Source organism: Hylobates moloch, unplaced genomic scaffold (genome assembly GCF_009828535.3).
Source record: "Hylobates moloch isolate HMO894 unplaced genomic scaffold, HMol_V3 SCAFFOLD_1, whole genome shotgun sequence".
NCBI lineage: Eukaryota > Metazoa > Chordata > Mammalia > Primates > Hylobatidae > Hylobates > Hylobates moloch.
In genome coordinates, this window is record NW_026652276.1 from 195,752,607 (window position 1) to 195,896,785 (window position 144,179).

General features: G+C 36.8%; 1 protein-coding gene across 2 annotated transcripts; it reads left to right on the forward strand.

The window, feature by feature from the left end:
- The first annotated feature begins 10,727 nt into the window (after nucleotides 1-10,727).
- On the forward strand, nucleotides 10,728-107,820 carry MDFIC (MyoD family inhibitor domain containing). Of its 2 annotated transcripts, none has more exons than XM_032761503.2 (5): nucleotides 10,728-10,874; nucleotides 11,165-11,365; nucleotides 30,847-30,969; nucleotides 68,466-68,741; nucleotides 104,294-107,820. In XM_032761503.2, the coding sequence occupies exons 2-5, from the start codon at nucleotides 11,272-11,274 to the stop codon at nucleotides 104,539-104,541; spliced, it is 741 nt and encodes a 246-aa protein (XP_032617394.1). In that variant the 5' UTR covers nucleotides 10,728-10,874; nucleotides 11,165-11,271; the 3' UTR covers nucleotides 104,542-107,820. The 2 variants fall into 2 exon arrangements, with proteins under 2 accessions (XP_032617394.1, XP_032617395.1); XM_032761504.2 differs by having other exon boundaries at nucleotides 11,168-11,365.
- The last annotated feature ends 36,359 nt before the right edge of the window (nucleotides 107,821-144,179 follow it).

Genomic DNA, 144,179 nt, shown 5'->3' on the forward strand with positions numbered 1-144,179 from the left:
GAGCAGGCATGAGATTTGTTCTCTGAATGTCTTGCTTCTGTCTTCTGTATCTTTGCACACGCTGCATTATTTTCCCTTCCTTTCCTTCTTTCCATGATTAACTCCTACTCAACCAGGGTGTCTTTTCCAAACCCGTTTTACTTCTCAAATTCCTTTCTCTTCAGGTTGGGTTTCGTACTGCCTCTTCCTTCCTTCCACAGAACCTAACTCCTACCTCACAGTGTGAATCTTCCATGAAAATATTTTTTAAGATGAAAATCTTATTTTAGTCTTCTCTTTATATCTTGATCTTCTCTTTACTTGGCCCTTTCCCCTACTCTACTTTTAAGTTCTGTTAGAGCAGGGACTTTGTCTCTTATTTATTTATTTTTGAGACGGAGTCTCATTCTTGCCCAGGTTGGAGTGCAGTGGTGCAATCTCGGCTCACTGCAACCTCTGGCTCCCAGGTTCAAGCAATTCTCCTGACTCTGCCTCTCGAGTAGCTGGGATTACAGGCACGTGCCACCACACTTGGCTAATTTTTGTATTTTTAGTAGAGATGGGGTTTCACCATGTTGGCCAGGCTGGTCTCAAACTCCCAACCCCAAGTGATCCATCCACCTCGGCCTCCCAAAGTACTGGGATTACAGGCATGAGCTACAGTGCCCGGTCCTTTGTCTCTAATTCTATGTGCCTCCTACACATTCTCATAGCATTCCATCATTTTCATCACTAAACACTATTTGTGCTTATATATTTACATGTGTGATTACTTGATAAATGTCTATCTGCCTCATGACTAAGCTTTATAGAGCCAGAACACATCAGCTTTCTTTCCCATTTTATTCCAGTGTTTGCAAAGCAACGAATCTGTGTTGTTGAACAAATGTATTGCTAGGACCTAACAGGAAGTCTGGTGTACAGTATGCACTCAATATATATCTGATAAATAATTAGATGCGAATTTCAGTCAAAGTCTAAGCTTTTTAACTTATAGAGTGGAGATGACAATACATTTAATACCAGTTACACAGAGTTATCCTAAGGATAAAATTGAGTGATGTGGGGTTAAAAAAAAAAGTGTATATTTTAAGGGACTCTGTATATGAGAGTGATTATAATGAATGCTAAGAGATGGATTGGAGCTGCAGAGGTATTGGGACAGATATATGTCATTGTCAGAAAAAGGTTTTTTTGATGAAAGGACTGAGCTCCTTCAGGAATTCAAGAGTAAGATTGCTTTTCTTCTTGATAGGGAAAGAACAGCAAAATTTGACTACTTAACATTAGCACACTGAGCCTAAATCGTCTCAATTTCACTATTCATAAAGACAAGTTGTATTGGTTTCCTGTGGCCACTGTACCAAATTACCCCAAAATTTGTAGCTTAAAAGAACAAAAAATTATTCTCACAATCATAGGGACCAGAAGTCTGAAATTGAGGTGTTGAAAGGCCATCCTCCATCTGGAGGCCCTAGGGGAGAATCCACTCCATGACTCTTCTGATTTCTGATGGTGGGACAGCTTCTTCTGCTTGTGCCCATTTAACTCTAACCTGTGTGTCCATCTTTATATCACCTTCTCCTCTATTTCTGTGTTCTCCTCTGTGGGTCATTTATAAGGATATTTGCCATTTAAATTAGGGCCTACCTGGATAATCTAGGAGTATCTCTTCATCTCACAATATTTCCCTTAATTACATCTGCAAAGACTCTTTACCCAAACAGGTAACATTCACAGGTTCTGAGGATTAGGACATGGACATACCTTTTAATGAGCCACCATTCAGCTCACTACAACAGTCTATAAAGGGTGAGTATCCCTTATTCAAAATGCTTGGGACCAAAAGGATTTTGAATTTTGGATTTTTTCAGATATTGGAATATTTGCATATACATCATGGATATCTTGGGGCTGGGACCTGAGTCTTAATATGAAATTCATTTATGTTTTATAAACACCTCATACATGTAGCCTGAAGAGAATTTTATATAATAATTTTAATAATATATGTGACCTGTCTCATGAGGTCAGGTGTGAAATTTTCCACTGTGGTGTCATGTCGATTCTTTGGATTTTGGAGCATTTTGGATTTCAAATTTTGGGATTAGGGATGCTCAACCTGAGAGAGCTTAGGTAAAACAAACAAACAAACAAAAATCTCACCTTTGTATAGATTTGCTGTTTCAACCACAATTTTCTAGTGCTGCTGATCTTAAATACAGCCAAACTAAGTACTTGCTTCTACCTAATTTGAGGTATTTTAGGGATATGTGTAAGGTACTCCTCCCCCAATATATATCCCTACAACATCTTCATTTCTTCTGATAATTTTATTACATTGCCTGATAATCTATCGATACAAATTCATGTAACACTTTTATTATGATGATGATTATTTTTGGCAGTGATGGTGGTAGTAGTAGTAGTAAAAGTTGTCATAATGATGGTCATAGTCATTATTTTGAAGCCCTAGAGCAGAGTCGAGTTAATCAGCACCTTGGTATATGGTACATTATCTTCACTGGTCTGTGCAAGGCCTCCCTTTTTATGCCTATGTTTGTCTGCATGTATTTATTTGTTCTCTCTAATTTCCAGTCTCCACTCTCTTCTTTGTCTCCTCATAGGTTAGCATTCTCAGATGTTTATGTACCTTGTTTGTGTGTGTTCTTATAAAATGTGCTCTGCTTTCCCTGCACATATTTTTAGTTATTAATTGGTTCTGAACAAAACTTACATTCTGCTTCTTACATATTTCACTAAGTATCATTTTTAGATCTATTTTGTTTCTACATGTGTTTATCATCTGTTCCTTCTAATAGCTACACAATACGCCATGCTCTTCATCTACATAATCAACTTCCTGTTTTCCAAAAGATGGCTGCCTAGGTTGACTTCAACTCCCTGCTACACAAATAGTGTGGCAATAAATAACCTCTTTATGTCTCCTTGTGGTCTTAAGTTCATTTTTGAGGGTCTGCGAAGATAGAGACATAACTGTTGCTTGTAGAATTAAGAAGATCATGAGTTATTCATATATTTGTATTTAACATTTAAAATCAAATTTATTCCGTATAATGCTTGGCCCAGATTTGCACACTGTCTAAAGTTGAGAACCTATGGTAACAAGAAAAGAATATAGAGCTGCAAGTGCCGGGATGACAGATGGGCTGTTCGAAGTAGGAGAGAGAAGGATGGGAGGTGGAAGGATATTCAGGAAACCTTGACTTTTTCCCAGAGTTCATTATAGGTCCCATGCTTGGGTGAACAATATACAGTCATGCATAGCTTAATTGATGGGGGTATGTCCTGAGAAATGTGTCACTGGTTGATTTCACTGTTGTGTGAGCATCATAGAGTGTACTTCAACAAACCTAGATGGTATAGCCTACTACACCCTTAGGTGGTATGGTATAGTCTATTGTTCCTAGGCTATAAACCTGTACAACAGGCCAGGCATGGTGGCTCATGCCTGTAATCCCAGCACTTTGGGAGGCTGAGGCAGGTGGATCACGAGGTCAGGAGTTCAAGACCAGCCTGGCCAAGATGGTGAAACCCCATCTCTACTAAAAATACAAAAATTAGCTGGGCGTGGTGGCAGACATCTGTAATCTTAGCTACTTGGGAGGCTGAGGCAGGGAATTGCTTGAACCTGGGAGACAGAGGTTGCAGTGAGCTGAGATCATGCTGCTGCACTAAAACCTGGGGGACTGAGCAAGACTCCATCAAAAAAAAAAAAAAAAAAAAAAGAGAAAGAAAGAAAGAAACCTGTACAATATGCTACTCTACTGAGAACTGTGGGCTATTGTAACACAATGGTAAGTATCTGTATATCTAAACAAAAAAAAAGGTAGAGTTAAAATACGGCGTAAAAGATAAAAAATGGTATGCCTGCATAAGGCAGCTCTGTTACAATCTTATGGGACCACTGTCATATATGCCATCCATTGTTGATTGAAACATTGTTATGTTGCTCATGACTGTAATTTTGTTGCAATCCTGCTTTCTAAATTTAGCATGTATTTCTTAATACAAAATTTGGAGAAATACGGGCACTGATTCAAGTGTCACAGTGGATATTTTCTTTCTTTACCTGAGAATTTAAATGAGTTTAGGGGTTATAGTAACAAAAGAATCCTTATTTTCTACACCATTTTAAACATTTTTGTCATGAACATCAAGCTAACATTATTTTCAACTGCAGTTTCAGCAGATCGGTCATTATTTTCAGGAGCTCCTTGTATTTAAAACTTTTCCACAATTTTTATTCTCCTGGTATATCTAGGTTCAGTTTCTAAGTATGAAGCAAATGGCTACTTATTGTCTACTGCATATGTTATGGCCATTTTCATTTCTGTCTTCAGTCATGTTGCTTTCATCTGACAAGTGCCACTGTATGCCTTAACATCTCCCTCCCTTCCTTTAAAACACAAGAAGGAAAGTACAGTGACAGCAAGGAGAGACCCTGAAGGCCAGTGCCCCAGGCCAGAGAAGTCAGCCAACTGAAAGGGACACTAACTGAGACCTTGGAGAGGACTAATTCAGCAACAAGAGATTGTATGCCTGGGTCTTTGGTTGCCCATTCACAACAGAAAATCTTTGGAAATTCAAAATATAACAACAGGCATGACATTACTTTGCCATCACTTAGAAATGATGGATTCATTTACATGCGTTATCCAGATAGCTGGAGCAAGAAGCCTGGATAACAAGAAATTTAGGCTCCTAAGACTGGTTCTGTAATTAATCCACGAACTGACCTTTGCCAAGTCATTTAACTTCTCTGGGGCTTTCACATTTCTTTGTCTTTGTAAGTGTTATTTCTATCTGGAATTCCCTAACTTCTTTGACAGGCAAACTTACTCATTGACAATACTCAGTTCGGTATTATCTTCTTTCTGAAATGTACCCTGACTCTCCCCACCTACGCCCGAGCTGAGTTAGGTAAGTGCTACTTCCTTTTTGCTCCTGCAGTATGGTGTTTGTGACTGTTCTGCTGCTACATTGCTGTCTTCTTCTGCCTCTGGCCTTATAGACTATGAACTCCCAGAAGACTAAAACAGTATTTCTTCTATACTTGAAACTCTAGTGTCTGGCATGTGGTTTGACAGATAGTAAACATTCAATATGTATTTGTTGAACCTAGTGAGTAAACTGTATGTCTTTGTATTTTTCTATATGTTAAATGAAGGAGTTGGGTAAGACTGGTGATTTTTAAACTTTTAAAAAGTGGAAGAACCAGTTGCTTCAGTTAAAATTTAAGAGAAGGACAAATACATTATGGAGAAAAGGAAGAAAGTGCTCTACTCTAAGAGCAGGGTTCCAGAAACCTGTGCACCTGACCTTCCCTGCACCTGATTGCACATGACACAGTACTAGGAGGTGGAGCAATGCGATCAAGACAGCTTGGCCTGGAATCATGATTGCTAATTTCCCTTGCAGCTGTAAAATTGTCATTCTGTGGAATTTACTCTTTCAAGTAGCAACCTTTTTTAAAGGAATTTTTGAACATGTTTGAAGGAGTTTTTCCTGGAATGTAAAAAGATTGACCAGACCCCCTAAAAACAGAATATAGCACTCACGTAACTAACTGACTCTTTCCTTAATGACTCAGGCTCTCATTAGGAACACTGACTATTTCACGAAGCTGAATTCACAAAGGCCTTGTTACAACATGTTTATTTTCCTGTATCTTCCTTGTCTGTCAGCTGTCATCTCTCCTGCTGTCCGTTTTTCTGACCTAATAGCTCCCTTAGCTAATCCCTTCCCCTCAATGTCCCTGTGCCCTAAGTTTTCTTCTTCTAAAACAATGTGAGCTGAAACAATAGAAAATAAAGTTTGATTAGAGGTGTGTATTCACAAAAGAACAAGTAGGATTTGAGAAGGATTATGTCTTTTGTGTTGGCAGTTTCTGAACATCATGAAGGTTATTTTAGGTATTTAGTATGTTGCTGTCATTTCCTGGTTTCTAGGTCATTGGGTTTGGGGAATTGCCAAAGTGCTGCTTCTAACATAAATTCGGTAAATACATTTTCCAGAAAAACTACCTTTGATATAATCTGGGAATGACTCCTTAAAGGATTCAAAGCATTTAAAAGGTTTTTTTTTTTTAAACAAAGAAACAAAGTATCTGAATGTGAACCCTTAATGTATGTTTACTTATAAATCATACCCAAGTACTTTTGTATGAATGTGCAATACACTGTATAAAAACATACTCAAAAATAGAAATTAAAAATTATAACATAAAAACATATATAAATGCTCACTCTAATATTTTCTGCCCACATTTCAGTAGATTGTCTTATGCATCCCTTGGAATGCCCTTACAATTACACACCCCAGTTGTAGACCTCTGGTTTAGATATCTATGTAAGGAGATTAATTTTGACTTTACTAAGCAAATAAGCCTCTGCCCAAATGAAAACTAATTTAGCTGCTTTTCAAGACATCAAATCAAATTTCTTTATCTCCAGAGCCTAATATGTGGCCTAGCATATAGTAGATGCACAATAAATGTTTGATGAATGTTTAATGAATGAATGATGAAGATTAAGTAGTCCATAAGGATGCTTTATAAACTCTTTTAATTAGTTCTTTATGTTATTTGCTTAGCTGATGTCAGACCTCTTTCACAATGTGTTCACATACTATTATATCATCATTAGTGTGCACATCACTAGGCAGGAATGGTTGTAAGGCACACAAGAATTTCAAAGGCAAGGGGCTTTGATCCGGGGCTAGGGCATTGAATTCCACTGGCAGGCTGATACCCCTGGAGAATTTCCACCCACCCAGATTAAGATAGCTTAAGACATGGCAAAATCTAGCTTAATAAAGACAACCCAGGGGGATCTAGGGTAGCAAGTGGGATACTGACAGTAGTAGTACTTAAACAGTAGTGGTTCTCCAAGCCAAGCGGATAATGGCATTATGTCACTGGGAAGGATGTGGAGAAAGGGAGAGAGGCCAGTAAGGATACATGTGGATTGAGTTCCAAGGCACAGCTGCATCTCAGGGCTTCTGCTTGTACTCTGCACACTTGCCTTGGGCATTCTTATAACCTGCTAGTCAGCAAAGTATCATTTATATGCTTATAATCCAGTCCCATGTCCAGCAGCCTATGCAGGACAGTTCCAATTAGCTGTCTCACACATGCTGCATCATTTGCATGATTAGCTCAGCAGCTTTCCCCAAAAGTGGCTTCTCTTGAATGTTTTCATCTCTGTAGGTCATACCACCACCATCAACCTAAGTGCAGAAAGCTGGCAGTTGCTCTCGATTCCTCTAGCTTCCTCATCCTTTATCCCTATCTACTTGGCTCCATTCCTTCTGCCAGCCATCAGCCCTGGCCTCCCAATTGGACTCCCTAGATCCACTCTCAGTCCTCCAAACAATTTTACCCATAATACCAGAGTGGCTTTTATAAACAGTAACTTAGAAAATATGTCTCCCCCTGCTATAGTCTGAATGTCTGTAGTCCCCCAACATTCATATGTTGAATCCTAATCGCCAAGGTGATGGTATTAAAAGGTGGGGCCTTGGGAAACTCTTGTGTGTCTTTTTTTTTTTAAGAGACAGGGTCTTGCTCTGTTGCAGAAGCTGGAGTGCAGTGGCTCACATAGCTCACAGTAACCTCCAACTCTTGGGATTAAGTGATCCTCCCGCTTCAGCCTCTAGAGTGGCTGGCTACAGGAGTATGCCACTAGGCCCTGCTAATTTTTTTAAAACAATTTTGTAGAGACGGGGTCTTTCTATGTTGCCCAGGCTGGTCCTAGAGTGCTGGCCTCAAAAGATCTCCCTGCCTTAGTGTGAGCCACCACACCTGGCCTCTTGTGTCTTTTTGTAAGGACATTAATTCCATTCATGAGGGCTCCACTCTTATGACCTAACTACCTCCCAAAGGCCCCACTTACTAACGCCATGACATTAGGTGCTAAGATTTTAGCATATGAATTTTGGGGAAACACAAACTTTTGGTTCATGACACTGAGTTAAAGAATGAGAGATGAACGCACTGGGGTGCTTGTCAGGAAACAAACTAAGCAATCAGAACAAGCAAGTGCAGCCAGAGATGTGGGAAATGGGAGGCCTGAGGGACACTCAGGAGCCCATACTTAACTCCTGGCATATCAGACACCAGGCTAATGGCATTAAGACCACTTCTAGGTCCTCCAGAAGGAAGACCTGAGTTACCTAGGGGTGCAAGATAGCCTAGAAGAGAGACAGACCTGAGTTCTAATCCTGAAGGTACAATCCTGGCAATTTACTTAAGGGCCGATGGAAGAACATTTGTGTCAGGTGCATGGCATGACAACCTGGTATTTTGATATGACCCTTTTGATACAGTCATTATGCCATGCTCAGCTTTACCCATCAAGATGCTTCTGTGTATAACAGTAATAATAGTTGATACTTTTGAACACCTTTTCCCTTATTTGAGAGTCTTCCAAATTCTATAGGAAAACTACCTTACTTAGTGCTCAAAAAGAAACTCTATGAAGAATTTCATTCTCATATTATGAGGCAACCAAGATATACAGTGGGTGACTAACTGTCCAAAGTCACACAGCTGAATGAGGTACAGTATTTGACAACCTTGATGATTCTACCCTACAGCTTCTCATTTGCTCCTAAAGTTATTTTAATTTTGTGTCTTCTCCATTAAAGAGAAAGATTTTAAAATTTAATTTAAGGAATATCTATGGAATCACCCACCACGTGTGCAATATTAAGGACTGTGTGAAATTAAATGAACAAATATTTATCATTGATTATGACTTTCTAGAAGAAGGCTGTAACTTCTTTATATTATTGGACCTTAACATCTTTGTGAGAGAATTTTAAAAATAAGGCAAGGAATGGTACAGGGATAAAACAGAATTTTCCAGGGCAGGTAAACAACTCCTTTGAGTGCAGATGATGCTGCAGTGGACTCTGAGACGTCCTAAATGTTTGTTCTCTAGTGGTGATGAAGTCATCTTCAGAATTGATCTGCTTCCATCAAACAAATTCCAAATAGTCCAGGCTCCTAGACAAGTTTTCAAGAGAGGTAATGCACTTGAATTCATACATTTCTGAAATCTCCAAATGAAAAAAAAATGTTAGTTATGGGTCATGGGGCAAAATGTCATTTGTCTTTTGGGGAGAATGGTCTGAATGACTGTCATCAGCAACTTTGAAAGCTGTTTTATTTATTTTTATTTTTATTTTTTAATGGAGTCTTGCTCTTGTCGCCCAGGCCAGACTGCAATGGCACCATTTCGGCTCACTGCAACCTTTGCCTCCTGGGTTCAAGCGATTCTCCTGCTTCAGCCTCCCAGTAGCTGGAATTACTGGCGCCCGCCACAATGCCCAGCTAATATGTGTATTTTTAGTAGAGATTGGGTTTCACCATGTTGGCCAGGCTGGTGTCGAACTCTTGACCTCAGGTGATCCACCCACCTCGGCCTCCCAAAGTGCTGGGATTACAGGCGTGAGCCACCGCGCCCGGCCGAAGGCTGGCTTTTTTTTACCATCATTGAAATCAAGTTAGAATGCACTGTCTCTTCATAGGTAACAAATAAATCTTTGTAATCAATTGGAATAAATTCCAATGAGCTTTTTGAAACAGTGAAATTTCTGGGATATTATTAATGATGCACCTAGAAAGACAGTGAATCCAATGTACATTTTCTTCAATTTTGATAACGTTACTGTGATTCCTCGCTTGTCCAAGAGAATCGAAGAATGAGTTCGTTGTAGCTTTCTACAAATGAATTCTGCATTTCACTCACAATGAAATAAAAGAGCAAAAGTTATCTGAGTATACCATTAAAGTACTATATGTCTGTAAATTACTTTACACTTGCTATTCTCGGCTGATCAGATTAAGCTACAATCAGAATGTCTCATTTACAAACGGAAAGTTGATCAGCTTTTTACTTCCGACCACAAGTTTATCTCCCCTCAGATACCACTGATCCAGTGAGGCATTCAGCTTGCCATAGGCCAGGCCCCAGGGCATCCGCAAGGATGCCAACTTTGTTTGCCTGGATGCCTCCAGCGGATTCGCGAAACTGCAACTGGTTTTACCTGATCCGGAATCCTGTTTGACCGAAGAGTATTTAGGAGCCAGAGATGAAGTGAGTCAACGTTCAACCGAGGGGTCAAGGTTTCAAACGCACACTTTCTCTATCCCACCAGGAAAGTTAGATACTGTAACAGTATTTTCGTTTTTCCTTGTCCACCCTAAAGGTTTTCCTCAGGATATTCCCAAAGCCTCCGTCGGTCTGGGGGCAGGAGTAGGGAGAAGAGATGAGGTGACTTTTTGGGCGGGATGGGCGGACGTCTGGGCAGCCAGGGACCTGCCCATTCACTCCCCTTTCCCAGCCCCGGGAGGGCGCAGCGCCCGGGTGCAGAGCCCGCGCCAGCCCAGGCCGGCTCTGGCCTCCTGACCCAGACAGCGCAGGGCGCGAGAAATCGCGCGGCCGAGCCGGGTCGCGCCGCCCCCAGCCTCGGGGCCGCTAGCCAAGTGTTCGAGGCCTTCCTGATCCGGATGTGATGAAAAGGAGCAACAGAGGGAGAAGTGTTTCAGGATTGTAGGAGTGGAAGGGGGGAAAAAGAGGCAGAGAGTGGGAAGGCCCCCTCGCAGGGGAGCCGGCTGGAGTGAGCTGGCTGGAAAGAGGGGGCGGAGTGCGCGGAGTCAGAGCCGCCACCGCTGCCGCAGTTGCCGCCACTGCGGCGTCTGGGCTGAGCCGGAGGGAGGCGGGAGGGACGCGCAGGGGCGGCCGCCGCCGTCGTCAGGCCACCGGGGCGAAAATGCGGCCGCTGCCGGAGCCTCGCTAACTTTCCGGGGCGGAAGAGGAGGAGGAGGAGGAGGAAGGGGCTTGGAGCGACTAGGGAGGGATGCGGAGGTAGGTGGTGGTCTCCGGGCCGGGAAGAGGAGGGGTTTGATCCCCATCCCCGGGGTTCTCCCAAACCCGATCTCTCTTTCCAGCCCCTCCACGCTGAGTCCACCTCGGACCCCCGGGACCCCGCCGCTATCAACTTGCGCTGTAGCAGTTTTCCTCGCTAGTTTCAAATCAAAACTTCCCCGGGGTGGAGTTTGAGGGAGGGAAGTGGAGGGGGAGGGAACGTCCCACAGGGGTGGTGTGCTCTTCTCTAAAAACATTTTTTTTTTAATTTTTGTATATTTTTCCGCCAGAAGCAGTCAGTTCCCTGCACTCAGCACCTCACAGCCCTTCCTCCGTGCGCCCTGCCGGGCGGCGAGCTAGGCGGCAGCGGCGCGGCGCGGGCTCGGCGGAGCGGCCCATGTCCGGCACGGGCGAAGCCCTCGCTCCCGGGCCCGTGGGGCCGCAGCGCGCGGCCGAGGCGGGCGGCGGCCGGCTGGGCTCCACAGCCCAGGGTGAGTGCGCGCTTGCAAGTGGCAAGCTTCTTTGTCATTGCTGCATTTTTCAGTTTGCTCACACGTGTACAGATAGGGGTGGGGGGAGTGCTGTGAGGAGGGGCTCCCACTCGTAGTTGAGAACTTTTGCACAGTTCGCGTTACTAAGGCAAGTTCTTCAGGATCCTTGCCCTAGATCAACAACCGGGTAAGAGGGCGGGAACCGTTGGTCCCTCCACTCCCCCTTCCTTTGGTTGCGAAGAAACAGGATGACAGGATTGCTTCTTTCTTAAGCATATGCATGTTTGGGCCTAAGACTCAATGTGTGGGTTCTGAGGCCCTTCTCCTCTAGGTCTCTTCAGCAGATCCAGGACTGCCGCAGCTCTCTGAACAAGCATGCACTCACTCCATTTCATCTTTCTGTTTCTTGTTGGCTCCTCTACCACTCAGTTGATATATTCAGGTTTCTGTGACCAATAGCTTTGGAATGGCTTATGCATGTTTTCAATAACTGGTTTGTTTTGAAATAAATAAACAAGGTTTATAAGAAACATTTTCCAAGAATGAATTAGCTTCTTTGAGTTCTTCCAAAGTGTAAACACACACACAGCCTATAAAATACTCTTGTGTCTGGGAAACTTCCATAACAAGCTTCTAAACGAGTTGAACCTTGCTTCTCTTGAAGGCAATATACTTCAGGTTTCCACTGGTGACAGAGAGGAAGGTTCTTAAACTTCGAATGCATTTTACTCTTAAGGATGGTTTTGAGCTAAAGAATTCTGTCACCGATATATCAGAACTAAGTAATTTTTCCAGTGCTCAAAAACCTACCATATACCCCTGATTTTAGGCATAAACTGATAGCTTTATTTCCCACTTGTACTAATGTAGTGAATCTTAGGGATTTTTTTTAAGGCAGCAAAAATTGGGGAAGGAGTTAACTTTCAAGCTACAATAGGTAAAAGCAGAAAACATCTGTGGTTAAATTAAGATGTTCTGGCACCCAGGGCTGTTAAACTGAATTACATGTATCATTATTTTTTGCCTCTAAATGAGTGACTCAGCTTTCTAAACAGAGAAAATAAAAATGATTAACTGCAGAAAATCAGAGAACTAGAATGATAAACATATGTTTTCTGAGAAGCAGCCCGTGTTCTCCACATCGTATTGTCAGCACAATCATTTTCCTGTCATTAGGCATGCCCTTAGTAGTCATATTGACTCATTGATGGGCTGTTTATGCTCACACTTGAGCTGCTAATCACTATTGTTAAACTAGGCTTATGTCAAAAATCAACATCAAACACCCAAGGAAAATAATTTGATCTGGAAATAGCTAATATCGACAATATCCAACTTTAATAGTTTGCGTTTTTAAAATCATCTGGGAGAATGTGCAGTGGTACTTAATGTACCTGTGCATTAGGATGCTGGATGGTGTCACGTGATCTGAACTTAAGAACCTGAGCATCTAGAGTGGCCTGAAGTAGCACATTTGTTGGGTACGACACACATTATCAGTGTAGAAACTCTTGGGTTATATTTTACCTGAAACTTGCCCTAGCTTTAGCAACATAGTTATACATTTTTATTACTATTAGTTTTTAACTTTGATCCAAAACTTTCTGTAAATAGGGATCAGTTTAATTTAAATGTAAAGTTGATTTTTAAAGAGAATCTGCAGAATCTTGTTAAAATATGATGCCTTAAACAGGCAGATGTCATAAGATGTATTTAAAGAAAGAAATTCTTGGAGCAAATGGGTAGAGGAAAGCTTCAAGGGAAGCTTGGTTAGATTGGTTTTATGGATAAAGACATTTATGAAGAAGCTTTGCTGGAAGGCCACTCTACTCTTAAGCCCTTTCTCAAGTTCTTTTATCCTCTTGCTTCTGTCCTTGGATTCTTTATCATCCTTTCTGAAGAATAGCTTAATAATTCTGCAGTAGGATATGGCTGCTTAGTTAACAGAAACCTAATTTTTAAATTCTTTATATTAAAGTCAGTAGGAAAAGTGGAATTTTAAATACAAATTAACAGAAAAAAATATTATTTCAGGAACAGGAAGGATTCGATCAAGTCTATCCCTGCAAAGTTAAATATACATATATAGGTAAATGATGACATTACAGGCTCTACATTTATTACTATACTATATTGTGATGAGCTATCCATACTGTTAACCAAAGGCATGGAACATTACAGTTGAAAGTAATTTTGGGGATTCTCTAATCTGAACTCCACATCAAGTCTAAAATTCACTTCTACATCCTTTTAGGTGTTTTGTTAAAAACCTGTAGTGCAGCCTATTCTAGTATTAGCATTAAGAATTGGAAAGGTTGTTCATATTAAGAGCATACTCTTCCTCCTTAAAGTTCCTACCTTTTTGTTGTGATTCTGCAAGCCTTTCTATTGTTTTGAAAGCATTAAAAAGCATTACAAATCTTTCCCATGTGTTTTGAAAATAGTTACAGAGCAGGGACATAAACTTACATGCTCCAGGCTGTAAGAGGGAACCAGGATAGATGTCAGACAGTATGGAGCAATGGGGATTTTGGGGAACTGGAGAGCTCATGGGCCAGGAAACAACATTCCTCAGTTTTAGCTAATTGTTGCCATGTGGGTTAGTATCTTCAGATATTTCAAGTGATACTGGAAATCCAGATTTTTATGTATCATCTCTCTGTTTTTAAGAGTTTGCAACTAATTAAACACAAATTTTGTGCAGGCCAAACAAAACAATCACAACTGTAGGCTGGATGTGGCCTCTGAGCAGGTAATTCGTGATCTCTCATACAGAAAATAGAAAGTAAACATGTAATTTAAAGCTATATTCTTATTTGTTACTACCTTGTGAAATATTGATTTACTTTCTCATGCAAAGTACCTGTATACATGTCTTGATAGGTGAAAAGCCATTTCAGTTATACTTTATTTTAAGAGATAATGGATCTTGTTTGTGTGGTCCTTCTAATTGCCATTTGTCTTGGTTTGATTAAACATTTTAAAATTCATGTTATGAAGCAACATTGAAAATGTAGGTATTTGCCCTTTGGTGCAATAGTTACTAGAACTCCTATAATCCAAAGAGCCTTTGAATTAAGTGCTTCTTTCATAAGTTTGGGATTTGTAACTAGAGGGGTCTTTAGAAATAATTTAATCCAACCTGCTCATTTTTTTCGATAAGGGAAAGGATGTCCAAAGAATTTAAGTGACTTGCCCAAGGTCTCATACACAGTCAGTAGCAAGAAATCAAGGTAGAAGCACAAATTATAACATAAATTGTATGTCATTGTGATAAATGCAGTTGAAGTAGAGAATCAGTTCAACTTTTTTATAGGGCTGGATGCGTTAACAATAGGCTTGGGATATTGTGAATCACTTGAGCTTGTTCCCATCCCTGTATCTTTCCCCCAACCCCCAAGACATTGCATTTGTCAAGACATAGACAGTTGGACTCTGAGTGCTGGAATATACTCTAATGTGATAATGTGTGATTTAATGCACTCTTCTCTCTTGGGAGAGTCCTCTGAGACTATTAGGCGGACTTTTCTTAGCAGGATGCAAAATGCCAGTGAAGTTAATTAAAAATAAAATAGAAGCTGGGGAGAAAATCAAGTTGAAATTACATAAGAAGAGCTTTGATTTAGAAGTTTAGCTGAGTTGTCAGTAGTTTATAGAGGCTAATCAGATTTTCTTTTTGGGAATCCAGTTTATTTCAATGTATATAATGTATACTTGTACATATCTGTATTCTTCTATTTTTATCATATTATTTTATCCTTTTGATTAAGGATGGCATTTCACAAAAGTGTCATCTTTGAACAGCTTCTAATCCTGGTTCTCTACTGGGGACAATTTTGCTCTTCAGGACACATTTGGCAATATCTAGAGGCGTGTTTGGTGGTCGTAATGGGGGTGCTACTAGCATATAGTGAGTGGAGGTCAGGGACACCCCTGAACATTCTGTAATGCATAGGATAGGACAACCTTTACAAGAAAGAATCACCAGTAATGTTGAGATTGAGAAACTCTGCTATCCTTGAGGCAACTGACGTTTTTGGTTTCATCCCAGACTTACAGAATTAGGATATCTGGATGTAAGAGCCAAGAATCTGCATTTTAATCAAGCTCCAGGTGCTCCTTAACTCTAGTTGAGAATCATTGTTTTACAGGCTTTAATCTCTAAAAAATGTGTTATAGTGATAGACTTTTAAAAACAGTCCTTTTTTTTTTTTTTTGGAGGGAAAGACTTCAGAAAGCTTTTTAAAAGTTCACCTTTTCAAGTTCCAAAGTTCAAATTGTTATCACTCCATGTAAACTCTTTAATAATCCTCTCTACGATTTTTTATCATATGCTTCAATTCATCCTCAAAATACTGCCGCATAGTCATCCTCAAAAAAGCTTATTTATTTTCATAATTATATGCACTATAATATAAATATATTTTTAACATTATAAAAGAAATGCAAAAGTAAAAATTAATAAGGATGAGAGACTAAATAAATAGAATTTTAATACTTCATTTCACTATCTCTGTAGATATTCTTGCTACCCTACACTTTGGAGACTCCAACATATGGCAAAACAAGGAAAGAAATCTCGAGTTTTCACATGAGTTGTGTTCCATAAATTGGACTTTTGGAGCCTGGATTCTACTTTCTCATAGAAACAGAGGGATAAATTATATTTAGTTCCCCAATAAATGTCAAAAGATTGTTAGAATTAAGTTTTATTAAATTTTGTGTGCTTATAATGATAACTCACAGAAAACATACTATTATAAAACTGGCAGCAAATACAAATAACCAAGAATAAAAGTAAACTGAATAGAAATTGGTTTAAAACACTTTTTGAATACAGATGCTTGAGGAAGGCCAGGCTTAATTAGAAAAATATAGAAGGGCATGTAGATTTGAAAGAGGATTTGGGAACATTTTCAATTTAGAAAATGAATCTTAGAACTTACACTTCTAACTTTTTATGTCTAAAGGAACTAATGTACATTTTATGATTTTAGTTATACAAGTGGAGGGCTTATCAGCTGGGCATATTCATTTTCCCTTTGTTAAGAAAAAGAACCAAATAAGTAAGAGAAGGAACTGGGAAAAAACTAAAAAGGGAGGAAGGAAGTGGTTAAAGAAGATATATCTGTAAATTTAAGAAAGCATTTGGAGAGGTTGAACTGTTTGAGTTAAGAACTGTGAAAAAAAAGTTCTAAGGAATAGCATGGTACATGCTGAGCCTGTGGCTGGCATGTTAAGGAAATCAGTGCCATAGTAGAGGCACAAAGAAAGTGTGATGGCAGAACATGGGCGAGAGAAAATATCTCTAGTAGGGGATTTGGAAAAGCCTCAAGAAAAGTTTAGATTTGAGTTGGACCAGGAAGCATAGCATGGTTGTAGGACTCAGCTCTGTGGAGACACGTGGTAGCAAACAAGGCTTGGGGGAGATGATTACAGAGTATTGGGTACTTCACCAAGACATTGTTGGGGCTGTATGAAGGGTCAGAGAACAAGATAGCCTAAAGTCAGTTTCAGGAGGGCCCCGATTTTCTTGCTGAGGAGCTTGCATATCTCTTCTGTAGGAGTTGGTGACCACTGAAGTCTCTTAAGAAGAAAAGGACAGGAACCATTTGTGTTTTTAGGAAAACTGTTCTGGTGACAGTTCATAGAATGGTTTTGGAGGAAGAAGCAAGAGTGGAGGCAGTGATTATAATAGGCCGACAAAAGATTAGAGGACTTAGGGCAGCACTAGTAGGAGTAAAATTGAGGAAATTTATTTAAAAACAATAGCAAAAGTAGGATAGAGCTTTACTTAGCTGTGAGAACCCCTGAGGGAATAGATTTTTACTTATTCATCTTTGTTTTTTTTTTTTGTTTTTTTGAGATGGAGTCTTGCTCTCTCACCCAGGCTGGAGTGCAGTGGCACGATCTCGGCTCGCTGCAAGCTCCGCCTCCCAGGTTCACGCCATTCTCCTGCCTCAACCTCTCCGAGTAGCTGGGACTACAGGCGCCCGCCACCACGCCCGGCTAATTTTTTTTTGTACTTTTTAGTAGAGACGGGGTTTCACCGTGGTCTCGATCTCCTGACCTCGTGATCCGCCCGCCTCGGCCTCCCAAACTGCGGGGATTACAAGCGTGAGCCACCGCGCCCGGCCTACTTACTCATCTTTGAAAGTCCTGAGACCAAGCACAGTGTCCACATTTTGATGAATTGATACGGTTGGGTAAAAAATACAGATATAGATATATAGATAGATATAGATCTATCTATCTATTATCTATCAATCTATCTATCATCTATCTATCTATATATTTTGAGATGGATTCTTACCCTGTTGCCCAGGCTGGAGTGTAGTGGCACGATCTCGGCTCACTGCAACTTCCACCTCCCGGGTTCAAGTGATTCTTCTGCCTCAGCCTCCTGGGTAGCTGGGACTACAGGCACGTGCCACCAAACCTGGCTAATTTTTTGTATTTTTTAGTAGAGACGGGTTTCACCATATTGGTCAGTTTGGTCTGGAACTCTTGACCTTGTGATCCCCCTGCCTCAGCCTCCCAAAGTGCTGGGATTACAGGCTTGAGCTACTGTGCCCAGCTTCCATTCCTTTTTATAATGGAGTTAATAGACTGCCAGTTAAGGGACCTGCTATAGATATGGTGTCTCTGGATTTTGGTAATCAGACAATCTCTTTAATGATAGTTTTCTTGCCTAGCCGGTGGTTGGGTCAAATATTTTATATGGGAGATGGTGGAAAACTAGAAATTTAAGGTAATCCATAAGTTTGCTTTGGAGCCTGAGTGGAAACCTAGGAGGAGCTGCTGAGTCTTCTTAGTCACAGGAGAATTGGATATTTAGTGGATACAAAAGATGAAAAGAGTTTTGGTTTGCTTAAGAGAAACAGGGTTCATGGAAGACTTCTCTTGCTTGGATGGGTGGATTGAACACACTCACTGTGCACTAATGAGAAGAAAGCCGGAAGATAGAGAGAAAATGAAGATGAAAGGAGACGGAGGAAGGAGGAAGTGGTGCAGTAGGTGTTTGTAAGGGAAAGATAAAAATTCTGGGATGGAATGGGATGAAGGGACCAGTCTTTGGAAAGTTGAGAATATTCCTCTTTAAGATGGAGGTGGGAGAAAAGGAGAGGTGATAATCTAGAGAAAATTTGATGTGAAAATGAATATTGAGGGCCTAGATCTCAGCAAAGTAAATGGTAACATTTTCTGAGAGCAAAGGAGGTTAGGATGAATCAAGAAGTTTGAGATGTCTGGAAATGATTGGGAAGAGGGAAGAATTAAAGAGGTAGTCAATCTGGGGCAAATAAAATGCCTGCTGGGTAACACAAAGAGATTAACTAGGACTGAATGGCGTGAATTCTTAGTGGAAGTGATCAGCATGGTTGATTGTCTTTCTCAGCCAGGGAGCATGCAGGAGTTTGGGAAGGGAAGCAGATAGAATGGATTTTGCAATTAGCATAGGGTTGGAGGTTGGCAGGGTGGAAGTGATGAGAGGATGACAAGTGACAAGGGGTGCGCATCACGCATGTGTGGGAAGTGTTTATGTTAACTGGTCTTGTATTCCAGGCTGGGAAGAGAATCCAGAGACCAGAAATGCAATTGACAGGTTAAGACCTCTGGCAAGAAAAAAAATTATGGCTGTTGCTTTGTTTGGTCAGTTCACATACGAGGATTTAATATATATGATTGAGTGACCTTTACATGGCTATGAGGGAAGCTGTGGAATTTTTGGGTGTGTAAAGGCTTTTCCTGTTTCTTTGAACCTCGTTTCCTGGATCTTGTTGAGATGATTTCATGGAAAGAAGGCCTAATAACAGTGTGCAATTATTTTATTGGATTATGTTTCTATAATAATAAAAGGCTTGGGAGTAATAAGGAAACATCAGTTGACACAATCTAAAGTTAGGCCATATGCAAATACAAAGTTATTTAGAACAACAACACATGAAACAGATAAAAAAAATTCAACCAGATTATCTTTCTGAGACAATATAAGTATTTTCTTGTACAAAGGCAGAGGATAAATCAAGTGATTTCTATGTTTCTACTTCTAAAAGCATTCAGTTTTTATTAAGAGAATACATTCTATACTGACTAGATTCTAGATTTTGGACAGTTTAACTTCAGTGATTCATGGAGTAGATCAAAGAAAGATGCGGCAGCCCTTCTGTCTTAATCAGTGCTATGTATATGCACCAGTATTTTGGATACTTGATCTCTCTCTCTCCCTCCCTCCCCTTTTCCTCCTCCCTCTCTCTCTCTCTCTTTGTCTTTCCAGTAACACTTTATTGAAGTTACTTAAACTTTTAATATCTTCTTTTTACATTAGCCTACATGTCCTGAAGGAGGAAAGCTTTTTAACCTTAAGTTTTTGAAGTCTAGTTATATTTTATAGATTCTTCTTCTAATCACTTAGGGTTTGCTAAGTAGAAACTATAAGAAGAGTTATTTTAACATGAATTTAATTTCGTTTGTGGTTTTTACTTACAGTCTACTTCTGTTTTCAGATTCACACCCACATGATCTCAAGTGAGATGATTCATATACATGTGCTTTTATGCCCAATTTTTGGTAGTTTCAGGAATAAAGTCTGAAATTAATTTTTATGCTAGCACATGTGTTTTACTATGGAGAGATTTGAAGGGGAAAACCCTGCCCACAAATATTTTTAGGTGTCTACAAGGTCCTGTGAAGATTAAGAATGTTTAGTTTTGCCCACAAGGAATTTCTCAACAGGATGAGAAAGGATGAGACACAAATGTTTACCAAATTAAATTTCAATGTCTTACTGAAATATCAATTCAAGATTAAAATAACAGCCATGTGACAGATTAATTTATGGCCAGATGCCAACTAACTGGTATCATCCTGGAGCAGGTAAATTTATAGGTTGAGAGAGGATTTCAGGATGGCAAGAAGGAATCAGTTTTGTCTAAGTTGGACTGCTAGTGACCATAGTTGAAGAATATACCGTTTGTAGGGTTTTTTGGTGAGAATTATGCTGTGTTGAGCCTTGAAACTAAGGTATCTTGTGGTTGAGCAGGTGACAGGCTCTCTGAAACTAGGCGGCAGAGTATGAAGGAAGCAGCTTCCTCTCTTTACTTTTGCCACTCCGAGGCATAGTCCTCCTACTTTTTTACAAGGCGAATCAGCACTGATCTTTAGGGTGTTTGTAAACGTAGATGCTGCTTTTGGGTCTCTATAAACATAGTTCTTATTTCTTTCATACTCAGGCAATACATAAGATCTGAGGGGTTGTACTATTTATTTCTCATGGGGATACAAGATAAAATTATTAAGCGTGGGAAAGTAATAAGTTTATAATATAAAATATTCTAAAATATCTATGTTCAAATAACTCTATCAGTTTTTCACCAATACGCAAAATGGATATAATTCATACTTCAGCTAAGGAGTAGCATATTTAATCTTGGTGTTAGGAAAGTATTTTTGATTGGAGGGTAAAGAGACTGAGGCACTGGTAGTGGGTGTGGAAAAGAAAGTATAGATTTGCGAGAAATTGGGGAGTTGTTACTAGCAGGATCTGGTAATTGATTATTTTGGAATAGGCGACATAAAAAGAAAATAAAGAGTTGAAGTTGATTCTGTAACCACTATTAACTAAGACACAGACAACAGTTATAGAAACAGGCAGGAAGAGAAGAAAAGTGGTGATGAATTTTGGGAAATGTTGAGTCTGAGTTGCTAAAGATATATTTATGTAGAGTTAAAACTTCAAATCCGTAGCTCAGGATAGGTGTCAGGGCTAGTAAAATGGATCTACAAGTTATCTCCCTGCAATTTACTGAAACTGTGGAAGTTGATGAGACTGCAAAGATGGTAGAGCCAAAAGAATATAGGTTGTGGTCTTAGAGGTCTTAGAGGAGAATCCGAAGAACTCATTCTCTACAGCAAGGGTGGGGAGGACCCAGAAATTGAGAGGCTGAGTTAGTGAAGTTTGTAAGTTCCTGATTTGGGCCTTTATGAAAATTGACAGACGACACACCTTCTGATTTCAATTCCATATCTACCATTCTGAAGTCCCAGAAATCAATTTCAGTATACTTCAAATTCACTGACAATTATCTTATTTATGCCTTCACCACTATTTGAAAAGCTCTTCTCTGTCCTCTATTTATTTAATTCAATATCAGACTCAAAGCATAACTCTGAAATGCTCTTACAGATTAAACAACCCCCTTTGATTCGCTTTTGATTTCCACTAGCCTTCATTCTTGTAATAGTGCCAAGTAAGGGTTCTTTGCTTAACTAGAGAGCTCAAGACTAAAAATGTTCTTCATAAAATAACTCTGTGTAACTGAGAGGTAACAGAAAGGTTTTTAAAACTGTGGTGCATATGCAAGTTATCATGCTGAAAGACTAAAGATGGGTGTGAATCATCATTTAAAAAGGGGAAGGTGATAGAGTCTTCCATTCTTTTTTTTTTTTTTTTTTTCCTTTTGAGACGGAGTCTCACTCTGTCACACAGGCTGGAGTGCAATGGCGTGATCTCAGCTCACTGCAACCTCCGCCTCCCAGGTTCAAGCGATTCTCCTGCCTCAGCCTCCTGAGTAGCTGGGATTACAGGTGTGCGGCACCATGCCCAGCTAATTTTTGTATTTTTAGTAGAGATGGGGTTTCACCATGTTGGTCAGGCTGGTCTCGAATTCCTGACCTTGTGATCCGCCCACCTCGGCCTCTCAAAGTGCTGGGATTACAGGTGTGAGCCACTGTGCCCAGCCTCCATTCCTTTTTATAATGGAGTTAATAGACTGCCAGTTAAGGGACCTGCTATAGATATGGTGTCTCTGGATTTTGGCAATCAGACAACCTCTTTCATGATAGTTTTTTCAGCAAGATTAAGAAGGCTATTGTGTCTATAAGAGTGATTAGAATGTGATGCCTCTGAAAAGCCATTGAATCAACTGAGCATATTTAGCACAGAGAAGATAGAAGAACATGAGATACTTTCTAATATGGCACTGTCACATGGAGGGAAGGTTAGACTTTGATTTTTTTACTTTGATTTTGCAAAAAGCAAAATGTGATGAATCAGTGAAGATTTTAGGGAAGTAGATTTTAGCCAAATGTGAGGATGGTCCAAATAATTAAAACTCCAAAAGTGGAGTAAGCTATTTTCTGAGGCCGTTTCTCTATCCCTGTAAGTATTCATATCTACAGTTCTTGGCCTGTTCTTGGGAATGTTGGATGTCGAATGTTTTCATCTGAATTTATTTTATCAGCTTGTCAGAGGGACCTCTGAGAGCACATCTAACTCCAGATTTCATAAGGCTATGAATGTTTGGCTTTAGTATGAACATATTGTTTGGCTGAATAAACATAACTGAAACTGTATGCGAGAAGGAAGGAGTTTGCTGTGCCTCAAGGTCAATCATCCTAAACATTTATTCTTAGGGTAAGGTACAGTAAGTTTAGATGAAAAAGGTGCAAGAGACTAAGACGACTGAGATGTGTCCTGGTTCCTCATATCAGATTGCTATTATCCAAATGCTTATTTTCTTAAGTAGAAAGTACAGGATTCTTCCTTCTCCCTTCATGAATTTGGAGCCCTGATTTATTGAGATGTATTTTAAATGATTGCTGCACTTTGTACCTATTCCTTTGCATATTTATACTCAATTGGATTTTCATATAATTTTGTAATTTGTTTTCCAATTTGCTGTGTACATATTCCATTCCTTTCCTGTGTACCTATCCCATTCCTGGGTACCTATCCCAAACCTATAAAGTGATTGAGCCAATATCATTTTCCCACCATTCTTTTGGGTCTAAATATACCATAAGCTTCTAAATACATAAGAAGCCCTTCAAAGGAATATATTTTAGATCTTGCTCAGAAGTCTTATTATTTTTCAAAATACTGAAACAATGAATTAATTAAATTACGTTGATTTTAGCATTTGATTTACTCAATAAACATTTATAGTGTATGATTATATAACTTCCTTGTGTTTGCACAATCTTGAAGTTTTATGTATATGTTCACTCATCTGTTTAAATGCTTTGGTTATCTTAATGTGTATTTTTGGACAATGCGTTTTTAATCCATTTTAGAATGTTAGGCAAAGCAGGTTGGTTTTGCAATGTTCCTTAAAGGTCATTAGGCTTGAGGGTTTTTTTGTTTTTTTTTGGATCAGTGAAGAAGTAAAATTCCAGAGCCTCAGGTCTTCCTGAAAGCTGCCTTATCTTTGGTTTTTTAAAGGTTACAGTTGGGAAACATTAGCAGAATTTCCACATTATTCTGAACTGCTGGGAAAATACAGACCTAGATTTTTTTTGTTACTTTTCCCAGAGATTTTAGTGTCAGATTACTTGAAATTTCATAAGCTAGAATACATATTGATCATCTGTAACAATGCTGGTTTTTTAATGGAAGAGTAAATATGAAATTGTTTAAAGCAAGTTTGTTATAGATAAAGGAGGTATGAATATAAACTGCGTATCAGCAATAACAATATACATAATATGCAGATTATAAATGCTGTGTCATAGATTATCATCAAATATTTAATTGAAGTATATGAGAGCTAACATGCAAAAGTCTCAAAATTTAAACACAAAGAGAACTAGTTATACTCCTTTTTATAAGAATATAAGTATATTTTACACAGATTAAGTTTTATGAGGTTTTATAAAGATTCCTGCCAAGCAACATAATTTGTGTTAGTCTTTCTTGAAGTAAGCAAATAAAGTATGGGTAACAAGTAGAAAATGTATTTTTATTTTTTGTTTTTGCTTTTTTGGTTTATGAGTTTACACACACCTCTGCCTGGTTCAGTAGAATATTTAAGGTGGCTTATAAGAATACTTTTTAAAAAGGATTAAAACAGAATCATGGTAAATATAAGTGGACTAGGAAACCTAAGTCTGGGGAAATCAGAATATACAGGTATAGGCTGTGGGGTCAAACACAGTTATTCAATTTTGAATGTAGATGTGTGTTCAAAAGAAAACTTTTGGGGGATATACTTTTCGTTGTCTATAAGGAAAAAAAAATAACATACAGCTACTCAGAGGAAACAATATTTTTCCTTGTATTCAGTCTAGAAACATACTTATTGTCTGGTTTTTCATATAGAGATCACTGAATGGATACTGCCCTCACCAGCCTCCTTATGATTTATTTATAGCATGTTTTAAAAAGGTGCTTATTGCAATAACACTTAATGTAATAATAATGGCCAGTGTGAATGAGCTCTTATTCTCTATCAGACACTGTGCTTTCCTGGCTTGATTTCATTTATTTCCACATCCACCTTACGAGGTAAAGACTGTTGTTATTCCCATTTAAAGTTGAAGAATCTGACAAAGATTAACTTGCCCAGGATCCACATCGTTAGTGGTGGACCCAGGCACCCTGATTTTAGATCCTTTGCTTTTAAATGCTTCTCTAGTGCAGAGTAAAATTTGGTGAGAGTCCTTCTGTCCCAGAGATACTAATGAGAATCATTTTATCCATCAGGAAGGCTTCAAGTATTGGACTTTTAAGTGGCAATATTGCCCCCAGTTTTTTGGAAAACTGTGGCGTGTACAGAAATTTGAAGGAACATTCTCAGGTTCTTCTGTTACTATAATATTATTTGTTGAAAGCATTCAGTTATGGAGATAATATTACTGCTTGATCATAAATTGTTGGAAAAATATCCCTCTTCAATAGTTTGAACAGTTGTCTTATAGAAAAGGTAAAGCGTACATTTCTACCTACAAAGAGCAGAACTAAGAGTAGTTATAAATGACTTGATAGCAGATTTATGTTAAAAAAAAAAAGAATAACTCGTTAATGCACCAACCTGACCGAGAATAAAAGTTGTTCCCTTGTGAAGTAGCAATCCTTGAAATTTTGGAGAAGGGCTGAGTATTGCGATAGACCTTTCTACACTGGGTGGGATGTGAAACTAGCTGAGCTGCAGAGGATTTTATCATCCTGTTTCCAACTGAATATCTATCTCTGAGACTGTTTTCTCATCAGTAAAACTGAGCTAAGTTTTTTTCTTTATTGCATTGTTGATGGTTCTGAAGATCAAATAAATATTAAAGTCCTTTGAAAACCTTTAATATTGTAATTGCAAACATTGATTATTCTTTCAACAAAGAAAATTTTTATTTTTTAAAACTTATGTAACAAACATATTAGTTGAGTGGCTATTATATGGCATATATCATATTTTGTATGTTATTATCTAATTTATTATTAATGCTCTTAGATTTTTCTGTCTTGCTAATCACCATCTTAGTATTTTATTCCCCAATGTTGGAGACAAGTAAAACTATCAAGTTTTAAATTTAGATAATGCCAACTAGGTAAAATATTATAGAATTTTAAATTAAATGGAAATTCTATTTACCTGAATATTTTTCATTCTCCTTCAACAGGAAGAATTGAGATTGGAGATTGTTTCTTACCATTCATGCCCTTCTTTAGAAACAGAGAAATAAAGGGTATTGATTCTGTAAGATAGATAGTCATTTCTGAGTAGGACATATTGTATTTGAATTGATCATTTGGGACCCTTAGTTTTTCCATTTTCTCTTGCTCAATTCATGTTCGTCACTTTCTTTGAGAATTAATTCAAATCCAATGCCCTACAATGGCTTTTCTATGATTTCCTGTACTCCATTCTAAACACTCTTCCTCGTGTGTATGAGAGTTTGGCTCTATTGTTTAGCTCTTGTGAAGAATCAGATTTGCAGAATTTTAGAGCCAGAAAGGCCTCTGCATTCATCCAGTTCAACGCTCTCGTTTCCTGATGAAGAGGATGAAGACAATGAGTCCCAGTCACACAGATGGTCAGCCTTTGAGCCAGAATTACGACGGAGCAGTTGTCACTACCTTCTGTTTTGCAGTTGCTTGATTGTTTATGTGTGTGTGTTTGGTCTTCCCAGTGAGAGGATTTATTGCCAGGGACCTCGCCTTTTTCCTCATCCAAAGGAAAGTAGTTCTTCCTCACTTCTTTGTCCAGAGTAGACATACTAGGATGCTCAGGAGCTAGCCTTTGGAAGTAGATGCCAGTGGTGTTCAACTATCCTTTGATCTAGTACTATTTTTAATGCATCTTAAATTTTTATTTTGGTATCTAAAACATATTTCTTTTATCCCATTATTAGTAGAATTGATTAGCATTATATATAATTCAGATTTCGTATTCTTTTTTTTTTTTTTTTAAATGGGATTTCGCTCTTGTTGCCCAGGCTGGAGTGCAGTGGCGTGATCATGGCTCACTGCAACCTCTGTCTTCCTGGATTCAAGCGATTCTCCTGCCTCAGCCTCGCAAGTGGCTGAGATTGCAGGAATGTGCCACCATGCCCAGCTAATTTTTTGTATTTAGTAGAGACGGGGTTTTACCATGTTGATCAGGCTAGTCTCAAACTCCTGACCTCAGGTGATCCACCCACCTCGGCCTTCCAAAATGCTGGGATTACAGGCGTGAGCCACCATGCCCAGCCAGATTTTGTATTCTTAATAGTTATCCTTACATAGAGACAGCAATAAATACCTCTATATTAATTAGATGATTAGATACAAATCTGTTTTCTAGTACTTGGAATACTGTGACAAGGGGTTGAGTAGCAAAGTCTGTATCTCAATATTTGATATACCTAAGTTTTTTTTTTAATATAAATAGTTGTATAGTACAAGATAAGAGTTCACTTAGAATAGTGCCCCTCAAGCCTGGCCATATATCATGATGACATCACTCCTCCAGCCCCATACAGCCCTGAGTTAAAATCTCTTAGGTTGGGCCTGTGCATCTTTATGTTTCAAGAGCTGCATAGCGGTTCTAACCCCGAGCCAAAGTAGAGGACCATTGGCTTAGAAAGACAGCATTGTTGAGATAATGAAGGCCCCCTTTTAAGAAAAAATTGCTACTTTGGGTTGGGGGGGATGTATGCATGTTGGACATGTAAATAGAAATCTTATAGAAAGGTACAGACTGATTTCATATGTGACTGAAATCAACTGATTGCCTATGGGTTGTCTTTCAGGTCTACCTACTAGTTGAGTTGCAACTACAAACTTCCATTATCCAGAGTGAAATTTCTTAAAGCAGGGCTGAGTTCTCTGTTTCTCATTTCAGAAATAACATAAAAAACCTACTCTAATAATAAATTGGTTACTAGAAACTTCCATTTTGTTATTGTAATGAGTAGTGGCTGACTCAACCAATTGAAAGCTTTAGTAAGGTTTCATGTTTGGATATCATGATCCCCATCTTACAATTATCTATCAATAAATTCTGCTCTCTTTTCAGAGCATTTCTTCAGTGTTATATGTAACTGCCCACCATTTATGAGACTGCCATATGGGTAGCTCATTGAAATGAGTAAATAGTAAGACTATATTAATAAAATAACATGCATACATTAGAAAGTCACAGAACAGTCAAGTGGTCACAGAAGTTTTGTTTATACAAGTGGAGAATTGGTAAAAGTCAATTTAAATTTTTTCATTGGGAACCTTTTCTGAATCTTGCTTTGGGCTGGGTGCTGCGGATCACAGCAAAACCCTGAGACCAGCTTTTGAGCCAAGACATTTAGTTTTCAAGAGAAGCAAAGTTGAATAGACTGAGGATAGTGAATTAATAGTAATTGCATATTATTTACTATTTATTGAATATAATCAGACAGAGAATGATAGTTTTTTCTTTTTTGACCTGAGATGGACACTGGGAATCACCTAATTCTAGAATTTCACAGATAAGGAAACTTTCTTAAAAATGTGATAAATTGTCCATTAATAACAATTTAGAGCAGGAAGAACTTTATTTTTTGCCTAGAGTGGGTTATATAGTTGTACATCTATGTGTATATGGACTACATGGCATTTTCATTTATTCAATGGAGAGTTGAGAGGGTCTGTGTTTAGCACTCGAATATTGGACATGATTCAAATATGAGTCAAGTGTGTCTAGAGGCTTTATTCATACCTATTTTCTTTTAGTCAGCATTGCTTCATAATGCCTTGGTTTCATGAATTAATTTTAATGGAATTAAATTTGAACAGCTCAAAATTATATAATTAATTTCATTCAGCTTCAATTAAAGTTACTAATTGAATCAAGCCTACTAGCATGACACCTGGCGGCAGTCAGCTACATGACAATGGCAGCAAGTATGTAGGACTCTGCTGATGAGCTAGTTCGTGTCTACTAGTGAGTTTCCATGAAAAATCTCTTTTATTGATAATCTCAGAATGACCTTGAGTTGACTGTAGCAGTGGAAAGATTTCTGGAGTTGTTTAAAAAAGTAAAGATTTTAATTGAAACTAACATATCTCATGAAGATTGCATTTCTCTATGATAATGCTGAGTAAATGTTACATAAATCTAGAACATATTGGTTTAGCATATTTTCAATTTATATTTTACTGCTATTTGAATATGGTTTTGTTTATAAAAATCCTTGGAAGTTAAGACCCCATTTGGTTCAGAGACTTTAGCTTCTGGACTCAGTCCCAAGTGGGTGTCCATCTATTTTTACGTGTTGAAATTTGTTTCATGGCAGAACTTTTTAATTGTTATGAAATCCCCATGGTACATGAAAAATTTTTGCATGTGCAGAAATTTTTTTCCTTCCACTGGAAACGTTAACACGGTTGACTAACAACTTCTGTTTGAATCTCTTTCCTTTCTTTGCTTCCATGGCTTGACATCATGCAGTTTTTCTTACTTCTCTAACTCCTTCCTAATTGTACGGACTCTTCTTGGTACTTGGTACTCTTCTTGATATTTCTTAATATATTCACTCTTTTAGTGAGCTCATTAATTTGAATGGCTTTGGAAATCAAGTTTAGAAAGATGACTATTTCTAGCTATATCTTTTTTTCTGACTTGCAAATTCAAATGTCCAATACTTAATTCATCCACTAGACTGTAAACTCCAAGAAGGCCTGGGCAGCATTTCATAATTCATTGTATCCTCATCACCTAGCACAATGCCTAAACATCTACTATGCAAAAATATATATTATTAAAAGAATAAATTGGTCTCCTGATTTTTAGTCTTTCCCAGTCAAATCCAAACTGAGAACTTGGTCATATCCAACTCCATCTTCCTTGATAATCTTTACAAACCTCTAGTTAGTTTCTCACATTTACTCCCTATTCCATCTGTTATCCAGTTAATTAAACTCTTATCAACTTCAGTATGGGCTTTGCTAAGTCTCTCTTTTAGTTTCCCTTACTGTATTCTCCCTCTTAGGTGTATCCATACTCCAATGGAATCATCTGAGTTCAGCCTCTTCTCCCTCAGTTGAAATAGAATCCTTGATTCTGGTATCCAGAAATATGTTTTTTGTTGTTTTTTTTTTTTTAGTTCTAAAAATACTTACAAAAAAAAAAAAAAAGAAAAACCTCACCAAATGAATTAAAGTGCAGCCAGAACTGAGAATCACAAGTGTGCACAAGTTTATTAATCTTCCTGAGGCGTGGCTCTGATAAGGCATTTCATAAAGCTTCAGTGCCTAGTTTGACTTATTTTTCTTGCTTTTGAATTTCATCCAGATTTCTCACCTTAGCATTCTAATATCCACGCAATGTCTCTAATCAAACCTTCACAGTCTTCTCTCCTAATTTGCCACTCATAGTACTTCACAGTCCAAAGAGTTGGAACCTTTGCCCAAACGTCTGCTTTTGGAGTTTGCCCATGCTGTTCTTCCACCTTTCTCCCATCTGGACTTTTGGAAATCCAACTAATCTTTTAAAGACCATCCAACATGTACCATTTTCTTCAGTGCTTTTCTTGATCTCTGAATCTTGATGAGTATTTTTTCTTCCTTTGAATCTCTTTAGTGCTCTGGACCTCTCATAGCATGCATTTTACCTTGTTGCCAGTTTGCTTTTGGCTTGACTTATGCGCCCCAAAGACTTTACGTTTCCTTACATGTTGGCTTTCTCCCTGAGAACCCATAAACCCACCTGCGAATCTCTCGTCCTAAATACTCCCTTCTTAGAGGATGCATTACACAGTCCCTGACTTTTTCTTCACTTTCTAGAGAGAGAATGCTGTACTTGCTTTCTATACCTCCTCACTACTCAGTCACTCCTCACTCAGCTGCAGGCTGACTTTCGTCTCTACCACTTATCAGAGCTTCTTCTCTTTCACCACTTTCCCTGCTGCTCAACCCCCTACATGCATGGACTCACTCACTTTCATGCTTCCTGTAACCTTTCCACATTTCTCTATCATGGCACATCACTTGCTTTGTTAAAATTACTTGTTTACTGTAAACTTAACAGATTATTTTTACCATGAACATCTCTGGTTCTTTAATGCCAAGCTGATAGTAGGTGCTCAGTAAATACCTGTTACTGAGCCAATAACATAGGCAGCAGGCAATAGAGGTATACCTGTTCTATTTCCTTAAATTACGGCAGACTTGGAAGCATTTAGAAAAATGTATACACTAAAAAAGGATAGAAAAATATATAAAATCAATTATATTAAATGTATCTTTTTTAATTCAGGAAAATCTGATAAAGACAATACTGAGAAAGATATAACTCAAGCTACCAATAGCCACTTCACACATGGAGAGATGCAAGACCAGTCCATTTGGGGAAATCCTTCAGATGGTGAACTCATTAGAAGTAAGTATTTTTAGAAAAAACTTTGAGTGATTTTGGGATATGACTATGATAATATATTCTTTGTTAATTGTCCCAGATAATTCTGCTACAAATCCGTAAATCAACAGAGTTTATCTAAAAGTGGTTTCATTCGTATTTTAAATTACAGAGCTAAAGCTAGGATATACATAATGCTGTCAGTGTTGTCTTTCTTCAGAAATGAAGAATTGACCCGTAAATATTGGACTCTTCTCAGAGAGATTTAGTCAAAATTCAGTTCCTTTCCTTCCACTTCCTAAGTGGAAGTCAAACAGCTCTAAGTATATGTGGATGGAGAAACTAAAAAGAGAAAGATGGAGCTAAAAGATTAATGCTACTATGGTCTCTGTTCTTCTAGCTGACTCCAAATTTTTTATGATTAATATTTTATCACTGTTTGTTAAAAAAATTTTTTGTGATATTCTTCTTCCTAAAATTGCATACAAAAGCTTTGATCTATTTTCATGTTATTCTTTGAATGCCCTGCAATACCATGTCTTTTGGGTGCTGATCAGAATGCTGAGTCCATGTGAGGTTCTGCTCTCGAGCTTCTGGAGTTTACGTTCTGGTCACTAAGTTCCCCTAGGTGTGTTCAAGATGAATTTGCCATACAATGAATCATTCAACATAGCAAACATGTACGTGTAAAGATTGCTGCGAAGCCACACCTGGAAGAGCATAGGGAGTAAATCTTTTGATATTCCCCTTTAGAGTAACCAAAATACCATGTTTCCTTCTCAGTTTTTCAGAGTGGATAGAGGAGAATTTACTTCTGGGATCAAATGTTTATTTTATTTTTAAAAACTTATTTCTTTAGTTTAAGTAACTTCATACTATAGATCCTTTACAGTCTTCCACATTACACTTACTTTGAAACTTAGAACATTTCTTTCCTCTCTAGAATGCCACTACCTGTCTCTAACTGAAAACTAAACAAAATAAATTAGAAAAAAAGAAGGAAGAGAGTCCAACTTAGGAGAAAATAACAACAATAAAAACACTATTGAAGGAAATTTCCAGGTTTCAAACAAAAGCTCTAAAAATGAGTATGTTTTAGGTTAATTTTAGGACCATTTTGGTTTTTATACACTTTGGTCTTGGAGAAGGGAGTAGGAAGGAAGGAAATGAGACTCAGAAATTAGTGAGGAGGAAGATTTATATAGCTTTATCCAAAGAATCATATAAACATTATTTCAAGTAAACATTTATCTCAAAAACATATACTGATTAGCGTTTATCTAATATTGACTCTGCTATTGTGAAACACATGATTTTGTGGAATAACTGGCCTATTTTATCTCTGATTTCCTAGCAACCAGAGTTAGTGAGCACTAGAAGAAGTTCTAGAGACAACTTTACCTCTATCTGTTGGGAAGCAAAATGGTTTCCTCACTTTTTTTTCGGTAGTAACAATTTTAAGTGTGTGCTTCATTTAATTGGTTTATTTCCTTAATCTCTTTTCCTAGGGCCCACAATATGAAAATGTGAATAAGATTTCTTAGAACAACAACAACAACAAAAATACAAACACTATTAAATAAGAATATGGAGAGTCATGCTAATGTGTTAAATTTGTTTATATTATTTGGTGAAGCTCATATTAGTCATAGAATCCATACCATTAAAAAGAATGAATTAAAATGATTTACTCTCTGGTTTCATTGGTTAAGTGGGTACCAATCAAATATATTGTAAATTGCATGAGTTTCTTTATTGAGATAATGATGTACCCTGTGCTATGGGACTTTGGAACATTAGGAAGCAACTGTCTAGTTTCTTACTAATATTCACTGAAGGAATGAAGAGATACAGAAATTTATACCCCCCTCTGAAAGGGCTGCTGGGGAAACTGACAGTTGAATGGATATACAAAAGATACTGGCCAAAGATAGCAATGCTACTCCTGCCTGAAACATAAGCTGGCAAGCATTTCCAAATATTTGTGGGTGAAATCTGACTCTGAATTTTGATTATAAATTTCAAAAACTCAATTTTTGTTATTTTCCCAGTCACACTTTTCTAGACAAAGTCTACTTTGTTGGATCAACAGAAAAAATTTGATATCTGGATTTGCAGAAGTGGAACATTTTATATCATCTTTAAAACTGACTCAATTCTGGATAGCTTTTGAGAGTTTTGTATTGTGGTAGCTTCTGCTCTTCCAACTCCTTTGATATTAAACTCTCAGAGCTGCCTGACTTTCCTTCTTTGGCCGTCCCGACAGAGTCATTGGCCGTCTCTGTGTAATTTAATGTCTGTCTGTCTTAACTCTGAAGTTAGGAAGATGTGTATTTTCCTCTTGCTTAAGCATTTCGCACATTTTGGGGGCCCAAAAATTCTTTTGTAATAACAATAGGCCCGGGAAAAGGAGACTCTGGCTCAGAGCTTCATGGGAGGAGGGGAACATCTGTGTTGAGTCAGGCCCGGGTTGGCTCCCATTCCAGGAGTCCTGTGTGGCTCTCTGAGCACCGTGGAAGAAGCAGACAGCTGCTCTCACGGAATTGATGTTAGTGTTCCCACTGTAGCGCGAGTTTGGCTGAATAGAGGGATCATCAGAGAAATGAGGCTGGCTGGAGTATGGGAACATTTTCAAATGCACAACCCACTCTTTTTCCAAGCTTCCATGGGGCAGCTCAGCTGCATACGCAAGAAGTGAAGGAGACAGACGCGGTCGAATGTGACTTCTTTTTCTTTATTCTTGAAAGTGGTTAGTGAGGGCTTGGCATCTCGTGTCTCCGTTGTGCCGGATGGCTGCTGCCTTCTTTGCCGGACACTTAGGGCATAATTTATAGGGGACTGTTAGCTGTCAGTGTAATGAGGCTGTTTTTACTTTTCTTTGCTGAGAATAACTGAGCTCTGGAAAGTCAGGGAGTGGCTGCTTTGGAAATTGTATTCTAATTAAAGGGTGTATTCTCAGGCCTCATAAGGGATATTCAAGCTGAGAATAATTTCCAAATTATTCTATGAACTTTAACCCTGACCTTAGCAGACTACCTGCGTGAGCTCATACTTGGTTCACGCTCTACGCAGAAGTTTGTACTTAGTCTGCTTTCCCTGGTCCACCTAGAAAACATTGCAGGTGGAAGACCTGGGGTATTATGGTTTTTCAGGGTGTGGATTTCAAATTGGTTGCCCTTGAATTGCTAACATATTACAGAGAATACATTCTAGAAGTAATAAGTAAAAAGAAGAAACTCATATGGAATCAAACATTTCGAATAAATAGGCCACACACAATCTGGTCAGAGAACGCACATTTTGGTTCTCTTTCTTATGAAATTTAAATTTAAAAAGACAATTCCAACCACTTAAATTTGCTTAAAAATTTCTAAATCAAATTAGTAAAGAATTAAAAACAATAGAGGTTTTATGAAAAAAAGTTTATAATTGGAAATTCTCTTTTTTTGTTTTATGACTTTTTATCCTTTTTACAGTTCAAAAGGCTTTTATACTCTTAGAACATATTTTGGTGTATAATTTAATTTCTGGAAGGTGGCTTAAATTTTGGAATTTATAAGAGCACCAACTAAGCCTTTGGCTTTTCCCTTCAGATTAGCATATATGGTATTGTATATAATTTGAAGCTATGCCTTGTTTTAATTGTCACTATTCCTCTGACTTTGTAAAATAAATGTTACAGTGAAGCGACACCATCAATTAATATTAATTTTTCTATTTAACCCGTAATATGCATAAACTGATAACAGGCAACAGGCAACATTTCATGTTTTAATTAGACAAGAAAAGGAACAGAAGCAACAGAAGCAACATTTTGATCTCAGTCTTTGGGGGGATTTCTAAGGTAGGAAGAAGTGTGTGTGTGTGTGTGTGTGTGTGTGTGTGTGTGTTACTGTGCTTACACTCAGGCATGGGTAATATTTTCCTTTAATTTAGGTCAAATTCTACTATTCTAATTATTTCCTATAGAGAGCTTACATTTTTCTTTGTTCCTCTTTATAAAGTGCCTCAGGTCTCTATCTCAGGTTTTTCTAGGTCTTTCTGAAAATTCTTATTACTTAACTTTATCCTTGGACATTGCTTTTACATAAACGTCTCCTAATTCTGAATGTCATTACTTAACTCCAGAAATTTTCCTTAGCTTCTCTTCTGAAATAAATTTCCCATTAAATTAAACTGTTTTGTTCAGCTAATTCTCTCCTTTGTGATTTTATAGAATTCCCATGATCTGAAGCAAAGTTAAAATGCTCTACTTAAATGGTAATCCCCCTTCTATTTAACCCATTTATTCATTTTGAAGAGTTTTTAGCTCTCATAATAGTAAGCACTTAATTGGCAGTAGAATGCAAGCTCTTCTCCAGCTCACACTTGCTCACCCTTATGGAACTGCTGTATCATGCCTTTTCACTCATCCTGCTACTTGAAACCCTTCTCTTGGCATCATCTGCAATTCCTCTCAACATCAACAGGCTCTGTTATTAGGAGCTCTATTATTTCTTTTCCTAGCCTTTGCCAACTTAATACAGATCACCCCTTAATACATACCATTTCATCACTTTAGGGAATGCCTCCTTTATGTAAAATACTGAAAGAAAAGCAGATACTCAGGTGTGCTATTTATATACTTAGAACATTTTTACTTTGTTGGTAAGGAAAGAGCACTGAGAGGTTTGTATTAAGTTTATTTCACAGCTCTCATTTGAAGGCACATTTCAGTAAGTGTTAATTTGGATTTCTTTAGAATTCACTTTATATGGAAAAGGCCATCAACCAGCCCCTAGATAACTATGACCTAGTTAAGACTGGAAGATATAGCTATCGTATTATGTTTCTTGGGTAATCTAGGAGGTTTTTCCCTAATATTTTATGCCCATTCATTTTTGGGAGCACATGTTGGAAGCAAATAATTCTGAGTTTTGCCTTGCTCAATGTCGTTTCCTCCTCCATTTGGCTCTCAGAAAAATTCTCTTTTTATTCAATATGTTGGACAAACAGTTGTGTGGCTGTAGTACACATGCTTTGATTATTGTTTTAGAGGAGGATCTTTATGGTCAGTTATTCCAAAATCAAACTAATCGTTTGGGTTCAAGATTGGGTGGATAATCCTAAGTCAGTTTTGATGGGCTCCTGTATTTATCTCATTGGTCAATGGCAGCCATTAGGCTGTATTCTAGAGTGGAGGTCAAGTTACTTGACACACTTCTTCTCAAGCTGCATTATTCCATCCTCATCTGGCATCTGCCCAGAAGCTGGGGAGAACCATTTCATTTTGAGCCAATTTTTGTTTTGAGTATTTAATGTTCTGGGCCTGAGAGGTCAATGGAAACTGACTTCTAGGAGTCAGACCGTGGCTGCATCATTACTGCTAATGCTGGGTCAGTTACCTAGGACCCTCTGTGAGCTCTAACTTCTCATTTTTAAAAGGGAGGTGCTAACACTTTATGCCTAATTGTCATTTTGATGATTATACAAGAAAATGCCTATTGTATGCTTCTTTAGCATAGAGCCAGATGAGTAAGCACACACTGAATTTATTGGTTTTCATTATTATTATCCTTGAGCCCAACTATTAGTTCTAAGGCTTGTTTTGTTTTGGTTTTTTAAGTTCATCATGGCTGCATTGAGTTACATGTCCAGACAGGCTGGATCCAAAAGGTCATGTCTTTCTGAGACCCTTGATATTGTCTACAACAATAACCAGCACATTGATTGCTGCATGGTTTATGCTTAATAAATGCATGATGACCTAAATGTATTGAATTAATGAGGGGGAGGGAAGAGATTCTTTACCTACCTTGCCTCTATTATTTCAGATGTTAAAGTCCTGAGATGAAGATTCTAAACCACTACAGTATTCCATTTATTCTTTCTAACTCCCTTCTTACTCTCAGGCTGCACATGGTTTATTCATGTCAAGTTTGAAGTATGGATAGGTGACTTTTATGATATTAAAGCAATCAACTTCTAAATTTGACTATCGTTTACTGATAAGGCTACTTTGAAGAGTTTTCAGTGAAGTTCTTATGGTAGTGCTCTGTATAACATTCATTTTCTGAGGAGGGGAATAGGAATGACACTTTATTTATGGCCTTTTTCACATCCAATGTTCCTTATTTTTCTTGCCTACCTGTAAGAAAAAAAATTCGAGACGACCTTAGTTCCCTCCCTGCCTTTTGCATCCCTCCCTCCAGCTTGGATGGACTTTCCTTCCATCCTTCCTTCTCTCCCTCCCATTCTTTTGTCCTCCTTTTCTTCCTCTTTTCTTTCTTTCCTCTTTTCTTCTTCTTTCTCATATTATTCTCTGCCTTTCTAACAGATGTGTGTAATCCTACTGCATATACAGATACTGTTCATGAGTATAAAGGTATGTATAATGAAGTCCATTACTATTTAAAGATTGTAATTGGTAATAAATTCCTTCTCATATTTACCTCTAGTTCTCTGGATTTGTAAATTGGAATTTGCTCATGGATTTTAATGAGTTGTGAAATGACCAGTTATATACAAACAAATTTGCAGAGTGTAAGAATAAAAAAGAGACTGCTTTACAATTTATGGAAGTAGATGTTTCTATGTATACTTCTCTGCGTTTCCCCCAAACAAAGCTTCTTTTTGTGTTTTTCTAGGCACTTTCCATTGTGCTTAAGTGATCAGATTTGTTTTCATGAAGATTGGATAAGAATATTTTTAAAGTGCTTTGTATACCATAAAGCACAATGTGTGCTGTTATTATTGTCTTATTATTATCATTAATATCATTATTCTAATTTATTACTTTACCTTTCACTCTTATTATATTCGATGACATTTGATTTGTAATCTATATCCTACTTCTTTGGTTAAAGGTTTTTAATCTCTTCCTGTTATTCCTAAATTATTTGGGTCATTATTGGGGGAAATGAGATGGCATTAAAGTGTAAGTGGTGGACAAGGGCTCAGTGAGGAGGTAGATTTATTCCTCTCCTATTTGAGAGTGTTTCTGAGCCTCAGGAAGGAGCTGAGGCTTGGGAACTGGCTTAGAGATCATCCCAAAAATGCTAACCACTGAAGAAATAAATAACATTTAATGATCAAGACCACAAATGCTGTGGTCTAGATAATTTTAGTTCTCAAACCTCAAACTTCCTGCATCTGAACACTCTGTGAACTTACACATAAATTATGTTTTTGCAGATCATGTTGTTATATTGAAATTTGTGAATTAGGAATTAAAGAGTAATTTTAAAAACAAAATTAAAAATTGATTACATGAAGACTGAATGCTTACAGTTTACCAACTGAGTTATGTTGGAGATAACAGTGATGGGTGTGGGTTCTGCATTCAAAGTTTACAGTCTTGTGGGAGATACAATTTATTGTGATATGATAATGTGTATTATGAGTGCTCCAGTGGGGAAGTGCAGGTTGTAGTAGGTTCTCATGGGATAACACAAACCCTAATGTGGGAAGGGGGCCAGAGAGAGCTTTCCAGTGGAAGTGTTGTCTGTGATACCTAAAGGAAGTCCACCAACTGAAGCCATTCATGGGAGGGGCTGAAGCTGGGGTGTTGCAAGCCCAAAGCACAGCAACCTACAGTTCTAGAGGTAAGAGAGGACATGGCCATTTTGAGGGGAGCTGGGGAAGTTTTGTGTAAACTGGGATGTAAGTGTTAGATGAGGCGTGGAGAGAGATGAGAGAGAATCTGTTAAAGACTTAAGGGAAGATAGAAAGTATTGAAGGGAGTAGTGACCTAATCAATATTGTGTTTTAGTTTGGCTATATTTTAGGATGATGACTCTGGAAATAGTGAGAAAATAAATAGGAATGGGAAGGACTGAAGGCATTAAGAGATCAACTGGAAGACTGTTATGTAATGTCTCTGAGAAAGGAAGGTGTCTTGGACTGGGGTAATGACAGGTAGGATTACAAGGAGGAGATGGATTCAGCTTTCTATGGGATGTAGCCAGTAAGATATATAGGGTTAAAGGAATGACAGGTGCTGAGAATGAAGCCCAAAGTTTTAGTTTGGACAAGTGATAGTTGTGATGAAATGACAGTGGGGCAAATGATTTGTGGATATTGTCCAAAAAGGGTGTGAAGTGATGAGCCACGGCTATAAAATGGGTAGGGAAAGAAATAAAGACAAGAAGGGCATCACAAATAAGTAAAAACATTAGAGGGGTTAATAGTCCATAAGTTTCCTGTTGTTTCAGAAATAAAACAGGTATAGATATAGTAAATGAATGGAAAACATGGGAAGAGAAGTTGCAGTATGAGAATGAGAAATATGAATTTAAGATTTCTGAGTTGGAATAGTCTCAGGGGAGGTGAAGGCTCAAGGTATAGTCATAAGGAGGATAGGTGACTGAAATAGTTTCTCCTAAACTAAAAGTGCTGTATTCAGAAAAGGCTGCATAAAAATTGCTATATATAGCAGCGGGGGAAGAGGAGATGTAGAGGTTTGTTTTAATCAAATATATCCAATAATAGGTAAAGCTGGGTTTTTAATCAATGTTTCTTGAATTTCAGATGCCTCATTGAACCTTAAAGGGTCAGAAGGGGCCAGGTGCAGTGGCTTACACCTGTAATCCCAGCACTTCAGGAAGCCAAGGCATGAGGATTGCTTGATTTCAGGAGTTTGAGATAAGCCAGGGCAATGTAGTGAAACCCTGACTCCATAAAACAAAACAAACACAAAAAAATAATTAGCCAGGCATGGTGGTGCCTGCCTGTAGTCCCAGTTACTTGGGAGGCTGAGGTGGGAAGATAGCTTGAGCCTAGGAGGTCGAGACTGCAGTGAACTGTGATTGCATCACTGCATTCCGGCATGGGTGACAGAGGGAGACCCTGTCTAAAAAAGAAAAAGAAAAGAAAGACAAATGGTTTAGGAAGAATAGCCAGTTGTTCTGGTCATCTCTGGTTCTTTGCTGCTTTGGCCTAAGGTCAGTTACCTGTTGGGGATGAATGGAATAGTAGTTTGATATTCTCTAAGGGTGAGGTCCCTGAAATGAATGGAAAAAAAATTACAGATTTTTTGGAACCAGTCTTCATTAGTCTAGTAGATATACAAAATGATAATTTAAAAAAAGACATACGTCAGTATGTGTGTGTGTATATATAGATACATATGTATATGAAGGAAAGATTAATATCAAATTATACATGTGTGTTTATTTTTTTTCTTAATGCAAGATATAGATCCATTTCCTCACAATAGTTACCTTTAGGGAGTTACATGAAGTTGAGTGAAAGTATATGGGTGAAGAGGACTCCCACTTAATATTCTGTATTCTCTTTTCTGTGTTTTTTTTTTTTTCCCATGAAGTGAATTATTTTATTATGTTAAAAATATTTTAAAAAGAAAATTATCACATGATATGGCAAAATATCAGGGTGGGGTACCACCTCTTTGAAGTAGCATTAGAGCTTAGTCACCTGTAGAAGATACTTCAGGTTATAGGTAGACCAGGACATTCAGCTTCCTTCAGGTTCTGTAGGAGACAGGACCAGCTACATGATTCGGAAAATGGAGGGCAGTGCAGAATGAGAATGCAGGGTCTCTTGTTAAAACATTATTATGAATTTCAAGAGAACAACAGCAGAACATTAAGCCAGGCCTGGGGGTCCTTCTAAGCACAGGGCTTTCCACAACTGCATAGTTTCGCACCCATGATGCTGGGCCTGGCTGCAAGCATTGAAGGAGTGGGACTCTATTTCTGGTCAACATAAAGTAATATTCTATACCTATTTTTATGATTGTTTTATCAGTAAATTCCAAGAATTCAGGAAAGAAGGAGTTTTTCTGGGTTTGGGCAAATCAGTTGCTATTCTAGTCACAAAGATGAGAAACTTGTTTAGCTATGTGAAACAATTGGCATGAGCAAGCTCCGGAAGGCAGTGGTTCTCAGCTCTTAGCTGGCCACAGCTAGCAGAAGGCAGGAAGACCTGCTTCCAGTTTTATCCAAGGCTCAGTACAGCGTGTAGGGGTCTATCAGAATGAGAGGGGCTGGTGGAAATCCCTCTCTAGCAAGCTGAGAATCAGTACCTGATTTGCTATATATATATATATTTTCAACTAGACTTTAAGGAGTTAGTGACAAATCCATGCTCCACAGTTTTCCACCAAAAGCTGGATTTTTTCCAGGTCCCTGAGTTCTGCAGCAAGATACACAAAAGTCAAGGGAAATCTCTTCTAAAACACACAGATGCTGTCTTAGAGGGTGAAAATTACATTAAAGTGAACCATAGAAGAGAGTAGGTGGAGAAATTTGTTCTGCTTTGGAACATTCTCTAATTAAGTATATTTTCCATGGTTCATGAGAACTTGTGAGAACTCCGATTAGAAAATTTAAGAAAAAAAAGATTCCCACCATCTCAAATTGTCATGAATAATTGATTCGTGCCAGTGTGATCATAATAAGATCATACTTCCGATGCTGCCCATCATTCCCTGTCTTTATGAAAAAGATATTAATGTATCATTTATGTGTAGGCCTGTCTTTGCAGGTTATCTTGACGATATTCCTTCAGCATTGCAAAGGCGCTGTCGTAATTACAAAGGAGACTGATAATGTAGGCAGCAGTGGCAACAACACCACACCCAATAAATGGTGTGATTATTAATAATTACCATTTTCTTCCTATTCTTTGTGAGTTGGGTTCTTATTATTATGCTTCTCCCATATTCAGTAGATTTTTAAGTCTTATCAAATGGTTTTGTGTAAAAATATTTACTACTGAACATGGAAGACTAAACCCATATTCTTACATATTTAAGTTTTCAGTATTTTAGCCAATTTATGATAGTTGATTTTTAGTCTAGCTTTACATTTTTTAAATAACAAGTCATTCAGCATTTTTAATTCAAATACATGTAACTTGTTTTTTGATTTCTAAATAAAAGGTTATTTTTAAAATTTATTAAATTTCAAATATTTTACCCCAATGAAATAAAAAAATAGGTATATATAATAAAAATCTTTTTAAAAAAGAGGATTGGAATAATACTGATTTTTGCCATAAAGGCTACATGTGTTTGGACTAATTCAAAGTAGATTGAACAATTTCAGGCTACCAGAACTTCTGATTATTTGAACATTAAATTTGAAGCTAGTTACCAATCTGGGTCCTGGATAGTTGATGTGAAGAGATGTTGATATTATATTAATTCCCAGGTGTCACAGAAAATCAAATAGCAGTACCTGAAATTAGTCAATCAGTCACTGTGTGAAACGGTGTTGAGTGTGATATGGCTGTGACTCTTTATGCCTTCTGCTCCACTTTCTAGCTATATGATCTCTACTACAGTTGTCCCTTCGGTATCCATGAAGGTTTGGTTCCAGGGCCCCTGAGCATACCCTAATATTCAGATGCTCAGATGCCTTATATAAAATGGCATGGTATTTGCATAGAACCTATGCATATCTTCTAATATATTTAAATTGTCTCTAGATTACTTATAATACCTAATACAATGTAAATGCTATGTAAATAGTTGTTATACTATATTGTCTAGGGAATAATTAAAGAAAAAAAGTTTGCACATATTCCGGATAGTTACAACCACCTTTCTCCCCCTGCTGGATATTTTTGATTTGTGATTGACTGAATCCACTGATTTGGCGCCCATAGACAGAGGGAGCTGATTTTAGTGTCTTATTTGCCCTTCTAGGTCAGGATTTCCCAGTCTCAGACTGATGTGGAGCTTCTTTTCATTTCTTTGAAATCACATTGATTCTTTAAGTCTAACAGCCGTACCTATTTCACTCATTCCACCCTACACAACATATTGATATACCTTGGACTTTTTTATTATGGAGATCCGCTCCATTCTAAGGTTTTGAAACCAGAAATTCACATTCTTATTTCTCCCTGTCCTTTTCCTTAATAATAATTGTGCCTAATCCGCTAATTACATTCTTTTCCTTTGTAGTATCTTATCCCCTTCTTGACTTCACCTGACTGTTTTCATGTTACTGGAATCTGCAAATGATCTTTCATGATATCCCTGAATTCCATAATCTTATGGCATTTCTGCCATGCTTATGCTGAAACTATGTTAACAGACCACTCATCAGTCGGTCTTCTCACTTCAGGTTCCGAGCCTGTGGGGCATAGAGGAAGAGTGTTATGTAATGGAAGGATCAATTATAGAATAAATATGTGTTCTCTAATCTCAATTGAAATGTCTCTGCTTCTCAGTTTTTAGTTGGTTTCCATTTTTGGTTCAGTATTGCCTTTTGATTTTATGACACTTACTGTTCTGTAAGGATTCAGATTATATTCTAGTCCTCTCATTACTGGGTCATTGTAGTTTATATTTAAGCACAGCTCCTGGTAGTCAAATCCAGTTCTGGTCTACATGCCTGATACCTTAAGCCATCTTGGTCTGTGTCCTGGAAGAATTAGTAAATACTACTACAGTAGTGTTTTGAGACTGATAGGTCGTGTTTCTCATTTAATGCAGTGGGCTCTTCTCAGTCCTTATTCTATCTGTAGCATTTGACAGGACATGTTTTCTGCTTGAAATTCCCTCCCTATCCTGCCACTCCCCTCACCACTTTCTGTCTCTATAGTTCATGTTGACTTCCTTTCAGTCTCTCAGATGCCACTGGGTTCCTTTCTGCCTCTGGTCTGTTTTTGCATACCAGATCTTCCTTCAGGCTTGTCCCTTCAGAAAGGCCTTCCCAGACCCCCATCTACAATGGTTTTTCCTATTTCTCGCAACACCCTTTCCTTTTTAGCTGTTGCCACAATTCATAATTTATTTGTGCAATTCACATGTCTAATGTCTGCTGGCTCTAAGTTGTAGCCCAAGCAATCAGCATAATTCCAGGACCACAATAAACTTTCATTAAGCAAATTTGGATGATTGATTTTAAAAATTAAAATAAATTGATTTTTTTTCTCTACTACTGCCTTTCATGAACTTTTGCCATAGCCAAAATATGTTATTTGCACCTCTATCCACTTGTCTAGTATTTTCCTTTTCCCAGGCTTCACTCGTGTTATCTGTCTCTCCACATCTCCTGCCCAACAAGCAAGGCCTGTGTGATTTCCGCCTCATCTGGGACTTGCAGTGTTTAACTGTATCTCTCCTAAAGGACTCATTAATTTCAAAATTGTAATACAGCTGTTTATGACCCTCTTCTCCATTACTGGACTGAGGACTCCTTAAGGGTAAGATTGGTGTCTTATTCAGCTCTGTAGCCCCCACATCCCTCAGCCCAGGGCCATGCACATAGTTTCCCCCAAATACATTTATGTTAATTGTTGAATAAATGAAAGTCTTTACCTTTTGACTACATTTAGTGTCTCTGTAGGAGACTGACAGCTTTCAATTAGTTAAGCTGTGGTAATTTGTCTAAAATGTGGATTGACTATCTTTGCTTCTCTTAAGGAGCTAATTTTCTCAGTCCACAGTTCATGCATATTAAAGGATGTTTTTATTAGTAATATTAACAATGTTATTACCATAGCTTTTTACAGTTAATGAAGTTTTTCATATATTGATCTAACCTGGCCTATCAGCAGCTCAAGCATATGGGATGAGTATCATTATTATTTATCTATAAGACTGAGCTCAGAAAAGTCAAGCAACTGGCCTAGGGCCATGCAGCTAATATCTTGATTTTTCAGCATACACCCTTAACCCTAGAGTGATTCTCAAATGGAGAGTGGGGTAGAGATAAGGGTAGGGTAGGGACTTTGTGATGTATATGGTCCTCTACAGAGTGTTAGAATCATAAGAGAGGGGACAGTTTTTCCAAGTTATAACCTTATTCCAAGCTCCCAGTTCTAGTCCACTTTCCTAGTTGAAAATTACTGCTCTTTTACCACTAGTATTAATAAGACTGCATTCTGCCCTTGTGTTGGCAAGAGAAAAGTTGGAAAAATTGCAGTATACTATACTCCTTCAGAACTTCATCTTTGTTGTGCTAAATTCAAAACAGTTCTTGGGCTTAATACGTAAATATTATATATATATATACATACACACACATATATATATATTTGACATCTTAGAAAAAAGGCTTTTTTATTCTTTAATACCATTTACTTATTGCCTCCTGGAGAACTTGGTCTCATTCCAACAGATAGGTAGAGAATCTTAGCATATGCCATTTTTAATGTGTGATAAATATGCATTTTCCTTCTGCAGCAAGGCAAAATCTTATCACTGAAGCTGATGATATGAGGTGGGGAAGGCATTATGATTCTATAGTCGTATCTTTTTGTGTGAAATAATGGTTCTCAACTCTTTATCTTGGCTTAAAATACGTACTGATGTGCAGAACCCACCCCAGACCAGTGAATTTAGAATCATTAGGGGTAGCGCTTGGGCATTTGTAAGCCCCCGGGTAATTCTGAAGTGCAGCACAAATTGAGTATTAAGGTTTTTGATTGAAAATATTGCCCTAAAACAAAGCTTGTAAAATAAGTTGAATATTAGTCACTTATTTGAATACTTAAAGACCTTGTTTCAGAAAGTGGTTTCTTACAGTTATGACTGACGGCCCACAGGAACTGATAGGTATGGCTCTCAGTTTGGGATAGTCCATGTATTGGCTCCTTGGCTTAACCCTTAGCCCTTTTGGGAAGTTGTTTTTTCAAGAGATGTCATCATTGTTCAGAATGTGTTTCTTACTTTTAGTTTTACTCTGTAACACTTTTACCTAAGTTTTATAATATTACAAAAGAATGATTATAATTTGCACAGGTAGTCTGGCTAAATGGTACAGTGAAAGGACTTCAAAATCTTTTAGATGTAATCATAAGAAATTATTTGATTATCTTAGGATTCTTGATATATTAAATCGAAATCAAGGTTTATGTTATATTTGAGTAAAGTTTTCAAGGGTGAAAACTACTTTGCCTGTTTTTTTCTGAAGAATTACAAACACCTGCTTCTTTCATCGTCCTTTGACACTCTGTTCCTGAATTGGAGTAAGCTGTGTTTTTTAGTTAAAAATTTCTGGAATAAGCAGCCTTCCAATCAAGTGTTTGTAGCTATATTGGAAATAATGTCTCCTTAACTATTATAGCTAGAGTTTGTTCTTGGCGTAAAGCAAAGTCTCTTATAATAGAGATACAGTTTACCTAAGAGTCATATTAATAAGTAAAAAAAATCAGCTTTTTGAATAATATATGAATTCATATGGTATCAGTGGTATCTAGGCATTTGGGACAATACATAATTAGTTTCAATTCCCTTTGAGAGGGAGATGTGGATGTTAAAATAAATTGCTGATGAAGCATATACTTGGGAGAACAGTGTATTTCAAAACTGTGCAATATCAGCTTTTTCTTTCAATGGTATGGAAATATAGCATAATACTAAGAAGATTTATTAGGGGCAGCTTTAAGCCATTCTTACTGTATAAAAGTTCATAGTTTGCTTATTTAGGAGTAGTTACCAAAACAAAGATAATAGCAAATATTTATAGGCCTGCTAGGGAAACATTGCATCTATACAACTTTTGGCACCATTATGGTCAATAAGCCAATAATAATTATTTGCTTGTGTAAGAATAATCTGTATCACAATATTTAAACATTCAATAGGGTTTGGTCATTTAATTATTAAAAGTTACTCTTTTATTAAAAAGTGAGTCATGGACTTACTCCAGCAAAACTAGCACTCACAAAGTAGGAAAACTTATCATTGTGAAATAAATTTGTGCTGAGAAAGATCAGAAGGAACACAGCTTGTAATAAGTTGATTTTATTAAAAAAGTGAAGAAACTGCTTCTGTGAAAGGAACTATTTAGCTACCAGGAATAAATATTATAAACTAAACTGTTCTTGCAGAGTAGAATTCTAATCACTCTCACATTGAGGGAGTTCCTTCAATGGCTTTAGTGTTTCTGTGGAAACTAATTAGGATACAACATACACAGTCCATGTAGTATAAGACCATATGCAAGCACAGCTTACCATATACTCTGGATTTTTTGGAGACACACAAACAAAATACACTCTCTTCTTATTTTTTGCATAATTCTATGAAGTCTTTACTCTGAAATTGATGAAGGTTATCACTGTTACCGTAAATATGTTTAAAACTATTTTCCCGGCTGAGCGCAGTGGCTCACGCCTGTAATCCCAGCACTTTGGGAGTCAGAGGCAGGTGGATCACCTGAGGTCAGGAGTTCGAGACCAGCCTGGCCAACATGGTGAAACCCATCTCTACTAATAATACAAAAATTAGCCAGGCATGGTGGTGCACACCTGTAATCCCAGCTACTCGGGAGGCTGAAGCAGGAAAATTGCTTGAATCCAGGAGGCAGTGGTTGCAGTGAGCTGAGATCATGCCATGCACTCCGGCCTGGGGGGCAAGGGTAAAACTCCATCTCAAGAAAAAAACAAGAACAACAAAATAACAAACAAACAAACAAATGATTTTCCCTAGAATATGCAGCCCATTATTTAGCTAAGGATTCACCACTCCTCATTTATTATCTTCCTCAGGTGCTTATTTTGATAAACATTAGGTTCGTGATCAGTTCCTTGTCCTCATTAAGCCTAGAGGAAATGAGGGGTTTGTTGTAGCACTCACTAGGAAGAAGTCTTCAATTTTGTTTGTTTGCTTTATGACATCTACAGTGTTAAAGTAAAAATATTTAAATGATACAGTTCACAGAGTACATACTTAATGTGCAAAAAGCACAAATGTGTGGGAGTGTTCATTTTCTGAATTTAGTTTTTCTTTTTACTAAAAATGAACAAACACAAGACCAACTATTACTTCTTGAGCCTAAAAAACAAAATTAGATAACTAAGCTCTCAGAGTCAGAATCTACAGATCTGGCATGACTGAGTAGGTGTGATCATAGCCTGGTCAGTAATAATGACAGATTTTAGTGTCCATTTTAGTGTATGAAACACTAAATTACAGTTAATTGAAAAATGGGTGGTTTATAGTCCTAGAATAATATTTCTCAGAGAGCAAATAAGACATTAAATCATTTGGGGATGGTTTTATTCTTCCTTGTAATTGAAGGTGTAGTGTCATTTTCACATCTTTGTACATTAATACAAATGTGAAAATATTTGTGAAAGTTCTTTTGGAAGACAGGCTTATTATCATGTTCATCTCCACTTTTGACATATCTGCATGATATTGTATTGGCATACAACATTAAAACCTAGTCTTTTGGAAAATGCCATAAAGAAGTTTCATTATTCAGATAACTCAATTTCAACTTAGAGAGTTTCCAGTTAGTCAGGCCTATTGCAGTCCACTCTAGTGTGCCTTGGGAAATAACTGCTGAAATTTCACACACATAATGATTATGTAGGAAGACTTTGGAATAAGTGGAGGCGTCAGTGACTATAGATACAAACATAGAATGGTGCTTAAAAAAAATAATGGAAGATATACGTGTGTTAAGCTAATTATCTTGACTCCCACATTCTAAATAGACTAATAATTATAATAATAACGTGACTGGAGGAAAAGTGAAAATAAAAGAATGGTTAAAAGTGTACCTTTCTCATCAGCCACTTCCTATTTAATAGGAGTGAGGCACTTAGTTAGACATTGTAAAGGTGCAGGCAGCACATAACACCAGTGTATAGTGAAAGACTATGTGCACCTACAGAAGGTGAGGTGTGGAGCTCTGTGATTCGGATACTAATCCTCACTAAAACTCATTCACTGTGGGACACTGAGTGAGTCACTTTGTCTTTTAGCTTTAACTTTTGCACCTTTGAAATGTACTTGGAGAAAATCCCTTTCCTCATTACCTCATGGGGTTGGTGAAGGGTCAAATATGAAAATTGAAATGGAAATATTTTGTTAAGTCTCAAAGTATCTAGATGGATATGAGTTACACAGAGTGATGAGAATAACCAGCACTTGGTTAAAGGAAGAAGTACAGGGCCATTGTGAGTTATGCCATGGAAAGCATAGAACCTCTTCCTTACTGCATTTTCAGGCTGATCCAGAGATGCTAAGCAGAGAAACAGGGAGAAAAGTAGAGCTTGACCCCTGGATCCTCTCACTGATTATCCAAGAGTAAGTGGGAAAGAGTCCATCCAGTAGGTGTACCATGGCCTTTTTTTAATATGGTCTTAAAAAACCCGGCAAACACATATCAAAAGGGATTTCTACATATGAGGAAATGAGCCACTGCACTGAATAGACCCCTTTTATTTCAAAATTAATTTTCTTTTAAATATAATGAAAGATCTCAATCAGAAAAATATGCACAAAAATATTATAAGCACCAATGTCCCAGACACTCAGATTTAATAAGTGCTAACATTTTGCCAAGTTTTCTGGAGTTCTTTGTTTGCCTCTTAGGAAATAAAACATATTTTGTTCAACATGCAGATTCAATATGTATATTCTATGATTTTTGAAATCCCACTTAAATGATAGTAAATTAGTAATACATTTTAAAAAGGTATACGTTTAAAGACAAGGAAACAATAGTGAATCAAATATGTGAAGACATTTCTTCAAGGCGGCAAGTAGATGGAGAAATAACTAATTTTATGGTTCTGAAAATCTGGAACCTAAATGTCAATATGACACAAAACACAGTACTACCGCAAAAGGCTCAAGTTTTGGAGGACCCAAGGCTCTTGGAAGATGGGATGAAATTTAGACTTGAGAAGAAGAGTGTGCAAGATTTAAAATATCAGGTTTCCTCTGCACGACCCCTGCCCACTCTGGGCACTAGGCATGGCAGAGCAAGCATGGGAGTGTCATACTAAACACAGGGTGCTCAGTGAAATTGACTACCTAGAGGACGAGACACAATCCTTTCCCCCCACAACACATGAACAGTCCTAACCTCTTTCTCTCTTGATCAGTGATGGCCATGAACCAGAGATTATGAATTAGAGAACGTCTTAGTTTTCATATTCTCTTTTATTCCCTAGTTCTTTAACTCGAAGCAAAGAAAGGAAAAGATTTAATCTTACCTCCTCCTGGTTGCCATTGTCACTAGTAGCAGCCCTGAGCTCCTGACACCAGGCTGAAAGCAGAGGGGATTATGACACTAGTATAGTTAATAGTTGTTGGCTGTAGGTAGACAGAAAAGTGCTCAATCACTACTATTACTCCTTATATGAGTCCATTCTTACACTGCTATAAGAAAATCCCTGAACCTGGGTAATTTATAAAGAAAAGAGGTATAGTTGTCTCATACATATGCATGCTGTACAGAAAGCATGGCTGGGGAGGCCTCAGAAAACTCACAATCATGGTGGAAGGTGAAGGGGAAGCAGGCACAACTTACATGGCTGGAGCATGAGGAAGACAGCAAAGGAGGAGGTGCTACACACTTTTAAACAAGAAGATCTCATGAGAACTCACTACCATGAGAATAGCAAGGGGGAAATTTGCCCCCATGATTCTATCACCTCCCATTAGACCCCCTCCTACAACATTGGAGATTACAATTTGACATGAGATTTGGGTAGGGACACAAATCCAAACCATGTCACTCCTGCAGGTTAATTTCACTCTAACTGAATGTTTCGATTGAAGATATCATACCTTCCATCCTCTCTTACTTGTTTCTCTAGAAAAAGAAGAAAATTTTAATAATGATGTTGATAAATATTATTTAGATGACTTAGATTCTGAATTGCAAGGCATAATGAAGTGGGTCCTTACATTGATTCTTTCTAGATTTTTTCTAGATATCATGTCATATACGCATTGTTTTTCTACATGTTGACAATAAATCAGGGATCTATACTCTTGTAATTTAAAGATAGGGAAGGTGATCAGAAATCAGTGTTTTCAACCTCTGTGTTTCTCAATGGACAAATTGAAGCAGAGAAGTAAGTAGTTTGCCCAAGAATACTCAGATAGTGGCAGAGCCGGAGCTATAACTTTTGAAAATGATCTTTGATAATCAATGAGAATATGTAGTAACCACTTGCAATTTGTAAACCATGATATGGGATTTGAAAGGCTATATTAATAGAAAGTAATTACTTGAAATTAATGGGAGTTTTTAAGTTCCCAGATATATAGACATTTAATTCACTGTCAAGTTGCCCATTTTGTTCTCCCATAAGGGTTTGCCTTTATGATAAAAACTGCCCTTGGTCATCATTCTAACCATCCATGTTCCCAGTATTATAATTATAATTCTCCAGTGAAGTGCATAAAGCAGGAGACATAAGAATCTCTGGAGGAGGAGTCTGTTTTTTTTGAACCACACAGGATATTACTAAAGGATGTGCAGTGCTCAGATAAACTCTGTGGAGTTGGAAAAAGATTGAGAACTACTGCTAGAGAATTATGTGTTTTAACCAAGTAAATGAACCAGATTTACAAAATTAGACAAAAATATGAAGTTAGATACAAATCAGAGTAATAGTGTCATTTCTAAAATCTGAGCAGATTCATAAGAATGGCAACATGATGCTCTCACAACTATTCATTTCATTATTAAAGAGCATCAAATCATTCATACTATTCTTTCTAGCCTAAGAACAATTTTCATTCAATTTCAATATAAATAAGTTTGTATATTTCAGAGAAATGAATGTATGTGTTTCTTTCTTGGAAAGTAATTAAAGTATAAAATTTCTGTAAGTGTTTTCTAATATTCCAAATTGTGGTTGTATTTTACATTTATATACAGTCAATGGCCCCTTTATGTAACTTCAAAGAAGCTTTTATTGGGAGTGTCTTAGTTTGCAGTAAATATTTAAGCCAATTTCTGGTCAGTTATACTGAGAGTGGTCTTATAAATGAATAATTTATGATGGTAATGGCTTATATGGTAAATAAGCACAATATTTGGGAGACTATTGCCGGGAATGGTTTATGGCAGTACATTCTGTGATTTTTCTAATATATTTGTTAATGTTTATAATTTGAATTAGGTATTAAATATACGTCCAGAGGACAGTGTGTGTATTCTCTAGCCACAGTGGCTTTCCATCAGGTCAGCAAATGTGCTGAGCCTTGTTCGGCTTCAGGGCTTTGCAGGTGTTGTTAGTCTGGTGTGAGACTCTGTTACTCCTTGTCTTTGTGAGGGCCCTTCCCCTTCAGATCTTTGTTGAAATGCCATTCCTTGCTATCCAAACTAAAAAATTTCCCTTGATATTCTGTCTGCCAGTAGTACTTTTATACAGTTGCCATAATTTAAAATTGTGTATCTGTTATTTGTTTGTTTGTTTTTGAGGCAAGATGTGTCAGCCTGTCACCCAGGCTAGAGTGCAGTGGCACAATCAAAGCTCACTGCAGCCTCAACCTCCTGGGCTCCAGCAATCTGCCAGCCTCAGCCTCCCAAGTAGCTAAGAGTACAGGCACGTGCCACCATGCCTGGATAATTTTATTGTTTTTGTAGAGATGGGGTCTTGTTATGTTGCCCAAGCTGGTCTTGAATTCATGGCCTTAACTGATCCCCCCGCCTTGGCCTTCCAAAGTGCTGGGATTACAGGTGTGAGCCACTGTGCTGGGCTTTGTTTACTTAGATGTTTAGTGTATTTTTCTTTACCTTTATTTGACTCATCTTAGCACTGTGTCTGGTACTTTCTAGAAAAATGTCTGGTAAAAGAATGCATAGCATAAATAAAACATTATTTTATATATAATGGGTATTTCAACTTCCTGTTTTTCTTCAAGTGCTGAAATGTTTTTATTGTTCTATTTTTTTATTAGCTTCATGTATTATTCATGTTTTTGTCTACTGTTGAAATACAGAGTTATATTTTTCTAACTATTGATGAAATTAATGTGAGGTCTATGGTGATGAATACATTTGACATTGTCATTTTTCCAACTAATTTGAATTAGAAATAATAATTGGCCTTATGAATTATGTGCACAGGATGGTTTATAGGGGTTTGAAAGAGGCAGACACTTGCTACACGTTTTAAAAATCATCAGGGTTAAGTAGAAGAAGTGTTATATCAAGGAAGTACAGGGAAAGGCAATTGCATTATTTTTCTTAATTTGCTTTTCTAGGTAAGCAATATGTACTTATTAAGATTTTATTTAAACAATTGAAATGGGGAGCTGCAGAAGAACATTATTGTTTCTTTCTGTTCTTCCTTGATGTCTCCCCCTCCCCTCCCCTCCCCTCTCTTCCCCTCTCCTCCCCTCCCCTCCCCTTCCCTTCCCTTCCCTTCTTGACAGAATCTCACTCTGTTGCCCAGGCTGGAGTGCCATGGCACGATCTTGGCTCACTGCAACCTCCGCCTCCTGGGTTCAAGCGATTCTCCTGCCTCAGCCTCCCGAGTAATTGGGATTACAGGCACCCGCCACCACGCCCAGCTAGTTTTTGTATTTTTAGTAGAAACAGGGTTTCCCCATATTGGCCAGGCTGGTCTTGAACTCGTGACCTCATGGTCAGCCTGCCTCGGCCTCCCAAAGTGCTGGGATTATAGGCATGAGCCACCATGCCCGGCCCCTTGATGTCATTTTTCTATGTGGTCACTGTTCTCAGTGCTGGATCAGAAGAATAGCACTGTATGTATGTGGGCTTCCATGTGTCATTTAATAAATGTTTGTTGAGTGACTATATGAATGAAGGAGTGGAATGTTTCTTGCTATGGAAAAGCATACAGTTTGGTGGAGAGGACAGATCTTTAAACAAATTTTGCTCTAGAGGCAGAGGAGGGAGCCACAAGGTTCCCAGGGGAACAATTTAGCAAAGGCAGATAGTAGATGACATTTCACCTAGGTGTTGATGTAAGAGTAAGAGGTAGTGAAGGGCATTCCAAGGAGAGGAGTAGTAGGTGCAAGGCCTAGAGGCATGAAAAGATTGTGGTAAGTTTGGGAATTAGAAGAAATTCAGTGTAGCTAGAGTGTGGGAAAATAAGAGAAAACAGTGGCATAGGACTTTGGAGCAATACTGTGAAGGGTTTGGAAGAGGCTACTGAGTTGTGATTTTATCCTGGAGATAGGTACATACTGCAGCTTTCATCTAGGACATTTGTGTAAACAAGTTTTGTTTTTGGTTTTATTTTTTAGAAATGTATTTTTGGTAGTGAAATGGAAGATGGGCTGGAAGAGAAAATCCGGAGGCCCGGAGTTCAGGTTAGGAGACCAAGATAACATAATAAGAGATGATGAGGACTTAAACTGATGTCGACCAGGAAGACGGAGGGGAAAGGATGGATTATGGAACACAGTTGACATTTGAGAGATACTTGTGTGCAAGGCACACAGCAAAGGCTACTGATTCAGTTAGTGATAGGTGGTGGGGGATGAGCAGGGATGGGCCAGTTTTGTAATCTGGGAGAGTTTTCGAGATGTATTCCCTCTCTGACCTCTTTTAACTAGCACAGAGTCTTCTGGATATTATTAGGTGCACAATAAAAGTTTATTATATGAGAATAAGTAATATTTTCTTTATCTCTCATTTGGTTGTATCTTTCCCTACTTTTTTAATTCATTTCTTCTTACATTTCACCCTTGTATTCTGACACTATTTCTTAGTTTTGCCTTTGTTTTCCCCAGAAGAGTACTTTGGTTAAAATGTATCACTTGCAAAATAGAATAACACACCGCCATACAGTGTTGCTTCAGGTTATAATTTTCCATATGTGTACAGTATGCCAAAAGGATGCTGTTTCTAGAGAGAATGTTAAAACTCACTTCTCTAGATTTCTTTAAAGTTACTTTAGTGTTTCACATATTTGCCAGATGTCATTGTCATTGAAGATAAGCATTGATTAAATTTCAGAATTTTATTAATGAAAGCAATCTTTTGAGCAAATTTAGAAAATAAATTTAGTTTTGGTAGGGTATATTATTTATTTTTTGTAGCAAAATTATTTCTTCATAATGTCAAAGATAATAGTCAGTGTTTTACATTATCAAAGTAAATTCCCAAAGGTAAAGAATGATTTGCGAGTGCCACTGGGCTTGGCTGTGCTGAAATTGTGAGCCTGTTGTTACTTCTGATTTATGACTGGGAGAGTCTGTGTTCATTGTGCTCACTCTGATTTCCTAGTCAGGAAACAAAAAAAAAGAAAAAGAAAGGAAAAAACACCCCCAAACTGGGTGATGTCATTTTAATATGGTTATTTTTTCTATCTTCAAGACAAAATCACCAAGATAACATTTTTGAAGCACCAACCTGCACTTCAGCCTGATGAGTACTAGTGGAAGGCGTCATCTTGGAATTTTACAACCCACAATCACATGACTACAGCTCCCACCAACAATATATCAAAAAGAACAGGTTGTTTGTGTCACTAAACACTATAATAAAAGAACAAAATAATATTTACAGAATAACAGTTTATACTAGAGCAACAGTTTAAAATCTGGTTGTATATCAGGATTACCTGAAAGCTTTTTTCAAATATTGTTTCTGGGTTCCACTCCCTGGAAGATTTTGATGCCACAGGGCAGGGTTAGGCCTGTAGAGTGTATGTAGAAGTTGATTTGGGAAGCATGGTTAGCAGCAATAGGACAATATGGAGGACAGACTATTCTAGGAGATTGTTAATGGACAGAGTTTAGCTTCTTAGTGATGTTAAAGGATGAAGGTGCTAATATTCAGTCATTCAAAAAAGCATATTGGATCTTTTTTTAAAAAAATTAAATATATCTACTTAAAGCAAATATGTAAAAAGTTCATTAAAAATTCTGCTAAATTTCTGGGTGTTATATATTATTCCCAATACTTTTCTTTGTTTAAATTTTTTAAAAAGTGTCGATGCAGTTGAAATTGCTTGTTGCTCTCTGAACATTTGCATCTTTCTTAAGAGATTACAGATTTTGTTCAGATGCACAAAAGTCAGGTGAAAAGATTCTGATTAGTTTCAGCCAGTCATGGTCAATCCTGTTCCCCTTGCAAGTGATTGGTTTGGGGGTCAGCCTGTGACTCAGTGCTGACCAATGAGATGTGAGAGGACATCTCCTGGAGGGTTTCTGGAAAAGGGTTTTTAAATATTTTTAGAAAAAGACATTAAGGGAGAATGCCCCCTTTTTTCAAGGCTTGATGTCATTCTTTGATGAAATGCCTGAGCTGCATCATAGACTCATAACTATGAGGGCAACAGTCAGATGAGAAAGTTGACATGCTGGAGATGACTGTAAACATATGGAACCTTTGTCTTTCATGATATAAAGCTGTGAAATACATAATAGTAGAGCTGCCCTGTTTTCGAATTTTCTGTTATATAAGATGATAACTATTTGTAAGTTATATGAGGGCCAGGTCTTTATACATTTATTCTTTGTAATATCCCTTATTCCAAGAATGGTTCCTGGCACCATAGTATATAAAACAAATATTTTATAATAATGTATTTAAGTCGGTTTGCAGCCAAAGTTACCTTGAGAGATTTAGTGGGTTTTAATAGCACAATTAGAGGAAAAACATCTGTGTAAATGGTCTCGATCATGTTAATTTTTTCTTTCTTTCTTTCTTTTCTTTTTTTTTTTTTTTTTTTTGATGGAGTCTCTCTTTGTTGCCCAGGCTGGAGTGGTACAATCTCAGCTTACTGTAGCCTAGACTTCCAGTCTCAAGTGATTCTAACACCTTAGCCTCTCAAGTAGCTGATACCACAGGCACATGCCACCACACCCAGTTTTTTTTAAAAGACAGGGTCTTGCTATGTTGCCCAGGCTGGTGAAAAACTTGTGGGCTCAAGGGATCCTCCTGCCTCAGCCTCCCAAAGTGCTGGGATTACAGGCGTGAGCCACTGTGCCCAGCCTCAATCGTGTTAATCTTGAAATGTGGTTAATGAGTTTGTCTCTCTGTGCCATTTGCAGATGCTTATGTGTTAAGTAACATTTTATTCCCAGGGAGTTTAAAATTGTCTTGCTACTTTGATAAAGATAAAATCTAAAATTCAGGCCGGGTGTGGTGGCTCACGCCTGTAATCCGAGTACTTTGGGAGGCCGAAGCAGGCGGATCACTTGAGGTCAGGAGTTTGAGACCAGCCTGACCCACATGGAGAAACCCTGTCTCCACTAAAAATACAAAATTAGCCGGGTGTGGTGGTGCATGCCTGTAATCCCAGCTACTCGGGAGGCTGAGGCAGGAGAATTGCTTGAACCTAGGAGGCGGAGGTTGCAGTGAGCCGAGATTGTGCCATTGCACTCCAGCCTGGGCAACAAGAGCAAAACTCTGTCTCAAAAAAAATAAAATAAAATAAATAAATAAATAAATAAATAAATAAAAATTAAAAAAAAAAATCTAAAATTCATACTCCCCAAATCATGCTCCAAAAAATTAAAACATGGGCAAGATTTTAATCTCAGGAGAAAGCAAATGAGAATGAGAAAATAGTGTCATTTTTACTTATTCATTTATGTGCTAGAAATTTCCATTATGTTTAAGCTATCTTTCACATATAAAAAAGTATTTAAAATTAGTATATGTGAATCTACTTCTGCAAGTTTGGAAACTTTTGTTGCACGACTTATCTGAATATTGTTGTTGATTATGTAGGATAAGCAGCTTGTTCATTACTTCTTTATGGAAGAAACTCACCAGGATTTTCTATATGGGTTGGACAAGATAATTAGCACCATCCCAGTTTTTTCCTAAGTCAATTCTTAGAACTTTGCTTGCAGTCCTAAATTATCAAATTATGTCAGACAGAGGGTCATCTATAATGACAACTGTTATTAGAATTAAAGCACAAAGATTTCCTTTTTCAGTGCATTTTAAGGGAATTTATGGAAGCCCTCCTAGTATCAACTACTCACCAATGAACTTTGAGGGCTATGAGCACTACTATTAAAGTTTTGGAAATGTATAATAATAGAATTGATTTTCTTCTGATTTGCCCTGTGTGAACTACCAGAAATAAATTTAATTTTGTAAATGTTCAGTTAGCAATCTGTATGTTCCTCTATGTAATTCCGTATCTCATAACTGGAACTTCATTTGCATTCCCACTGCCCTAATCTCAAAGAGATACCAGTTTCACTTGTATATTAAGTTGGGTTTGCTTTTATTACAAGGAGGAAAAAACTTTTAGATACATAATTTGACTTTGACTTTTCTGAAGCTGTTTTCAAAAAGGTTACTTAACTAGTATTTTTCATGCATTTCTCTACACATAGTATGATATCTGTAACTGAATCTTTAATTCCCTAGTTACAACAGAGTGAATTTCTTGAATCCTTGCTACACTTCCACCATCCTCATATTATGCTTTTACAGCAATTCCCTAGACTCATGAAGGTGAAGGATGAAGTTTATAATGGTATTGAATACCAAACTGTTGCTTGATTTATTCAGGAAGGTTGTTATATGCTGGGATCAAGTGACAGCTTAAAAGCTAGTATAATTCATCATCATCAGTTAATTTTCACTGGGTGTCCACTGGGTGCTGAACATCGTACAAGGCTCTTTGTCAGCATATATGTGCCTGATACGGTTGATGGAATTCTAAAAATATAGGATCTTGTACTGAAGGAACTCTATATAAATCAAGGCAAGTCAGCAAATGCCCAGTATTGTCAAACTCTGTGTACAAAATGTATTTTATTAAAATACTTTATTTTTGTGAAGGGTTCATGTCAGTAAATTGAGGTCCCAGACGCAGTATCTATACTGCTACCAGAAGAAAGGGGTGATATTGGATAGACCAAGAGCAGTTATCTACTATGGTCTTGTTTTTGGCTGATCAGCAAACATGCAGATAATGTCACAATGTTTCTACTTAATGAGATCCAATGATCCCTCACACAAACATATATGTACTTCTCTCCCTAATGAGAAACAAATCAAAGTAACATCCAGATGAAGCATCTAGAGCTAGTGTCATGTTATTCCACAGACTTCTAGGTGATGTTTGTTCCTCCTCTGAAGTAATTCAGAAATCTGTCCTAAATCAAATTTGGAAGTAGCCCTTCATGATCCTGCAACATATGGCTTAAAACACCTCTGGATAGGCAGAATGTAGGATAGCCACAGTGTAAACTTTGAAGTACAGTGCTGGTCTAGGGAATGCACCATTTTTCCCTGGTTAGGGCTGGTACAGAAGATAATATGGCCAGGGACTATCATAAGCATCTTGTTGTTGAGTTTCTTCCCTGACCTTGGTCTGGGTTCTGTCCCAGTGGATTTGTTTACTGCAGGATTATCTGTTAAGAAGATGCCCCTTGTTTGGGGACCTTCATAGCCATCTCTGAGAAGGGGTTCAGGGAGGATTCCCTTGGAGGGGTCTTAGCAGTTCTTTCTTTGTTGGCAACAAGGACTTGTATTCAGATTCCCTTAGGGTAGAACAGTCATAAGCCTTTATTTGCTAGGCTGGGGATGTTTCTAGCAATACAATTTATTATTTTTGTTGATTGCTTATCTATCTTATTTTTTGGAGGTGGCAGTAGAGGATTTCATTTTCTGGTTACTGGCTCCAAATTTGTGTCAAATAATGATCTTTGACTCTGGTCCCTTGCTTCACCACTTTCGTTTTTGGGCTCTGGGCTATCCATATCACCTTTTGTATCAATTTAATAGCTTCCTATCCCTAGCTCTACTTCTGCAAGTGGTGAGGCTTGACCCGGGTTGCTGCGCCTTCCGCAGGATTTACTCCTTGTGAATGAATGATCTGAATGACTTAAAGGCAATGATTGGGGGAGGCACTTGATTGAGCCTGGAGTTTCAGTCTTCAATAGTTCAATCTCCTCCCTAATATTTCCAGTACTTTAGTCAGCACACTAAATTCAAACAAGTAACTTGGCTGCTGAAATTCAGCTAACATGTATATGATTATTATAACTTTAGTGGTCCCAGATCCCTGGCTACCGAGACTGTTCCTTAGTTTGTACATGTGTGAATTGCATAAAGCCAAGTGTGGGCTGAACTTCAGTTCTTCCTCTACTTACCAGTGCTTGAACCACAGCAAGCATGACTTTTTGAAATGTGTCTATACAGAGGAGAGGACCTTTTTGAGTTTACACAATAACAAATTTATTTTCATGTTGCTGGCTATGGCTGTATCATCTGTAGGTAAAAAACAGCTTTTAATAAAACTGTCTACTTTTTCTAGTTGGCTTTTACTTCAACTAGTTAGAATGAAGTTTATTGTTTTGTTGTAGGAACTTCTGAAGGCGATAAAAAGTCTAACATACCAATACATGGGCAGTTTTCTGCAGAGTACCGTGAAGATCCAGTCTTGGTATACACATTTCAAGAACTGATGAGCTGCTCTTTAATATTAACTGCTGATTTTTGAGGATAGGATGGAGTGATCTCATTGTTCCCTTTCTTGCCTTTACTTAGCTAACTTCACATTTCAACAATCTACTTCTGATACAGGTGTTTGTATTAGGTCAGAGTTCTTGGTTTCAAACTTTTTGATATATATATCCTTGTTTTATCAGAGAGCCTGAATCACAGAGAGGAGAGTAAAGGGATCCAAAAGCAGGGCTGGGTCTGGGACCTATATCGGAAAAGTGTTCTGCATCTATCTAAGTTTGTCAATATATTCATTGAGTTGAAACCTCAGAGTGCTGCGTGCTTCTTAATGGGAGGTCTTCTTGCATGCTTTGTGGCCTCTATTGCTTGCTTTTATGCTTTTATCCTCAAATGAATGACAAATTTGGCTTTATATCAGGCTAGCTTTTGTACATCATAATTTCTAGTTAACTTCTCTGGATAATAAGCATTAGAGAAAAGCTATACTTGGATAAAATATAGTGGATTTTTTTTTCTTCATTGGTTTACTATCTGGGGATGTTTTAATAATACATGCAGATCTTAAAAGAAAATGCTGATTATTCTCTTTAAAACTCTTTATATTTGGATTTACTTTCCTATCACATCATAGTTTTTCTGAAAAATGAAAGGAAATGTTTGTATATTAACTTGAAAAATGTTTATTTGCAAAAAGGTTTTGGGCTGATCTACGGAAAAAAAAGCTAATAACACAGAATAAAAAAAACAAAAGACAAATAGTAATTCAGGAATAAATGGGGAAAAATTATGTAGAGGAGGATAAGGAAAGGGAAAAACAAGTGTTAGGGGCTGGGAAGCTAGGCCTCCCGGTACATAAGAGGATCTGTCATTTCTCTCATTTGCACATGAAGTCCTAATGTGGGGGAGGGAGGGAATGTTTAGGGTAAGGGGTGAAGTAACTTTTGTAAGACCGCAGAAATGGGAAATACTGACTCTAGCATTCAAACCCTGGTTTGTCTTATTCAAAATCTACAGGCTTACCACTGTTTATTATTGCCAATATCTTGTTCGAGGAAAGTTGTTAGCAGTTATACATAAATTACTCCTGATACAAAGGTGATCAAATCATCCCAGATTGCCGGGGACAGACCTGGTTTAAAACTAAAAATTCTTCATCCCAGGAAGCCCCACCCCACTCCACCACCCATTTAGACCTGAGTAAACTGGGATTGTTGGGTCACCCTATCTGATATCCTCCTAGCCATGATTAGGATGGAAGTTTGAGAAAATTTTATATAATGGTCTTCAAATGGCAAAGTAAGGTGGGATGGATACTTTTTCTACAAAACTACATGATATCATTATTATACTTCATTAATAATTAGACCTTGCACTGTAAAGATTGTCAACTTTCTTTTTCTTTTTCTCTCCTTTTTTTTTTTTCTTTCTTTCTTGAGACAGGATCTCCGTCTGTCACTCAGGCTGGAGTGCAGTGGCCTGATCATGGTTCACTATAACCTTGCCCTCCTGGGCTCAAGCCATCCTCCCACCGTAGCCTCCTGTGTAGCTGGGATACAGGCATGTGCCATCGCACCCGGTTAATTTTTTATTTTTTGTAGAAACAGAGTTTCACTATGTTGCTCTGGCTGGTCTCGAACTCCTGGGCTCAAGTGATCCTCCAACCTCAGCCTCTCAAAGCGCTGGGCTCTGCACCTGGCTCAGATTGTCTACTTTCTAAGATCCACTGTAGCTGTGGATTTAGTAGTATTCTTTCTACTACTATTAATAGATTGTTTATATTTTTAGCTGATCATCATTGAAACATTTCCTTCTTGTGAAATTTGGCATATTTTAAGTCATTTGGGCTAAGGGCAGTTTATGTATCATGTGGATGTGTATATATATATATATATATATGAATATATGTGTATTATATGTATATATTCACCGTACGTAGTTGTTAATAGGCCTTGATAGAAGCTATTAATGTTTTATAAAGTCTCAGCATTAATTATGTAGTTTAAATAGGATAAAAGTTAATTCCTTATGGAACAGTAGGAAATGAGCATTCCAGGTCAGTGAGAGGCTCCCCTCCCTGCTGCCATACAGATTCCTTTTGTTTGGTCTCTGGAACATCTCTTAAGATATTTCACTCAGCTGTGGTCAAAACTGGTTTGCTGCCAACTGCAAAAAAGAAAGTGTAGAGAGGGCACACCCAGGTTTTAAGGCCCAATCCTAAAAGTGGCAGAAATAATTCCTGCTCTCATTCCTTTAGAGAGAACGTAGATACATACCTGAACCTAACTGCAAAGGAAAGCTGAGAAATGGGACTAGCCATGTACTCAGGACAATTGGGAAAATTAATTTGGAGAATAATCTCTTACTCCAGTCGTTATTTAAATCTAAGTACTCTCTAAATGTTCTTTATGAAATGCAGAAAAATTATTGCCTCTCTAAACAACTTCTAAAGTTTTATCCTTTCTTTGGGGATGGGGGTAGTTGTACTTCCTGTTGTCATCTGGAGATTTATTTTGCAATCATTAAAACTGAACTAATGTTAAAAATTCTGTAAGATGTGATATAATCATAAAACAATTGCCTCCTTTGCGAGTTCCCAGCCAGGTATTACAGAATTTGACTGGGATCCTTAAATTGATCAATGTTCCAAAAAATGTCAGGATTCCGAAACGTATTTCAGTATGTTAAATATATACATCAAATAAAATAAAGATGGAAAATATGATGTCATAAAAGAGTCCAGAAGCTTAAGAGGTAAATTAAAAAAAAGATTAGAAGGCCCTTGCCAGGGAACTAAAGAAACAGATACAGAAAGTGTCAGAAGCTTCTAGACTATGTTAGTGTTGGGATATAGGGTCTCCATATTGAGGAAGATTTGGATCAAGTTGATGAAAAGAGTTGGGTATTAGGATGTTTATTTTAGTTGATTTTAGCCTAAATTCACATTATATAGCAATAAAAATGTAAGATAGTTTTTAGTTGGGTATTAGGATGTTTATTTTAGTTGATTTTAGCCTAAATTCACATTATATAGCAATAAAAATATAAGATAGTTTTTATCATATTAGTTCATATTGAAGTAATTTTTCATCTTCCTTTTAAAGCTGTTGTATATATGCATATAATTGCATATATGTGCTATATATATATATCTTCTACTATCTGTGTGTGTATTCGTCCCATTGTGACCATGGAGTAGCAAAGTCCTGGGCACCAGTAAAAGCTTTGTTGCCATCCCTGGGAAAAGTCATTTAGATTTACACCAAGTCATTTTCCCCCTCCATATTCTACATTGATCATTTTGTTACTGACAATTTTACATCCTGAGCATTTAATTTTGATTTTTTATGTGTACATACATTTTTTATGTGTACAACCATTTAAACTGGATAGCATGAGAATTCTTTTGTAATTTTATTAAATCTGACTTGTGTAAAGAGACCAGTGGCTGAAGATGATTTGTACATGCTAATAGATTATACGCTATAGCAAAATGTTGCTTTATATTGCTACTCCAGCAGCTGTGGCTTCAAGTATAGTTATTACTAGCTACAATATCACCAGTTTTTTTAAAAAAGAATTGTCAAAAGAAGTTCATGCTATTGACTCATTTACTCCCATATTTATTATTCTTACTGAAAATCACTAGACCTAATTCTATTGGTTTCCCTCCTGGTTGAAAACATTTGAACCTAGAAAGTGCAGTATTTCTTAAGACATTTGTAACTATTCATCATGGATATTAAAATTACAATCATGCTGTATTGTGTCAGAAATGATTTAAAAAAAAAATCTTTACACATATGCTAAGCCGGTGACCAATGCTATCCAGGTTTGAAGATGCTGAATGTCCTTATAAGTGGTATTTGAAATTTTGATGTGTATTGCATTCATTACTGAATATCAAGAATACTTTTTTTTTTTGCTAGTATTATGGAGTAAATTTAAAATGGGGTCTTTTGTAGAAGCACCCATCCTGTTTAGAATGATATAACAGATGCTGAATGTTCACATATCAAACAAAATGCCAGCTTTCTGTAGAAAAGAGGTGTCAAAAAGTTTCTTTGTACCTTTAATGCATGTGATTATGTAGTACAAAATGCAGAGTTTGTAAAATTTCTTGAATATACAGGCAAAAAAATGAATAATTCAAAACAACTCATAAGTTCTACATTCTATTGTCCCTTTATAACGCAGGCAGAAGATAGCAGTGCGCTCCCAATAGAGCTGAATTTGCACAAGTTACACCTCTGAAAAATGCCAGATGGTCTATGGACTACTTTTGAGAGCTGTCACATATGTAAAGATTTGAAAAAAGAAAGACAGCTGAATGAGAGCAGTGGATCATTAAAGGGAGAGCGAGGGTCCCTAGGCATCACTTGTGTTTTAAGAAGCATTGTGTCGTTTCCATATTAGTGTGCTTTTTTTTTTTTTAAAGCCATACACAACTTTGACACAATAAGGAAGGAAATCTGTTCAAAGCCAAGTTGTTGTGGTTTAATCAGTCAGGCGTTTTTGTTCTTTATTTGAAAATAAAATCATGTTTCCAACTTGGTTTTAACTGTAATTTTACCATAAGATTCAAGTCATACCCATAAATAATTATCAATAAAGTTAAATTTAATTTGTGTTGAGATAGCTAATGTATTTAAGGCTTATCCAGTTTTGATTTGACTTATATAATGCACACATCTGGCAAAGTCATTCAACTAAGAAATATTTTAATGTTAAAAAAACTAGAGTAAAGGGATAATACTTGGTTATCTGATCATAATCCAAACTATAGTGAAAATAATTAGGTGACAGTGAAACAAAAATAATGTACGATTATTTATCTGCCAACAGAAATGGATATCATTTTGAAGACTGAAATGTAGATAAACCATTAAGGATGCGTGAGAATATCGTCACTCCAGCCATACCTAGTAATTTGCAAATAGTCAATTTTGATAGCAGAAAAAGGTCAAATATGTCAATTTTAGAATTTGGTAGCCAGGATACAAGTGTCTTTTACCACTTTTATTTTTATTTACTAAAAATATTTATTACATAGTAATTCTAAGTTTATTTTGAATTATGAAATATGACAGGACGTTTTTGATTGACAAGGAGTCTCCCCAGCTTTGGTCAATGGCATTTCAACTCAGTCAAGCTCTCAGATTGCTTGAATTATTCTTTCCAGAGGAAAAAGTGGCTTTCCAGAGGAAAAACCAAATTAGGTTTAACTGTCTTTTTTGGCATCCTTTTAAATACATATGCATAACTAGCTTTATGTTCAATAGTGGTCATTAGAATGTCATTCTAGTTGATACAAGAAGTTACAGAAGCAGCAAATTCATCTCTAAATCAAACCATTGCACACCCATAAGAAATAGATCTCCTTTTACAGATGCTTTGTAGGTTTTAGTTATGAAAAGGGCATATATAACTGCTAAACAGATGTTTACTTTTAGACTATTATTCCTCTTTATCACTAAAGAACTGAAAAACTATAACAGGATGTTCTATATTAGCTTTTATAAATCAGGTATTAATGTTAATAGGCTTGGTATGAAAGTGTGCATTTAAGTAAAAAAATCCATCTTTTTCTTAAAATATGCTAATAAATGAGTAGAATATTTTGATATGTTAAGATGTTTTTCTTAACAATACATAGGATGTATGAACAAGAATTGAAGTAAACAATGGCTTACTAAAGACATACTCAGATGCAAACTGTCTTTTTTTTTCTGAAAAATGCCTCAAGTCTTATGTAGTCCCCAAAGATAATAAGTCCTCTTTAGCACATTTATCAACCCCATGTATAACTGTTACAGCCTTAAATGCAATACTTTTCCAAGTGGAACAGTTCTTCATAGTCTTATGCAATTTACATTTCATAATTGCTCATAATCATGAACAGAAAAAAAGACTAATTAAAGCAGTAAGTTTTAGATTTTGAAATTCCAGGAAAGTATAGCACAGTAAAATTTTCACAATGAATGTTTTTTGTTGTTGCTGGTGTTTTTGCTGAAAAGCTGTGATATATAGCTTTCCTTATAATGTATATAATGAAGATAATGATGATTTTAATACTTAATGTAAACATATTACTTTTGGGGGGCATCAGGGCTTTTAGCTGCAAAAATCTTGGCTAATTTAAATAGAAAATAAATTTATTAGCAGCACATAGATGCCTCCAGAGTTATACAGACAAGGATCATGTCCATCCATTCAGGAGGGCTTTTCTGTTGAAAACCCCACTGCTGTAGCAATGGGCCACTGTTTTGCTAGGAGGTGAGGGACACCATAAGTTGTCCCTCACTACTAAAATCAACAAATACCTCTTCACTCCCTGTGTTGAGAGGCTCCACTGCCCTGGTGTGGCTAACAGCTTGCATTGATCACTTCCAAATGCAAGTCATATTTCTGTTTGGCAGAACTTAGATCACATCCTTGTCCTCTAGCTCCAGAGTAGCCTAGGGATGTCATAGAGGAATTTACCTAACTCCATGAGTGTGACCAGAAATGCTGGACAACACAACACAACAAGTGAATATTCACATTTGTTTTATGATTCATTGTCTAAAAAATCATATTTGTTTGTGCTTATGCTATTAAAAGTCTCCTCTGTTTACACTTTAAATAAAAAGTTTTGTTTTTTATATATAGGCATTTAATACATTTGGAATTTATATGTACTAATTATATTGTATTAAGCACACTATACCCAAATATTAATTGTATAAATGTTAATACTTATATAATTAATTATATTTATTTATATATTTATATATCATATAAATGTTATATAAGTATTATATAATTATTATATAATACTTGATATATATGATACAATATGTCATATAAATTACTTGATATATATGATATAATATATATCATATAAAATATGTAAGTATTATATTTATATAATCAACATAATTATATTAGATTATATTGATTATAAACATTAATATTTATATTACTATAATTATATTAATTGATAAAATAAGTCTGCATATTAATTATATTGTACCCAAATATGTAGGTGTGTGCATGTCTACCTTATATTAATACATGAGTCCCATATTTGGGGCTCAATAATTTCATAAGCTTCATTGGCTTGTATGTCTATGCCTGGTCCAATGCCGTACTGCTTTAGGTACTGTGATAGAAATATCTCATATGTAAAATCCTACAACCCTCTTTTTCTTCTTAAAATTTCCTTGGTCTTTCTTAATTACTCTTCCATATACATTTTTGGATCATCTTGTCAAGTTCCATAAACAAGCCTGTTGGAAATGTTATGGAAATGGCATTAAATAATAAATCGGGGAGAATTAACTGAATTAACATATTTATACTCTCTCCACTTATTTGGGTTTCTTCTATGCCTCTCAGTAGTGTTTTGTAATTTTTGCCATGAAAACTCTGGCCATTTTTTTCTAGTTTAATTCCTAGATATGTATAGCATCTTTTGTTCATTTGTTGGCTTGTTCTTTCTTTTTTGCTATTGTGAAGTTATTTTTCTTGTATATTTGTTAATTGGTTATACTGTTTGCTTACAGGAGCATTGCTGATTTTGTATGGTTGTGTATCAATCTTGCTACCTTTTTAGACTTTCAGTATTTATAGTCTTAAACTTAGATTATATATATACTATATATTTGAATGTTCCCCAGAACATTCAAATCTGTGCACATCTCAAAAATTTTGTTCATTCCTGTCTAGAAGTCAGAGCTATTAAATTTCTTTGTCTTGTTTATTGCTTGTACTATGATCTCCTGCATAATATTGCACAAGTCACATAAGGGTGGGCATTTGACATACTTCTAAAGTCCTGACATTTAATTTTGGTAGATATGTTTTATTAAAGAAATTATCTTGTATTCCTAATTTTTCATAACTGGTTTATTTAAAAATCAAATTAAAGAATAAATATAGAAAAGATTTTCTTCTGCAAGATTCACAATGGGATTTTTTTAAAAAACACTGTATTTTTCTTTGTATTGTCCAGCTTTGAATACCAGAATTTATCATTTCTTTCCTTTTATTTGAAAAAACAATTGAGTAGTTTGTTATTAGTAGTAGTATTGAGATAACACTGTTGTGTCTATGCACAAAGAGGGCTCAGCATATAGAAAATAGTCAACATTCTCTGAATGAGTCTTAAATTACCTTTTCAGATTTCTCACTTAAATTGTCTTTAAAACCACCCAAAACAGTATTTCTCTGGTCTACTTTTTATATCCTTGTACAAACCCACTTTTGATGACCCCGTTCCCATTTTCCATTTTAGTAAATTATACTTTCTCTATGTCTATGTTAGTATTTTTCTTTCTTTTCTTTGTTGCCTCTTCAGTGTCAGTATCGTGGGTAAAACCCCAAATCTCTGTTACTGAATGTATTTTCATTATTTTAAAATATTAATTTCTTTTTCTTTAACTGGCTGACTTTTTCCTGTTTTTAATTTAGCCCAACCTCAGCGCTTGCCTCAGCTTCAGACTTCAGCACAGGTGCCGAGTGATGAGGAAATAGGCAAGATAAAGAACGGCCACACAGGTCTGAGCAATGGAAATGGAATTCACCATGGGGCCAAACACGGATCCGCAGATAATCGCAAACTTTCAGCACCTGTTTCTCAAAAAATGCATAGAAAAATTCAGTCCAGCTTGTCTGTAAACAGCGATATCAGTAAGAAGAGCAAAGTAAATGCTGTCTTTTCCCAAAAGACAGGCTCTTCACCTGAAGGTAAGTTTGAGATATACGTAGATTTTATTTGACCAGATGTAAAATAATATTTCCTGGTAATTATTTGATCAAGCAAATATAATTGAAGAGTCTTGCTTATCCTTCAGACAAACAGGAATTTTGGTAAAATGCAGATTAACTTTCCCAAAGGAAAGCACAAGATAGAAAAGGAAGCAGTGGCAGCTGACATCCTGCTTTTAGATAATCGTCTTCTAGAGTGAATAGTCATTACTTTAAATATAACTGCTATACTTCTTTTTTTAATGCCACATTTAAAAATATAAATACAACATTTTGATGGCATACATGAGTGTGTGTGTGTATTTTTATCTCTCCCTGATGCAATATGTTATTCTATAGTTCAGAGATAAGATTACCTGCTTGTATTTTTGTCTTGCAAATCAGTTCTTAAATAGACAAAGCTAAAATGAGAGAAAGATTAGGTAATTTTCACGTTCTTGCCAGGGAATAGGCCAGGTGATTTCTGTTGCTTGACTGACCAGCATCTTCCAGCCGCCATGTTGGCCAGCACCGCAACCATCTCCACTCCCATCCCATTTCAGCCTCACTGTTGTCTGGTCTTCAGCTCCTCCTTTAGAGACACTTGGCTGTGTTCTCTGTCCCCTGGGGAACTAGTTATTACCTCTTCAGTTCTATCTCATCCTGCCCTTGGCTGGGTTAAAAGCAGGTTAAATACGATGAACCTGGGAAAGTTCTTTATTAATCAAACAAATTGCACATGGTGACAATTAAAACAGACTCCCTTTACATGATTCATTGTATTATATTTAAAAAATAAAAATCTCCTCCCATATTTAAGGATCTGAATTTCTTTCCACGTATCCATGGTTCTCTGGTTTTCCTCCTTTCCCCTTTTAGCGTTTATTGGATGTCTAAAGTCTTGAATCTGTTTTATGTATCTGATATACATATATTTCTCCTTATTCCCCTTTCCTTTCTATTTTGCTATGAAATCTTAAGTAAGAGAAATTCTGTGGGATGCCTCTGTGAAGTTGGTCATGCTTATTCATAGAGACAAATTGAGTTGTAAATAGGAAATTGTATTGAGAATTACCAGTAATGAGTGGGAGAAAGGATATTACATTTTGGCTACAGGTGTCTCAAACTCAACTGAGATAAAGTGTTAGGTTGATCAAATGATATGATAATAAATGGTCTGCATAGTTCCAGGTCAGTGACACTACTTTCCAAACTAATTAGATTGAAAGGGACTTGATTGACACTTTAAAATGAGTTTGACATGTAAGCTGCATGGTCATCTCTGAAGCATAGGTAGGCTGTTAACTAAACTGGCTCTCCAAGGAGTTGGGAAGGCAATGCAATTTTCTTTAGAGGATCTTCGCTTCTAGGTGATTGGGTGAAATAATTGAATGCAATTGAAATCTACTTGTTTTATACATTTGAATTTACTTATTATGTCCCTAACCTCTTATTTTCCATTTGATATTTACTTATTTTTGTATTAAAGAATGGTAACATTTGCATATCAATCCTAACTTGAAATAGCTTATGGAATGTTTGTAAATTTTTTTATTATTGTTTGCCTTTAATACCATGTCTGAATTTATTTGTAATGTAGGAATGCAGCTTCATAAGTAACATATGAAGGAGGAATAAAATCACCAGTATATGAATGAGATATAGTTTTACTCTTCCTCTTTCTCTCCCTTCTTCTTTATTCTACTCATTCCCTCCGTCTTTTACTTTTTCTTTCTCTTCTCTCATGCTCACATTCACACTTATGGCCTACCACAGAGCTCTGGATAAGGGAAGTCCCTGTAATCTGTGTAATCTGCTTTTATCACAAAATATGTTCCAGATTGGGTTGGGGACATGAGGAGCATACAATACAAATTTAAATGTATAAACATATTTTGCAAAGTCTTATCCATATCTTCATTCTAAGACTATAGAACTTAGACAATTGTAGGTTTGTTTTATTGTGATTGCTTGAATCTAGATTAAAATTTATCCATGTTTTTCTCAAAGTTCGGTATCTTCATAATTTGTCACTATTTAAGGTTGTGCCCTAAAATTTTGTGTTTCTTCTGACTTTCAGTTTTGAAGTTAATGTTTATTCTCTGGCAATGTGCTGTAATAAAAACCAAAACCAAAACAAAACAAAAAATCCATTGAACTGGTAGATAGCAAATTGAAAGGAAAAACATTCTTAATTCTGCCACCAGCTTGCTGGGGTACTTGAGTTTCTATGGGCCTGCTTTTTCTGTGGAATGAAGGGTTTGGATTAGATAATTTTAAAAATTAAGTTCAGTTCCAAGATTCTGTGAGTCTCTTTTTACAGCACCTGCTTTACTCTCAGGATAGATCTCTTGCTCTGTAGAATATGTGATCTCTTGTTGAGGAAACACCTAAAACCTGATGTGCTCGAACAGGGCAGTGGCAGAAACAGCTGTGGTGAACAGAAATAACACCTGAATTTCAGGAGGCCCATATGTCAGAACAGTAGGCCTTGAATAGGTGGCATGATTTATTGTGCAAATAAAAATGGATGGAAATGATTTTTCATAAAGCAATAAGAATGGGGAGATTTAGTGGCTAGGTGTCTTAGTCTATTTGTGCTGCTATAACAAAATACCTGAGACTAAAGTTTGGTCAGGTTGGCTCATACCTATAATCCCAGCACTTTGAGAGGGCCACTGGGGAGGATCCCTTGAGACCAGGAGTTTAAGACCAGCCTGGGCTACATAGCAAGATCTCATCTCTACAAAAAAGAAAAAAAAAATCTAGCTGGGCACAGTGGCATGCACCTGTAGTCTTAACTACTCAGGAGGCTGAGGTGGGAGCATCATCTGAGCCCAGGAGTTTGAGGTTACAGTGAGCTATGATTGTGCCACTGTATTCCAGCCTGGGTGACAGAGTGAGACCCTGTCTCTAAAATAAATAAATAAATAAAACACCTGAGACTGGGTATTTGATAAAGAGCAGAAGTTTACTTTCTCTCAGTTCTGGAGGCTGGGAAGAGCAAGATCAAGGTGCTGGCAGGTTAGGTTGTCTGGAGATGACCATTCTTTGCTTCTAAGATGATGCCTTGTTGCTGCATCCTTGGAAAGGGAGGAGCGCTGTGTTCTCACATGCTGGAAAGCAGAAGGGCAAGAGATCAAAAACTGCATGAAGCTAATCGTGCCCACTTTGACAATGTTTTGTATGTCTGGGTACATGGTGCCTGTGGTTGTGATTTTTGTACTGCATGTAAATTTTATCAACAACTGGAATAACATTTTTTTTGGTTCAGATAATGGAATAAAATATTTAAAAATTTTCTAGTGTTTGATTAAGAACACTAAGGGCGTCTTTTCTAACCAGGATAGCAAAAACACTGCTAAGACATGATCCATTGCTTATACAGAGGTAAGGTTTGAACCAGCCATAATTGAGTCTGTGGGTTGGCAAGATGTTTTAACGTGTCTTTAACTGTTGAGTGTCTGAAGACCTGAGATCAAAGAAACCTGCACTTCATCAGGTACTTTTTTTTTTTGAGGTGGTGTTTCACTCTGTTGCCCAGGCTGGAGTACAATGGTGCGATCTTGGCTCACTGCAACCTCTGCTGCCCAAATTCAAGCGATTCTCCTGCCTCAGCCTCCTGAGTAGCTGGAATTACAGGCTCCCACCACCACGCCTGGCTAATTTTTTTGTATTTTTAGTAGAGATGGGGTTTTGCCATGTTGGCCAGGCTGGTCTTGAACTCCTGACCTCAGGTGATCCGCCCACCTTGGCATCCCCATCAGGTACTTTTTAAGCGAGGTTGATTCATATAATTAGAGTGCCTTCTATGTGCTACTTGCTTCTCTCACATGAACTCATTTAGTCCTCCCAACAACACTGCAATTCTATGAAGTCTATGAAATTATCTAATTATAAATGAGGAAACTGAGGCACAGAGAAGTTAAAGGAAACCACCAAAGGCAACAGGTGCACGGTAAAATTGAGACTCAAACTCAAACATTCTGGTTCCACAATCCATGTTCCTAACCTCTGTGCTATTTTGTGTGACTAAAGTTTTCTGAAAAAAGGTAATTTATCAGACATTTCAACATGATATAGGATGTTAATGGTGTTACAGCTGTGGGCCAAACAGGGATCTTCTTCTTAGTATACATTTGCCTCTTAAAGCCCTTCTTACCACGGTTTTAAAAACAACTCTCACACTTGTGCTCTCTGTTTTCCTTTTCCTACTAGACTGTGAATTCCCGAAAAGGCTGGACTGAATCTGAGTCAATTTTTTTTTTATCATACAGTGATGCCCAGCATAAAAAAGTTTCTCATGAGTTAATAAGTGATACAATGCTCTATTCCAAATCATTTTATCCTACCCTTCCTTAAAACCAGCCCTGGAAAATAAAATGTGTGCTCATAGTCACACAAAAAAATGTTCTTTTTTAAAAAGTTCCATTTTTGCAATGGAGGAAAAAAAACCCATGTGGGAAAAAAATTGCACATTTTATTTAAAGGTTATTAAATTTGTAGATTTCTACTTGTTTTGTATAATTAAATATTTTCATACATACTTTAATTTTCTGATTGCATCACCCAGGTGGAGAGTTTTAAGACTAAATGTTTAAGATTCTTGACCTTTGAAATAATTATAGTATAATTTAGTATCATATAATATTCAAATTGCCAAGGGTTTTCATTAGACTCGAAGACACTTTTCTTATCATAGGAATGGTAAATCTTAATATGTTTTACATGTGCCAGTTACATCTATATATTTTTGTAAAAATTAAGTTCCAACAAAATGCTTTTAAAGAAATTTTATACTTTTTAGGAATTTTTGAGTTAATTTACACTCCATACTTGATATTCTACATTTAGTATGCATAGAGAAATACATATCCAGTCCTAGTATATCATTGAACATAAATGCTGAACAAGACAGTGAAGAGCATTATGTAGATGGAAGTAACTACAATCATCTCATTTTTAATCACATAGAAGCAGTGTGGTGTAGTAATTAGAGCACAGACTCTGAAACTAGCCTGGTTGGGATCAAATACCGGCTTTGCTACTCACCAGTGATGTGTCTTTGGGCAGGTTACTTAGCCTCTTTTTGCATCCGCGTCTCATCTCTAAAATGGGGATATTATTAGTACCTACTTCATAGGATTGTTATGAAGAAGACTTGAATTGGTACTGCTTAGTGCTTAGAATACAGACTGGCTCAGATGAAGTGTTCGATATGTGTTGGCTGCTGTTATGATCATTAGTATTAAGGTTCATACGGGGGTCAGGAATGTTAGCTTCTTGGAAAAGTCAATGCCTGGATGGGGACCTGAAAGACAAGACAAAGATAGTTTAGGGAGTTGAGAATAGAGGGAGGCATTCAAGGCCAAAGGATTTTGTTTTTCTTTTTTCTTTTCTTCGTGTGTGTGTGTGTGTGTGTGTGTGTGTGTGTGTGTGTGCTCTTCTTTTTGTTTGTTTGATAAGTAAGGTTTGTCAGATAAGTAAACGTGTGTCATGGGGGTTTGTTGTACAGATTATTTCATCCCCCATGTATTAAGCCTAGTGCCCACTGGTTATTTTTTTCTGATCCTCTCCCATCTCTCACCACCTCCCTCTCTGAAAGTTCCCAGTGTGTGTTGCTCCCCTCTATGTAAATTCATGAATTCATATGTTTTATTCAGAGAACTACAAACAGTTTGCTGTTGTTGAAAAGCTCAATTAGTAGAGAAGATACTAGATGAGTAGGAATGAACCAGTCTATGGAGCCTGGGATGGGCCGTTCTTCTGAAGCTATTAATATCACACAGATCTATATGATTTATCTAAAGGACATCATAGCCCATATATACTTTTTTAAAAAATTATGTTTTCTCTTCTCTCTGTAATACAAAAATTCCATGGTTGGAATTATATAGAATCAGCATGCTTTCTTACCTGTAGCCAATACTGCTATGTATTAACCTGCCCTACCGTCTGCACCCTGATTACCTTTGCAGTTTTTTTGTACATTAATAATGAACTGTTATCGAAAAGGAAATGATGAATTGGTTTTATCAATGTTGAGCTTGGGATGCTAATGAGCTCTACAGGAGACATTTGGACATATGGAAGGACTGAAACCCAGTTTGTATTTTACAGGCTTTTCTGCTTTCTTTTTTTTTAAACTATTTTTTGGTTTCTGAAGTCTATGACCTTTCTTTATTTTCTTTTTAGGCTTCGCTTCTTTGTCTTTTTGGTGCATTTTCTCTTGCATTTATAGCAGAGGAATTTTTCAGAATATATCAGAGGGATAATGCATACTCCCCACCAGTAGGAGTACAGCCAAGATTCTCCAGGAGACAGTCTGGGTAGGGCACACAGCTTTAAAAAGGGATTAAGCAGAATTGGGCAGGACAATTAGAAAAGCCCATAAAGTGATTTCCCCTCCTTCCTTGTGAATCACTGGTAAAATGGTAAAAATGTCTTTCCTTGACCTTACTATTTCCCCTTCCTTTCACCATCTGCAAACTCCAAGTCTAACTCCTTGCACTTGGAATTGTGCCTCCACTGTAATGCGTAGACATGTCTGTACACATGGTCAGGTGAAACACTGCTGAATGCCTTTGTTTCTTCTCTCCCCTCAGCCTGGTGTGTTCTCATAAATCTCTTTGCATTCTTGATCTCTACACATTTTTTCAGAACTCATCTTAGTCATCATCTCCTGATGCTCCATTTTTGGGCGAATTGCCCCTTTTTTGGGTCTCCCACAGCAGGCTTGGTTGATCTATTAATCTATTAATCTATTGATCTATTAATCTGCCTTTCTGTATTAAAATGTAATCTCATTGAAAGCAAGATTCTGTCTTACTCATCTTTTAATGTTTAGCATACAGCCTAGTGCCTGGCTTATGCAAGTTCAGTAAAAAGTGAGTTAGGAGTGTCAACTGGAGAACTAGACTTGTTCTTTATTACTCCGTAGACATTGTGGTTGAAAGGGCAGGAATGGCTGAAATTCTTAAGGGAGAGAATGTGAAGGAATAAAAGGAAGGGCAAATATTTGAGCTAAAAGAAATGCAAAAAGAGACCCAGCAGAGGGAGGACTGTAACTCAGAGATCCTACCTCCCGGCCCATCAAGTTTTCTCACTATTCCATATGGGTTTCAAACAACCACATATTCTTGAATCCTGAAGCTGGGAAAAGAAATTAGAAAGGTAAAATTGAAATTGAGTTGTTTGCTGTTAGTTTCAACAGTATTGTAAAATCTTATATTCATTTTTTCCCATAAAAAGCTTTTCCGTTTTGCCTGTAATTGTAGAAGTACTACAGTAGTATTTTAGTGGAAAGATAATAATAGGAGCTCATGATATGACCATAAAGTTATAATCAGAGCTTCCAGAAACAAATTTTCTGTGACTTTGGCAAGATATGTCACTGCATTCCTCAAAATACTTAATTTGCTTGGATGATGTTTTGTTTTGTTATGTTCTGTTTTCTCAGGCGCAGTGCCTTCCATCCCATGTCACAATAACGGTGTGGGCGAAAGGTTTAGAATTCTGCTTTCCAATGCAATATTTGCTAGTTCTTTGGAAAACAGGACTTCAAGAAATGTCACTGCTCAGCCAACACATTAAATTGAAAAATAGTAATACAATGAGGAGTGTGTGTGTGGAGAGTAGGCATGATCAAAGTTGACTATATCAAAGTATAAATCATTCTGCACATATAAATCATTAATTTTCGTTTACCTGAAATATTTAAATTAGCTATTTTTTTTAATAAAGCAATTATCCATCAGAAGTATTTATAAATAGTAAATGTTTCTGTAGGGCCAAAAGTAAACATTTAAGTACCTTATCTTAAAGTTTAGGAAAATAAGTTAACTATGTAGTTTGTTCTCATACCTATGTATTTGGTGAGGAGCAAAGAAAATATTTTACAAGGTTCTGAAAAATATGTAGCTTAATATTGAAACATAGAGATAACTCAAAATATGCCTCAAGCCTCAGAGCTCTTCTTTTGTAATAACCAACAATTTATAGGCCATCTTAAAGAAGAGATAGAAGCTATCAGCTATGTATGGACTTCACCGTTGGTTTTTTGGGTTTGTAGACAAGCTATCTTAGGTCACTGCTTTAGCAAATTAAATTAGCTCAGCATTCACTCAGGAGATGGGTGGGGAGGAAATAAAACAATGGAGATACAGATAGATTGGCCAGGAAGCTTCAGGGTGTGGGGTAGTTGGATGCAGAGGCTATTTAGAAACCAGGCTTCAGAATAATGGAAAGAATTGAATAAATCCTATGACTCTACTAGTGCACCAAAGTTTTGTTTTGTTTTGTTTTTTAGCACAGTGATGAAATGTTAGGTGATTTTTTTAGGTTAAACATAATATGTAGGCACAGCAGCCAGGCTGGAGATGAAAGTTTGTTAGTGAGGGATTCAACCCCAAGAGCTGTGTCAAGTGCAGGCAATAGAGGAATTGAAGATTTACTTTAGAGTTTCAGGATTAAATGAGGTCCAGAGCTAAATCTGGGTAGACTTGGAAGAGCAGTCAGATATGTATTATTCTGAGCAGGACTGTCATTAACATTTTAGTTCAATTAGTTTGGAAATTGAATAGAAATTAGAAAATTAGGAGGAATAGCTGAATGTAGTTTGGAGAGGATCATGAGTTGAGTTTTAGATCTGTTCAGTTTTGTATGATTATACATAATTCAAGAGGAGGATTCAAAAATGCATTTGGAAATACACAACTGGAGCTGGAGAGAAGGAGTTAGAGGCAAATATACTTATTTATATTTGTTCTCATAGAGGAGACACTTCACTATAAATCTGGATGAGTTTTCATCCAGAGAGATTTCAGAGAAAAGGTCAGATGGCTGAGAACTGAGTGACTCAGCGATCACTGGAGGCCAGCCAGTTTGGTGGGATGGGAGTGTGGGTTCAGCTTGTGTGCTTGGGAGGCAATCCCAAGGAAAGTTCAGATTTTTCTCCAGAGGTGATATCAGATAGACAGTAAGTCAGAGTAAGGCCATACTGATAAAATAGCCTAGAGGAGAGGTCACAGTGCAAAGAGAAGAGGATGATTACCTGGCTGAGAGGAAACAAGAAAGATGAGAGGAGAGACAGACTGGAGAGAAGGATATCACAAGGCAGGGAAAGAATGTTTTTAAAAGAGGAAGAGAACTATATCAAGGTGCACCAGATATTGATGACAGGTTCAGTAAAATGAGCACTGAAATATTTCTGTTGGTTGTGACAATGTGGACATCATTCAGTGACCTTATTAAGAGTCATTTTCATGGAGAAGCCACAATGATGTGGGTTGTAGAATGTGTAAACAGCTCTAGAAAGGCCAAAATTCAGGGCAGAAGTGCAAGTCCAGAAGGGTTGTTTGTTTGGTGTGTATTATTTTGTTTTAAGATAGGAACAATTTCAGTATGTTTACATTCAGCTGGAAAAGATCCAAGAGAGAAGGAACATTTGAAGATATGAGAAGGCAATAATGATACCTTCTTGACAAACCAGCATATAGTGTATTTAGACTTTAGATCTATAGTTTAATACACTGAACTAAATGAATGCATTGACATTGTCAAAGCAAGAGAATTGAGCAACCAGAGAAGTATTTACCGAATTGTTAACCTCGATGGCTCTGCTCTGTAAGGGGCTATGTGGTTGATTAATTTTAGAAGACTTCTCAGTAACCTCTATGGAATGATTTGGTACGAGGACATGTAACCTTTGGTGATTAAAAAGCCTTTTTCAAATCCCTACTCCTACCTCATTCCATGAGCATTCATTGAGTTTGAATGGAGGGGATTGATAGGGCCTTAGGATTCTGAGTTCCAAGTCTCTGACTTTTGTGTTTTGGATCACAAATTGATTAAAATCGATAGCATCTTATACTTTATGTTCATAAGGCCCTTAATTGAATTTAATCATAGATTTTACATATAGTATAGTATAAGAAGTAAAAACAAACATAGCTAAGCAAATAGTTAAAGAGAAAAAAATATAAGTAAAGAAACCACTGCATGATGCAGACAAATGGGAAGCAGTAGGTTAATTTTAAAATATATTTAAAGTGAATTTATGCTTTAGTATGCCCTACTCATCATTGAATTACTATCACAAAGGCTTGAAAAGGTTAAGGCTTAATCTATAATAAAAAGGAGTTTTGATTAATTGTGATAATCTTTTACACAATGATTCTGATCATTTTTGATCACATGGGCTTCTTTGAGAATCTGACAAGAGTTATTATTTCCCCCCACAAAGTTTGAAAGACAGGCAACAAGATCCTGTTAGCACTGTGTTATTCTTCTTTTTTTTTTTCTTTATACTTTAAATTCTAGGATACATGTGCACAACGTGCAGGTTTGTTACATATGTATACATGTGCCATGTTGGTGTGCTGCACCCATTAACGCATCATTTATGTTAGGTATATCTCCTAATGCTATCCCTCCCCCTCCCCCCATCCCACGACAGGCCCCAGTGTGTGATGTTCCCCTTCCTGTGTCCAAGTGTTCTCATTGTTCAGTTCCCACCTGTGAGTGAGAACATGTGGTGTTTGGTTTTTTGTCCTTGTGATAGTTTGCTGAAAATGATGGTTTCCAGCTTCATCCATGTCCCTACAAAGGACGTGAACTCATCCTTTTTTATGGCTGCATAGTATTCCATGGTGTATATGTGCCACATTTTCTTAATCCAGTCTATCACTGATGGACATTTGGGTTAGTTCCAAGTCTTTGCTATTGTGAATAGTGCCACAATAAACATACATGTGCATGTGTCTTTATAGCAGCATGATTTTTAATCCTTTGGGTATATACCCAGTAATGGGATGGCTGGGTCAAATGGTGTTTCTAGTACTAGATCATGGAGGAATCGCCACACTGTCTTCCACAATGGTTGAACTAGTTTACAGTCCCATCAACAGTGTAAAGGTGTTCCTATTTCTCCACATCCTCTCCAGCACCTCTTGTTTCCTGACTTTTTAATGATCACCATTCTAACCGGTGTGAGATGGTATGTCATTGTGGTTTTGATTTGCATTTCTCTGATGGCCAGTGATGATGAGCATTTTTTCATGTGTCTGTTGCCTGCATAAATGTCTTCTTTTGAGAAGTGTCTGTTCTCTCCTTCGCCCACTTTTTGATGGGGTTGTTTGTTTTTTTCTTGTTTTTTCTTGTAAATTTGTTTGGGTTCTTTGTAGATTCTGGATATTAGCCCTTTGTCAGATGAGTAGATTGCAAAAATTTTCTCCCATTCTGTAGGTTGCCTGTTCACTCTGATGATAGTTTCTTTTGCTGTGCAGAAGCTCCTTAGTTTAATTAGATACCATTTGTCAATTTTGGCTTTTGTTGCCATTGCTTTTGGTGTTTTAGACATGAAGTCTTTGCCCATGCCTGTGTCCTGAATGGTATTGCCTAGGTTTTCGTCTAGGGTTTTTATGGTTTTGGGTCTAACATTTAAGTCTTTGATCCATCTTGAGTTAATTTTTGTATAAGGTGTAAGGAAGGAATCCAGTTTCAGCTTTCTACATGTGGCTAGCCAGTTTTCCCAGCACCGTTTATTAAATAGGGAATCCTTTCCCCATTTCTTGTTTTTGTCAGGTTTGTCAAAGATCAGATGGTTGTAGATGTGTGGTATTATTTCTGAGGGCTCTGTTCAGTTCCATTGGTCTATATCTCTGTTTTGGTACCAGTACCATGCTGTTTTGGTTACTGTAGCCTTGTAGTATAGTTTGAAGTCAGGTAGAGTGATGCCTCCAGCTTTGTTCTTTTGGCTTAGGATTGTCTTGGCAATGTGGGCTCTTTTTTGGTTCCATATGAACTTTAAAGTAGTTTTTTCCAATTCTGTGAAGAAAGTCATTGGTAGCTTGATGGGGATGGCATTGAATTTATAAGTTACCTTAGGCAGTATGGCCATTTTCATGATACTGATTCTTCCTATGCATGAGCATGGAATGTTCTTCCATTTGTTTGTATCCTCTTTTATTTCATTGAGCTGTGGTTTGTAGTTCTCCTTGAAGAGGTCCTTCACATCCCTTGTAAGTTGGATTCCTAGGTATTTTATTCTCTTTGAAGCAATTGTGAATGGGAGTTCACTCATGATTTGGCTCTCTGTTTGTCTGTTATTGGTGTATAAGAATGCCTGTGATTTTTGCATATTGATTTTTATCCTGAGACTTTGTTGAAGTTGCTTATCAGCTTAAGGAGATTTTGGGCTGAGACGATGGGGTTTTCTAAATATACAATTATGTCATCTGCAAACAGGGACAATTTGACTTCCTCTTTTCCCAGTTGAATACCCTTTATTTCTTTCTCCTGCCTGACTGCCCTGGCCAGAACTTCCAACACCGTGTTGAATAGGAGTGGTGAGAGAGGGCATTCCTGTCTTGTGCCAGTTTTCAAAGGGAATGCTTCCAGTTTTTGCCCATTCAGTATGATATTGGCTGTGGGTTTGTCATAAATAGCTCTTATTATTTTGAGATATGTCCCATCAATACCGAATTTATTGAGAGTTTTTAGTATGAAGGACTGTTGAATTTTGTCAAAGGCCTTTTCTGCATCTTTTGAGATAATCATGTGGTTTTTGTCTTTGGTTCTGTTTATATGCTGGATTACGTTTATTGATTTGTGTATATTGAACCAGTCTTGCATCCCAGGGATGAAGCCCACTTGATCATGGCGGATAAGCTTTTTGATGTGCTGCTGGATTTGGTTTGCCAGTATTTTACTGAGGATTTTTGCATCGATGTTCATCGATATTGGTCTAAAATTTTCTTTTTTTATTGTGTCTCTGCCAGGCTTTGGTGTCAGGGTGATGCTGGCCTCATAAAATGCATTAGGGAGGATTCCCTCTTTTTCTATTGATTGGAATGGTTTCAGAAGGAATGGTACCAGCTCCTCCTTGTACCTCTGGTAGAGGGTAGAGCTGTAAATCCATCTGGTCCTGGACTTTTTTTGGCTGGTAGGCTATTAATTATTGCCTCAATTTCAGAGCCTGTTATTGGTCTATTCAGGGATTCAACTTCTTCCTGGTTTAGTCTTGGGAGTGTGTATGTGTCCAGGAATTTATCCATTTCTTCTAGATTTTCTAGTTTATTTGTCTAGAGGTGTTTATAGTATTATCTGATGGTAGTTTGTATTTCTGTGGGATCAATGGTGATATCCCCTTTATCATTTTTTATTGCATCCATTCAATTCTTCTCTCTTTTCTCCTTTATTAGTCTTGCTGGTGGTCTCTCAATTTTGTTATCTTTTCCAAAAACCAGCTCCTGGATTCGTTGATTTTTTGGAGGGTTTTTTGTATCTCTATTTCCTTCAGTTCTACTCTGATCTTAGTTATTTCTTGCCTTCTGCTGGCTTTTGAATGCGTTTGCTCTTGCTTCTCTAGTTCTTTTAATTGTTATTTTAGGGTGTCAATATTAGATCTTTCCTGCTTTCTCTTGTGGGCATTTAGTGCTATAAATTTCCCTCTACACACTGCTTTAAATGTGTCCCAGAGATTCTGGTATGTTGTGTCTTTGTTCTCGTTGGTTTCAAAGAACATCTTTATTTCTGCCTTCAATTTGTTATGTACCCAGTAGTCATTCAGGAGCAGGTTGTTCAGTTTCCATGTAGTTGAGCGGTTTTGAGTGAGTTTCTTAATCCTGAGTTCTAGTTTGATTGCACTGTGGTCTGAGAGACAGTTTGTTATAATTTCTGTTCTTTTACATTTGCTGAGGAGTGCTTTACTTCCATCTATGTGGTCAATTTTGGAATAAGTGTGAAATGGTGCTGAGAAGAGTGTATATTCTGTTGATTTGGGGTGGAGAGTTCTGTAGATGTCTATTAGTTCCATTTGGTGCAGAGCTGAGTTCAATTCCTGGATATCCTTGTTAACTTTTTGTCTCGTTGATCTGTCTAATGTTGACAGTGGGTTCTTAAATTCTCCCATTATTATTGTGTGGGAGTTTTAGTCTCTTTGTAGGTCTCTAAGGACCTGCTTTATGAATCTGGGTACTCCTGTATTGGGTGCATATATATTTAGGATAGTTAGCTCTTCTTGTCTAATTGATCCCTTTTTACAATTATGTAATGGCCTTCTTTGTCACTTTTGGTCTTTGTTGGTTTAAAGTCTGTTTTATCAGAGACTAGGTGTGCCACCCCTGCCTTTTTTTGTTTTCCATTTGCTTGGTAGATCTTCCTCCATCCCTTTATTTTGAGCCTATGTATGTCTCCGCATGTGCGATGAGTCTCCTGAGTACAACACACCATTGAGTCTTGACTCTTTATCCAATTTGTCAGTCTGTGTCTTTTAATTGGAGCATTTAGCCCATTTACATTTAAGGTTAATGTTTTTATGTGTGAATTTGATCCTGTCATTATGATGTTAGCTGGTTACTTTACTTGTTAGTTGATGCAGTTTCTTCCTAGCCTCAATGGTCTTTGCAATTTGGCATGTTTTTGCAGTGGCTGGTACTGGTTGTTCCTTTCCATGTTTAGCACTTCCTTCAGGAGCTCTTTTAGGGCAGGCCTGGTGGTGACAAAATCTCTCAGCATTTGCTTGTCTGTAAAGGATTTTATTTCTCCTTCACTTATGAAGCTTAGTTTGGCTGGATGTGAAATTCTGGTTTGAAAATTCTTTTCTTTAAGAATGTTGAATATTGGCCCCCACTCTCTTCTGGCTTGTAGAGTTTCTGCTGAGAGATCAGCTGTTAGTCCAATGGGCTTCCCTTTCTGGGTAACCAGACCTTTCTCTCTGGCTGCCCTTAACATTTTTTCCTTCATTTCCACTTTGGTGAATCTGACAATTATGTGTCTTGGAGTTGCTCTTCTTGAGGAGTATCTTTGTGGCATTCCCTGTATTTCCTGAATTTGAATGTTGGCCTGCCTTGCTAGTTTGGGGAAGTTCTCCTGGATAATATCCTGCAGAGTGTTTTCCAACTTGGTTCCATTCTCTCCGTCACTTTCAGGTACACCAATCAGACGTAGATTTGGTCTTTTCACATAGTCCCATATTTCTTGGAGGCTTTGTTCATTTCTTTTTACTCTTTTTTCTCTAAACTTCTCTTCTCACTTCATTTCATTCATTTGATCTTCAATCACTGATACGCTTTCTTCCAGTTGATCAAATCGGCTACTGAAGCTTGTGCATTCATCATGTAGTCCTCGTGCCATGGTATTCAGCTCCATCAGGTCATTTAAGGACTTCTCTACACTGGTTATTCTAGTTAGCCATTCGTCTAATCTTTTTTCAAGGTTTTTATCTTCTTTATAATGGATTCTAACTTCCCCCTTTAGCTTGGTGAAGTTTGATTGTCTGAAGCCTTCTTCTCTCAACTCATCAAAGTCATTCTCCATCCAGCTTTGTTCCATTGCTGGCAAGGAGCTGTGCTCCTTTGGAGGGGGAGAGGCACTCTGATTTTTAGAATTTTCAGTTTTTCTGGTCTGTTTTTTCCCCATCTTTGTGGTTTTATCTACCTTTGGTCTTTGATGATGGTAATGTACAGATGGGGTTTTGGTGTGGATGTCCTTTCTTTTTGTTAGTTTTCCTTCTAACAGTCAGGACCCTCAGCTGCAGGTCTGTTGGAGTTTGCTGGAGGTCCACTCCAGCCCTGTTTGCCTGGGTATCAGCAGCAGAGGCTGCAGAACAGCGAATATTGCTGAACAGCAAATGTTGCTGCCTGATTGTTCCTCTGGAAGCTTCGTCTCAGAGGGGTACTCAGCCGTGTGAGGTGTCAGTCTGCCCCTACTGGGGGGTGCCTCCCAGTTAGGCTACTCGGGAGTCAGGGACCCACTTGAGGAGGCAGTCTGTCCATTCTCAGATCTCAAACTCCATGCTGGGAGAACCACTACTTTCTTCAAAGCTCAGTTGGAAATGCAGAAATCACCTGTCTTCTGCATTGCTTACGCTGGGAGCTGTAGACTGCAGCTGTTCCTATTCAGCCATCTTGGAACCACCCAGCATTGTGTTATTCTTGAAGGTGACTGAAGAGATTGGATAACTTCAGATCTAAAATCAAACATCTCTAAGAACTGACCAGATAATGAGGTGCCTACTGAGCCATTGTAACGTTTTTGATTTTGAGGTAGGAAAACTGCATCAGGCTATGGCAGATGGCTGACATGATCTGACTTACCATTTTTAAACATCACTTTGCCTTTTGTGCTGATAGTGGACTACAGGTACACAAGGTCCAAAAAAGGGAGACCTGCCATGACACTATTGCTGTGATTTATGTGGGAGGTAATAGGAATGGACTGGGGTGACAGTGATGGAGGTGATGAGATGTTGTTGCATTTGGGTGTATTTTGAAGGCAGAACAAGATTTGCTGAAGAATGAGATTTTGGTGTGAAAGATAGGGATTAAGGATGACTCCAAGTTTCTGGGCCTGAGCAGTACGGAATGGCCATTAACTGAGATGAGAAGACTATAGGAAGAATGGGGTTTGGTTCATGGAGGAAGGTCATATTTGGTTTTGAATATACTGAATTTGAGATACCCATTATCTGTACAAGTGGTGATGTGGAGGAGGTGTTTGGATAAGGGAGTCGGTAGTTCAAAGGAAAGGTCTGCAGCTTGAGTTATGTTTTGTGAATTTTCAAGGTGCAGAATGTACAGTGGATGAGATCACTGGCAACTGGGGTTCTCAACCCTGGCCTCTGGATATTTGGAGAAAGAGCTTTAGGGAAAAGGGAATAGGAAATAAAATACAAATCAGCGATTCTGATTCATTTGGAACAGAGTGGGTCCAAGGTGTCAGCATCCTTTAGAAGCTCCCTATATGATTCTAATTTGAATGCAGGATTAAGAGCTCTTGCCCAGAACATAGATCAAGTGCAAAAGTACTCCAAAAACTGAGCCCTGGGCCATTATGCCACAGTAGAGAATGAAGAGAAACCATCAAAAAAGTGAGGATGAGTAGCTAGTAATGGAGAAGGGATAAAGAGGGGCAGCTTGGAAACCAAATGAAGGAAGTATTTTAAAACAGAGGGAGTGATCATGTGTCAAAAGCAACTGAGAAATCCAGTAAGATGAATGAGAAGTTACCATTGAAATTGTCATGTAGAAGTCACTGGTGACCTTCACACTTTTAGTGTTGTGATGGGGATAGAGTGTGATTGAGATGGATTCCAGAGAAAATGAGAAAAGAAAAATTGCAAATTGCAAATCTGGATTACTCTATCAAGGAGTTTTCTGAAAGGAGAATAAGTAAAAAGGCTGGGATATAAAGGTGAATGTTTTTAGAAATGGGGTACATGGTTGAGTGCTATTGGTAATGAACTAGTAGAGGAGACACTGATGATGCAGGAGCATGATGTTTTTGAGAAGGTGAGAGGGGAGGAGATTCATTACAAAGTACCCTGTGGTGTTGTAGGGGAGTGTATGTGCGTGCATGCATGTGTGTGTGTGTGTGCGCGTGTGTTTTATCTGTCTCAGATTTTAAAGAAAGGGTCACTTGGGGCAGTGGCTCACATCTGTAATCCTGGCACTTTGGGAGGCCAAGGGGGGAGAATGGCTTAAGGTTAGGAATTTGAGACTAGTCTGGACCTCATCTCTACAGGAATAATAAAAAAAAAATTAGCCAGGCGTGGTGCTGTGTGCCTGTGGTCCTAGCTACTTTACTTAGGAGGCTGAGACAGGAGCATCACTTGAATCCAGGAGCCTGAGGCTGTAGTGAGCTATGGTTGTACCACTGCACTCCAGGCTGGGCAACAGAGTGTGAAAGCATGACCCTGCATCTAAACAGAAAGACAAAAGAAAGGACCCATGCCTGCAGAGCACTATTTTTTACAGTGACTTCTTTAGTTCTGTGTCTTACACATATGAGGCACTTTCAATTTGTTCAAATGGAGCTCTTTCAAATGACCGGTAGGATATGGCATAGTAGATTTACAAGTTTTGGAGACTTTCTACCTAAGAAAATATTTTATCATTTGGGACGATGAAAAATACACTAAAAGTTTCCATTCATTTTAGAACCATTTCAAAAAATTATTTCTTAGTTACAATAATAGCACTAGACACTGCATAATACTACAATTCAGAGGAGGAAGTTTTGGGGAAAAATACAGATTGTGCAGGATGTTTGAATTTTCTGACAAAAACTGTCTAATGACTCATGAGTGTCTTGTAGTTTATAAAGAGTATACATAGAGAAAAATATTATCAGAGTATTATTCATTGAATATAGCTTTCAACTTCAGTTATTTGGGATAACCACCTATAGTAAAACCTTATCTCAGATGCTCATGTTAAATAAAAATATTTTCTTTATATTTTGCGTTAGTCTAAATTTTACTTTAGCTAAAATATTTTACCTTTTCGAAAAATGAGTTGAATTGTTGAGGGTGGAAGAGTGAGTATATTTAAATCAGCTGGACTAAAGAAACATACTGATGTGTAATACATGCCTTAATTCATGTCCAAATGCCACATGATTTACCTTTTGGAAATCTGGAGAATGGAGAGCATTCTAAATTTTAAGCTTAGATGGATTATATTAGTATTCTTTGTCATTAACTGAAAGTACTTCTTGTGATACTGTACTTTATATTTTTTATTATTGCCTTTGGTGCCTTTATAAATTACCTGTTTTCCCCCCAACGTTTTGCTACTATATTCTTTCCATTTCTTTTTGTGTGCTTCCATCTCTGTATATACTTAAAAGATCTGTTGTTTGCCTGGCTGAATTGACACCAAAATGTTTTAAGAACAGAGTACGTTAATATTTGGGGAAGATTAATTTTGGACGTGAAGTTTTTAAAAAAGAAGATTTTGAAGGAATAGAAACAAAAGGGTACCACTCATGTCGAGGGGTGTGACTGTTTTATGCTCTAGTAGGAAGAGCAGCTATCTTTGCAGATCAAGCCTGCCACGTCCAGAGTTTTGGTTATCTCATTTTGGTTGTTACTCCAAAGTACACCTTCCATATCTCTGTCTGACTGTCTCTGTTCCTTGTGTCTCTTCCTCATCTCTCCTTCCTCTCTTCTCTCATTTCTCTATTTCATACTTTCTCTCCCTCCCCTCCCCTTACCTGTTTCATTTGCAAATTTTACATGATTTCATTTAATTATTGACTACCATTTATAGAAACCCAATGTCAGTGATGAATGACACTTTTCATAATAATATTTTAATACTTTTTCACATAGTTTTATTCTTAGCGTATATGTTTGTGAGTTACAGGTACATAGCTTAAAAGAAATAGCTCCAAAAATCTCCATCAAACACCTGGAACTTTTCAACAATGATTTTTTTTTTCTAGATTGAATTAGATTCTCATAGTATTTGAATTATTATTCTTTCAAAATACATACTTATTTAGCTATTTGCTATTTTTTTAATTACATTCCAAGATGACCCACCCTGACTCCCAAAACTAACTGAAGCAACATAGAAATACTAACTTTACTTAGAAATGCTTTTATTTTTTAAATTACTTACATAGTGTTAAACTATTATGGTTTTGAGACTATTTTATAATTAATATATATAATTCTCAACTAGTATTTTGTAAAATAGTATAGAAGGAACCTCATAGTTTAAAGTTGACGTATTTCTTAAAAACTCTTGTAAGGGAAATTTTTTAAAATATAGATGGTTTAAGTTGAATATACCAGGAAGGTATTAGGAATATTCACTTATGAACCTCCAGCTCAGGGGTCCTTAGCATTGGGGGAGGGTCCAGTGTAAGTCTGAGAAAAGATAACCAACTTAATTTCACTAATTTCTAAACTTTAAATTAAATTTAGTATTTCTCTCAATTATACATATAGGCAATAAACTTCAGTGGCATTAGTAGTACCTGTGCCTTTGTTGATGACATTTTCACATATTAAAATTGTTGCAGAAATCATGAAGTATTATTTATACTAATTGCTACTTTTAAAATAGTACTTATCAGATCACCACTAGAACTTGTTATTAATGTCTTTAAAAGAAGCACATATTTATTCTACCTCAACTTTAATATTATCAACTATAGTCATAGGGCCACATAACATTTCATTCAACTATGAACCACATATAGCATGGCAGTCCCATAAAATAAGAACATTGTATTTTTACTGTACCTTTTCTATGTTTACATATACAAATACTTACCAATGTGTTGCAGGTACCTACAGTACTCAGTACAGTAACATGTTGAACAACTTTGTAGCCTAGGAGTGATAGGCCATACCACATAGCCTAAGTATGTCATTGACTATACCATCCAGATTTGTGTAAGTGCACTCCCTGATGTTCATACAATGAGGAAATCACCTAATGACCCCTTCCTCAGAATGTGTCCCTGTATTTCAGCATAATTGGTTTCCTTCAAAATCCTGTGTATTCTATTTTATGGATTTAAAATACTTTATCTCCATGGCACAACACAGAAAACTAAAAATGCCTGCTCTTGCCCCTCGGAATCCAAAGCATTCTTTATAGTAAAAGTAATTTATTTTGTAACATACATGTTTTATAAATTTGCATTTCTGTATGTAATTTTCACAATGCAGAGAACGCAGATTTTTTTTGAACAGCTTCTTTTTGCTTACATTAAATTGAAATGATAATAAAGGACATATTCAATTTCTCACCTTAAAAAACTATGTTAAATATTAAATTCCTAAGTAACTTGTTTTCATGTTTGCATTTTAATGTCATGCTTTTACCAGTGCATAGTCAGCAATGCCAGGATGCAGAAAAACAGAGAAGATGAACTTCTTGGGTTTTATATGCCACAATTTAGATAGTCTTAATTTAAATTTCCATAAATAAGTGCAAGAGAAAACAGAGGAAGTGCTTCGAAGTCAACAACCTGGTGACACATATTTTTCAGGGTTTTCAGGCAAATCTTCCCATGGGATTTTAATTGATATGCAACATAGTGTGGCCTCAGGCCCCCTTCCAAGCACAGGACTCTGGTAATTTGTACCAGCTTTCTTTCCTCTTGTATACTTGACTGAAGGGAAAAATGGAAGATGGTAGACATCCTCTCAAGTGGATATAGGAGGTAATTAGGAGAATAAAATTGTATAATTATTAAGTAGTTTGCTCAAGGATATTAATCATTCTGCCCACTTTGAAGGAGAAAAAATATTCCTACAAATAAATAGTAGTTGTCTCTTAGAAGACTGAGAAATCCAGGAGTTTGGGGGAAATGTGAATATAATTGAAAGAAAAGAGCAAAATGGATTAATATATGAGTTTTCCAAAGAAATATTAAACCTGCCTAAATTTCCACTATAACTTCTCTTGGGAAATCAAACTGGAGGAACTGGACCTCTTGGGAATAATATCACCATAACATAACATAATTTGAAGTTGACACTAGAAGTTGAAGTTTAATTTTCCTAATAATTATGCTCAGGGAAGGATGCAGAAATTGCATTTTGGAATGACAAAAGAGTAGTTATTTTAGAAAGAACATTTTAACATCTATGGTAGATGTCTCCTAGAAAATGTGTTCTGTGGAGTGACAGGAGAAGCTAAAACCAAAAGCCATCATTACCTTAGGCCATAAAACTGAATTGCATGGAGTCAACGGGTGTTTATTAAGAGTCTGCTGTCTGCCCAGGCCAGTGTGCTGGAGTTTGTAGAGAAGTCCTGTTTTATTTTTTAATCAAGTGCCTTTGATTTTTTGTTACTGTTGCTTTTAAAAATTACCCCCTTAGTTAGAAATAAGTATGAACCTACTGGCTCTTGAACTCTAATTAACCATGAAAAAAATATATATGTATGTGTATAAATATGTTTAAAACTGGCCTCCTGGCCCGGCACACTGTCTTACACCTGTAATCCCAGCACTTTGGGAGGCCAAGGCGGGTAGATCACCTGAGGTCAGAAGTTAGAGCCCAGCCTGGCCAACATGGCTAAACCCCGTCTCTACTGAAAATACAAAAATTAGCCAGGTGTGGTGGTACATGCCTGTAATCCCAGCTACTTGGGAGGTTGAGGCAGGAGAATCGCTTGAGCCCAGGAGGCAGAGGTTGCAGTGTGCCGAGATTGTGCCACGACACTCCAGCCTGGATGACAGAGCAAGACTGTCTCAAAAAAACAAACAAACAAACAGAAAAAAACTGGCTTCCTGTTATCCAGAATTGGATTTCCTGATGAAACATTGAACTTACTTGCGACTCTGTCATTCTGGCATACCATCCTTTCAGAACCAAAAATCTGGATTCTCTGTCTTTTCAACTCCCCTGTCTATACTAGGGAGCTAAACACTCCTGAAGAAACCTTGATGACCATAAAAATCACTATCACTATGCATGTGTGGTCTCAGGTCTCAACCAGAGTCTCAGAATCCCTCCACAGAACTTCAATATGTCCCAAATTCCTGCAACAAATCATTCTTGAGCACTTACTCTGTGGCAGATAAGTGCCACACTCTTCCAGGTACAGTTTGGGGACACAGCAGTGAACTACAAAGACAAGCAGACCTGCACTCTCCCATTTTCCACAGTGGCCATCTCATTTTGGTGCTGTTGTTTTTAAAGAAGCACTTGGCAACTTTCCCTCCCCCTCAGGGGAAGAAGAGGCCATCCAGCTTTTCCTCAGGGTCTCTCCACCCTGGGCCCTACCTGCAAACTTACCTGATTCTGAGCCTGTTTTTACCTTCCATTCAAAGGAGGAGATACAGCTCTTCCTGTTGCAGCACACACCCCATCACTGCCCATCTTTTCATACACTCACTCCATTGAGTAGCCCTTTCTGCATTCGGTTGGAACTTTCTTCTGGAGAACAGTGAACATACATAAGTCTTTCCTGTCTAAAAATGTATGTGTAGTGAGTGTGTGTAGGTGGGAGTGTATCTCTTCATGGACTTGGCATCCTCAGTGTTCTCCTTCTGTTTACAAATAGATGTCTTGGAAAGATAGCTGCGTGTGTGGTCCCTGTTCCCTCACTTTTCAGTCACTCCTCCCGTCACTGCTATTCATTTCTAGCCCTAACACATCGCTAAAATTTCTCTGGCCAGAGTATCTGATACAACCTCCTTGAAATATTGTTATCTCTCACTTCCATGGGATCTCCCTTTCCTAGAGTTTCTACTTCCATGTTTACTCCTCTATCTCCTCTGCCAGCTCCTCCGTTCCTTAAATGCTTTTGTTACCTTGAATCCCTTGTCACTGAGTACATCCTCCCTGGGTGGCTGAATAAGCCCATTCACTATGACAGTTTCAGCCACCTTTCATCCCCTAGCCCCAGACTAACTACCCCCGAAACTCCAGATCATGGTCTGCAGCTGTCTCTTGAACATTTCCATTTGAGTATCCCCAGACTTAGCAAGTCTCACACTCAACATATTTTAAACCAAACTGATTTCCTCCTGGATTTCTTCCTTAGTAAATGGCTTCAGAAACCAGGGAGTCATGCTTGACTCTTCTCATCACTGCTTCATCCAAGGTCTTATCAACTCATGCTAATCCTACTTTCTTGATATTTCCTCAAAGTCATCCTGTCTGACCCCACTGGCACTATATTATCACTGCATGTCATTCCTGCTTCCTCATTTCTGACACAGAAAATTGAAGATGTTTTACCTGGTTTCTTTAGATCCAACAAAAATATGGAGCCACTGGCATCTCTAAAACTGTCTGCTTGCCTCTGTGTCTTTGCATAACTTCCCCACTGGCTGGAAAAATCTTTACTTTTATTTCATCTAACATATGCTTCTTCTTTAAGACATAACTCAGGAATCACCCTTACTTTCTCCTTCTACCCTATGCTCTCTCCTCTTCCCTTTCAGAGCTCCATCTTACAAATCTGAATTGGATATTGGATATTCCATCCATTTGTGCCTCAGTTTTTCATCTGTAAAATGAGGTTAATAATAGCATTTATCTCATACAATTATTCTAAGAGTTTAGTGAGTAAATATTTATAGACTACTTACAACAGTGCCTGGACTGTAGTGAGCACTATATAAAAGGTTGCTAAATAAAAATTTAAAAAATAAAATAAAATATGGAAATACTATATATTGGTGATGAGAACAGCCTTTGGAATCACATAGATCTAAATTTGAATCCCAGACCTCCCCTTAGTAGCTTTGCACCTCAAGCCACTATATAAAGACTTTGAACCTCAGGTTCCTCACCTTTAAAATTAGCCAAATGTTCACCTTAAGAGATTGTCTGTTATGCAGAGGTAATGCCTGCGAGGCACTTACTATGTAACACTCCTTGCTCATTATTTACTCCAGTTGGGCATGGTGGCTCATGCCTATACTCCTAGTAGCTCATGCCTGTAATCCCAGCACGTAGGGAGGCAGAGGTGAAAGGATAGCCTGAACCCAAGGAGTTGAAGACCTGCCTGGGCAATATAGTGAGAAGCTGTTCTCCACAAAGAGAAAAGAAAAAAAGGACAAAAAAACGAAACAATTGAACTCATTACTTACTCTACCAGCACGATGTGTTTGTCCAAATCACAACAGTTATCACACTATATTGTAACTATATTTTTATTTACCTACGTTTTACGTTCCTTGATCTTTGTCTCTGAATTTTGGGCAGAATCTGACATGTAGTCAAATGCTCAATGAAGACTTGTTGAATGAACGTTTAACCATGAAGGCATTGTCTCCAGGCTTCTACGCTGGTTAGGAATGAAGACTGTATTTATCCCATTTTTTTTCCACTTCCTATACACTCACTGCTCTCAGAGAGTCTTTTGTGGCTAATTCCATGTGCCTCTAATGTCTTTAATGGACCAGAGTACACAGTTCACACTTTGACCATTGGCCATTATTTATATGAAGCCTACTTTCCAGGCCCACATTCAGCATCTACGACAAGGCAGGTAAGGCCCTGTCTTTGTGGGGTTTCTGTACAGTATGGCTATTTGCTCTTGGGGCTTAGCCAACTTACAGTCAACTTGTATTCCACATTAATTAACTTTCCATTCTGTTTTGAATATTGCATTAAACCCAGTAATGGACCTGTTCAAGGTCAAGAAAATACCCTGTGCTAGATTTAACTATCTATTGGTTATAGAAAATAGATTATATCTTCCTAGAACTTTAGAGCTTGAAACAAACTTAGAGAGCATTTTCCCTTTCCTCATATGTGTATCGACACCAAGTGAAATGACCTCTTCAAGATACTCACTCAGCCAAGTAGTGACAGAGCCAAGACCAGAAAGCTGGTTTTAAGTTTCCAGCATCACAATCCTTATACATACGCTGACACTTGACTGTCTTTGCCACTTATGAAGATGGAAGGGTGATCATTAATTGAAATACCTTTGTTTTTGTGCCCCCACTATGTTGTGTCCCTGTTGCTAATTGCCTTATTTAAACCAAACAAACAGCTGTAACAACCACAGACACAACCCTTTCTTTTTGTAGTTCTGGCATTAGCTTGCCCAAATGGTAATAGGAGGTAATGAGCTGTGACAGGAATAACTCAGCTGGGGAGTGGCTCAGATGAAACGCCGGGAATTGGAAAGCACCTCAGGAAGAGGGTTTTAATTTTATCTTATTTTCCCCAGTTTAAAGTAATAATACACTAGGCCACAAAATTTTTATTGCATAAGAAAACTAGGTTTATCTGTTTTCAGCAATTTTAGAGTATACTTGCAAACAACATGTTCATAGCTCGTTTTTGGCTCTGGAATTGTTTGTACACTAAATTAAGGCAGAGGTATAAATACCTCATAATTTCAATGTCATGCTGTCCTGTTCATCTGCGGCTTGCAACAGTGCCTTAAAAAAATCAAATGGTATTAATAGATAACATGGGTGGAGAGGGAGGGATGTGGAAAGAGTAACAATGCCATCATTGATTCACAAATTAATTCCATAAATAATAGGATTTACCTCCTGTGCACTGCTTTGAAACATGCTTTGGTGTCTCATTTCACTGTAACATTTCACTCTGCTTGCTTCGCTTCATCTTGCCTGGCCTGTCTGTTAGACCGCTGTGCTTCTTTGGTTGGGGCCTGTCTCTTCTGTCAGGGCTGGGGAGTGCATCCTGGGTCTTCTCAGGCGAGGCTCCTCCTGCTTGTGTGAGGTCTGCACCTCCTGCTGGGGATGTTGCCCTTGCCTCTAGGGGTCCTACAGGAACAGTCACTGCTGGGGACCTCTCAGCCCTTTGGATTGCAAAAGTGCCCTTTGGACTCTTGCTGAGCCCTAGCTGGTCAAGTGCCTGGAGAATTGCTGTGTATGATCCCAGTCCTGTGAATATTGTCAGTATCAGTCAGCCTTCTTTTAGTGTGTTTGTTTCCTTCCATGCTGCCATAAAGACCTTATGTCCTAGGTGACCTGGCCAACCCTGTGCATCTCTGTAGTAGGCTAATATCAGTGACTGAAAACACTGGATATGACCAAGGTGTTATTTTACTCATCATCATCATCATCATCATCATCATCATCATCATCATCATCACCTTTTACAGAATCACCCAGTGGGTACATTATGGTTTAAGTTTTGTTAACAAGACAAAACTGATTTATTTTCATTTGTTACTTGCACAATGTATAAGCCAAGGACAAATGAAAAGAGATGAAGCTGAAATGTGAATTGTGAAATAAACAGTTGGGAAAATAAAATTGGAAAATATATTAAGCATTTGGGAGAGATTTTTTGGATTATTTTTACCCCAATATGCATTTTCATTAAAACTAGAGGATTTACTTGCATGTATTTTTGTCCTAGCCATAAATGGTATTGTTACCAACTTGAGTGAACTGTTGCACATTGATCCTTTCTGGGAAAATGTGTTTAAGATCTAAAGTAGATTTTATTATCCAGAAATTATATTCAACTTTTTTATTATTTAAACTTCTTATATTAGAAATATTTCAACTGGCCAACTGAAAATAGCCAGCACCGAATAAGTTCAAGTAAAGTATAGTTTTATTGTTTTTGCTTTCTAGCTTCTGGAAAAAATAAATAGATAATAATTGAAATATGGAAAAAATAGGTTATTATTTTTAAATCTTCTGCTGTAGCCAAACACAAGGTTACTAATTCTCTCTGGGCAGACTTATGCTTCACTCCTCTGCAAATTCTGTTTCTTAGAGTTGCCTTCTTGGTTCATTCTTTCAAGTGTTTGAGCTGTGGTCAGAGCCTTTTACAAACCTCCTTAGGTTAAAATAGAATGGCCCAATGTCCGTGTGGTAATCAGAGTAAATGGAACATAGGTAGGTGGAGAGGTGTGGTTTTCCTAGAATAAATATTTTGCTATCATCTTCACTGCTGTCACAATAATAATATTTAGTAAGCACTTGCATGTTAAATCCTTTATTAAGTACTTGATGTGCATTATCTCTTTTAATCTTCATCATAACCCTATGAGGACAGTAATGTTATTACCAGCTATTAAGCTTGTGATCTTAAAATGTAGAGATTCAGTAAGTGAATGTAAATATTATTTGCACCATTGATATTTTCTAGCCTTTCTTTCCATCCTTTCTGCCCCAAAACTGACTTTCTGGGTAAAAAATTTTAAATAAGCACTTCTAATAACTAAACTTTTACCCCTCTTCAGATTTCTGTGTTAAGCTCCTAAGAATCGAAATATTTTCTGAGATCTATCTATCTGTCTAGTGTGTGTGTGTATATATATATTTCCTGGACTTTGTTTTGTTTTGCTTTTGATATAGAGTCTCACGCTGACACCCAGGCTGGAGTGCAGTGGCATGATTATGGCTCACTACAGCCTCGACCTTCTGGGGCTCAGGTGATCTTCCCACCTTAGCACCCCCACCCCCCCCACGCCCTCCCCAAAATAGCTGGGACTACAGATACTCACCAGCATACTCAGCTAATTTTTTTTTTTTTTTTTTTTTTTGGTAGAAACAGTGTTTTGTCATGTTACCCAGGGTCGTCAAACTCCTGGGCTCAAGGGATCCGCCCACCTTGGGATTCTGCCCACCTCAGGATTCCAGGAGTGAACTACTGCCCGCCCCCGCAGCCTAACTTCCTAGACTTTGTAAAATGCATCTCTTTAGAAAGGACTACTTGACCAGTGCTAGAGTTAAGTCATGACCAACAATTACTGGATTCGATCTCTCTGAGAGTTTGGAATATTTAATGAATCAACCACAGATCAGGCAACGGGGTAAACAAATAGAAGGAAAAAATCTATGCTATCCACTGGCTGTTATTTAAAATATAAAAGCACCTCCCATAGGATGGAGATGGATTCTAGGATTTGCACCTGTGGTAGGAAACTTATTGAGGAGTCACTTTGTGGGGTGTGGGAGGGCAGTGCTGTTTTTTTTTTTTTTTTTTTTCCCTAGGTTCTTTTGACTTTATTGAGAGGAAAGATAATAGTAAAGATTATTGTTCAGTTTCCCAAAGTATGGTGTTCTTTGTCCTGCAGTGGAAAATGTAGCTTTTCTCTAACTTTCTTTTTACCTCCTGACCCATCTCACTTTGTTCCCCACTAGGAAAATGTTGGCTGGATTCTGGCTAAGATTTGTGGCCTCTTGGGAGAGTCTTGTGCCAGAGCGTTCTGTGTAGGAGGCTCACTTTAGGCCAATTTATTCAGGCAGCAGGTCAGGCTAGGGCTGTTGGCCAGAAGTGCTGTGCGTCCTCTGTCTTGGAGACATGGAGCTACTCGGAGCTGAGCTACCGTGTGGTATTAGTAAACATTTCCTGCCCCCACACACACTTGAGGAGCAGAACTCCCCAGAGATGTCTGTGTCTGGTCCCTCACAGCTGGGTTTTCACAGAGGCTAGATGCTCACTTAGCCATCTCGGCTGTGATTCAGGATAACCACAGCCTGCTTCTAGCTTGCTTTTTGATTTTCCTATTGGGAAAGAACAGTCGAAGTAAAGCAGTATCTAGGAAGAGGAAAGCCTTCACTCAGTCAGACTTCTGCACAGAGTCTTGTTATACCACCACTGGACAGATGATAGTCATAGCAGCTAAAGAATGGGGAACAACTGGGGGTGCTCTGTGGTGTTGATGTTAAAGCTACAGAGTCAGGTTTGACCTCAAAGCAATTTCCTAAATTACTAAATACACATAACTCTTATTGCTCATGTTTTAATCCATGGTCTTTGGCATATTATTGGCCTGTTAAATGCTAATAAACCTTTGTTTCTCAGCATGTAGTTTACATGATGGGGACTTGATTAAGAAAGTACTTTCAAGCATCTTATTTCATAGGAAACTTTGTTAGAGATAAGATAAGACCCATTCAAATCTGCATTCTCTTAAAAATGGGTTGTGGGTTATTCTCAGAATTCTCTGCTGTCTGTCCTTTCCTGTACTCCACTTTAGCTGTTTGGTATCTCTGTTCCAAGAAATTCAGAGCACCTGTCATACCACATCTTAAAAGGAGGAAATGAAAGAGATAAAAGAGGCTCGTTTAGAGGAGAGCTGAGTTTATTGTGTAAATAGTTTTCTAACGACTCAATCAGGGTTCCTTTCACTTTAATAAACTGCATTCCTCATATTCCCTAGTGTAATTTGGCCACACACTGATCAGGTATCCCTATCAATTGGGATAATTTCATTATAAACTTACTTGTTTTTACAAAAGCTAATCTTCACTCTCATTTTAAGCAGCACAGAGTTCCTGGGATCAGTCACAGGCATTTTCACCAGACTTCTAAGATGCTGTTTAAGTCAGTTCCAATTGTTACTTTAATGCTGTTGAGATGCTAGAAGCTGTCCAGATAATAGGCCAGCTGCCTGAGCGTAACACTGATGACCTTTCGTAGGACTCAGAGATTTTGTTTGGGATTGTGTCTTCAGTAATTCATAACAGGTTTTGTTGCTTTTTAAATCAAACATGGTAAAGATTTCCTTTTATGCTCTCCTTTCAGCTACTTGGCTTCTGGAGTGTTACTTTGTTTTCCTAAATTTACAGTAGCTGCCAGTCTTGTGCTGAGTTCTCCTCCAAGTACACTGAATTGTGCAATCTTGCTTGGCCCAGTTTGGACAGGCATCTTTCCCAGAACCCAGTGGGCTTCTCAGAGGTTAAACAGTTTTGGCAAAAACTGTAAATAATGACTAAATAAAACCATAAAAGCTGAAATCTCAAGAACAGGGGAAAAAGATGATTCCTGACTGCAAGCCGCATGGATGCAGAGGACCCATTTTTTTAAAAAAAGTTTGTTTCTCTGTTCAAGCCTTCTTAAGTTTGATCATTCTTGTGATCTTCTCTTTGCCTCAAATAAAACCACCATTATCGTGCCTTTTATGATTCTTGATTCCTGTTAGCAGTAGTAGGGATAGGAACTATAATAACTGTTTATTCTTAGTTTATTTTAACCTTTTCATTACCCTGAGTCACAGTCAAACTATGACTTAGAAATAGAAGGTTACAAATAGAAGGGTTTTATAAAAAGACCCACCAAAAAAAAAAAAAAATTCATTTTTAACAAAGAATAACAATCAGATCATTTAAAGATTTGGTAGAATTTAAGGAAATTTTTGGCTAATTTTTTGTTGTAATTTCTAGATATTTCTCTATTTAAAAAATGCAGCATATGAAGGTGTTTCTGGTAGATACTTCTGTAGATACATCTTGTTTAATATCTCTATGATCTGGTAAATGCATTTTGGTTTGCGGCTTCTCTAGATGCCTGTTAATAGATTTGTTTTTTCAGAGTAACCCAAAGTACTTTTCTAGTAAATTATAAAGGACTTTGTTTTAAAACAATGTCTCCATTTATTAAGTTTTAATATTTACATAAATAGCTACTGCATATGGAGCTCTTGATCATGTAACTGCAGTCTTTAACGTTTATGTTTTAAATTTATAGGTTTGTTTCTTTTGATTGAGACATCATCTCCCTCCACACTGCCTTCTCTCTTATGTCTATCTTAACAATGCAACTGGCAGTTTATTAGTTCTTCAACTTAGTGATGACGTTGTTCTTACATATTGAAGGGTAACATTTATTTTCAACTTTTTATTAAAATGAAAATTCAGAATAATTTTTTAAAAAGAAAAGGAACACAAACCAAGGCTAAAAACAGATAGATGAACAAAACAAATCAGCAGAAAGTTTTGGATTTGTAACTGATCTTCCTCCAAGGAACATCAACCCAGCGTTAGAAGTGACCCACTCCTGTAGCAGCAGCATAGCTTGCTGACTGAGAGCATGGTCTCAGGAGGTTAACTGCCTGGGTCCTGATCCTGTTTCTGCTACTCACTCCCTCTATGACCTTGGGAAAATTTCCTAAATTTTCTGTGAATCAGTCTCTGCATTGGTAAAATAGGCATAATACCGGTATGACTTCTTAGGAGTATTATTGGAATAAAATTAATCAATATTTATAAAGACCTTACAAGAGAGTTTAGTACAAAGTAAGTTTCTAATTTTTTTCAAAAATGAAAAATTGAAAACATCTCTACTTTTAAGATAATATGTTTCTCAATTTGGAAACAGCAAGTAAATACTTTCCCTGCATTGAAGCTAGAGCCCCCATTCTAGTAAAGCAACCACTTACACCAATTAGTTATCGCAAACAGGTTTTGTTGAAGAAGATAAGTTAGCAAAGGAGTGTTTGATCTATTTAGACCTAAGAACTTAAAAAAATTCTTTGTCTACTAAAAATAAAATGATATTTTAACAGGTAAATTAATTTGTAAATCTTGTTTACTAAAGTAGGAGTTATGAGAGATTCATTTCTTGGATTAAGGCTTTTAAAATCTTAATGACGTGTCATTGTAGTCTAATATCTGGAAGAAATATTAATTCTCAAATGAATATGTCCTATGGGAGGCAACTAGTAGTTTAGTTTGGAATGTCACTCCCATCTCTCTTCATCCTCAGGGCTATTGATCTCACACTAATCACATCCAATCTCTCTCTCCTAATTGCTTATTGGTTTCTTCCCCCTTTCTGTCATTGGCATAGCTGAGTTCCTTGTTTTGAATCAGACACTGAAACTTTTTTATTTCATTCTGCTATCAAATCTTATTAACACCTCTTCTTCTTTTTGCTGATTAATTATCAGATTTTTCTATCTGTCACTTAACTTCCTCAGCCATGTAATCCCATATCCAGTGTTATCAAACAAGATTTCATTTGGCTTTCCCTTCCTCACCTTAAACTCTCCGAGTTCAAAAGTTAACTTATCTCCCTTTTTAAAGTTTATTTTAATTAAGACAAGTCACATTCTGAGAGAAGACAATCATTTAACAAAGGACCAGTATCTTGAATATCTGAAAAACCTTTACAAATTAATAAGAAAAAGGAGGCAACCCAACATAAAAGTTAGGGAAAAACATGAACACTCACTTCAAAGAAGAGAAAACATGAATGGCCAATGAACATGAAAAAATGTCCAAACCTATTAGGAAACAAGGAAAGGCAAAAAAATAAAACCACCATGAGATGCCATTTCACACACAACTTGCACATGTTAAAGTTTCAAAGATTGGTGAGAATGTGGAGTAATGAGCACTCTCATACTTGGTTTGTGGGAGTAAATTTTGGAGCAATAATCTTGGGAACAAATTCGGCATTATCTAACAAGATTAAAGATGAGCAAGCCTGTGACCCAACCATCCTACTGCTGGTTACTTAGCTTGTATGTTAGGAGACTTGGATAAGATTGTTTCAAACTGCAATGTTAAAAACAGCAATGTTAGGCACACCAAAAACACTGGTGATGACCAAAATATCCATGAATAGTAGAATGAGGCTGGGCACAATGGCTCACACCTGTAATCCCAGCACTTCGGGAGGCCAAGGCAGGTGGGTCACCTGAGGTCAGGAGTCCGAGACCAGCTTGTCCAACATGGTAAAACCTCATCTCTACTGAAAATACAAAAAATTAACCAGGCGTGGTGGCCGGCACCTGTAGTCCCAGCTACTGGGGAGGCTGAGGCAGGAAAATCGCTTGAACCCAGGAGGTGGAGGTTGCAATGAGCCAAGATCGTGCCACTGCACTCCAGCCTGGGTGACAGAGTAAGATTCTGTCTCAAAAAAGAAAAATAAAAAATAGTAGAATGGATAAATCAATCATTGTATATTAATTCAATGGAATACTAAGCACCTAGAAAATGAGTGAACTATAGCTACACAAATCAACATAGATAAATCTCAAATACAGGATGTTGAGCACAAGATGCTACTCACAGCTATTTGCAGAGTATAGTTTCCATTCTGATACATTTTTTAGGGGTGTGTACTCATGTACTGCTGTGAAAAATACAATAAAAAGCAAGGGAAAGATCATTTAGTGTTTAATATTTAAGACAGTGGTTACTTCTATGGAGAGGAAGATGGATTCAGGAAAGGACCAAAGGAGGCTTCAAAAATATTGTAACCGTCTATTTCTAAGGCTGGACGAGACATTCTTTCCCCTTTAAAATGGATAGATCCATTATATATAGTTCTATGATAAATTTTACGACTAGCATATAAATAATTTACATAATCAATAACTACTCTTAGGCTTTTAAAAATATTCAGTTAAAGGTTCTTCAATGTCAAGTGGGTTTTTGTAGAGTCCCTCTCTCAATCTTGATATTTAAGCATTGCATAGTGGAATAGAAAGTTAAGGTTTCAGTGAGGTATTGTTGGAATTAGATAATATGGATATTCACTTGAAGATACATTGAATAAAACTGGCTTGCTGCCAGTTAAACACTATCTTCTGAGTAATAATGAAGCTAGCTGTTTATAACATTACAAATATTTTACAAATCATGACGATAATGTAATTCTGGAAAAACTCAACTGAATAGAGTCATATAAGACAGATGCTGAGATGAAAGAACGGAAACAGTGTTGATAGAGGGAAACCATGAACACTGTCTAGAAATCCAGAACGTTGTAAGGTCATGGGCCTTTATTCATGTAGGTGGATTTTAGAGATCCCCTGAAATGATTGGTTACTACCAGAAATCAATATTAGGGGAAGATGGAGGGACCTGAAAACTCTCACAACTCTGTTTTTGTTTTTGTTTTTACAATTGCTGCATGGACCATCATATGTAAAAGTGGGCTTGGCACTAAAAAGAAAGGAAAGAACAGTGTGTCCTTTTACAAACACAACTCTGGAATTTCCCTTCTGAGTTCTCTCTGACCCTTCCTCCTTTTCACCATCTGGCAGGTGGAGTGTATGACTTTGTGTTTCCACATTTTCTCCTTTCATCCTCTGAATTCTCTACAAAGTTAGAGACTGCAGAGAAACAGAGGGGTGTTCAAGGAGTTAGGGAGTTTATGATGGGATGCTTAGGGATAGGCCTGTAGAGTTAAGAGACTGCTGTAGGTACGCTGGCGTTTGTTTTTCTTTACCTGAAGCATTTGTAGCCGAGGAATTTATAGTAGAGGGATTCTGTCAATTCACATCTACTTGCAGTTATATGGCATTCTATAGAGAAGAGCATGATTTTTTATTATAGCATGGCTGCCAAGCAACAAGCTGGTTTTTCTTTCCTTCATCTTTGGTTTTCACAGTTTGCTGACACTCCATCGAAGGCACTTAATTTTAATGCCAAATACAGAAACACAAAGGACATGTGACAATGGGAAGAGGGTGGGGTTGTTGTGTCTTATCGCTATTGTAGCTTGTGGAATCTTCTTATTAAAACTTACATTATACAAAATACAAAAACAAAAAAACAAGGAACCCACACAAAACAACCCAGAACTAATTCTGGTAAAAATTCACAACTATTTCTGATATGAGGCAAATGTCTTATAACATTGGTTTTGAATGATGTTATTACATGTGTTAAAGTTATCTAGAAATAGAAATTTCCTTCCATTACTCCTCTCACTTGCCCCAGAATTATAAAGGAATGGACATTAGAACAATAGAATCTGATTTTATTAAATTATAATCTGTTTGATTTCTCAACTTTTTTATCAGTTTATGAAGTTTAATGAACATTGTTGTTTAGAGAGGCATTACATTGTTAGAGATGTGTCAGGAGATAACAGAGATGTTAAAGTTCTTTGCCACCAAAGGAAGTGGGAAAGCAATGTTACTGTGTCATTATTCACATTTGCTAAGGTACAAATTCCTTTGTTAGAAGTAGGCAGAAGAACCATTCTAGAAATGATAGTTGGACCCAACCAGAGAGTCTCACTGTTATTATTTAATATTTGTGAAATAAAAAGCCTAAAACCATGAAATTGAATCATTTGTATTGGAAAGTGAAGTCTTAATGGATTCTAGTTTAACTATTGAATTAATTTTTCAATAATACATAAAATATTTCTTATTTAAATTTGTTCTTTTCCAATTTTAGAGCAGGTGGGTGGAGCAATTAGAGGAAATTTCTATTTCTGAAGGACTTTAATAACTATAATGCAATTGTTTTAGCCCAGTGTTATAAAGAGCAATAGGAATAGAAAGATGAGTAAGAAGGATAGAGAAGTGGTATCTAGGACCAAGGGTCATTGCACAGTTTGTGAGAGTAATAATCTAATACATGTGAACACATGTGTGTACACAAAATCCTTTTTTTTTTTGAACCAAGTATCTACTTCTAAAGATCACTCATCTAGAGTTTAACTTAAGCTCCTTTTTGAGCTTCCAGCTCACAAAGCAAACTTCATTTGGGTTGTGGATTACTTAACTATTTTGCTCAATTCTTATTGAGTCAATTGATAACATGTATTTTGTGTTCCTCCTTTTTCTCACTATGTGGTCTCCTTATCACTGAAAATGAAGATTGTTGTGTCCACTGTATCCTGGCTTGCTTGTTCTGCGAATTCCTGACCCTTTGCAATATTGTCCTGGGACAAGCGTCATGTGGCATCTGCACCTCAGAAGCCTGCTGCTGTTGCTGTGGAGACGAGATGGGGGATGACTGTAACTGCCCTTGTGATATGGACTGTGGCATCATGGATGCCTGTTGTGAATCATCAGACTGCTTGGAAATCTGTATGGAATGCTGTGGAATTTGTTTTCCTTCATAAATATTTATCTTTTGTTTGTGTTAAAACTGGAGAGTGTTTAAAAATTTACTTTTGGGGGGAAGAAAAGCACATTGTAAGATTCTCATGAAACAACATGGAATTTGCACTGTTAACTCATTATTGTAAGTAATCTCTGAAAGCCTTTTTACTTTAACCAAATCTACATGGTTTAATATGTGAAAGTTTAACTACTTTAACTAGTTTTATAAACTTCTTAATATGTTACAATAACTTAGGGACATTTTGACACTCCCCTCCCCAAATGTTAAATGTCTTCTCCTTTTTACTGATATTTCTGTTTCTTCTAACCATTCTCAGGAGCACTTTGCTCCAAATATATTATTTTTCAGTGTGTATTTAAACCAGGCAGTTTATTTCGATATGTATCTATTCGTGATTGAAAGAAAGCAGTCTTGGCCAGGCACGGTGGGTCACGCCTGTAATCCTGGCACTTTGGGAGGCCAAGGTGGGCAGATTGCCTGAGCTCAGGAGTTCAAGACCAGCCAGGGCAACATGGTGAAACCCCGTCTCTACTAAAATACAAAAAGTTAGCTGGGCGTGGCAGTGTGCGCCTGTAGTCCCAGCTGCTCGGGAGGCTGAGGCAGGAGAATTACTTGAACCCGAGAGGCAGAGGTTGCGGTGAGCCGAGATTATGCCGCTGAACTCCAGCCTGCACTCCAGCCTGGGCGACAGAGCGAGACTCCATCTCTAAATACATACATACATACATACATACATACATACATAAACAAGTCTTTATTTTAAAAGAAACTTTAGGAAACAAACCCACATAATGGTTGGGAACCATTGTTGATCTCTCTCCCTTACCTTCTCCACTTGTTCAACAGACGCTGAATGCCTATTGTGTAGACTCTCTTCCTCAGACTGTGGGGACACATACAATTCCACTCCTGTCCACAGGAACATGAGATTTAGCAGACTAAGGAGATCTGTAAAGAATGAACCATACCACAAGGCATACTGAAGTGAGGATTGTAAGAGAAATAAACTCAAAATGCTGTCAGAATATGCAGAAAATTGCTACCAGAATATTCAGTAAGGCTTCAGGGAGAATGTGGCATTTGAGGACTCTCTTAGAATGAGTGATTCATCTGCTATTTAAATGAATTATTTAGATTTTTGACAAAGTTTTAGGTGGACACCCTAAACTGTGTGTGCCTTTAACCAGTTAAAAGAACAGTGCTTTCAGCATACTTTTTTATTAGTTGTAGGAATACAGCTTTTTAAAAAAGCTATGAAGTTTAAATTAACTAAAAATATGCATTTTCTTACACATAATTTAAATGTTATCATACTTTTTTGATGAAAACATAATGCCTTAGTAAAATAGCTCTATTTAATAAAGAAGATTGAGTACTCTGACGCATTTCATTTAAATTAGGAAATTTTTAATATTAAAATCCCAGTGTTCTAAGTTATTATTGAAAGACTTTCTTTTATTTTGAGAGCTTTAGGTCTTTTTGGGATGAGAACATTTTAGTTGTTTGGTTTGTTTCTTAAGCAGTGCTATTTTTTGTAAACACAGATAAATGGAAACCATTCTTTTCAATGCAGAAGAAATCTAGATATCCACTACTGTGACCAAATTTCTGTATTACGATTTTATGTTAAATTAAACTAATATGGCAGGTTATAATGATCCTTAAGTGTAAAGAAATCAGTCAATTACAAGACTAATTATATAGTTATTGAGACGTAGAGTGTGTGGCTTAGATGAAAGGGAGAGTAAATTTTCATACCATGCACTTTCCTCCTCAGTTTGATCTCTCTAAAATTGTAGTTTGGTTTGATTTAATATACTTCTTAGTAGAAATTTTGAAAGTATGCTTTGGAATTAATAATTATTTTTAATTTTTCTGGCTGAATATCACATTGATAGTAACAACAGAAGCATAATTTTAGGAAGGCTTTTGCAAACCTAGCCTTTTAAGAGAGGTTTTTAACCTGAAGCATGAGAATATATCACCTGTGGTTTGTCCTTTGAGATGAAACCAGTTTCTAGTTATATCATTACTTAAAGGGCTTAAAAAAGAAAAAACTTAGCAAACTTTTGAATCTTTCTTTTATTGCTATTTACACATACATACACACATACAAAACCTTGAAATTTTGGGATCTGAACATAATTCTGGTAAACAGCTGTCTTCATTTTTACTCCTCTAAAGAACTTAATTCATTTGTTACATAAAATATAAGGAAATCTTTGTAGTATTTTACAGTAACCACAATCTAAATATTTACATATACCCAAAATTAACTTATGCTCATATATTAGGATGTGAGAATATCATCTGTTTATGGACATGTGAAACCTCCTAATGACCTGGAATTGTTAGAATATTTGACTTTTTATATGCAAAGTTTTCCAACCAAGTGATTTGTCGAATATTTAAACATATACTGGCACAATTTGTGATGAAAATATTAGCACATTTGAAATAATGTTTCTCCATAACAGAGAATGTTAATGGATACCAGAATTTTATTTTTGTATTTGTGTTCATAGTACTTTTCCTCTTGTCTACTCCAGGCAGTCATTCCATAAAGCATTTTGTATAATTAAAAGGAAAACAGAAAAAGGAAAAGTAGGCAAATGTGAAAATAGTTTCAGTATATCTTGTGATTTCTTAATGTAAACTGTTTTGTTGAAGTATATGGCTATCATGACTAAGTGCTAGAATTTATAGTTATAGGTGGTGTCCTTTTAAATGTGGAAAGGCTTTTAAAATATTTTAAAACTGGACCTGTATTATCCTGAATACACTATTTTGAAAATTTTTAAAAATGACCTCTTTATTTTGCTTTACCGTATGTTTATATCTAATTGACATATTGACTAATATTTGAAAGAATTCAACCATAAGTTAAAACCTGAAGGTTGTCTTTATCCTGTTTCATCCCTGTCTGAAGATTTCCTAGTCTTCTTATGTAAATCACATGATTCATGTCCATAAATGAACTATGAAAGATATCGATCAGTTTATGATCATTGACATGTGATTTCAAAACACAGTGTTCTTTTAAAAATATATAATATGTCAAAATACAAGTTTTTTTCCACATCGTTTTAGTAAATTAATTTCATTTATTTACTTTGGAGCTATATTTCCACTTAGAAAAACTAAGGTAATTTTACAATATATGCCGAGATTAAAAACCAAGGTAAAAATGCTCAAACATCTATGAAATTGAGTCTTAGATTTAATGAATTTCACTCGAAAATAAATCATCAGAAGAATTTTCATCTAAGGCATAGAGTGGCACAATTTTTGTAAATGCTTGCAGTTAGCATCTAACTAAAACAATATAGTATGACTTTATTTAGGAGAAGGCTTTTTATTTAGAAAATTATTTTTTCATTTTTACAGTGTATCAACTGTATCCATTTTCCTCATCTGGATAGTCAGTGTTATCTGAGCAGTTCAAGGCGTAACCAAGGCAACCTTATGTAATAACTTTCCATTCTTTATCCATACAAACTCTTTCAGTGCCCTAGATTCTAATGTTATAAACGTCAAACATCACTGCCTAACATAAATAAGACTCTAGCCAAGAGACTCTATATCTTGCCTTCTTGAATGCTAGTTAAATGCTTAGATTTACCTAACTGCCTAATGAATCAGGTTGTTTATTAATAAGATTATTTTTCAAATTATTTAAGACCTTTGTGCCCCTTCTAATTACTTGTGATTTGTAGGCCTGTAGGATTGCTGCATCTAATCTGACTGGCAGCAGAAAATGTCATCAAATACTATAATATCCATTTTGTTTTCTTTTACACTAATACAACAGAACATATCATTTTTGTTTTAAACAATGGTTAATATATTAATAGGGTTTGTTCCACACTTACTATTTATAGTTTTTATAATCAAGCATTGGGTATTAAAAGAGAATCCTTTCAACCCTTCATCTCCATATGCCCATACAATACATTGCAATGAGTGTTTTCTTTGTGCTTGGATTGGTACTAGGCACCTCAAGAAAGTCACATAACCCTCAAGAAGTTTCAACCCAGGGAATAAGTTTGGCACCTCCCGTGAGAAAACAGTTTCAACAGTGAACCTGCCAGTATTTACTTCCTTATTTAAGATTGCTTTTAGAGTTTGCTTAAAATAGAAGAAGTTGTGGAGAGGGGATACTATTGTAATGCAGCCCTAACATGGAGGGTGGGTGTTGCAAAAACTGTCATTGGTGACTAAATCTACATACATTGCAAAATTCTCAGTAGACAATGACTGCCCCTTTTAAAACACTGTAACTCAAAATATCATATTTATGACCAAATTTTTATGAAGACAATAGACAATCTGGAAATGAAATAAAGCCACAGCCAAGCCCCACCTGGAAAGCAATGTCTCTATGCAAACAGAATCTGCACCACCCATTCTTCACCAAGCTGTCATAATAGCATGCCACTTTCCACTACAGCCTCAGCTGTAACTCTTAAGCAGCCAGATGTCAAGTTAAGTAGCTTCCTGCCTTCTGACTGAACTGTGGCTAGTAGTTCTACTTCCATTGTTTGTTTGTTTGTCTGCTTATGTCCTCAGTTCCTTACCACATCCCATTTAGTGCTCACTGAAAAGGAAGCATTAATTTAGTTGTGAGGTGACCATGAAGAAATCAATTCAGATAACCATCCTTTGACACATTACCAACATGGGGTATAGATACATGTGTTAAAGACAAAGTATAGCTCTGCAATTAGGTGTTCACTTCCAGGCAGGTCTTTGTGTGAGGTTTAGTTGAGAATGTAATTATTAGGAAAATGGTGAAAAGCAAATTCAAACAAATTCTAAGTTTAGCTTGAAAAATGAAAAAGGTTCTTAAGTTCTGTCTGATGCATAAAGGGGTAGAAGCAAAGGAATTATGCTCCAAAGCCAAGAAAGAGGGTGTACAAAAGCAGCTGATCCACTTGACATAGTTCATAGCCTTTTGCAAAGGAATAAAAGCCTGTTGAGCAGGGAACCAAAAGATCTCATTATAGGATGAAGCCAAGCCATATTAAAGCTTGTGCACTAGTAACTATGTCTAAAAACAGCCTGCTGTTTTATATTGAACCAATACATTTCTTAACTTGGTAGGTTGCAGTGTAAAGATGTACAGAGCCTGTCTGCTGGATGCTATGCCAATTACAGATGTGGCAGAGTGGTGTCAAACACCTACAAACAGTTAGATCGCAAGCAATCTTAGAGTGAAACAAAAGAAGTTTTAAAACGTCACCTCAAAACCTAGTTCATCGTGTGTGTTTGACTTTTAGAATCTTGAAATCACCTTTATTATATAATTTCATGTGGACGTCATATGCTCCCTCAATCAGAATGCACAATTCTTTCAAGGACATGAATAGTGCCTGAGAGATAAGGAGAATATCTTTTAAAAGTAACATCTTTAGATGACAAGGTGTCTCTGATCAGCTCTGCAGAAAACTGTGTTTTACTGGTGCTGAGGTGAAGGAAGAGTAAAATACTCATGAATACATATTATATTAGATTTTGTTAGATCATCAAAAAGAATAATTGGGCATATTTACACAATTACATTTTAGTAAACTGTTATGCCAGCTTAACTATAATACATATTCTGGTAAAAGTACATTAAATCGCAATCCAAAAGCAATTTAGCAGCTGAGGACATTATTTTTTATCTAATTATTCACAAATTAATGAATAAAATTAAATTCCAATCACTGAAGAAAATGAAGCAATGACGAGAATCAGAAGTACAGATTAGTTAAAGCAAAGATATGCAATGCATAACAGAATTAAAGCATTTCTTTTATTCAAACTCAGTGCTTAAAAAAGAACAAATCCATCATCTTGAAATTTGACTTGTAGCTTGACATTAAAAATAATATGAGTAGAATTTTCAGTGGGGTAAGCACAAAACTAGTTCAAGTTGTGTCACTCTCAATTACTGTACTCAGGTGGTGTACCCATTAAAATTCCCACTTGTGGGTTCTGCTCGCTATGCAAATGGGGTCATTACCTGGAGAATTTAATTGGTTATGACACTGGGAGTAGGACTTTTCCTTTCAAAATAAACCTACTTACACACATTTTCACCAGAAATTTGATTGTTATATATAGTTTGCATTGTTTTGCTCTATAAATATTTACAACAATTAGACTGCCCTTACTTATTTTTACAAATAATTAAAAATGGGTCCAAATTAATATGATATGGTTTATTTGTCTGTAAGGCTAGTTAAAATGAATCTTTTGTAAGTCATATTGCTTATCAAAACATTATTTTAAAAAGCCTTTGTATCTTCCCAATCATACGTCAGATGTGGGTACATTTCCAGCAATGTTTTTCATCATTTAATAGTAACATTTTCTCTTTTATAATAGTTCTAAATATTTAATTTGAAAGGCTTCTTACATTTTTCTCCTTTTTTGTCACTTTAAAAAATATGCAGCTGAAGAGTTAACCTACCCTTAGATTATATATAAAATATATAATATGTAATATTGCTGAGGAGCCATGTCTATAACATTTCCAAGGTCTTATATTCACTGATAGCACTGAATGGGGGTGTTATGTTGTCAGTCAGTCCTAGAGACACTTCCACTGTTAGCCATGAGACTACTAAATTTAAAGTGAAAAAACACCAAATTGGTGTGAAAAGCACAGGGCTCCATACAATTTTAATTTATTGTGGCAACTTCAACTAGAGAACGCTGTTTATTAGCCACCTAACAAAAATATTGATAATGGCCTGAATTTACAAGGAGCACTGAAATTACAGTGTGGTTTAGTGCATATGATATTAAAACGAACATCCAAGAATTGAGTTCCTAGACACTGACTCTAAGAGCAGTTCCCAGAGTGAACTTGAAGTAGGAACAGAGTTGCTGTAAGTATTCATGGGATAATCTCAGGGAAGCACTAACAGTTGCTTGAAAGAGAGGGGTTACACAGTCTAAATTTTTATTACTACATCAAGCTGTACAACAAGCCAAGTTTTTATCACTAGTTTATCTGGACCTAAAGGGAATATTTTTCCTTTAATGTAAAAAGGAAATCAGAGAAAAATAATTCCAAGGATATAGAAAAGGAAATACTATAAATTTATAACTGGACCATTGGGCAGGATTTTTAACATCTGTAACTATGGGGAGTTTCCCATAGAATATCAAATATGGATCCAAGTCTCTGACATTCATTTTTCTATGATATTTCTAATTGTGCCCAGAGGATAAGAAAGAGTTGGCGCATCCAATAAATATAATCATTTACATGCACGGAGCTCCCTTTGAAGTTAATAGGACCTATGGAAAGGGGAGTTAGGCACCACGAAAACGAAGTTCAACGTGAATCTAGTTCTTTCTTTTTAACATGCAGTGGTATTGCCAATGCATTTGGATTTTCTTGCTGCTTATCTTTCCTTTGTGTGTGATGTTTAAGTTGGAGTTGAGGGAAGTGCTCCATGTGTAGAGGAAAGATAGCTCGAAAAAGAGGATGTGGTGATTGGCAGCTTACACTCAGGGACAGCTTTAGGAGATAGCAAAAGTGATAGGGCTGACATTTGTAGAGCTTGTTTAACTTTTCAGAAGAAAACCCTTTCCGTTTTCTCATTTGATCTTCACAAAACTATGATTCTTCTAGGATAGACGTTTTAACTTCCATTTTACAGATGAAAAAACTGGGATAGATTGCTTAAGTTTATTTTTTAAAGTAACATTGTTAGTTACTGATAGACCTAGGAACCTAATTTCTATTTCTGGATCTTTCCATTAGGCGGGTATATTTCTTATGTAATTTTGCATATTACCAAATATAATAAATAGATTCAATCAAAACAGCTTGGCTTGAAGCTGGGTTGGAAACACATGGATGTGAAGTCTTGCCTGTCTTGTTTCTTGTCTCCCATCTTTCCTACCTTGAGTGGATATCATGACTTGGGCTCTAAGGGCGAATAAAATTCATAGCTACTCTACTACTTATCTTTCATGGCATGCATTGACCCAAAAGTCAATGAACTCACAATGTGTTACTGTTCTGTGCCTACTTATCAATGATGTCCCTTGTTTTTGGGTGGATGAAGAATCAAGAGTTAGATGTTCTTCATAAGATTAGGTGTCATTCATTTTCCATTTACCACCCTCAGATCAGTTTTCTCTTTCTGCCTGATTTTGTGCCAGAGCATCTTGCTTTCTGATTTCCAGTTGGCTTTGGCTGATGGTAGGAACTGTTGGGAAATCAAAAGATGGGAGAGAAGTCAAGGTATTAATTCCCACCTCACGCTTGCCCCTGTTCCTTCCAGACAGTGTTTGATAGTAGCTCTGTTCCTCCACATTAGGGGTTCCTGTGCAACGGCCCCTCTCCCATAGCCACAGCTCTCTCCTGGTACCTCTTCAGGCTTGGAGAAGTAGAGGTTTTCCAATGTTGTTAGTTCTGGAACTTTAAACTCCTTTGTTGGTCTCCTTACAACTGATTTGTTTCTCTGCTAACAGTCCCTTTTGTTAATCTCCCTTCAATTAAACCCTATGAGGGAGCCATCTGTTTCCTGTCAGTACTCTGAATAATGAGGTAGTGAGAAAAAGTGATCTTGTTTGTGTGCAGACGCACATGTCTGAGTTCAATCTTGTTATCATGTATTTCTAAGATTTATGAAAATATAAATCCTGGGGTATCTTGTATATTTGTGTCTATTTAACATTGACAGTTACTCAAATATAATAATACAATAATACAAGAACTACACTAGACACTCCAGAAACTTAATAGTTTTGGTTCAATGCCTACATATCCTCCTTGTTAACGTTTGACACTGTAACTATCTGGGGATGGGGGACAGGGAAAGAAAGAGGGTATCAATACCATGAGTGATACAAAGCTTATGGTTGAGTTACAAGGCTTTAGGATCCCCAAAGGTGATGAAATTTTCCTTTATTCCCCACAACCTAAAATGACTCAGTATCACTATCAACATCAATATACCCATAGGAGAAATCTTAGCTTACAGCTTACAGATCCACCCAGAAATGCCGTATTTGGGGATTCTATATAAATGTACCAAATGGTTAAAAGTTAATATGGCATCTATATGCCTTTGGCACCAAACATTTCTAAACTAAGGTGGGTCTGTTATCAGATCTTAACCACGTAGTTCAATCCTAAGTTAGAAAACTCACTACTTTTTTTTTTGAGAAGGAGTCTTGCTCTGTCACCCAGGCTGGGAGTGCAGTGGTGCAATCTCAGTTCACTGCAGCCTCCACTTCCAGGGTTCAAGCGATTCTCCTTCCTCAGCCTCCTGGGTAGCTGGAATTACAGGTGTGTGCCACCACATCGGCTATTTTTTGTATTTTTAGTAGAGACAGTGTTTCAGTATGTTGGCCAGACTGGTCTCGAACTCCTGTCCTCAAGTGATCCACCCACCTCGACCTCCCAAAGTGCTGGGATTACAGGTGTGAGCCACTGCTCCTGGCCTAAACAGACAGAATGCACATTAATTCAATAACATTAAATGGTTGGAATAGAAACAAATATAATTGCAATGAGAGCTGAGAAGTGAGAGTGACTAAGTCTCCCTAGGAGAATCAGGAAATTTTCTCAGAACAGGAAGCATTCAAACTTAGATTTGGAGAAGTTTTCATCCATGCATTATTTATCCATGCATTGTGTATTTACAGTTATGTTGTGGCAGGATGGAGAGTAGGGAGCGATAGGAAAAAGCAGAACTGAGTCCAGTGAGGCAGCACCTTAAACACCTTGCTGAAGGTTCCCAATTTTGTCTTGTAGGTGATACGAAGCCTTCTGAAGATTTGAATCAAGGAAATGGTGAGAACAAATTTATATTTTGATCACATTTTTATGGGGGCAGCAGTGTGGGTGATGAACTCGAGGAGATGAAGAACGAACTTGGATAGGCAGTTGAAAGGTTTTCCATTCATTTACAAACACAAAAGATGGTGAGGACCTGATTTAACACACATTGGCTGTAGGGACAGATGGGTGAGAGGGAACTGAAGTAATACCTTTCTGGAAGGATATTGAAAGACTATCCTAGGTGAATAAACATATTAAATGTGCCCAGTGTTTTCATACAAACTGACTATCTGAATGTTAAATAAAAGTCAAGTTCGTAGAAGTTATGAAGTACATTCATGTTTCAGGTCACAAATGTTATATTTTCCTTAAGCAATGCAATGGATTTGAAAGTGATTCACAGGCAGTTTCACTAACATTAGGAACTTTCATCATAATTCCTATTAGGGTTTACACGATGACAGTGGTAGTATATGTGGTGCTGAGGTGGGTGAACTAGTAAGATAAATACCAGAGTAAAATCTTCCAGTTCTCTAGTATGCCAATGTTGTATGTTAGCCAGAGGGTGCAGTAAGCAGAAGTGAGAGAAACACAAGGAGCCTGGGAGAGATGGACAAATCATATCCAGAGTGCCTGGTATATAAGAGATGTTCAATTATATATTTGTTGGTTTTCAAGTGAATGAATGGGTAAATATATATGCATATTATAGTATGAATAACCTAAATAATGTGAACAATTGGATATGTAGTCCTAAGATGCATACTGCATGACAATTGCAAGCATAATAATTGAAAGAGAGAAAAAATTTCCGCCAACCTATATGCACACACTGACTTGGCAATTTTTAACTAAATCAACTGATTGCTAATTGATTTTTAACTTGTTTAATGAAGAAGTTCAGTTCCCATCGTAAGTCTTAGGTACTGTATGATCCAAATCTCTTTGGTTGGCCTCCAGCAGCTCTGCAATTAGTGAGTAAATCTTCCAAAAGTACGTTTTTGCCAGCCTTTGTCTTTTTACACAACCTGATTCAAATTCTAAGTTGGGCATGTTCCAAATTTTGTGTTAGTCTAGGAGGGTGTTTACTGGCCCCAAGAGATGGCCTAATTTGTCATAAATTGTGTGCATCACACATTTTGTTTTCTTAGGCTGAATAAAATGATCCAAACATGCTTTAACAATTTTATTTTCACAATAAATTACAAAAGGGTCATGGAATGAAAATTTGTTTTTTTTCAAAAATAATTATGCTAAAATGTAAATATTTAAACTTGCATTGGGAATACAAGTGAAATTTCAAGGTCTTTAAAATACAGGTGCTTACTAAGAAAAATAAGAGAGAAGAGGAGCCACTAGGGCAAAAGCAAGCCACATGGATTATTTCTGTCTCTAGTGGTAGAGGATGATACTTAAAGGAAATCACAAGGCAGCTTCCCAGGCAGATGTGCAATTTGCATCTGGCAACTCGATCATCAAACAGGAATAAAGAGATTTTATCTGTTCTTGCAAATATTTATTTTGAAATAATTGTCGAAAGCATGGGAGACAAGGCAATGGGAATCCAAACCATAATATAAAATCTTAAATTTACCAGAATCTTGAAAGGTTTTATATTCTGATTCCATGAGTGTTTTTGTGTTGAGTGAATGCCATAGACTAAAAAGAATAATGGCTGAGGCTTTTCATTTGTAGTGAAGTCAACAGGTTGCCATTCATTTGGATTACATTTTCTCTCAAGCAAATATTTTTAGGCTCTTGGTCCTAAAATATGATGAATTGTACTAAATACATAGGTAATGCAGATATTTAGGCAGAGGTTATCACAAAATCTATCTATTTTTAAAATATTTCAATACTCAGTGCTAGCACTTTAATTATTTCTTCTTCAAAGAAGAGCATCCATCTCTGACAAATAACCATTTCCATGGGGACCAAAGTTAATATTTAATAAGAGAAAACATTTCACTTTTATGCTCTCTTAAATTTCAGCAAATATATAATTTTGAAAAGTATCAAAATTCCAGAATATCTTTATGATAAAAAAGTTGTATCCTTTCTATATTCATTTAAAAATTGCCATTGTTTATAAGTTGTCAGACTGTCTTCAAGAAGGTTTTTCTAAATGAAAAAAATATGGCGAGATAACATATTGCATAATTACATTCCAGGTTTGCATTAATAAAGTATTATACTTGTAAGTTTTACAAGTAGAAGTAACACTGTGGTTGTCATATATTACAGTACACAAAATTTGATTGTTACGGAGTAGACATCTGCCAGAAACATTTCAGTTTAGCATGATGAATTTCCCTTAGCCCTGTCAAGAATCACATTACAATGCCAAAGTATTGCTTTGAATATATGTTGAAAAACAGAAATAAATTTGTTGAGGTAGGGTTTCAAATCCCCTCAGAATCATGTCATTACTGGTATTGTGGCTAGGCACATGTGAGCTCAAGTTACTCTGTGGGGGATTTACCAATAGTGAATGTCACTCATTTAATCAGGACAGCTAAAGAAAAGATATTGTTGACTGTGGGTGATGCAAAGAGTTTATCAGCATCACAGCAAGGATTCTAGCATACTAAATTTACATAAAAGTATAAGGTTATTTAAAACATAATCCCTTTCCAAGCCACTTAAACATATTTGCATGGGAAGTTGCTTATCTGTAGCCCATTTTTCTGCTAATGGTATACTCCTCTGAAAGAATTAGCCTAATAACTAATAAAGGCTATATTTACCTCAAAATACTGAATTATAGCCTTTTTTGTTGTTGTTGTTCAAATAGTGGAAGGTACACTTTCCTTGTGTGTGAAGTACAAGGTTATTATAAGGGAGACAGCAGGAGAGGCAAACAACAGGCAGATTGTTCCAAACTCACGCAGGAACTAGTGACACATTGATTTCCAGTGTCCCTGGGAGCCTTGCTAGATCACTGTCTCCTCTACAGCACACTGTGGCAATGCTAGATGAAATTTTACTTTATTTTCATGAAAGACCTGTGAATTCTATCAAGAATTTGCTGCACACTTTGGAAAGATTTTACGGTGTAGACATGACCACATGATAGGCTTCTTATATCCATAGCAACTTTTAAAGTCTAAGATGCAGAATAAAGACTACTGCCTTAATAATACCAAAGGGCCACATCCACATAGGCAAGATTGTGAAAGGTTCACAGTTTAACTACCATAAAATTTAGCTGCCGCTTTCATTTGAGAAATGTGGCAGATAAAAGCAGTTTCAATATTGCACCATTGCATTAATGTAGATGTCTCACAGATATATTAAATTTTTTCCTCTCAACACCATGCTCTAAGAAAGTAGTAAAAGTATTATGTTTGCATGATACTGATTTGACATGTAGTCTGAGAAATATACGAAATGTATTTTTAAAGGACTTGGTTTATGAAAAGTCATATCTGAGGGAGTGTGGAATCAATTCTCAGGGATAGTTTATGGTCCAGGAACTCTTACAAGGTAATGGGAGAAACTGGTGTATATATGTAAGAAAAAACTCTAGCAAAAGAAAAATTAATATCCTACATTGAACCTCATCAAAGGAGAATAATAAAAATCAAACAATCACTTTTTATATTTATACATGCAACATGTCAACAACATTCCCTTAGTTTAAAAATTATGTCGATGTCATTTTCCAGTTTGCATTTTGTATCCTCTGGTTGCTTCCAACTCAGCTAGAAGTACAGATTTTTATTATATTCTGGTGAACTAAGTATAAAGAGATTCCAGAAAATAATAAACTTTTAATGGTGTACTGATACAAAGACATACACACACATGTAATTAGGATATAGAAGATCTATCTATCTATCATCTATCTATCTATCTATCTATCTATATCTATCTATCTATCATCTAATCTATCTATCTATCATCTATCATCTATCATCTATCAATCTATCTATCTCATCTCCTTGTTTGATGTAACCACCTACATCCTGGAAGAACATTCTGAATATCTGATACGGAGGAAGTTCGCTGACACTACTGTAGCAAAATCTGAATATAATATAGGCCTGAAGAATATAGTTGTCTCCTCCCAAAAGGGGGAACCCATGGAAAAATAGTTCAGATTAACAGAAAACATGGACAGGTAGAGAACAGATAAATACAATTATAATATACTAAAAAAACATTAACAGAGACCATTGACAGTGTTTAAGCCAAAGGATTTGTAGAACATCGAATTGCGACACAATAGATGATCACATCACTGCAGAACAACAGAAAAGGATCACTGCACTGTTGGGGAAATATTATTTTTATTAGAACTCTGGAAAATCCTTTTTCATATGAATTCAGAATGTAGGAACATCATAATAAATTTGGCATCTCTCCAACATATCTTCTATATTGAAATCAAAAAAAGATTTCAAATCTTATCTATTTGCATACCACAGTCTGGGGAGGGGAATTAACACTATAAATCAAAGCGATTTCTTCTAAAGTTACTTCCATGATAAAGCATGTTGAGTTTTTTATTTGTGAAAGTTTCAGAGACTTTCTGCAGCCTAATACCACTATTCCTGGGGTTCCACCTCTGGCTTTTAAATCAGGTAAAATATGAGAGACTCAGAAACTGATGCTCAACATTCTTTCTGACACACAAGCCTGGAGCACCAAGTTTCCTAAGAGAGAAATTGCAATTTATAAAACATTTCAAAATAGGAAATAACTTTCCAATAACTTAATATTATTGCACGCATAATGCCTTTATGTGCACAATAATTTTTAAAGAATAATTTGAAATATTAAGCTAAATTAACCCTAAGAATATAGTAGTTTGTATAAATAGCAGCAATACTTTGGAAATTTAGCATTAATCACCTGCAGGACAAGTTTTGTTTTTAAATTACGGCTACATCTCTGTACCTGAGCATTTGTCTGTGCCATGTGTATTACTCTTCTTTTTGTATTCTGGGTGTGGACATTTTTCTTACGACTTCTGACTTTCCTTTTATATTTGAGCTCCATTTTCATTCACCACTCTTTACTTCTCCCAAATTATCTGTTTATAAATAGGGTCTCCTCAGTTGATCATTCTTTCCGTGTGCCTTTCTTCAATGTCTACTTCCCCCTTGACATTCTCTGTACCTTTCAATTGAGTTTGGCACCTAGTTTTTAAGCAGCCACTTTCTTCTGGGCACTGGGAAGACAAGATAAATCAACATTGCGGCATTTATGGAGCACACAGTTGACTCAGGGAAATAACGAAGTGAACAAATTTTAAAATACATTGCGAGAAGACAGAGAAACGTGAGAATCATATGGGATTGCAGAAGACCAAAGCTTGGGAGGAGCAAGAATTATGATGGAAATATTATTTGAGTTAGTTCTTGAAAAATGATTTCAGGCAGACACGAAAGAGGATTGTTCAGGCAGAAGGAATAGCATCTATTACAAATAGATGAAGTGGTGAAGAGCACAAACTTGTTTTAAGACCAGGGGATGTTCGACGTGGCTGAAAAACAACTTCTACAATAAGGACAAAGTGGAAGATGAAACTGAATATAAACTGTGGCTACATTGTGAAGGTTTTTAAAATTTTTATACCATGCCAAGTAACTCATATTTTGTTCTCTGTGGAATAATTTAAAGCCAAAAGTGCAGTTTCAGATTTGTGTTTTAGAGAGATCATTAGGCAAATAGAGTGGAAGATACTGGAAATGAGGGAGAGGCAAGGGAGAAACTGAGACCAGATTATGAGGCTTAGTACAGAGAGGTAAGTGATTGTCTCGAACCCAAGGCTAAGGCTAGGGAAGTGGGGAAAGGAGGAGGGTGGGTGAAATGAGACATTCGGGAGATAACTGATGGTCAAAGAGAATGAGAAAGAGTCAAGGACAACACCACCAAAGTTTTTTTTTTTTTTTTAATCTTGAAGAATTTTCTTATAATGATGTCACTAACCAAGATAAGGGACATTAGATGAACGGAATGTGCTAAGAATGAAGGCCCCATACAACATGAAAGTTAAATTATTCATGCAGTTTGACATGCTGGATGGTACCTCAAAAGAGAGATCAGTAGTAGAAAAGTGAATTTGAGAGTTGTTTTAGCTTGGGTGGGGTTGGCCTGAAAGAGGAGTCCGAAGCAAGAATTCACATTTAGTTCATCTGGGAGGTGATCTCGAGAGCAGGGATGAGGGAGCAGGAAGAGGGAGACAGAAAAGGAGGAAAAGCCAGGTTGAGTGTCATTGAGGTTGTCATTGTGGGTAGTGGGGCTCCGTTCCACCACTGAGAAGACACACAGTGTTTCCCAGAAATATGCACTTAAGGGATAGGAAGTAGGGACATTAATCTGGAAACTCCTACTCCATTGCCTGACATTGCTCCCAGTGGTAAGATCCCACATTGCTAAGCTGCACCTAGTCTGGCCAAACTGGATTCCACGGTGGTCTGAGCTAGAACTCTTGATGCAGAACATTAGTAAGGGGTTACTTGACGCTAGATTTTATTGGCAAGCCCTCAGGGGACTATCAATGCTATCCGCAGCTGAAACAGAGGTAGCGCTCTTAGAGCGCTTAGAGGTGTGTCAGGGCATTAGATGCGTTTGCTATAAAAAGGCAACCACAAACAGGTGCTTGTTGAAGCTACTAGACTTGATGAGATCACTAGAGTAAACACATAGACCAGCACCTCTTTTCATGGCCAGATTTCACTGTAAAGTCATAGAAAGTAGGAAATGGGTTCACATTTATTTCTATATGCACTTCTCTGGGAAATAAGTCCATCATTTTCTTCAAGCTTTCAAAGTGGCTGTTGATATAGAATAGCTTAAGAATACAAATTTGGAGCAGGCATAGAAGTGTAAGAAAAGAAATTTTGGGAAAACATTTAAGAGTCAGAGAGAAAATGAGGAAAGAAGTAAGTGCCCAGGCTTTGGAATCATAAAGGATTGGGTTTGATCTGGGCTCTATAACCCACTGTCTGTGTGAATTTGAGCACATGACTGCAGTCTCTGAGCCTCATTATGCTCCTCTGTAAGAGGGATAAAATGGAAATAATAACACATATTATGGGGATGTTGTGAGCATAAAATAGGAAATAGGTGCTCATTAGGCCGGGTGTGGTGGCTCACATCTGTAATCCCAGCACTTTGGGAGGCCGAAGTGGGTGGATCACGATGTCGGGAGATTGAGACCATCCTGGCTAACACGGTGAAACCCTGTCTCTACTAAAAATACAAAAAAATTAGCTGGGTTTGGTGGCGGGCGCCTGTAGTCCCAGCTACTCGGGAGGCTGAGGCAGGAGAATGGCATGAACCCAGGAGGCGGAGCTTGCAGTGAGCCGAGATCGCACCACTGCACTCCAGCCTGGGTGACAGAGCGAGACTCCGTCTCAAAAAAAAAGAAAAAAAAGTAGACGCTCATGCTCATTAAATGTAGAGTTGTTAGAAGGTGGAATAATATCCATAAAGAAACAGTATCATAGAATCCAAGAAAAAATTGCAAATATAGTTTTAATTAAGCAAATATATAAAATGTACCAAAAAGGGCTTATTGTATTTTTGATGACTTTGTCAAGAATAATCAAAACGTATGGGTTGTGTGGAGGTGGTCAGGGAAGTAGTGTGTTGGTGAATTCTCAAAGCAGTCTCCCACAAATCCGACATCACACCCAGTATTAAGCTTTACAAATAATTTTAAAGTTATTCTCAATCTAGAAGCCAGATAAAGCAGAAAGTTCTGGGACTTCTGTGTGGCTCCTTGGGTCCTTCTTTTTAGATTGCACATATTTTCTTTGGCCCAGAGTCATATGAGGCTTCCAAGTAAGGTCGTGCAGGGTCACTTGATACAGTCAGAAGCATTTAAATGATACGACATTTCCACTTTTTTTTAACCCAAGAAAGTTCTGTAATTTATGGGACATTCTCCTAGAAGTCATGCCTCATAAATCCGTAGATTATTCGGATGTATTTATTAAATATGGATATATTTATTATAAATAATCCCTTCCTCAGGGACATCCTGCTAAGAGAGTTCTGTGAATAAGGTCTCTTATTCCTAGCTTGTATTATTAGTCTATTTGCATGGAAGTCCAGTTGACAAGGAGATTAGATCAAATTACTTTTCCTTATTTTCTTGAAACCAGAGGTCCTCTCCATTGGCAAAGAGACTGAATGTATCCTGAGCCAACTGCTTGAACTCTGTTCTCCTCAATATCTGATTCATTGCCCCACTCATCTCCAACCCAAATGCCCAATCACATTTCTCTTCTGGTAGATAAGTAATCATCTGTAATTATTCGGTGCACATTCTTCCAGAAATTTCTTTTAATATTTACATACTTATTTGTGTGTGTTGAGTTCAAGAATGAGTTTATAGTGTGTGTATATTCATATGTGCTCATGCATATATATGTACATATGATTATATATACATCATGTTTATGTATTCATATATGCATATGTAGTTTTGAGATTTTTTTCCCTTAGCAATATGTCTTGGAGATCTTTCCACATTGTTTCATGGAGACTTATCTCAATCTTTTAACAATGCCTACAACTGTGAAGGGTCTGAGAGCTTACTCTATCTGCAAGTTAAAAGTCAGCCTGTTCACAGTTTCATAGATGCGGTCAGAAGACACAAGATTCCTGGGCTAAAGACAAAGAACATAATTACTAACAGAAGTAGCAATATCCAGAATAACATCATTTGCACCAGGTCTATGAGCTCCAATTCCCACAGGATAAAGCAAAGAGGGATAGGCAATGCCTGTACATGCAGAAGACTGGGTTACCCAAGCTTAGAGAACTCACATATTTTCTAATCTGCAGCAAGCAAATGTGTTCTACTTTTGTCCTGGAGGAATATGTTATATTTATTACACTGAAGGATAAGCAAAAACGATGAGGGCTTCAGATGGAGATGCTATCTCTATCTCCCAAGGATGTTCATTTTACAAACATTCTTGTTATTCATGCAGAAATGTGAGACACCCAGTGTCTGAGTTGGATCTGGGGTTTGCTTCAAATCTGAATGCCCTTCTTCCTGCCTCTCAAAACATATGTTATCCTATAAACTATGATCTCAAGTAATTTAAAGCACCTATTTTCATACTCTCTTCAAAGAACAGTGGAAGCAGAAGGCAGGGAATGGGAACCAACTTCCCAGATACTTGTGTCAAGAACTAAGCTTGGTGTAGGTTCCCCACGTTGTGTGGGGTCTTCATTACATCACAGTAAAAGAACTTTCTGCTATCTTGACCTGTATGTGGGTCCAGACCTCAGTGGGGCCACAGCCTCAGCTTCGTTTATCACTTCATGTACCTGTTTCAGTCTGTTCTACAGATCCACCATCTAGCTTGTTTTGAGATAAAATCTCTCTCTTTTCCTAAATATAGAATCTATCCATCTGTATATATAGATATAGCTAATATATATCTATACAGATATTTGGAGAGCAAATTTATAGTTTTGTTGAAACTAGTGATTTTATTTCCAATCTCAGAACTTTCTTTCTGCCCTAATAATTTGATGATTTTAAAATACTTATGTATTTGCTATATATTAAATATTACTGTCAGGTCTACCAAGTTATAATTACCCAGAATCCAGACACAGATCTCCTGGGAGGCAGGGACAGAAGACGATATCAGCACAGGAGTAATGAGGAATTAATATGCTCAGTTTTAAAATATATAAGGTTTGTCAATATTAAAAATTGGACACTATTTTTTGGGCCAATGACAACCATCTTTGTATCTCAAATCTAAAAAATCCAAAAGTAAGAAATAACATTTGAATATAGCTCAGAATTCAATGAAAGTCTTTTATCATTGAGAATTCTATAAATGTAGAAAGAAAACCATTTGTCTTTTAAGAAATACGGTAACTCAAAATAAAACAGTGTAGTGTTTAATTTTCTGCTGTTATTTATAAATGGTGTGAAACACAATTTTTAAAAAGGTTTCAAAGTTTGAATAAATTATTAGGCACAATTAGTGAAGGACAATGCAATCAGACCTTGAAGGACTTTCTTTTCTAATATTGTGACCTTTTTACTTAGATTGTCACTTATCTAATAATATGAATTAAAATAAGGTATATATATATATATATTTAAAACAGCATACCTACATATTCAGTGGGGAAAAATTAGGTAAATATCAAAAACATATCCTTCAACTAAATCTTTTATCTTAGAAAAAAGACCTAAATCATTTCCCAGTTCATTTTTGTGTTACACACAGTTAAAAATAATACCCTTCAGAAGATAAGATTTATTAGAGGTTTTTCTACCTGAAATTTTTTAGAGAAGTTACCAGATTTATAAGATTTTAGAAGATATAATGTTTATGTTGCTATTTTATGCTAGTAATATTTAAATTAATAATGTTGGCCATTAAAATGTTGCCTCATTCAGATATTCAGTCTATATTTCCCCCCGAATCTCCCTAGAGCCTTATAGTATGCAGAAATTTAAAATCAGACTTTTGGATGTCTTAGACCAGTAACAATTCCAGAAACAGTTTTAAGAATAAACAGGATTTTCAATTATTTTGTTTTGCTATGAAAATACAGTGTTTTAAAAACCTGCTAATTTTAGTTCATGTCATCAAGACTTTTTAAACACACATAAAAGTAATCAGAGACATAATATTGGAATAAGACTTCATGTTGAAGCAAACTCCCTGCCTTCAAGAGATTACACTTCAGGAAGAAGAGACAATAAACAATATATGATAGCTGGTGATGTTATACCAGATTGAGAAAAATAAAGCAGAGTAAATGGAATAAAGAGTGACAAAGGTGGTTATTATATTATATAGAATAGATGAAAGAGACCTCTCCAATAAGGTGAAATTTGTACAGAGGCCTCCATTATCTGGGAGAAGAATGTTCCTGGCTATGAGAAAAGGAAGAGCAAAGTCCCTGAGGCAGACACGTGCTTGAGATGTTAGAGGAACTGCCCAGCGTCCTGCATGGCTGGAGCAAAGTGAGCTAGGGAAAGACGACCTAAGAAAAATACTAGCAAGTTGGTGGGTGGCCAGATTATAAAGGGATTTTAAGCACTTTGGCTCTAACTTTGTACAAAATAGTTAGCAAATGAATTTTGAGCAGAGGAGTAATTTTGAGCTCTGTGTGTGGGTCCTTGATCTGTCTTAAGATTTTTATCCCTCAAAAACTTATTGTTTTTAAATTTTAGAAGAATCTTTGGATTCATTGAACAGTTGCAAAGACAGCAATGAGAGTTTCTGTATTGTTATCATCCAGTTTCCCCCATTAGTAATACCTTACATCATATTTTTCAAAATTAATAACCAACATTGCTACATTACTATTAACCACATTTCAGACTTCATTTAGATTTAATCAGTTTCTCCATTCATATCCTCGATGTGTTGTACAGTTCAGTCCAGGGTGTTGCATTGCTTTAAGTTGGCTTGGCTCCCCTGTCTCCTCTGGTCTGTCACAGTTTCTCAGTCTTTCCTTATTTTTTATGACCTTGGCAATCTTGGGTAGTAGTGGACAGGTTATTCAGTAGTGGTGGTTGGCTGGGGATGGGAGGAGGATGTTTGCCAATTTGATTTTTAAAGATTCTTTGGATTAATGTTGTATGTTAAATAAAACAAACTATTATTCTAACAATGAGCAATAGGACTGGATAAATCACAGGCCTTCCCCAGGAGTCTTGTCAGAAAAGTTATCTAAAGCAGAGGTTCTCAAAATGTAGTCCACATACTCCTGGGAGCCCAAGAGAAACTTGCAGTGGGTCTTCAAGATTAAAACTATTTTCATAGTAACAGGAAGACACTATTTTATGTTTTTCATCATGTCAATATTTGTATACTTATGGTGCAAAAGCATTGGTGAGTAAAACTGATCTTTAACACAAAGCATGACATTGGTACCAAGCTGCAAAATTAATCATTGTCTCCTGTGTCAGCACAAGCTGATATTAAAAGAAGCTGCCATTTTCCCTTAAGAATATCTTTGATGAAGCAATAATACCTACTAGTTGCATGCAATCTTGACCCTTAGGCACAAGATTTTCTAAATGTTCAGCTTGATAAAATTGGAAGAACACTTCTGCATGCTGTAATAAAATGACTGTATTGAGGAAAAACACTTGTGTGTTTCAATCATGAGCTAAACAAGCCACTTTCATGGTGAATCATTTTTACTTGAAATAATTACTAATAGACAACCTACAGTTTTTCGGGCAGGTATGGTATTTGGCAGACTTATCTCAAAAATGGATGAAGTAAATCTGTCACCTCAAGGGAAACAACAGTCAGCATTTTTTGTGAATAATAAAATTTGAACTTTCAAGTGAAAATTTGAATTTTTGAAAATGTTTATCCATTACTCAGAATCTTTAAAATAAAATCAATTATAATAACAATAAGTGCAATTTGAAAACATTTTATAATGAAACACAATGAAAGATGTTAGCATTTGGAAGCTCTGCATAACTAAGGGAACCAAATTTCCCAAAGATAAATGAATGATGTTATAGGATTGTGTAAGGGTAAAAGACCATTCGAAGTGCAAGATAGGTCAATAGATTTTAATGCAACAGTACAAAAAGTTTATTGACATCATTCCAGATTTCTAGTTGCAATTAACCTGTAAGAAACTAGTGTGTGTGCAATTATATATGCAATATTTTGTGTGTAAGGACCACCAAAGAAGAATATCGACAATTATTTTAAAAGACTATCATAATATTCTTTCTTTTTCTATCAACGTATCTGTGTGAAGCTGGAGTTTTCTTCCCCTAATTTAAGCAAAGCACCTTATTTCAATAGACTGAGTACAAAAGCAGGTATTAGACTCCAGCTCTTGTCTATTAAGGCAGACATGAAAAAGTTTTGCAAGTGTGTAAAAACAATGAAACTTTTCTTCCTAAATATTTTCATTTTGGAAAATATTGTTATTTTTCACAAAAACATGATATTTGTATAGAATATATTTAAAAATATAGTTTCACAAAATATCTTTGTTTTAATTTCTAGTATGGAAACTACGGACAGATATAACCCAGCATAATGGGAACCTGAAATTAAATGTTTGAAAATTGCTGCCTCAAAAAACTGCTCTGATCAAACCACCATTATCTTTTATATAAATATTTAGTGACTTTTTAGGTTTGAAAGCAATGGGGGAAAGCCATAATGTTGAAACAAAGTCCCTGATTCCAAAAGATTACACTTCAGGAAGAGGATTCACTTCATGAATTTACAAAAAATTAGTTAACCAACTTCAAAACACAGAAACAAAATTATTAGGCAAAATGGCTAACTGGGAACATTGTTACCACAAACATTAAGAGACAAGGTATTGATATCCTTTATGTAAGAATACAGTGCTTTAAAAAAAAAAGTAAATTCCTAATTTCATACAATTTTCTCTCTAGCACTTTCACTCTTTTAGAAAAATATGCTAATACTTACTAGTGGTTGCCTCTAATTGGTGAGATTTGAATACTTTTAGTGATTTTTGTTCTTCTTTCTGTGATCTGTGTTTCCTAAATTTCTAAACAGCATGCCAGGAAAAAAATAAATTGCTAAGACCAAGTATTTCATGCATTTAACAAATTATTATTAAATTGATAATTGTATTAGTATTCTTTACTACGCAAAACCAAAAATCAGTCATTCTGAAACTTTGTAATTATTTGTATAAAACAGTTGAGTGCTTAAATGCATTTATATATGGTTTCCTTATGGATATTAATAATTAAGAGATATTTTTGACGCTTCCTCCAAGCATTTTGTACTGTTTCAGAAATAAAGTATATTACATGTAACTTAAAAAACACAGAGCCCCAGTTGTTAGTGTATTAATAAGTGTCTTTATTATTTGCAATTCTGATTTTTAAAATAAGAAATATTTGATGAGATAAAAGGAAAAAATATTAGTCTAAATAGGTTTGGGTAATAAATATTGATTTAAATTATTCTTGCCTTACCAGTACCCTATTATTAAGACAAATCAAGAATTGTTAATATCTGATCACATATGATTTTAGGGATTGGCCAAAAAAATTTGAATTGTGGAAGAATTAGTATTTAACTTGTTGTTTTTATTTCCTCACTTTTATTTCAGTGTGAGATAATAAATGAAAAGAGAACATTTAAATTAATTTAAAATTCTATCTTATTTACATGATAGCATTTCAGCATTTCCATATGTTTAAAAATTTTTAAATATGCTAAAATGAAACAATAAAAAATTAAAATTCTACTTTGTATTTTCTCCACAGTAAAGTCAGATTGCAGTATCTTTGCTCAATGAACCATCAAATCTGTCAGCAGAACTTGTGATAGTTTAAAAATGTCTGTTCATGTACAGTTTTTATTTCTTTTGGTTTTCCTAGAAAAACAATACCTAGCCATATCAACCAAATGTAGCCAAATTTAACCTCTCTTCCCCAAAAAGTTTATAGGTATTTTTAAAAAATGTACCTTTAGAGAACTTAAAGTGAATGGTTTGCCGCTGATCTCTGCCATTTTTGAGTACTCTGGTGCTCTTCGAGACGTCAAATGGTGAGTTTACTAACAGGACCTTCAATTCTGAATTTCTCTTACCCGCTCGAAATTCTGAAAAATGGTTGTGCTTCTAGTGATTGTGCTATGAACTCACTTTGAGAGAATTGTCTTTAGAAAGTTTTGTTTACATTATATTCAAAATCCAACAGGATACTCTTTTAGGTGATTAAATGTACAATAATTATAATTGCTTTTCTTTGGGAATTACTTAATAACTTATGTTTCCACATGTTTTTACTAGGCAGAAAGGGATTCCATTATTAATTATAGTCATCTATAGCTATGAACCAGAAGAAATTTTTATCCATTAGATGTTCTGTTGTTAATACGAAAATCCAGCTCAACTCCAATTTCGTCCCTTTGTTTCCCATTGTTCTTCCATTTCTCACTTGTCTTTTGATTTCTTTCACTGGGTTTGCACCAGTATTCATCTCTTCATCTGAGAGGGCTGCCTCAGATTATCATTAGGTCAGAAGTCACAAGCTTCCTTTAACTTTTGTTTGCTTTTCAGCACTCTGAGCTAAGCCAATTGAACAGATGTTCATATTTGTTGTTGAGCATGTTAAGGAATGCTTTAGAAAAAAATTATTTAGGGTAGTTCAACCCTTGATGTTTATTTTCCTAAAAATCTTGAGGCAGTTGAAGGGCAGTTGTTTTTTCTCCTTTTTTCTTACTGTCTGGTTCGATCAATTTGTCTTTCCTTGTAGGGGTATTGAAAAGGTCTCATTTTCATGTTTATTTCTCCCAAATGGAATGAAACATTTTGTATGCCTTCATTCAAGTTTGTTCCTACATACATTTTTATTTTAATCAAAGGCTTTCTTGGAGTGAGTGAAGGCCACCTACAGAGCTAGTTTATGTCTTTAAAAGCTTTGTTTATCACCCAGAGTGATAGTCTATCATAGAGGATTCATTTTGGTTCAAGGACATATTATTGTCTTGATTGGGCTTATACATCAAAAGAAAGAATTAAAGGGTTCTGATGAAAACTTTCCACCCGACACACAGGTGGCTGAAAGTATGTGCTATCTTTTCTTGGGTCCTTTTGTCACCTTTCTTAGCTTTCTTGTTTTGAAACATGATAATAGTAGTATTTGAGTTTTCTGGGGATTTTTGTTCTATATTGCATGCTGTGAAAGGATTTTTCTAGGTTCTGCTTCTGGGCTGCCTCTGATCTTGTGATGTTAAACACACTGCTGTCTTCCCTCGGCATTACTCTCATCATTTTCTTCTCCACTTGTTCCACTTCTGTCCTGTGTATGTGGGAGGGGGCTGTATAGAAGATGTGAGAGGAAATTTAGTAGAATGGCAGGGTAGGGGGATGTCAGGGAATCACACTGCTGAAAAAAAGGCCTCCACAACTTCTAAAAGAAAAAAGGATAGGCTGTACTGGTCTTTGCATTTTTTTTTTCAACATGACCACAAAAGTTAACTTTTTTTTTTTCCAATGAAAGCTTTAAAAAGGAAATAAGAAATATTGCCACTTATCTTTGAGTTTTGATACCATCCAGTTCCTAGAGTTGTGTCCCAAATTCATGAAAATTCATGGTTTGTTTTCTAAACAGTAGAGAATGATTTATGTAACTCAAATCCCATATTTTCTAGTAAGACTAGTGTCACTTTGACCTTGAAGAACTGTGTGAATTGTAGTGAAAACAAATATTTCGAAAAAGCATGACATCATATCTTGATTCATTTTGTGTTGTGTGTGTTTAAGGAAATACTAGTACTTCCTTCTGATAGTTTTAATACCTTGGGAAATATGTTGACGTTTGCTTTCTGCTTGCCCCAGGGTCATGTTTGGAAATTCCACTCAGTATTAGAACCAGATTTAGTCGGTCAACAACAACATGGAATGTTAAATTTTTCGTTTTTTGGACTAGATAACACTTTTAAAATATTCTCCCTCTGCCAGTCATTCTGGTGAGAAATATATATACAGATGAACACCAAGGAAAGTAAACTGTTGACAAATATATTGAAGAGTAATTTAATATGGATCAAATACCTTACATATAAGATCTTTCCACTATCACTTTCTGCAATTCAAGGCTACAGTTTAATCTGTCTTTGATTGTGTGTGTTTTTTTTTTTCTGGAATGAAGGGCTGGAATGATATAATTAAAACAACCTGCATGTGCTAACATAAATTTGATTGGTCTAGACGTAAGGATTAAATTTAATAGTAACCATGATAAGCTTTGAGGGTAAATAATCAGACTTTCGGAGGCGATCTACTTCATACTTCATAATCATCAGAAATATTTTACATTCATTAAAGAACTTAGCATAGTTCCTGGCATGTACATCTAGAAGATAGATAAATATATGCTTTTGTTGAATGAATAAATTAGGGATATACCAAGTAAATGAAGTACCTAACAAGTTTTTCTTTTCTTTTCAAAAAGATATTTTGATTCTAAGAGAAACAATGCTTAAAAACAAGCATGTAGTGGACGACTAAGACAACTGGAAAATAAGCATTGAACAAGCCATAAACTGACAAAATTAACTGCTCCCTCAGATCCCTTAGTGAAACACAAGTATATTTGTGAGTAAAATGCGTATGTTGCTAAAGTCACAGCTTTCAACACCTAGTGCCTTCATTCAGTAATGCACACAAAGTGTTGTAGGTTTATATTTAAAAACCTCAGAGGGCGATTCACAGTTACTCTTATTAACATATTCTAATGCTAGTGAGAGTTCTCTTTATTTCTCTTTCCAGGTTATAGTATATTATAATTGGTTTAAACAAAGTCCTTCTCTTGTGTTATCTATTTATTTATTTTCTTTTATCCACACACCATACTCTCATTCTTTCTCACTCAATCATCTTTGGATACATTCTATCAAATATCTTATTGAATTTTTGCATATAGTTTTAAATTTTGTAAATGATATTGCTTATTGAATCACCTATTTTTTCTACTCAGAACAATATTTTAGATCTATCTGGCTGAGCACAGTGGCTCACACCTGTAATCCCAGCACTTTGGGAGGTCTAGGCAGGCAGATCACTGGAGGTCAGGAGTTCTAGACCAGCCTGGCCAACATGGTGAAACCCTGTCTCTACTGAAAATACAAAAATTAGCCAGGGGTGATGATGCATGCTTGTAATACCAGTTACTGTGGAGACTGAGGCAAGAGAATTGCTTGAACCCGGGAGGCAGAGATTGCAGTGAGCTGAGATCGCACTTCTGCACTCCAGTCTGGGTGACAGAGCAAGGCTCTGTCTCAAAACAAAACAAAACAAAAAAAACAGAATTAGATCTACCTATGCTGCTCTATGCATATCTAATCCACTGCTCCTGCATACAATTTCTACTGACATACTAATTGTTAGTTATATAATAATGGATAAGTTACTTAAAGAAAGGCTCACTTTATTAATAAAATGGTAGATGTTGTGTCCACCTCATGAAATTGTATAAAAATTAAATGATCAAATGCATGATGGATATTTAACACATAATAAATTTTCAATTAATAGCAACACTTTATATATATATACAGAGTAGTTTATATATATTTTAAAGTAGTTTATATATATTTTAAAGTAGTTATATATATTTTACATAAATTTTCAATTAATAGCAACACTATATATGTGTGTGTGTATATATATATATATATATATATATATATGAGGTAGTTTACTATGACTTGGCAAAATACGATAAAGGATGGTAGTAAAAATGTGGTGGTAATAAATAAGATGAAGCTGGAAAGTCATGAAAGGTTTTCCTAGAACATGGTAGGGAATTTGTATTTTAAATTTTCGGCCACAGTTTCCATTAGATTCACCTGAGATTGAGAATTTATACTCCTGGACCCTAACCACAGAGATCTGACCTAACCACCTGGTTTAAATTAATTTTTCTAATGCAGTAAAGTTGATTATCTTTCTAATTTGTGTCTTGTTGACTTCTGCCCTTGAAATTAATAGCAGGGAAGTTGTTTCATTTCTAGATCTGGGTTTTAATGCCTTGAAACTTGGGAAGAGGATAGTGCTTAGAAGTGTTTAAAACATAATGTCAATAAACTTTTAAATTTGAGGGTGATTGGAGCTGGGCATGTCATGTATCAACCAGTCATCTGAGCCTAGGTCAAGGTTATTACAATTTTATATTGACTCTGTCCATCTCTAAAGAAGAAAAATGATCACCTCATCTGTCCCTCTCACCTTCAGTATCTGGGGAAAAAAATGACTATTTGTTCAATAGGCTGTTGGCTTTTAAAGAAAACGGATGATAGATGATGAAAGATGATAGATTAGATAGATAGATACATAGATAGGCTAAAACCCTGAAATAGACATTTTAAACAAGTTATTCACATAATCCTTAGGCATGTTAAAGTTTGAGAACTTTTTGGCAATGGGCAGCCATAGAAAAGTATCATATATTTTAGAACTAGCTTGTCTAATATTGTAGCCACTAGCTACATGTGGCCATCTAAATTAGCATTAATTGAAATTAAATACAGTTAACATATAGTTAACATTTCAGTTTCTTTGTTTCACTGACCGCGTAGTTTGTCCTCAGTGGTCACACGTTTCTATTTGCTACTATATTAGACCATAAAGGTATAGGACCTTCTCAATATTGTAGAAAGTACCATGGTGAAATATGTTTTAGAAAGATCATTCTAGTGGCAAGCAGGGAGGGTACCCTAGGTGGGAATAAGCCTAGAGTCTAGTTGACAAAACATTTTTTTGAAGTCAAGGAAGAGTGTCCAGAAGATAACAATTACTATTGTTGAGTACTACTCAGCAGTTAAGGATAGTGAAGATTAAAGTTAGTCCACTTGATTTGGCTATCAGCAGGGTTGGTAACCTGTCAGATCAGTGCCAGTGGAGCTGGTGGAGACCAAAGGCAGAAATGGGAGAAAGTGAAGGAGGCTGCAATAGAGAAAATAGACTTTTAAAAGACTTGGCTGTCAATGGGACAAGACAGTGCATAGAGGGAAGGAAACACAGAGTTCTGGGAATTTTACTTTAATTGTAAGTGACTTAATTAATTTACAGACTAGAGAAGGGGATGAGTACAGAAGGAAAATGAAATTACAGGACTAATAGCACACATATTGGATGACTTTAAGTATTTAGTGGCCAGGTGGTGATGACAATGGGTTTTCTTTTCATATCTAAAACAGTTTTCATGAGAAGATATGAAAAAAAAGAATAAAACACCTCAGAAATGAATAAAATGATTTGAAATCAAAGAAATATTACTTCAAAATCTTAGAAGCATACTTCAACAAATGTTTAGGAGTACATATAATATTGTTAACATGCCTCAAGATACAATGAATAAATATGACAGCAATATGGAGCATGGTGCTGCTGGCTTCTGAGAAGCAACCTTTCATTAGTGATACCAGATATGAGTTTCTGAAGCGAAGTGGCAAGCAATTGGTTGAATTTCATGGTACAGACTGTGTTGGAGAACTTTAGATGAGTAAGAACTGTAATAATCTAAGGAAGCTTTTTAGTTAAGACTCTAGACTTTGAAGGACAGCTGGCATTTGTAAAAGTAAAATAGTAGAAAAACAAGATGAGAGGAAGATGAAAAAGGTGGGAATGTTTCAGTGAAATTCTGACTTATGAAGTGAAAAATATTTGCCTTGACAATTATAAAAAGGAATTTGGATTAATGTAATAGCAAAGATAAAGTCATTAAGAAAGTTTATTCTCCACTTTTTATAAATTAGAATACTCATTGCATTGAATTTGGAGGATATGAAGTGTAGGCTGGGCATGGTGACTAATGCCTGTAATCCCAACATTTTGAGAAGCCGAGGCGGGAGGATTGCTTGAGCCAAGGAGTTAGTGACCAGCCCCAGCAACATGGTGAGACCTTCTCATCTCTATGAAAAATAAAAATAAAAAAATTAGCTGGGCATGGTGGCGTGCATATGTAGTCTCACCTACTTGGGAGGTTGAGGTGGGAGGATGGCTTAAGCCTGGGAGGTTGAGGCTGCAGTGAGCCATAATTGTGCTACTGCACCCCAGCTTGGGTGACAGAGCAAGACTCTGTATCAAAAAAACAGAAAGAAAAGAAAGAATTAAAAAAAAGTATAGAGGAAAAAACCAAAAACTACTTGTTATCCAACCACTGGGATTGGTTATTGATATTTTATTACATTTCCTTCAAATAATTTCATATGTATTAAAGTATTATAGCTTATAAAATTTTAAAACATACTGTGCTATACAGAATAAAGGGCTCCAAAGATGTCCATGCCCTAATCCCTCAAACCTGTGAATATATTAGTCTATATGTTGCCAATTTACATATTACGTGACAAGGGGGAATTAAAGATGCAGGTGGCACTAAATTTGCTAATCACTGATCTTGAAATAAAGTGATTATCATGGATTATCTGGGTCTGCCCAGTGTAATACTAAAGCCCTTTATGTTAGAAGTGAGAGAAGAGTCCATACATATCAGAGTAATAAAATGCGGTAAAGACTATCCATTAGTGCCTTTGAAGATGGAAGGGGGCCATTAGCCAAAGAATGCAGGCAGCCTGTATTAGTCTGTTCTCACACTGCTATAAAGAAATTCCCAAGACTGGGTAATTTATAAAGGAAAAAGATCTAATTGACTCACAGTTCCACATGGCTGGGGAAGCCTCAGGAAACTTACAATCATGGTGGAAGGTGAAGAGGAAGCAAGGACCTTCTTCACATAGTGGCAAGAAAGAGAAATGCAAGCGGAGAAGATAGCAGACACTTACAAAATCATCAGATCTTGTGAGAACCCTCTTACTATCACGAGAACAGCATGGGGGAAACCACTCCTATGATCCAAACACCTCCCACTAGGTATCTCTCTCAATGCCTGGGGATTACAATTCAAGATGGGATTTGAGTGGGGACACAAAACCTAACCATATCAAAGCCCTAGAAGCTGGAAAAGGCAATAAAACATTAGAGCTTCTGAACTTCTTTATAGCTTCTAGAAAAGACGGCTGATTTGCTAACACCTTTTCAGCCCAAGGAAACCCATTCTAGACTTCTGACTCCCAGAACTGTAAGATAATATGTAGTGCTGTTTTAAGCAACTAAGTTTGTGGTATTTTGAGTCACAGCAACAATAGTAAACTAATATATGCTGTATTTGTAATTTTACATTTTATAAAATTTTACATTCAATTATATGTATTTTCCTATGGCCAGTATTCTTCAAGAATTATATGTTTATGTCTATATCAAAATATCTTATATAACCCATAAATGTATACACCAACTATGTACCCACAAAATTCTTTTTTTTTTTTTTGAAATGGAGTCTCACTCTGTCGCCAAAGCTGGAGTGCAGTGGTGTGATCTTGGCTCGCTGCAAACTCCGGCCTTCTGGGTTCAAGTGATTCTCCCACCTCAGCCTCCCGAGTAGCTGGGACACAAAATTTTTTTGTAACAGAATCATATGTTTAATGGTTGTGTAAAAATCAACTACTGGATCTATTGTCGAACATTTAGGTAATTTCTCATTCTCTGTTTTTGTAATGAATTATTTGAAAACACTTTCATAAACACATTCTGAATTTGTCCTTTCTTAAGAAAATGAATAAAACTTTAGTTATACTGCCAATTGGACTTAAAAAGGCACTTAACAGGTATTACCAAATTGCTCTTCAAAAAGGTTGTAGCCATTTGACATCCAACCTAAATAGCCCACTGACAGTGGATGGCGTTGCTGAAAAGAACTTTTCAAAAATGATTATGGAAACATGGAATCTCATTTTTAAAGACTTTTATTTACTCTTTCTGGTTTGTCTATCTTAGAAGTTACTACATTTTTGATAAACATAATTTAATTTTCATACAATCAAAATTATTGACTTTTTTCTTTTTTTTTCTAATAATATTTGCACACTAAACGATCCTTCCTCTTTAGGTGCTAGGTTATATACACTGTGGACCTTTGAAGTATTTTGTTTATCAATGAAAATAGTTTTTAGAAGACTCTTAGGTAGGATCAAGTAGGATCATAGATTTTGGAAATATTGACTTGGGGAAATGGACACGTGACCAAGTGGAAGCTAGGAGGTACTTCGAGGTGGGGAATTAGAGCTCAGTCTAGAGGAAGGGGCCAGCAATATGGCTTTGGATTTGGAGAAGAAAGGAGGTAGCTGAACTAAGAAAGGGGATGAATTATTGGAAAGAGATATTTACAAAGAAAGGAAAAGAATATTCAGATGTGGGCAATTATCTTCACCCCTTCCAAAATCCACCATGTGTTGTACGCACTTGGATATCAAAGCAGGTATGGATATCATACCACAAAACCCCTTCCTATTACAAGCAGTGCGCTCAGAGCACATCTTCATGAGAGTTATGCTGCTCTCCTATATTTCCACAGCCTGCTAATAGGTTGCTCGCTGCACCTTCAGTCCTTTCTCAACATAGTTCTAATTCCTCTGTGACAATAATATGTTTCCTATGCCTAAAACCTCAGGTAGAAGCCCAAGTTCTTTCCAAGAAGGCTTCCAGTCCCGACTGGATTATCTGTTCTACTCACACCCACTCTGCTCTCTGACCTTGTCGGTTGACTGCACTTCCTCACTTATTCCTGCTTTTCTAACTATAGTAGACTCTTTGTTCTTCCTCAACAAGCCATTCACACTTTCACTGCAGTACCTTGGCCTTCTGCCTGTTATATGCCTTCCCCCTTATGACTTGGTTAATGACCTCAGATTTCTTGAATCTGTGCTCACGTTTCACTTTTTCAATGAAGCTCACCCTGACTATTCTATTTCCTCCTCTGAGTGAAACAAAACCTAAGACCCTCACCCGCTTCCTTCTTTTTAGAAGAAATTAACAGGGAAGAGCATTGCATATTCCCTTTTAGCAGACTGATTTGCTGCACTGAGTTTTCTGTTTCCAGCCCCACCAAGGCAGATAGTATGTGCTCAAATAAATATTTGTTGAATTATTTATTTCCTACAAACTGATTAACTTCAGTTCTTTCTACTCTTTCTGTTAAATAGCTTTGCCATATTTACTGGAGTTCAGTTTCAGGCCCTTAAGAATTCTATTTTTTATTTTTCTCTTAAAGTAAACTTATTGGAGCAGTGGTCCTCATGTTAAGATTTTTATCATTTTGTATTTGCATTTTATATAAACCTCTGTTTTGCTTGTCTAAATGACAAGTGTCTGGGAAATGGTGCTCACCAGCATCTCACACCTGCCTTGTTGATGTTTGATGCTTGAGTTATTCGTCTAGTTCATTCATAATTCCTTGAGAAATTCGGCAGAGCATTTCCAATGGTCTGGGGGCATTTTCTATGGACTTGCTGGCGATGTGACTAGTTCTCTTTGGTGTTATAGCTTTTGAGAGGCTAAAAATAAAAGACTGAATTATTCCTTTCCCTGGCAGTCTTTATTGCTGCATTTCAGTAACTCAATGCTACTAAATCATTAATTTGTTTTGCTCACATGCTTCTACAGGAATGATGAAGAGGGATCTGCAAAAATGCCACAAAATAAAGTGCTTTATTGCAAACCTGACATTTGTATACAACAGAAAAATTTTCTTGTAAATTCTCTTAAATTTTTCTATAAAACAAAGGCCTGGCCTCCTACATTTGAAAATGCAACAGAATCACTCATATCAAAACAAATTTTTAAATATTGTGGAAAAGTCTTGCAATGCCACCACAAGACTTGAAGAGCATTTATACAACCAGTGGATGAAGAAAGGCTCAAGAACAATTCTGTGACTCCTCCTCTTTTCTCTTTAGATCTAGGCCACTGTCTTCTCAATTTTCTAGAAATTCAGTATGCTAGTTTCCTTTGGTATCTTCACAAAAGGATCATATTCCATGATATTGAATTTTAAAATTTAGAGCTATAAAGAAAATTAGAAATTATTTGTATAATTCTCAGATTGTCTTTGTTTGGGCTGCTATAATACAATATTACAAATTAGATAGCTTCTAAACAACAGAAATTTATTTCTCATAGTTCTGGAGACAGAAGTCCAAAGTCAAGGTGCTGGTAGATTGGGTGTCTAGTGAGGGCTATTTCCTGGTTCACAGTCAGCAGACAGCACTTTCTTGCGACGTCCTCACATGGTGGGAGGGGCAAATGAGCTCACTTGGTCCTATTTTATAAGAGTATTAATCTCATTCATAAGGTCTCTGCCCTCAACACTTAATCAAAGGCTCTACCTCCTAATACTATCACCATGGGAGTTAATATTTTAGCATATGGATTTTGGGAGAACATAAACCTTCAGAACTTAGTACACATTATTTGGAACACAGTCTGGATCACAAGGCATTAAAATCCCTGTCCAGTGTCCTTTCCAGACTAATTATCATCTTCCATATTTTTCAAACTTGAAGATCTATAGCTAGGAGAAAAAATCTAGTTCATACTCTTGCTGTTAGGTGGATAAAATATTATTTTCTCCAATTTACAGATAAGGCAACTGAGATCTAGAGAGTTTATTAACTCCCCCAATGTTATAGTTAAATTATTTCTAGAATTCATGCTGCTCAATTCTTCAAGCCCTCCAATTTATAATTACATAAACAAAACTACTTAACATTAAGCATAATTGCAACTCATCTCAATTAATCTTCTACTCAATGAATTGTTATTTTATTTATAAATATTTAGAGAATTTTTGTCATTGGTGATAACCTAAGATCTGGATTTCATATTTTGGAACAATATCTATTCTTCTAAGTATAGGCACTGTAATTTTTTGGTTGCTCATGAAATATTTATTAATGCTAATGCCAATAAAAATAATGCCATGGTGATTATACTCTTCAGTCATTAATGCCCTGAAAGAAGTAATTTGCAAATTGGTACACTGTCACTCAAAGTGTTAATTTACCACATGTGGGTAACAAATTACTCCTGGAATCAGGCTAGGCACAATTGTTGAGGCCCTGGAGTTTTTCTCCCCTACAGCATTCACTTCCAATCAGTTTCCACATCTTGTAGAGCTATTTCTATAGGCATCTCATCTATCCTTCCTCCTCCCTCCATGATACTGCTACTGCTGTCATCTGAGTTCATTTCTTTCTTTTCTCCTGTTTAGTGAACTGTACAAGTAGCTGGTCATTTTGCTGTTATTCAGCCTCTGCCCAAAACCAGCCTACACAGCTGCTTGATGAGCATTTTCAAAACACAATTTTGCTTCCTCATTTGCTCCTAAATAAAATTTCTTTTGCACACCTTCATGTAAACACACATGCACACACATATACAATGAGTGCCAACTTTAGTGCACTTTGGAATCTGCCAGAGAACTTTAAGCAAACTCATTGTGAGTAACTGATGAAGAGTGCGGCCTTGTCAGTGGAATTTTATAAAGCTCCCCAGATGATTCTAATGTGCCCTGAGGGCTAAGAACCATCTTTTAAACTTATTAAAAGAGGCAAATTGTTGTAGAAGGGAAAATAACTTCTAAGAGTCAGGAGATTGTTCATTTCTGGAATTTGCCATTGGACCAAAGCATGATCTCCAGTATAAAATTCTACCACTGAAGCTCATTTCCTCATCTGTAAATGTAACATTAAGAAATTGGGCTAGGTTAATTTATTTAGCTAACATTAACACAGCACTTATTAATACTTGGCTCTGTATTTGAAGCTGAAAATCTAGTCTTTGCTCTAATCAACTTTACAAAGCACAAAGAAAATGATAAAGAAAATAATTACAAATTATCATAAAAGCTATGAAGAAAATAATTGATGATTATTATAATAAAAAATACGGGGTGGAGATAGCCAGTAAAGACAACAGTTAGCAATCAAGATTTTTGCTTTTCAGATGATCCTGATCTCAATCTTATAAAAATCAACCAGGTAGACCACACCAATAGAAAGTAACAATAGTTTCCTGAAGGGCTTATTATTTGACTAATAGAATCCCACAGATTAAAAATTCTTGTTTGGGATTCTGCTTCATTTTCCCTTTCACTTTATACAGTCAAGTTTTTAGGAAATATATTTAATCCATTCTTTTGGATACTTTAATTGCAACCAAAAAAGGTTGGTTTAGGGTGACTGAACTTAAAATAATCAATTGTCCTGTATAATGGGGCTATAATAGAAATATGCAATTTGGGGCCAGGTCTGGTGGCTCACATCTGTAATCCCAGCCCTTTTGGAGGTGAAGGTGGGAGAATCACTTGAGGCTAGGAGTTTGAGACCAGCCTGGGTAACATAGCAAGACCCCATCACTACAAAAAATTTATAAAGTTAGCTGGGTGTGGTGGGGCATGCCTATAGTCCCAGCTAATGAGGAGGCTGAGGTGGGAGGATTGCTTGAGCCCAGGAGTTCGTGGTTGCAGTGAGCTATGATTGCACTACTGTACCCCAGCCTGGGCAGCAGAGTGAGACCCTGTCTCTAAAGCAATAACAACAAAAACATCCGAAGTTAAAACAGAAAATAGAAATATTGAATTTTTCCTTACTGGGGATCGATAAAACTGAGTCCATTGCTTCTGGAGCACAATCACTTTTTGAGGCAATATAAATTTCTCAACCTTATAAATTATCCAGATATTGGTAATCCTTGGTTGTTCGTCAAAACTGGCAGTGCAAAAATGCAATGATCTTTTCCTGGGACCATCTTTGTGTGGTTTATTATGGCGGGAATTCTAAGGACCCCCTTAAGCCTGTGAGGGGGAATACTGGGGACAATTCCTAGGGTTCGGGCGCTTTGTGCTTTATAAGCTATTCGTGAAATAGACAATCTGGATCCTTGTTAACAGGTCCAAATGGAATAAGACAAGAAGTGTGAGCCAAAATTCCAAGCCAAGTGGGTCTGGAACCGTGAGTGGCTGCCAACTGGAAGAATCCCACAAATCAAGGAAAAAGCAGATTATTGAGGGTGAAAGTGGAGATGAATCTGAGAGTCTAAGGAAATGTCTAGGCAGTGAAAATTTTTACTTTTTATCCACAGTGGTCCAATTTTGCTTCAGTTCTTCCATTCACTTTAAGTACCAACTGTTTTTGATGCTATTCTTAGGGAGGTTTGATTTCTCCAATGCTCTTGAAAAATTCTCTGCAATTAATTTCTTTTGTCCTTGTAAAAGGCTTCTCTGTCCCTTCAGTCATAATAATAATGATGATAAAATAGCAACTAGCATTTATAGAAGATTTGTCACCTGTCTGGCAGTGTGCTAATATCTTAACTTTTTGGCCTCTATTCTGCCTCTCTTTAATTTGAAAGTTAAGCCTGAACTATGATTTTAAGAATGTTCTTGATAGCCAGTTGCTTTTGGCAGAGAAAACTAATATCTAGAGAGAGTGGGTTACAGAAACTCCCATGCATTCTCTCTGTTTGTTTTTGGAAGACTAATAGCCTCCCTGCTCACAAGGTTTTGCCTGAAGAATTTCATGTTCATGATTGTGTTGCACACCTCATCAGGGTTACTCAAGCTCAGCTCACTTCTTGAATATTATGCATAAGAAAACAGCAAGGCCAGGTTGATTGGTTCCGCTACTCTGAAGCCAGATAGCAGGGTCAGGAATTGTTGCTGAGGGGATAAGGAAGTAGAATTCTAGGATCTGGGGTCCCAGAAATCAGGAAAGAAAAGTATTTCATGGTAATTGTCTGAGAGACCCACCGAGCTTGTGTAGTATTCTGGCTTGGATCAGGAAGTCATGTTCACCTGCTCTCCCTCTGGAGTTATTGGATTCTTAGTGCTTCTGCCTATTGGTTTTTGGAGTCACCTTCTTTAGTTAGAGAAGACTGAAAGTAACTGAACCCCCAAGGAATCAGACACCAGATCCTTGCTGCTGTTATCTCTGACACTTTCCTCCAAAGACTAAGGAGCTGCCCAATTCACAGAAGCCATAATACCCTTTTGATTTTTGGTTCAGCATGTGAATGTCCTTTTAAGTCCCAGATTTCATTGCTTTAAATATTTGGTTATTACATATTATAATCATATAGGGGCCCGAAACATTTGACAAAGGTAGAGAATGTGTGTGAGCAGCTTCACACACACACACAAAAAAGTAAAACAGTAGCTCATACTCAAGGGCAGATGTGGTTACAAGGGCTTTAAATACATTAACTCATTCGGTTTTCTTCATAACATTATGAGGTAGGTTCTATCATTGTTCCCATTTTACAAATGTAGAAACTGAAGCATAGAGAAATGAAGCAAGGTCACAGAACCACATGTGGCAGGGGCAGGACTCAAACCCAGGAAATCTGGTTCTACCAGCTGTGTTCTTAATGACTACACAAAAAGTTATATTTAAATATAATGTATAAATTTCACCTCACTCTTGTTTATGTAGAGTGTTTTCATAAGGTGGATTAGGTGAGATATTCTGTAGTCTGCCACTTAGACAGAATATTAATTCGTTATTAATATGTTGAAGTTTCATCAGGGTCAACTACCATGCTGTTTTGTAAATTAACCTTGGTTGTGCTCTAGTCAAACTGCGCTGGGAAGTGAAAGGCTTTTCATTTTGGGTCTTCCTCATTTACTCACAGACAATGCCAGCTGTGTCCGAGTGGCTTATTTCTTAACTATAATTTAACAAATGCTGCTATATGATTACATCATTTTATTTAGAAAATTGAAATGTGGCAATACAGGCTCTTGGAGTACAAAAATAAAACAGGATCTGGTGATGTTTGGCAGCATAATTTCAAGAAAATGCTCAAAAATATTCAGTGAGAAATATGTCAGGGTTATTCAGAAGCATATGCCTATAAGGCCTTTCATGCTGTTATTTCCATGAGAAAAACATGTTCTCGACACAAATGGCATCATTGTTTCCAGTTAAATTAAATGCCCGAGTAAAATAATTATGAACTGCTTCGTTCCATTGTGTCTCATCCTAGCCAAGGGTGGCTACTCTTAATATTAAGCAATCTGTTATTTTCTAAGGGGTAGCTAGGCAGTGTTTAGCATGTACTAAGTTAAAGAAGTGTCATCGCAAATACAAGGACAGGTATATTGGTATATAATTCTAGTTTATAAATTGAACTTTAAATAACTGAATGTATATCTACATAAACAACTTGAATTAACTTTATTATGTTCCTCATTTCAAAGAAGAAATGTTATGTATGTTTATTATACCCATTAGTCTCACTTTGTAACGTACCTCATGTTATGCCAAAAGGGTACTCAATTCATGATTGTGAATGATACCTCCTTCACAGAGATATAAAAATGACTCCCTTAGGATGCTACTTTGCCATGCATCTTTGATCAGAAACTGACATCCTCGTCCTTGATTTTGATGAAATTTCTCCTCATTGTATTCTTGGGTCACATGATAGTTGGAAATTGTTCATCAAGGGAAAGCAGAGTTGGAAAA

Excerpts from the sequence above, each read along its gene's own strand:
- MDFIC (XM_032761503.2), top strand. The coding sequence starts at position 11,272 with ATGTCCGGCACGGGCGAAGCCCTCGCTCCCGGGCCCGTGGGGCCGCAG. Across the intron at positions 11,366-30,846 it reads GCTGGGCTCCACAGCCCAGG|GAAAATCTGATAAAGACAAT; the intron begins GTGAGTGCGCGC and ends TTTTTAATTCAG. Across the intron at positions 30,970-68,465 it reads AGATGGTGAACTCATTAGAA|CCCAACCTCAGCGCTTGCCT; the intron begins GTAAGTATTTTT and ends TTTTTAATTTAG.